Below are 125,069 nucleotides of genomic sequence, written 5' to 3'. Positions count from 1 at the left end.
CACATTTTTGTAATTATCCTCTGTACTCTCTCCAGTGCAATTATGTTCTTCCTGTAATATGGTGACCAGAACTGTACACAAAATTCCAGCTGTGGCCTAACCAGTGTTTGAACAGTTCCAGTATTACATCCCTGCTTTTATATTCAACACCTCACCCAATAAAGGGAAGGATTCCATATTCTTTCTTTACCACCTTGTCCACCTGAACTTCCACCTTCTAGGGCTTGTGGACATGCACTCCAAGGTCTCTCACTTCCTCAGTCCCTCTCAATATCTTCCTGTTTAGTGAGTGCAGCCTTGCTTTGTTTACCTTCCTCTCACTTTTCTGGATTCCATTTGTCACTTTTCCACTCACTCAACCAAACTATTGATGATTCTGGAGTTGACAGCTATCCTCTTCACTATCAGGTACACGGCCAATTTCTGTATCATCTGCAAATTTCCCAATCATGCCTCCACAATTACGTCTCACTCATTAATATATACAACCAGCAGCAAGGGCCCCGAGGCTGAGCCCTGAGAAACACCACTGCAAACCGTTTGCAATTTCCAGAACCATCCATCGACCATTACCTTTGTTTCCTGTCACTGAGCCAGTTTTGACTCTAACCTGCCCCCTTCCCCTGTATCCAGATCTGACGTTTCTGACCAGCCTGCCATGTGGGACCTTGTCAAATGCCTTACTGAAATCCATGTACAAAACATCTACTGCACCACCCTCAGCAATCCTCATTACTTCCTCAAAACCTTTTATCAAGTTACTAAGATATGATCTTCCCCTAACAAAACCTGCTGACTCTCCCTGATCAATCCGTGCCTAAGTGACAGTTTATTCTCAGAATTGTTTCCAATAATTTGCCCACCACTGAAGTCAGACCGACCAGCCTATTTTTTGGCCAATCCCTTGCACTGTTTTTTTAAATAATGGTACAAGGTTCAGACTTCCAATCCTCTGGAACCTCGTCTGTGTCTAGTGAGGACTGGTAAATGATCCTCAGAGCATCTGCTATTTACTCCCTGGCTTCCTTCTTCAGCTTCGGATACAGTCCATCTGGTTCTGGTGATTTATCCATCTTCAAGGATGTCAGTACTTCCTCTCACTATGTTTATTCTAATATTTCACACTCCTTTTTAACTAGAATACCTGCATCACCCTCTCCTTAATGAAGACAGGGACAAAGTACTCATTGAAAATCCTACCCACATCTTCTGAATCAACCCACAAGTCACCATGTACATCTCTGACAGGCCTCACCTGTTTCCTAGTTATTCTCTTGCTCTTAATGTATTAGTAAAACATCTTCGGATTTTCTTTGATTTTACCTGCCGATATTTTTTCCTATCCTCTCTTTGCTTTCCTAATTTCCATTTTTACTGCAATCCTATCTATATTCCTCTGGGCTTTCTACAGTATTGAATCTTTTGTGATGGTCATAAGCTTTCTTTTTCTGCCTTATCTTGGGCCTGTTTGTATCTAGATAATCAGGGGGCCTCTAGATTTGGTAATAACACCTTTTTTCCTTTGTGAGAACATGCCCACATTTCACCTGTAGAGTTTTGTTTTTGAATGCCTCCCACTGATTTGACACTATTTTTCCTTCTAATAGTTGTATCCATTCTCACCAGTTCACCTCTCAGTTTTGTAAAATTTGCCCCCCCCCCACCCCCAGTTTAGAACTTTTACTCCTGTTCTATCTTTATCCTTTTCATTAATGATGCTAAATATTATGGTCAGTATCTCTGAAATAGTCATTCACTTGCCCAGCTTCATTTCCTTAAACTAAATCTAGAATTATTCCCCCCTCACCCCCCGGTGGGTTTGTTACATGCTGGCTAAAACAGTTCTCTTGAATTAGTTCAAGAATTTTGAGCCGTTATGCCCTTCAAATTGTTCCTGTCCCAATTGATATTAGGGTAATTGAATTAACCCGGGCACTTTACACAATACCAGATCCAAAATAGTCTGTTCCCTGATTAGTTCCTTGACATACTGGTTTAGAAAACTACCTTGTGCACATTCCATCCTCCATACGATTACGACCCAATTAATTTCCTTAGACTATATGAGCATCAACGCCCCATGATGACCCTTGTTACATGCAACTCTAACTTCCTGATTTATCCACTGCCTGACAGTACAACTAGAGTTAGAATGCCTATAAACTGCCCCTACCAATGTTCTCTTCCCTTGCTTTAGTTTGACTAAATTGATTCAACTTTATTTTCAAGTAGAAATCCCAGTTATGGATAAAGACTGCCCAGAACAGTCTTTATCCATCCTTCATCAGGGCTATCCCAACCCTCAGTTTACATTCAAGTACCCTGGGATATTTAATATTTAACTCTGCAACCATATCTTCACAATGACTATGGAAATCCAGCAATATCTGTGCTATTAATTCACCAATTTTATGTCTTGCATATTCAGATGTAGCCCCTTTAGCTTTAACTACATCATTTTTTTTTCCTAATGTTATTTTTGTCTGTGAACATCTGATGACCTTTAATCTCTCTGTTGCTTTCTGTCCCACTCGGTTTACTTTTACCCAATCGTTGCTCTGTTCTAGTCTTCACATTTACCCGTACAAGAATCCTCCCCCGCCATCCCCATAATTCGTTCAAACTCTTGTCTACTTGCCCTGTGAGTGATTTGCCGAGACGCAGTGTCCAGCCTGGGTGGTGTAGTCTGTCCTGGTACTGGGTGCCAGTAACTCATTAATCAAAACTCCTGTCTCTCACACCACCCTTTCACAATGCACTTAACCTTTCTGTTTAACCCTTTGCCAATTAGCACATGGTTCAGTTAACAATCTAGAGAGTGCCACATTGGCATTTTGTATTTTGATCCAGGCAGCCCAAACTCATTCAGTAGAACCTCATTCCTAAGTCTGTTTATGATTTTGGTTCTTTTGTAGAATATGAACACATCAAGTTAAACAGTAAATTAAAGATTTATCAAATTCAGTTTAAAAATACATTGTGTTTTCCATTAATATGGCCGACACTTCATTTTAAATAAGACGCTTCATTTTACACAGGAAATTAACAGTAGTTTTGTACATGTCACCTCCTAATTAACTCTGCTCAATTTCAACAACAGCAGTGCTAAAGACACGAGGAAGCATCTCACAGACAAGGCAAAGACAGTGAGGACACAGAGTGATCCGAGGCAGCTCTTTCAATCAGTACATCCTGTTTTATGAAACAGTTTCATTCTTCACTGACATTTTAGGAAAGGGAATCATTTATATATCTCGGGAATTTCTGGAATCAGCGTTAAGCTGAAAACGTCCCATGAAATGTCACTAGTGTTTCTGATTAATTAGAGCACTGGGATTAATAAATATTCTTCAAAATCTGAGCGCCCAGAACACTTGCACTGACTGATGTCCGGCCACTTTGTAAACACTCCTCCCCCCCCGCCCCACGCACCTAGTCTTTCTGCAAGGCCCCCCAACCCCCAAACCAGTCTGTCAGCACAGCTCCCCCCGCACCCCGTCTTTCAGCACAGACCTGGTCCATCAACCAGAGAGAGAAAAAGCAGGAAACGTCAGGCCTGACATCCTTGGAAAGAGAAACCAAGTTAAACAGTTCAGCTCAATAATCTTTCATTGACCTGATACTTTAAACCATCTTTCTCTACCCAGAGGCTGCCTTAGCTGCTGAGTATTTCCAACATTTTCTGTCTCTGACTTTCAGCATCCACAGAGTTTTGCACCAACTGCAATTTCCATATAGTACGGCAGAATTAATACTGGGGAGGAGTTTATGGTTTATGTAACTACAACCTTCGCAATACCAGTGGTTCCATTAGTTTGAAGCGGTCAGCGTCGCCTGGACCGGAACCTGATGCACACCGCGAATTACCATTTCATGGTGCCTGATCCCTTGTCAGGCTGTGCACTTCATCTCTGTTCCACGCTGATTGGCGCCAGTGGGAATGAGACAATCCATTTTGTTACGGAATAGTTGCAGCAAGCAACAATGTGGAGTTGGGAAGTGAACTAGACTTGCGACTAGAAGCACACTCCTGGAACGCTGAATAAAATCTGAGTGCACCTTACTTAGGTCATGTGTCAGTTGATGTTTCTTCTGGCAAACCTTCACCGTGGGCAATCGTATCACTCAATATTCACGTTCGGATAATCTAACACATAACCACAAGCATAAAGGAACACTGCCATGTATGAAAATAAATCCTCTGTCAGCTCTGACAGCAATATTAAATAGCTCAAATTATTTTAAAAATTTAACCATACCGATATCTGAAGCAAGTGTTTTTACAATTTAAAAAATAATATTTTCTGAAGAAAGTAGAAAAATAGAAAGAGGGGAATCCTTTTCAAGCTTGGTGTGGTTTAGTCTGGTCTGTACAGAGCGCCACTGTGATCCCGTAGAGAAACCAGAAGATCAGGATCAGCAGGAAAGAAGCCACGGGGTGCAGGTTGAGTGTGGCACCGATAACCATAAAGAGGAAGAAAGAGGAGAGCATGCGGTAACTGGCCAGGAAGCGGAGGCTGAGCCGTGGCTGATGCTGCTGGAAACTGCGGCACATCACCGGACCGGACTTTATCCTCTGACTCAGCTCTGGGTAGGTCAGGTAATAACGAGCCAGTTTTCCCATCATACCCTCCCGCTGACACACGGCCTCCATTTCTTCAGCAAACTGCAGGACACACAAAAAAGAGCTGTAAGAACATAAGTACTAGGTGCAGGGTTAGATCCTGTGGCCCTTCAAACCTGTTCTGTCATTCAATCAGGATACGACTCATCTGATCGTACCCTTAACTCCACTTTACCATCTGCTCCCCATAACCCCTGACCCTCTTGTCAGTCACACATCTGCCTAACAGCCTGTGTATATATTCATTAACGCAGCTTCCACTGCCCTCTGGGCAAGAGGATCCTAAAGACTCTGAAGAAATTTCTCTGCATTTCTATCTCTTGATTTCCCTGCGAGAGGAAACATCCTCTCAGCACCCACCTTGTCAAATCCCCTCAATCTGATGTGTCTCAATAAGATCGCCTCTCATTCTCCTAAACTCCAATGAGTACAGGCCAATCTGCTCAACCCACCCACATTCCAGCAATCAATTAGTATTTAGCACCGTTCACACCTTCAGGATGTTTTTCACAGCCAGTGACTCAGTTCTGAAATGTGGTCGTTGTTGTTGTAATGTAGGAAACGCAGCAGCCAATTAAAACACAGCAAACTCCCTAAAACACCAACGTGATAATATCAGATAATGGCTGAATGATGTTGACTTAGGAATAAATATTCGCTGGATCATCAAGGGGAACTCGCTAATTCTTCAGAGTAGTCGCAGAAGGTCTCAGTTTCCCTAACAGGCAGCACCTTGATAGTGCCGCACTCCCTCAGCACTGCTTTGGAGTGTCAGCCTCGATTCAGTGCCTTTGACATTGGATCGGACTTTGACCCAGAACCTTCTGACTCAGAGGCACAAGTGAGAAAGCAGGCACATTGCTAAAGAATTAAACATCTAAATAAAGCTAATGACATGCTGGCCTTCATAGCAAGAGGATCTGAGTACAGGAGTAAGGATTTCTTGCTGCAGTTATTCAGGGCCTTGGTGAGGGTGCACTTGAGTATCGTGTGCAGTTTTGGTCTCCTAGTCTAAGGAAGGACATTCTTGCCATTGAGGGAGTCCAGCGAAGGTTCATCAGACTGATTCCTGGAATGGCAGGACTGAGATATGAAGAGAGACTGGGTTGATGGACTTGTACTGACTGGAATTTAGAAGAAGGAGAGGGATCTCATATAAACAGATAAAATCCTGATGGGGCGAATAGGCTAGATGTAGGAAGAATGTTCCCGATGTTGGGGAAGTGCAGAACTAGAGGTCACAGTATAAGGGGTAAGCCATTCTGGACAGAAGTAGGAAGAATTTCTTCACTCAGAGTTGTGAACCTGTGGAATTTTCTCCGACAGAAAGTTGTTGGGGCCAGTTCGTTAGATATGTTCAAGAGGCAGATGGACGTGGCCCTTGTGGCTAAAGGGAACAAGGGGTTTGGAGAGAAGGTGGGAATGGGATACTGAGAGCGCATGATCAGCCATGATCATACTGAATGGTCATCCAGGCTCGAAGGGCCAAGTGATCTACTCCTGCACCTATTTTTATGTTTCTATATTTGAGAGAGGAAAAACATCTTTAACGCTTCAGATAAAGATACCCTTCTGATCCCTTTTAGTATTTTCTATTTAGCACAGTTTGTCAGAACATACAGGATCTACTGGATCATAGAATGGTTACAGTACATTATTCTCTCTCAGCAAGAGAAACTCAGCTAGTTTCATTCTCCGGCCTTCCCCCACTGAGTTATGAATTTCCTTTCAGGTGTTTATGCAATTCTCTTAACATAAACAGAAGCAGGAGGAGGCCATTCAGCCCCTCGAGCCTGCTCCGCCATTTAATAAGATCATGGCCGATCCTCACACTCACTGTGTGAATCTGTCTCCACCACACTCTCAGACAGTACATTCTAGTTCCTAACCACTCGCTGTGTGAAAAGATTTTGAAGACATGGTTGGTTCTTTTGGCAATCTCCTTTGGTTCTCATTGCTTTATCATTGGGGATAGTTTCTCTCCTTCTCTTGTCCAGACCCTTCATGATTTTGAACACTTATCAAGTCCATTCGCAACCTTCTCTCGAAGTAGACCAGCCCGACCTTCTGCAATCTATCCACGTCACTGAAGTTCCTCATCCTTGGAAACATAGCGCCCAGAATTGGGTGCAATTCTCTAGCTGAGGCCAAACTAGTATTTTATAAAGATTCATTATCATAGAACATAGCATAAACAGGCCCTTCGGCCCACAAGTTGCGCAGATCATATCCATACCTACCAGGCCTATCTATAACCCTCAATCCCATATACTCATCCAGAAGTCTCTTAAAAGACCCCAATGAGTTTGCCTCCACCACCGACAGCAGCCGATTCCACTCACTCACCACCCTCTGAGTGAAAAACTTACCCCTGACATCTCCTCTGTACCTACTCCCCAGCACCTTAAACCTGTGTCCTCTCATCTTCTTGCTTTTGTGCTCTACGCCTCTAAAGCCCCAGAGGCCACGTTCTTTATTAACCACTTCTTCGATTTGTCCTGCCAATGATTCAGCGCTTACACCCTCAGGGACCTGTGTCCTACACCTCCTTTAGAATTGTATCCTTTATTCCTACCAAAATACATCACTTCACATTTCCCTGCATTCAATTCATTCTGCCACATGGCGAGCCATTTTGGTAACATGTGTTCTTTTCAAGTTTATCAATATCCACTTCAGTTCACAATGTGTACAAGTTTTGTCATTTGAACACTTTGAACCTGTGCCTTGTACGTGCAAGCCCAGCTCATTAACATAGATTAAGAAATGCAGCCACCCTCGTACTAATTCCCGGGGAACATCACTGTTCACGTCCTCCAGTCTGAAAAACAACCGTTCCCCACCACTCGGCCCCCCGCCATTCAGCTAAACTTCCCATCCATTGCCCTGTCCCTTTTATTCTACAGGCTTCAGCTTGGTCAACAAGCCTGATGTGGCACCTTCTATCACCACATTGTCAACCCCCTGTAAGCTCATCAAGAAACTCAGCAGGTCAAACGTGATTTCCCCTTAACAATACATGCTGGCGTTCCTGAATTCATCCACAATTGTTCAAATGATTAGTAATTTTGTTCTGGATGCTTTTCCACTCTCCAGGTTAAACTGACTGGCCTGCAGTTTATGCTTTTATTCTCTTTTGAGCGAGGGTGTAATATTTGCAATTCCCCAGTCCTCTGGCATGCCTGCGTTAAGGAAGATTGGAAGATTATAGCCAGCATCTCTGCAATTTCAACCCTCACTTGATCCAAACATAGTGACTTATCAACTTTAAAGTACAGTCAGTCTGAAACTTTTTTATTAATTGAATTAATTGTAAACCCCAAAAGAAAGGGGAAATAAAGGTGGCATAGTGGTTAGCACTGCTGCCTCACAGCACCAGGGATCCAGGTTCAATTCCAGCTTTGGGTCACTGCCTATGCGGAGTTTTCATGTTCTTCCATGTCTGCATGGATTTCCTCCGGGTGCTCCGGTTTCCTCCCACACTACAACGATGTGTGGGTTAGATGGACTGGCCGTGGTGAATGTGTGGTGTTACAGGAATAGGGGACAGGGCCTGGGTAATACGCTTTGTCAGAGAGCTGGTGAAGACTCGATGGGCCTAATGGCCTTTTCTGCACCATAGGGATTGTAATGAGGAACATTATTCACACAAACAGTTAGCTTAAGGGACTGGTGTTAACTGGTGCTTCCTGAGGATGGTTACTAACTCACCCGCAGGTTGATGGCTGATGATAACCGGAAGAGCAGGCGCACTAACAGACCATTCTCAAAGCTGCGAATTGGCTGCAACTCAGGGTCCCCCTGATATTCAATCTCAAATCTTCGGAGTCCATTTATAATCTGCAAATAAACACAATTCAGTACACCCACAGACAGTGGTACACACGGCAGACTGTCCCAGTACACCCACAGACAGTGGTACACACGGCAGACTATCCCAGTACACCCACAGACAGTGGTACACACGGCAGACTATCCCAGTACACCCACAGACAGTGGTACACACGGCAGACTGTCCCAGTACACCCACATACAGTGGTGCACACGGCAGACTGTCCCAGTACACCCACATACCGTGGTACACACGGCAGACTGTCCCAGTACACCCACAGACAGTGGTACACACGGCAGACTGTCCCTGTACACCCACAGACAAACTAAACAATTCCCCAGCCCTCTCCTCCACAGTTAGCAGGAAAGCACCCAGTACCTGAACCTATACCGCAGTGAGAATCAGCACTAACAGAAGCTGTATCTCAGTGACTGTCAGTGATAAGGTTCTACCTGTTCCATCTATGCCAGATTTTTTGCTGTGTTCTCTCCTCAGTGTGCAGTGCTGTTTCACACATGGTCATCATCTAATGCATCTCACCCTCCCCAGCACTGAGATCAAATGTCACTCCCTTCCTGTTGGCCTGGCCAAGTTCTGAGTTTAAAGCACACCAGGGGTAGGCTACGGATTTTCTTGGATAAAGCACTTCAATTACGCACTGGATAAATTAAGAGCTATGGGGGAGTTCCACGTTTTCAGATCTTAAGGCCATTGCTAAGAGGAGAGATTAAGTTCCCTGTCTCCCTCTAACCTTCTTTCACTCACCCAGGAGTTAGTATCGGGCCAGATTGTATTCTGAAACTGGAATTCACCCAAAGACAATGTGGAAATCAGAAAAATGAAATAATGAGACCCCCCCTGCACTGGCTCAGTGCAGCCTCTTCCACACTGAATACCAAGAACTACTCCTGAGGTATCTGCTCTTTAACAGAACAAACTGCACCCAGAGAAACGGAAACCCACAAACACTGAAAGCCCCAACTCCAACCAGGCTGTCACTCACTGTGACACAGCAGAGATACTCTGCACCGGCGTACCTGGTACCTGCCCAGCTGGGTCAGGATCAGCCCATTCTCTCCTGGAATACAGTCGGGCATTTGGTGCCTCCCATTTTCTTCGCTGGTCGCTCCCACGTTGGTTGCCATAGATGGCAGGTGTGGCGTGCTGAGCTGTGGAGATTCGATATCAAGTTTCATCATTGGAGCTGTTACCAAGTCACTCAGTTAGCGAGTTCAGTGCTGTGGATTCTCTGACTTTACTTTATATATTGGAAGTTAGGCTCTGTACCACGTCCGGCGGGCTTGCTGTGGTTGTTTTTGGGAGGGTGTGTGTTTGCATTAGGGAAGGGAACTGAGTTTACCAGCTCCCCGGGGGAACAGACAGGGAATGGTCTGTAACCATTCAACACTGGAGAGATGCTTTTCTGCCAACTAATTCAGATTAATGGGATCAGTATGACTGTAGGAAGTTCCTTACCCTCAAAAACGGAAAGTGTTAGAAAAGGTCTGGCAGCATCTAAAATGGTTCCAGTCTCTGTGTGACCGAGTGTGGAAGAGTCATATTGAACTCAGAACGTTAACTTTGTTTCTCGCTCCTCAGACGCTGCCAGAGTTTTTCCAACATTTTCTTTTTATGATATCCTGGAATTCTCTCTCTAACAGCACAGTAGGTGTATCTACACCTCAGGTACTGCAGCCCACCACCACCTTCTCATGGGCAATTGAGGATGGATAATTAAAGGGGGCCTAGTCAGAAAAGCTCACATCCGATGTATGTCTAAAAAACTCCTGAATAGGTCAACATCAGAGGCTGGTGGAGAGACCCTCTGAACGTTCACTAATCTGCTTTATGTTTCTGGAGCTGGGAGGTGGATCTATGATATCAACATCAGTCAGGTTGTTGGATCAGGCCCTCCAGGTGAACGGAGTTAGACACCCTGAAACTATCTCCTGCAGAGTTTGGCTGCTTTGATGAACATAGAACATAGAACACTACAGCACAAACAGGCCCTTCGGCCCACAAGTTGCGCCGATCACATCATCACCTACCAACCTACAGACCTATCTATAACCCTCAATCTCATTAAACCCCATATACTCATCCAGAAGTCTTTTAAAAGACCCCAGTGAGTTCGCCTCCACCACCACTGACGGCAGCCGATTCCATTCACTCACCACCCTCTGAGTGAAAAACTTACCCCTAACATCACTTCTGAACCTCCCTCCCCGCACCTTAAATCTGTGTCCTCTCGTAGCGACCATTTCAACCCGGGGAAATAGCCTCTGAGAGTCCACCCTATCTATTCCTCTCAACATTTTGTAAACTTCTATCAGGTCACCTCTCAACCTTCGTCTCTCCAGGGAAAAGAGTCCCAGCTCCCTCAACCTAACTTCATAAGGCATGCCTCCCAGTCCAGGCAACATCCTTGTAAATCTCCTCTGCACCCTTTCAATAGCTTCTACATCCTTCCTATAGTGAGGCGACCAGAACTGCGCACAATACTCCAAATGAGGCCTGACAAGGGTCTTATAAAGTTCCAGCATTACCTCCCGACTCCTAAACTCAATCCCTCGATTAATGAAGGCCAGTACACCATACGCCTTCTTGACCACCTCCTCCACCTGCGAGGCCGATTTAAGAGTCCTGTGGACCCGGACCCCAAGATCCTTCTGCTCCTCAACACTACTCAGACTTCTGCCCTTGATAGTGTACTCGTTCATCCCGTTGGTTCTGCCAAAATGGACGACTACACATTTATCCGCGTTGAAGTCCATCTGCCACTTCTCCGCCCAGTCCTGCATCCTATCTATGTCCTGCTGCAACTTTTGCCATCCTTCCAGATCATCCACAACACCACCGACCTTCGTGTCATCAGCGAACTTACTTACCCATCCCTCCACTTCCTCATCCAGGTCATTTATGAAAATGACAAACAACAAGGGTCCCAGAACAGATCCTTGAGGCACTCCGCTGGTGACTGACCTCCATTCAGAAAAAGCCCCATCCACAACCACTCTCTGCCTTCTGGTCAATTCTGGTCAATTATGAAAATCCTTTCCAAATGTGTCTTTTGTATCAGCCTGAATTCAAAAGACAGGAGGGCAATGGGGCTGGTGGACAGACACTGAGACAGAAGGGCAATGGGGCTAGTGAACAGACACTGAGACAGAAGGGCAATGGGGCTAGTGAACAGACCCTGAGACAGGAGGACAATGGGGCTGGTGGACAGACCCTGAGACAGGAGGGCAATGGGGCTGGTGGACAGACACTGAGACAGAAGGACAATGGGGCTGGTGGACAGACCCTGAGACAGGAGGACAATGGGGCTGGTGAACAGACCCTGAGACAGGAGGACAATGGGGCTGGTGGACAGACCCTGAGACAGGAGGGCAATGGGGCTAGTGGACAGACCCTGAGACAGGAGGGCAATGGGGCTGGTGGACAGACACTGAGACAGAAGGGCAATGGGGCTAGTGAACAGACCCTGAGACAGGAGGACAATGGGGCTGGTGGACAGACCCTGAGACAGGAGGGCAATGGGGCTGGTGGACAGACACTGAGACAGAAGGGCAATGGGGCTAGTGAACAGACCCTGAGACAGGAGGACAATGGGGCTGGTGGGCAGACCCTGAGACAGGAGGGCAATGGGGCTGGTGGACAGACACTGAGACAGAAGGACAATGGGGCTGGTGGACAGACCCTGAGACAGGAGGACAATGGGGCTGGTGAACAGACCCTGAGACAGGAGGACAATGGGGCTGGTGGACAGACCCTGAGACAGAAGGACAATGGGGCTGGTGAACAGACCCTGAGACAGGAGGACAATGGGGCTGGTGGGCAGACCCTGAGACAGGAGGGCAATGGGGCTGGTGGACAGACACTGAGACAGAAGGACAATGGGGCTGGTGGACAGACCCTGAGACAGGAGGACAATGGGGCTGGTGAACAGACCCTGAGACAGGAGGACAATGGGGCTGGTGGACAGACCCTGAGACAGAAGGACAATGGGGCTGGTGAACAGACCCTGAGACAGTAGGACAATGGGGCTGGTGGACAGACCCTGAGACAGGAGGACAATGGGGCAGGTGAACAGACCCTGAGACAGGAGGACAATGGGGCTGGTGGACAGACCCTGAGACAGGAGGACAATGGGGCAGGTGAACAGACCCTGAGACAGAAGGACAATGGGGCTGGTGGACAGACCCTGAGACAGAAGGGCAATGGGGCTGGTGGACAGACCCTGAGACAGAAGGGCAATGGGGCTGGTGGACAGACCCTGAGACAGAAGGGCAATGGGGCTGGTGGACAGACCCTGAGACAGGAGGACAATGGGGCTGGTGGACAGACCCTGAGATAGGAGGACAATGGGGCTGGTGGACAGACCCTGAGACAGAAGGGCAATGGGGCTGGTGGACAGACCCTGAGACAGGAGGACAATGGGGCTGGTGGACAGACCCTGAGACAGGAGGACAATGGGGCTGGTGGACAGACCCTGAGACAGAAGGACAATGGGGCTGGTGGACAGACCCTGAGACAGGAGGACAATGGGGCTGGTGGACAGACCCTGAGACAGGAGGACAATGGGGCTGGTGGACAGACCCTGAGACAGGAGGGCAATGGGGCTGGTGGACAGACCCTGAGACAGGAGGACAATGGGGCTAGTGGACAGACCCTGAGACAGAAGGACAATGGGGCTGGTGGACAGACCCTGAGACAGAGGGCAATGGGGCTGGTGGACAGACACTGAGACAGAAGGGCAATGGGGCTAGTGGACAGACCCTGAGACAGAAGGACAATGGGGCTGGTGGACAGACCCTGAGACAGAAGGGCAGTGGGACTGGTGAAGAGACCCTCTGAACGTTCTCTAATCTGCTTTATGCTTCTGGGACTAGGAAGTGGCTCCATAAGATCAAACCCACAAAACCTTTTCACGTGTCCACGGTCCAAAGGGAAAGCAGATTATGCGTTTTTCTTGTTTTTAGGGAAGTTCTACAATCTAAACCTGACTCTTTATGATGCCAGATGTAACAATTCAAGGTGATTTGTGGTTTCTCAGCACTGAGTGAGAGATTTGGAAGCTGCATCAAGACACCCCCAGAATCTAAACAGGAAAAACATATCACTGTTCAGGTCCTGTAGACCACCACAGAATCTTAAAGCACAGTTTATAGGGTAAGGGGGACTTGGCTGGTAAATTTTGTTGTACTACAATGTATGGGGAAGGAGCCTGAATCACAACAGTTCACCCAGATGAGTGTGTTTTGCATACACCACAGAATCCGGTGACTGAGGGGCAGAGTCTCCTTCAAGGCTGTAAACATCCCTCTCCATCGACAGGATACAGGCCTGGAATCTTCAAAAAAACCAAACCCCCATATGTGAAAACATTCATCCAAATGCTCTTCCTTCCTTTAGCACTGTTAGTAATGATGCGGAGTTAGAACAGCCCAGCAAGAATTCTTTTAGCCCAGGGGACAGTCCGGTTAGCAACACAAGGACACGAGCAGAGGAAGGCCCAGCCTGAGCACGTGACAGAGCGAGATTGTGTCCTGAGCAAAGGCCAGCGTCAATCAAACACTCAAAATGTCAGTCTTACCTTGAACACCTGACACAAGTACTCCAGCGACCTTTCCAAATACTCATCGGTCTTTCGGATCTCATCAGGTCCCAAGTCATCCAGATCATTGCCTCCGTAAGCAGAAGTATTGAAATCATAGGGAGACAGGCCTAAGAAGGACATGAGTGAGTGTCCTGTAAACTGCTCGGCTGTGTGATCAGAAATGGATTTAGCAGTCTGCTTGGCCTGCGCTATTAACTGTGCCAGTTTCAGTACCTGCAGGAGAAGGAGCCAATATGCAGAGACATTACTGTTCCATTCAATCTCACCATTTACCTGGGTCTTATCCATCAGCTCAACTCCAATTCTGCTTCCCACAGCCTTGCTTCCCACAGCCCCCTTTCATCCATCCCCCCGGCCTCACTCACCTTCACTGGCTCCCAGACCGAGAACAGTTCCATTGTAAAATTCCCAGCCTTGTATTTAAATTCCTGATGTGGGGATGCCGGCTTGGACTGGGGTGAGCTCAGTAAATCCCTGCACAGCCTTGCATCACCGCCCCCATTTCTGTAATCTCCTCAACACTCTGCGATGTCTGAGTTCCTCTAATTCTGGTTCCTCTTATATCCCTACTTCAATCGCTTTCACAGTTAGCCATGCCCTCAGCTATCTGGGCCTGAAGCTCTGGAATTCCCTCCCTAAACCTCTCACCTTTCACTGCTCTTTTAAGACACTCCTCAAAACCCAATACCTTGATCAAATTTTGGTCAGTCTGCCTAATGCCTCAGTTGGTTCAATGCCACATTTTGTTTGATACTCTCTTCTGGAACATTTGGGACATTTACATTAAACAGGTATGTAAAGCTTAAAAAAACTCAACTGTAAAGAACAGGCAAGGTCAGTACCCAGTCTGTCAGTGAGCCAACGTGTGGGAACCCAGCTCCCCATTTCCAATTGGTCCCAAAGAAAGGCGCAACATGATGATAAGATAGTCCCTCAAAGAGAGCCTGAATATCACGTGGTCACCATGGACCACATTCTCCATCAGTGCCACCCAAGGCACTTACCCAGCGAGAACCAGCGCCACCCAAGGCACTTACCCAGCGAGAACCAGCGCCACCCAAGGCACTTACCCAGCGAGAACCAGCGCCACCCAAGGCACTTACCCAGCGAGAACCAGCGCCACCCAAGGCACTTACCCAGTGAGAAACAGCGCCACCCAAGGCACTTACCCAGTGAGAAACAGCGCCACCCAAGGCACTTACCCAGTGAGAAACAGCGCCACCCAAGGCACTTACCCAGTGAGAAACAGCGCCACCCAAGGCACTTACCCAGCGAGAACCAGCGCCACCCAAGGCACTTACCCAGCGAGAACCAGCGCCACCCAAGGCACTTACCCAGCGAGAACCAGCGCCACCCAAGGCACTTACCCAGCGAGAACCAGCGCCACCCAAGGCACTTACCCAGTGAGAACCAGCGCAACCCAAGGCACTTACCCAGCGAGAACCAGCGTCACCCAAGGCACTTACCCAGCGAGAACCAGCGCCACCCAAGGCACTTACCCAGTGAGAACCAGCGCAACCCAAGGCACTTACCCAGCGAGAACCAGTGTCACTGGGTAAAGGACTGGGTCCCCAAATCAGTGCCTCTGGGATCTGTTCCCAACGTGTACCCAGTGAGGACAACACCTGCTGGATCTGTACCTCGGTGCCTTCAGGGAGTTTGGAGCAGAAAATCATATTGCTGTTCTCTTCTCCCCACCACCCACAACTCTATCCCACCGAGTTCAATGTACCAGTGTGACCTTTTACCCCGTACACAACTGCTTACTAAAGGAGGGTGAAGTCTCAGCAGCTTATACTCACCATGTTCCTGACATCGACCCCAAACATCTGCGTGTACACACAATCCTGCCCCTCCAGGTTGTACACGTGACTTTTCACTCGGAAGGATGAATCTGCCACCGGGGAATGCCACAATGACATGAAGTTGCCGCTGAAGCTGGGGGATGCGTACACACGATGCTGCCTTGGATGGTGCATGGGATCAGGCTCCAGGAACAAGCGCTCAGCTATTGGAAAACAACGGAGGGTTTACACAGACAGAATAAAACATATAGCTGCAAATGCCTGGGGTAATTAGTGAGCTGAGGCTCACTGGCACTCTGACCCCAGTCAGAATGTCTCAGGCCCCAGTCCAAACTTAGAGGCTTGAACACAGACAACACTGACACTCGGAGAGACTTGGCACTGAGGGAGCCCCGCACCGTCAAAGGTGGGGGAGGGAGTACTGAGGGAGCACTGCATGGTTGTGGGGAGGGAGTACTGAGGCAGCGCAGGGCCGTCGGGGGGGAGGGGATACTGAGGGAGCGCTGCACCGCCGGGGATGAGGGTAGCACTGAGGGAGTGCTGCGCCGCCAGGGGCGGGAGTACTGAGAGAGCGCTGCGCTGTCGGGAGGGTGGGAGTACTGAGAGAGCGCTGTGCTGTCGGGGGGTGGGAGTACTGAGGGAGCGCTGCCCCGTCGGGGGGTGGGAGTACTGAGAGAGCGCTGTGCTGTCGGGAGGGTGGGAGTACTGAGAGAGCGCTGTGCTGTCGGGGGGTGGGAGTACTGAGGGAGCGCTGTGCTGTCGGGAGGGTGGGAGTACTGAGAGAGCGCTGTGCTGTCGGGGGGCGGGAGTACTGAGAGAGCGCTGTGCTGTCGGGGGGCGGGAGTACTGAGAGAGCGCTGTGCTGTCGGGGGGTGGGAGTACTGAGGGAGCGCTGTGCTGTCGGGGGGTGGGAGTACTGAGGGAGCGCTGTGCTGTCGGGGGGCGGGAGTACTGAGGGAGCGCTGTGCTTTCGGGGGGTGGGAGTACTGAGAGAGCGCTGCCCTGTCGGGGGGTGGGAGTACTGAGGGAGCGCTGTGCTGTCGGGGGAGGGAGTACTGAGAGAGCGCTGCCCTGTCGGGGGGTGGGAGTACTGAGAGAGCGCTGTGCTGTCGGGGGGACGGAGTACTGAGAGAGCGCTGTGCTGTCGGGGGGACGGAGTACTGAGAGAGCGCTGTGCTGTCGGGGGGACGGAGTACTGAGAGAGCGCTGCCCTGTCGGGGGGTGGGAGTACTGAGAGAGCGCTGTGCTGTCGGGGGGTGGGAGTACTGAGGGAGCGCTGTGCTGTCGGGGGGTGGGAGTACTGAGGGAGCGCTGTGCTGTCGGGGGAGGGAGTACTGAGAGAGCGCTGCCCTGTCGGGGGGTGGGAGTACTGAGAGAGCGCTGTGCTGTCGGGGGGACGGAGTACTGAGAGAGCGCTGCCCTGTCGGGGGGTGGGAGTACTGAGAGAGCGCTGCCCTGTCGGGGGTGGGAGTACTGAGAGAGCGCTGTGCTGTCGGGGGAGGGAGTACTGAGAGAGCGCTGTGCTGTCGGGGGTGGGAGTACTGAGAGAGCGCTGTGCTGTCGGGGGGTGGGAGTACTGAGAGAGCGCTGTGCTGTCGGGGGTGGGAGTACTGAGAGAGCGCTGTGCTGTCGGGGGGAGGGAGTACTGAGGGAGCGCTGCCCTGTCGGGGGTGGGAGTACTGAGAGAGCGCTGCCCTGTCGGGGGGGTGGGAGTACTGAGAGAGCGCTGCTCTGTCGGGGGTGGGAGTACTGAGAGAGCGCTGTGCTGTCGGGGGGTGGGAGTACTGAGAGAGCGCTGCGCTGTCGGGGGGTGGGAGTACTGAGGGAGCGCTGTGCTGTCGGGGGGTGGGAGTACTGAGAGAGCGCTGTGCTGTCGGGGGTGGGGGCAGTACTGAGAGAGCGCTGCGCTGTCGGGGGGTGGGAGTACTGAGAGAGCGCTGTGCTGTCGGGGGGTGGGAGTACTGAGAGAGCGCTGTGCTGTCGGGGGGTGGGAGTACTGAGAGAGCGCTGTGCTGTCAGGGGGTGGGAGTACTGAGAGAGCGCTGCTCTGTCGGGGGGTGGGAGTACTGAGAGAGCGCTGCTCTGTCGGGGGGTGGGAGTACTGAGAGAGCGCTGTGCTGTCGGGGGGTGGGAGTACTGAGAGAGCGCTGCTCTGTCGGGGGGTGGGAGTACTGAGAGAGCGCTGCTCTGTCGGGGGGTGGGAGTACTGAGAGAGCGCTGCACTGTCGGGGGGTGGGAGTACTGAGGGAGCGCTGCCCTGTCGGGGGGTGGGAGTACTGAGGGAGCGCTGCCCTGTCGGGGGGAGGGAGTACTGAGAGAGCGCTGCCCTGTCGGGGGGTGGGAGTACTGAGAGAGCGCTGCTCTGTCGGGGGGTGGGAGTACTGAGAGAGCGCTGCTCTGTCGGGGGGTGGGAGTACTGAGAGAGCGCTGTGCTGTCGGGGGTGGGAGTACTGAGAGAGCGCTGTGCTGTCGGGGGTGGGAGTACTGAGAGAGCGCTGTGCTGTCGGGGGTGGGAGTACTGAGAGAGCGCTGTGCTGTCGGGGGTGGGAGTACTGAGAGAGCGCTGTGCTGTCGGGGGTGGGAGTACTGAGAGAGCGCTGCCCTGTCGGGGGGTGGGAGTACTGAGAGAGCGCTGCCCTGTCGGGGGAGGGAGTACTGAGGGAGCGCTGCCCTGTCGGGGGGGTGGGAGTACTGAGGGAGCGCTGCCCTGTCGGGGGGTGGGAGTACTGAGAGAGCGCTGCCCTGTCGGGGGGAGGGAGTACTGAGAGAGCGCTGCCCTGTCGGGGGTGGGAGTACTGAGAGAGCGCTGTGCTGTCGGGGGGTGGGAGTACTGAGGGAGCGCTGCCCTGTCGGGGGGTGGGAGTACTGAGAGAGCGCTGCCCTGTCGGGGGGTGGGAGTACTGAGAGAGCGCTGCCCTGTCGGGGGGTGGGAGTACTGAGGGAGCGCTGTGCTGTCGGGGGTGGGGGCAGTACTGAGAGAGCGCTGCGCTGTCGGGGGTGGGAGTACTGAGAGAGCGCTGCCCTGTCGGGGGTGGGAGTACTGAGAGAGCGCTGCCCTGTCGGGGGCTGGGAGTACTGAGGGAGCGCTGCCCTGTCGGGGGGTGGGAGTACTGAGAGAGTGCTGCCCTGTCGGGGGGTGGGAGTACTGAGGGAGCGCTGTGCTGTCGGGGGGGTGGGAGTACTGAGAGAGCGCTGTGCTGTCGGGGGTGGGAGTACTGAGAGAGCGCTGCCCTGTCGGGGGGTGGGAGTACTGAGGGAGCGCTGTGCTGTCGGGGGGTGGGAGTACTGAGGGAGCGCTGTGCTGTCGGGGGGTGGGAGTACTGAGGGAGCGCTGCCCTGTCGGGGGGTGGGAGTACTGAGGGAGCGCTGCCCTGTCGGGGGGTGGGAGTACTGAGAGAGCGCTGTGCTGTCGGGGGGTGGGAGTACTGAGGGAGCGCTGCCCTGTCGGGGGGTGGGAGTACTGAGAGAGCGCTGTGCTGTCGGGGGTGGGAGTACTGAGAGAGCGCTGTGCTGTCGGGGGTGGGAGTACTGAGGGAGCGCTGTGCTGTCGGGGGGTGGGAGTACTGAGGGAGCGCTGCCCTGTCGGGGGGTGGGAGTACTGAGAGAGCGCTGTGCTGTCGGGGGTGGGGGCAGTACTGAGAGAGCGCTGTGCTGTCGGGGGGTGGGAGTACTGAGAGAGCGCTGTGCTGTCGGGGGGTGGGAGTACTGAGGGAGCGCTGTGCTGTCGGGGGTGGGAGTACTGAGAGAGCGCTGCCCTGTCGGGGGGTGGGAGTACTGAGAGAGCGCTGTGCTGTCGGGGGGTGGGAGTACTGAGAGAGCGCTGCGCTGTCGGGGGTGGGAGTACTGAGGGAGCGCTGTGCTGTCGGGGGTGGGAGTACTGAGAGAGCGCTGTGCTGTCGGGGGGTGGGAGTACTGAGGGAGCGCTGCCCTGTCGGGGGGTGGGAGTACTGAGAGAGCGCTGTGCTGTCGGGGGTGGGGGCAGTACTGAGAGAGCGCTGTGCTGTCGGGGGGTGGGAGTACTGAGAGAGCGCTGTGCTGTCGGGGGGTGGGAGTACTGAGAGAGCGCTGCGCTGTCGGGGGTGGGAGTACTGAGAGAGCGCTGTGCTGTCGGGGGGTGGGAGTACTGAGAGAGCGCTGTGCTGTCGGGGGGTGGGAGTACTGAGGGAGCGCTGTGCTGTCGGGGGAAGGGAGTACTGAGAGAGCGCTGTGCTGTCGGGGGTGGGAGTACTGAGAGAGCGCTGTGCTGTCGGGGGTGGGAGTACTGAGAGAGCGCTGCACTGTCGGGGGTGGGAGTACTGAGAGAGCGCTGTGCTGTCGGGGGTGGGAGTACTGAGAGAGCGCTGTGCTGTCGGGGGGTGGGAGTACTGAGAGAGCGCTGTGCTGTCGGGGGTGGGAGTACTGAGAGAGCGCTGTGCTGTCGGGGGGTGGGAGTACTGAGAGAGCGCTGTGCTGTCGGGGGTGGGAGTACTGAGAGAGCGCTGTGCTGTCGGGGGTGGGAGTACTGAGAGAGCGCTGTGCTGTCGGGGGGAGGGATTCTATGAACTTGTTGAAACTTATAAGATCTAGAGGAGACATGATATGGTGAATTCTGAAAGGATGCTTCCCCTGGGTGTGAGACTCTCAAACTGGGTGACACTGTAAACACAAGAGGTCTATTTAAGGTGGAGGTGAGAAGAATATTTTTCCTCTTAGGTGATTATGAGTCTGTGGAACTCTCTTCCACAGATAGCAGGGGAAGGGTGAGGGGATATTTTTAAGGCAGAGATAGATAGACTCTTGACTAATAAGGGAGATAAAGTTTATCAGGATAGTGGGACCACAATGAGATCAACCTGTGAATTTATAGAAGGATAGAGCAGGCTCGGGGGGCTGAATGTCCTACTGATCCTAATTCATGTTTCTCCTCACAGCAGGTTTATCCACGTGAAGGAGTTGGGCTTTGGCTGATCTGAAGGAATGCCGGGATGGTATTGGAGTTGGGAATAGCAAGCACTTCATATTGTTATGGCACTACAATTGATCTTACCTTCCTTGATCATTTCAGCCAGGTTAGGCTGACTGTACACCTTGGCCACGCGGTACACCATCAGCGCATTCTTGGGGCTGACGAGGTCAGTGCGCAAAGCTCGATTGAGAAAGCCTTGGAAGAGCTTTGTGAACATCAGCAGGTTTTCCTGGACAAAGGGTGCCCTGTAACACAGAATGAAGGGTTCGGAGTTAGATCTAATGGAGCAGGCAATGAGTAGCATCTGTTTTAGATCATGACTGTTTAAACATGGAGGCACCCTCCAAACTCAACGTCTTCACAAAGATAGGTGTGAAAGCCAACGAAGCACATGGGACTCAACAGCCACTCTGGCCACTGTATCCATGCTAGCACTTCAATTGAAGAAACTACTCTCATCCCATGTATTTGACAACACATACTCAATTTATTTTTAAAATAACTTTACAATTTCTTCCTCAGTGCTCTCACGTTCTAATAAGACAATTCCCCATTTGCTCTTGCACGGAGAATCCTCTGTCCCTTTCTTACTGATTCCACCACCACTTTTCACCTTTTAACCTCAAAACTGGATTAATTTTGGACCCCTCCACTTAATGCATCATGCGAGGTCACTGGGATTTTACCTGGCAGGGAGAGGAGGAAGCAGAGAGGAAACAGTGAATCTGAGCAATTACCAAGGCTTACAATGGCCCAATGAGGGACTGAAACGAGATCTCAGCAGCTTTGGAATAAAGTGTAATGATCACTGTCAGCAAACAAGCCCTCAGTCAATAATACTGAAAATACAAAAATAAGGTTGACTGCAGTAATGCCTTCCAAATAAAACATGACTCGTTTAGGTTCAGAATCCTTTAGATCCAAACCCTTTTCCATTGACTCTTATTAAAGATCGTTCCAACTTTTCAAACTCAATTCATGTCTAGAATTCAACCACTCAGTCTTCAAACACACAGGTTGCATCAGGAAAACGGAACAAAGTAACAAATCTGCGTTAGCATTTACCACCCAGGCCAGCAAACAGATCTATATTAATCTACTGTTCCCACATCTGTTGACAAAACCCTGTTGACCAAACCACTTCACTTCCACTGTCCAGAACTCAAATATACTTTCCTCCTTGCTCCTCTTGGGTGAAAGGCTATCACAACTCCAGCAATCTTTGTGTCATCTGCAAACTTACTAATCAAACCAGCTACATCTTCTTCCAAATCATTTATATATATCACAAACAGCAGAGGTCCCACTAGTCACAGACCTCCAATCAGGAAAAGACCCCTCCACTGCTACCCTCTGTCTTCTATGGCCAAGCCAGTTCTGTAGCCATATAGCTAGTTCATCTTTGATCCCGTGAGATTTAACCTTTTGCACCAGCCTGCCATGAAGGACCTTGTCAAGCGCTTTACTAAAATCCATACAGACGACATCCATGAGCCTTCCCTTGTCAATCATTTTTGTCACCTCCTCAAAAAACTCAACCAAATTTGTGAGGCATGACTCCCCTCGTACAAAACCATGTTTTCTATCACTAATGAGACTATTCAGTTTTAAATGTGTATAGATCCTATGAATCTTCTCCAACAATTTCCCTATCACGGACATCAAGCTCACCAGCCTATAATTACCCAGGTTTATCCTTGCTACCCTTCTTAAATAACGGGACCACATTCGCTATCCTCCAATCCTCTGGGACTTCACCTGTGTCCAATGAAGAAACAAAGATTTCTGTTACAGGCCCAGCAATTTCATCTGTCTCCCTCAGTAATCTCGGACAGATGCCATCTGGCCCTGGGGATTTGTCTACCTTAATGCTTCCTAAAACACCTAACACTTCCTCCCTTGTAATTGTGATTTGTTCTAACGGAGTCTGAGACATCCCTCTGAGACACTACTAATCAATGTGTCCCTCTCTTTTGTGAATCCTGATGCAAAGTATTCATTTAGGATCTCACCTACTTCCTTGGGTTCTAAGCATAATTCCCCTCCTTTGTTCTTGAGAGGTCCGACTCCTCCTCTCGCAACCCTCTTATTCCTAACGTATACCTTGGGATTCTCTTTAATCCTGTCTGCCAAGGACATTTCATGACCCCTTTTTGCCCTTCTAACTCCCTGTTTGAATTCTTTTCTACTCTCTCTGTATTCCTCCATTGCTTCATCTGTTTTTAGCTGTTTAGACCTTACGTATGCCTTTTTCTTTTTGCTTAGACCTACAATTTCTCTGGTTATCCATGGCTCTTGAATCCTACCTTTCCTGTCCTTCCTTTTTACAGGCACATGGCTGTCCTGCAGCCCTATCAACTGCTCCTTAAAAGACCCCCGCGTGCCAGATGTGGATTTACCCTCGAACAGCCTCTCCCAGTCAACAGCCATCAAATCCTGCCTAATCCGGCTGTAGTTAGCCTTCCCCCAATTCAGCACCTTACCCATAGGACAACACTTATCCTTTTCCATGACTATTTGGAAGTTTACAGAATTGTGCTCACCATTTGCCACATGTTCCCCCAAATGAAACTTTGATGACCTGACCGGGCTCATTCCCCTGTACTAGGTCCAGTATAGCTCCCTCTCTAGTTGGACTATCAACATATTGTTCCAAAGAACCTTCCTGGATACATTTTGTAAATTCCTCCATCTGGACCCGCAGCCCTAAGCGATTTCCAGTCCATATGAGGGAAATTAAAGTCTCCCACTACAACAACCCTATTTTTTCTACACCTGTCCAGAATCTCCTTACATATCCGTTCCTCAACTTTCTGTGGGTTGTTGGGAGGCCTGTAGTATACCCTCAGCATAATGACTGCACCCTTCACACATCTTTGGAGCGTGGGAGGAAACCGGAGCACCCGACGGAAATCCACGCAGACACAGGGAGAACGTGCAAACTCCACAGTGACCCGAGGCCTGGGTCCCTGGCGCTGAGAGGCAGCAGTACAAAGGAAGCTGCTTAACAGACTGTGAGCATAACATTGGACAGTAAAGAGTGAAGTAAAGATGACTTGAGTCACATTAGAAGCATATCTTCGTTTTAACCGCAATCTCATCTCCCATAGTCTGTTATATCCGTGACCTCTGTATGATTTACCATTTGTCTGGTACACTGCGATCCGCTGAGTCAATCACGTTGGGTAGTTTCTCTGCTGCATACCGCCAGGGCTGCAGATAGCTGAGCCATGTTTCTAAAACCTGCAGAGACAAATTAAACTACTGACAAAGGGACAAGCAAACAGGTTACAAACAGAACTTCCTGTCCAATGTGGCCGTTTGTGAGCAAAATATACCTGACACTACAAATAAAAATTTTGTTCCTTCAGTTGACTTGTGCCTGAAGATTTAAGTCATACAAGAGATTCATCAAAATGACAACATAACATGGCAGTGTACTGGCAAAATGGTACGAAAGGATCAGCACTGTTCCCTATAGGGGCCTCAGCTATTTACAATCTATATTAATGCCTTAGACCAAGAACCAGAGAGTAATGTATCAAAATCTGGTGATACCAAACTAGGTGGAAAGGTACACCGTAGGAAGGGTACAAGAGGCTGCAAGGGCATACAGACAGGACAGGCAAGTGGGCAACAAGATAGCAGATAGAGTATAAATGTAAGGAAGTGGAGTTATTCAATTTGGGTGCAAGAATAAAAAAGTAGATTTTTTTTTAAAAGAGGTACGAGACTTGGAAGAGTTGATATTGGAATACAAAAATAACAAACCCTTGTTATAACTGTAAAGGTTTTGGTGAGAGCACATCTGGAATACAGTGCGCAGTTATAGTCCCCACATTTAAGAAGGGATATACCTGCATTGAAGACGGTACGGTGAAGTCCCTGGGATGAGAGGGGGGGATAGCCCTTAAGGGGCAGTGTGTGTGTGGATACATCCTAGGAGGACAGGGTGGGGGGGGGGGGGGGGGGGTTGGAGGGGGATAGATCCTAGGAGGACCGGGGGCAAGGGGGATAGATCTTAGGAGGACAGGGCCGGGGGAATAGATCTTAGGAGGACAGGGGGAAATCTTAGAGAAACATATAAGATTATAAAGGGAATAGATAAGATAGAAGCAGGGAAGTTGTTTCTACTGGTGGGTGAAACTAGAGCTAGGGGTCATAACCTCAAAATAAGGGGAAGCAGATTTAGGACTAAGTTGAGGAGGAACATTTTCATACAAAGCGTTGTGAATCTGTGGAATTCCCTGCCCAGTGAAGCAGTTGAAGCTCGCTCATCGAATGTTTTTTTAAGGCAAGGATAGATAAATTTTTGAACAGTAATGAAATTAAGGGTTATGGTGAGCAGGCGGATAAGTGGAGCTGAGTCCACAAAAAGATCAGCCATGATCTTATTGAACGGCAGAGCTGGCTCGAGGGGCCAGATGGCCTACTCCTGCTCCTAGTTCTTATGTTATGTTCTGTGTTGGGGCAGACTTACATTAAATTGGGTTTATATTCTCTGGAGTTTAAGGATGAGAGCCAACATATAAAATTCTGAAGAGATTTGTTATGGTAGACAGAGACTGTTTCCACTGGCCAGGGAATCTAGTCTCAGGATAAGGGACCAATGATTTATGTTAAGATTAGGGGAAATGGTTTCACTCCAAGGGTTGGAGATCTTTGGAATTCTCTACCCCAGAGGGTTGTGAATGCTTCACTGTTGAATATATTTAAGTCTGGCTTAGAGATATTTGGTCTCACAGAATTAAGTGATATGGGGAACAGGCAGGAAAATGGGAGTTGAAGCCCAAGATCAGCCATGATCGTACTGACCGATGGAGCAGGCTTGATGGGCCAAATGGTCTACTCCTGCTCCTATTTCTTATATTGGTAGCAGTATACTAAACACACTCAAAGATGACACTGTGGCTGTTAGGTTAGTAAAAGTTCATCAGTGTATTAATGTTGTTCCGTAACATTCAAATTTCATGTACTGGGATAGATCTCAACTTTGACCAAGGCTATCACTTGTTTTATAATATCACACAAAGGTCTGCGGTTTACAGAAGATATTGGTGGCGGAGAGGCAGAGGGAATACCAGTTCATTGAGTTTAAACAATTGTAGGCATGGCCATTATTGGCAGTGACACCACTAATGGCCATTAAAGATGGGAAGAGTGAGGGAACAGAGTGCAGAGGAGCTAAGGTTTCTTGGGAAGTTGTAAGGCTGGAGGAAACTTCAGAGAGGAGATGGGATTTAAAGATGAGAATTTTAAATTTGATCTTGGTTAAACATGTTCTAAAATTGCCAATGTCTCAGCTTTCAACAATCTTAATAAATATCTGCAAACGTCAATCAGTGTGAAATTCACTTCCCAGCATCAGAACATGGCAAAGTTAGAACTTTGGCAAACATTTCAACTCGGAAATCTGGTGCTAGTTACTGTGCTTTTATTAGATTAACACAGAATTAACATTTATATGAGGAACTGAGATACTTAGTGAATAAAGCAGTGCTAGATTACATACAGCTCGAAAGGAGGCATCCAGGGGCCAGTGACTGAAACAATGCTGCAGGAATACGTAAAGCTTCTGCTGAAAAAAGCACGAAATCACAGCCCTGCAAGAAAATCAGAACAAATTACTCACATGTTAACAAAACAGACATCAGTGTGAAATGGTGAAAGATGGTACTACAGAAACTACAGTTTAATTGACAGCACCACTTTCTGTAATTCAGCCTGCAATATTGCAATGTAACCTCCTCCAAGGCAGAGGAGGAAAGACACTGCACACATCACACTGAACCAAAACACAAAAACATTTCCTCTTGTTAAATCTATTACCATTATTGATAACGCACCCACATTCAGAGGTAGAACTAACAACTTCATAGGGCAGCAAGGAATGAACAAGCATCAGCCATGTCACCCACACCCTGACAGTGAATAAAAATGATCAAAGCCAAGATTGGAGAGCCATTTGCTTGATAATCGCATCCCTTCAATAAACCATCCCTTTGAATGTTCTAATTTGCCGAGCAAAGCTCATCCCTCCAGCCTCCCATGACAGCCCATTCTGCTGGCCCTCACATCACAGCAATACTAATTTCAACACGAGATATTTCCCTCTCTGTTACCCAGCCTGGCTCCAGATTTGTCCCCTTATCTAATTAACATTTAATTTTGCGGCGTTAAATTCAAGTACTTAGGTTTACATTCCTAATGAATTTTAAGGAATATTCTGGATTTATTATCCTCTCCTATTTATCGTCGTGAAGTCCTCATACGAGATCACTACTCCAGCAACCACTTAGCTTCCCCAGATTTCCTCACTGTGCGTCTCCTTTGCATTTAGATCAGTCTTATTGCTCCCTGTTGCCCTGCTTCTGTGTTACAAATGTTTTTGGCAAACACACCTCCTCAGGTGTGGCCCTACCAAGTGTCGAGCATTAACTGACGATAGCTCGGTGGATATATTCCACCACCAGCTCTTTATATCTCCTCACAAAATGGAAACACCACTATTTCTCTACGCTAGCCATTCAGCATCCACGTGGATGGGCAAGTGATTTATCCCTGTTCCAAACCTGGCATTCTGTTCCATCTAAGGACTTTTAATGAAAACTTATTATTATTCAGACAGCTAAGCACATTACACATGGTAAATGTGGTTTAAAAACACATGTGCATTTCCTCCCAAAAAGCTTAATGATTTGTAGACAGTAGGGGAGGAGAATAGGGATTGTATTAGTCTCCAAAACAGAATTAAATTGACCTATCATCAGTTGCTATTTGCAGCAGAGAATTCCAAACTTCTGCCACCTATTCTGCAGCAAAATGTTTCCTAATTCTCTTCTGCAAAGATTGGGCTTTAATTTTTGGACCATGCCCTTGGTCCTAGACTCACCGACAGTGAAAACAGTTCCATAGAACATTGCAGCTCAGAAACAGGCCTTTTGGCCCTTCTTGGCTGTGCCGAACCATTTTTCTGCCTAGTCCCACTGACCTGCACTTCATCCATGTACCTGTCCAAGTTTTTTTTTAAATGTTAAAAGTGACCCCGCATTTACCACTTTATCCAGCAGCTCATTCCACACTCCCACCACTCTCTGTGTGAAGCAGCGCCCCCCCCCGCTAATATTCCCTTTAAACTTTTCTCCTTTCACCTTTAACCCATGCCCTCTGGTTTTTTTTCTCCCCTAGCCTCAGTGGGAAAAGCCTGCTTGCATTCACTCTATCTATACCCATCAAAATCTTATACACCTCTATCAAATCTCCCCTCATTCTTCTACGCTCCAGGGAATAAAGTCCTAACCTATTCAACCTTTCTCTGTAACTCAGTTTCTCAAGTCCCGGCAACATTCATGTAAACCTTCTCTGCACTCTTTCAATTTTAGTAATATCCTTCCTGTAATTAGGTGACCAAAACTGTACACAATACTTTAAATTCGGCCTCACATGTCTTAAAGAACCTCACCGTAACATTCCAACTCTTATACTCAATACTTTGATTTATAAAGGCCAATGTACCAAAAGCACTCTTTACAATCCTATCTACCTGTGATGTCACTTTTAGGGAATTCTTTACCTGTATTCCCAGATCCCTCTGTTCTCCTGCACTGTCCTACCATTTACCTTGTATGTTCTACCTTGGTTTGTCCTTCCAAAATGCAATACCTCACACTTGTCTGCATTAAACTCCATCTGCCATTTTTCATAATAATAAGGGGAGCAGATAGGATTGATGAAGTTCCTCTTCATCTATCCTATCTGCTCCTCTTATTATCCTGAAAACTTTGACCAATCACTCCTAAATTCCAGGCAGTAGAATCCCTGTTTGTTAAACCTTTCTTTATAATTTAAATTCTCGGAGCCCAGGTATCATTGTGGTAAATCTATCATTTCCTCCAAAGCCAATATAGCTGTAAGATGCAATGCCCAGATCTGTACACGAGATGTGGTTTAATCAGGGCTTTGTACAACTGAAGCATGACTTTGACCCCCTTTGTATTTCAGTCCTCCATAAAGGATTCCATTAGTCTTGTTGATTATTTTCTGTATTTATCGTAGAACCATAGAATTCTTACAGTGCAGAAAGAGGCCACCCAGCCCATTGTGTCTGCACCGACTGTTCCCTGTAACCCTGTGCATTTCACCATGGCTAATCCACCTGACCAGGGGCAATTTCGCATGGCCAAATCACCTAACTTGCACAGCTTTGGACTGTGGTAGGAAACCAGAGCACCCAGAGGAAACCCACACAGACACAGGGAGAACGTGCAAACTCCAGAGTCATCCGAGTCAGGAACTGAACCTGGATCCCTGGTGCTGTGAGGCAACAGTGCTAACCAGTGTGCCACCCGCTTGTTTAGAACCTTTGTTTATGTATCTCTCTCTGTGAGCCGCCACTGTTTGTAGTTTTTCTCATTTAGAAAGTTCCCTGCTTTATCCTTTTTAGGTCTTAAGTGGGTGACTTTTTTAATCCATTTGCCAGTTTTGTTCATTCACTTAGTTATCAATACAAAAGTTGTGCTTCCATCTACGCTGCTTACAAGTCAATCTACCATTGTGTCAGTGGAAAACTTGGACAGATGACTTTCGATCCCATTGTCTAAGTTGATAATGAATATTTGGGCCTTCCGGGGCACCACTGGTCACATGTTGTAATTGAGAATACTTGCCCCATTAGCCCGACCCTCTGTCGGAGAGTAGACAGAGATATGCCCATTGGAAACATTAGCAAACACACAGTTCAGAAAACAGGCGGCTAACCTCTTGAATTCCTCCAGTGGGCTGCCGGTATGAGAATGAGTTGAAGGTGAGGGGAAGGCTTGCTCCTGTTTGATGCTGCTGGAGAAACAGTGGAGGTGCTTCACCAGCAGTCTCACCATTAGCACGTGCTCCTCTGTTGGACTGAAGGGCTCCTATTAAATATAGAACAGATGTCAGGAAATACAAAGCACACACACGCTCAACTCAATGTGAAGGCAGTAAGTTCGTGTACAAATCCATTTGACCAAATGAACTGTCTGCACATGACAACTACCAACTGATCTCATCTAATCCGGGTAGAGTTAACAGAAATAAACTGAAATACATTCGCATAATTTATATCCACTTTAGTCCACTCCGTAGATACATGCCCAGATAACTGATTTCCTTGCTCTGAGTCTCAGTAGCCCGTGTTATGGGAAATGAGATAATTCCGGGGCATGGCCTGTTCAAGCAACACTCCATCCGAATCCTATGATTCTTGTTTAAAATAATGCATCCCTTGTGTGTGAGACTGGGCCATCCAGTCCAGGAGTCCCTTCTAAGCAGATAACAGATTCTAACCAAGGTGATGATCAGAGGTATGAGGAACGAAGATCAAAAAACACAGATTAGCCTGGGTTCCTGCTCCCAGCTGTATTGTTGTGGCTTGTGTTTGGATAGTGCGAACATCATATGAGGACAAGGCTTTGATTTCACCCTGAATAGCTAACACTTAGTGCACAGACTCACAAACAAAAAGCAACCAATTGGTGAAGGTATCAGCAGGGATCCACGAGACCCTGAGCGTCAGCGACTTCAGTGGGTATAGAGGACTCAAAGGTTAAGAAAATCCAATTGAAGTCAAAAATGTTAAATTACAAAGCAAAATGAATTCAGCCCAAGTGGGCCACAATCTTCAAAAGTAAGTGTGGGGAAGGTTGGTGTGATTCTTAACTTCAAAGAATCCAGTGGCAGAGCACTTCTGAGCGGGAAAGGAAATGCATTTGGGAAAACATAGACTGCCTGCATCATCGCCAAGGTGGTGGTGAAGACAGGGGGCAATAATAATGATACACCTGACTCCAGTCAAAGTGTCCCCTCCAGCAGCTGCCAGGTCCCATGCTGTTTGCATCTTAACAGCTTTCTCTGGTCAAGCACAGAGAGAGGGAGAGAGAGAGAGAGAAACAGAGACCGAGAGAAAGGGAAAGAGTGAGAAGCGAGAGAGAGAGGGAGGGAGGGAGGGGGAGGCCGGAACTCTCTGCGCTGTGTGGCTTTGCTTAGTAATTACACTCAGGACCAGCCTGGATGCTGAGCTCACCCCCCGACACTACTTTGATCCAGTAATGACAGATTTTGCCATGACCAGCCCCACTCCAGCATCCAAATCTCAAAGCTCAGATTACAGCTTCATAAACAAAATATTAATTGTCACATTATCCAGGTTACCTGCTAAGCCCCAAAAAGGACACCCCTCCGTGCCCAGTGCAGTTCTTAGTGTATTCTGGAACAGGGACAACCCCTTCCTGGAGGGGCAGCGCCATCTCCAGTCACACCACCAGCAGGAAATCCATGTGTGAAACCAGAAGAAGTACCCCCACACATAACAAACCATCCGCCCAAAAAATAAAACACACACAGACACTGAACTGATTGGAAAACATGCACAGCCCAGGATTTGTCTTGGATGAACAAAGGTCATATCTGCAATCAAATGCTGCAATTCACTGAACACTGATTTGGGGGAACAGAACTCACGACCTTTCACGTATAAAAATGGTGATAGGTTTTGAGCTTCCTCCTTATAAAACCTACGCTGGCACTAACATCTCGTTGCCCACGGAAGGCAGTGTTTGGCACTCTCCATCCCAAACGTCAAAACATGCATCAAGCAGGCACGTGCATTGCAGAGTTTACTCCTGACATCTAATAGGGGTATGGGGAGAACAGACAGGAACAGCCAAATTAAAAACCACAGGATTTCCCCATCTATCCTTTAATCAACAGCCCTCCAGTGCCATCCAAGAGAAATGCTGGCTCGAAGCAACTATAACAGGAGAGCACCAACACACCACAAAGAAAGCCACATGGTAAATGGGCAATTCATCCAAGGCAATATGCAAGTCAAATCATGCCACATAATTGTCAAAGGTTCATTCAAAAACACAGAAAATCTCAAAGCTTGATCAGGTCTATTTATCTGATGAGGTTTCTCTTCCAGGTATTTGTCCAAGTTTGTCTTGCAGATATCCAAGTTACAATCCCTTACAGTGTTGATCTTTGAAGGCAAGTGGGACACACTCAGTGTGGTCAGTAACGAGAAGTATTGAATAGAAAAGCAGGGGAGATGTGCTGAACCTTTATAAAGCTCTGGAGAGGCCACAGCTGGATTATGATGTCCAGGTCTGGTCACCACACTTTAGGAAGGATAGGAACTTAGGAATTACGCAAATTCAACCCTTCAAGCCTGCTCTGTCATTCAATCAGATCATGGCTGATTTCTCCCTGGTCTCAAATCCATCTCCCCACCTGTTCCCTATATCCCTCTTTCCTTTCTTTAAAATTAATAATTTATCTTCCTCTCAAAACCATTCTACGATTCAGACTCCACCGCGCTATGGGGCAGCAAGTTCCACAAATTCACCACCCTCTGCGAGAAGTAGCTCCTTCTTATCTCAGTTTTAAATTTACCACCTCTCAGCCTATACCTGTGACCTCTTGTTCTAGACTGCCCCATAACAGGAAAAATTTGGTCTACATTTACTTTATCATTCCCTTTTAAAATTCTAAAATCCTTGATTAAATCCCCTCATCCTTCTAAACTCCAACGAGTATAAACCCAAACTGTTTAATCCCTCCTCGTATGTCAATCCCTTCATCCCCGGAATCAATCTGGTAGAAAGAGCGCAGAAAAAGCAGAGGACAGAAGAAAAGACCAGGTAGCAGGAGAGAGCCAGGGGCAAAAGCACCAGTTGACTTTGGTCAATGCTATTTATCTTTAAATTGGCCTCAACAGCTACAGTATGGGAATGACATACATCCTGAGTGCAAGTGCTATCTCACCAACACCATCCTTCACCTCAAAGAAAACCCCCCATAACTGTCCTTATAAACTACTGCCCTACCTTCAACCTTCCTTTCCTCTTATTTTGCTTCCCAGATCCACGCCCACCTTTTTTCAGAGCTCCATATCTGACAGGAGGTTGTATTTTAATGTTTTGACATTGTTGACGAAAACAAATTCCTTTTACCTTCACGGCCTCAAGTTATTTTCCACCAAGAATGAGAGACATAGGCAGGTAAATATCAAGCTCTGACCTACAGTGTAAATACTCAATCATGCTGTCAATCCAAAGAATCCAAGGGTGTGAATGGCCAGAACGGTCCCAGGGATTGGGGGATGGGGAGGGGGGGTGGTGGGAAAGAGTATTTTAGTTACAAGGTTAAGTTGGAGAAGCTGGGATTGTTTCCCTTAGAGCAAAAGTTTGAGGGGGGATTCGATAAAGGTGTTCAAGATTATAACAGGTTTGGACAAAGGTACTCCCAAATGGCTGATGGCACAAGGACTGGGAGGTTGTACAAGAGACACAGGGGCATGAGGGGAAGAGTTTTTAAAAACACAGTGAATGGTAATGACCTGGAACTCACTGACCAAGAGGCTGGGTGGCAATGGAGATGACCAATGATTTCAAAAAGAAATTTGACAGGCACTTGAGGGAAATTTGCAGAGCAATGGGAGTGACTGATTGAAAGTCAGTACAGACTTGGTGGGCTGAATGGGCTTCTCCTGAGCTGTGATGACTCAAAGTTCCTTCCAAACCAACTGTGTGTGGATTTTGCACATTCTCCTTGTGTCTGTGCAAGTTTCCTCCTACACTCCAAAGATGTGCAGGTTAGGCTGTGGGAAATGCATGGGGTTATGGGGATGGGCCCCCAAGTCTCCCGTGCAGTTCTGTTCCCCAACATTGTGATTTGCACAATATGCCTGTACTTCTGAAGATATGGCTTCTCACTGAAAGATAGGCTCTAGATCATCTCTCAGATGACTAACTGTACTGATATTGGTGGCCCCTTTCTCTTCCCAATTACTCAGGACTTTCAGAGTATTACCGCTCTTTCTTCATAACAGCATCTTCCTCAGTTGTCCAATGCAACTTTTCTTCAGGTCTCACCCCCTCCGCTCTGTTGCTTGCCCCAAATAGTTAAATCATCATCACTGGGGCAATACTGTGGTTAGCACTGTTGCCTCTCAGCACCAGAGGCCTGGGTTCGATTCTGAAGTGACCATCCGTGTAAAGTTCGCATGTTCTCCCCACATCTGCATGGGTTTCCTCCTTCAGTCCGAAGATGTGGAAGTTAGATGGATTAGCTATAGTAGATGGACGGGGTTATTGGGTCTGGCCTAGCTAAGGTGTTCTTTCAGAGAGTTGGTGCAGACTTGATGGGCTGAATGGCCTCCTCTGCACTGTAATAATTCCATTACGCCTTCAACTCCTGAATCCCTCAGTGGGACAATAAAAATTCATTCCAATTCCTCACTGGGCATTTTCTAATTCTCCTCTCAAATAAAATCAGCAGTTTAAATCCCTCATTCTTCGCAACACATATCTTTAACACTTCACTGAATGAGCCTTGGATACCTGAAAGTTCTTGTTCACCTTGCCCGAGTGTAACAACGAGAGAGTGTGTAACACAAGGAAAAGTAGGCTTTTGGACTGAGAAACACCGACAGCAACACAGTGGTTAGCACTGCTGCCTCAGAGCATCGAGGACCTGGGTTCAATTCCCAGCTTGGGTCACTATTGTACGGAGGTTTCACATTATCCCCGTGCCTGCATGGGTTTCCTCTGGATGCTCCGAATTCCTCCCACAGTCCAAAAATATGCTGGTTAGGTGGAGTGGCCATGCAAAATTGCCCCTTAGTGTCAGGAGGACTAGCTAGGGCAGATGCATGGGGGTTATGGAAATAAGGCCTGGGTGGGATTGTGGTTGTTGCAGACTCGATGGGCCGAATGGCTGCCTTCTGCACCGTAGGATTCTACGATCTATGATACTGCTGAGGGAAAAGTGTTAGCACACAAAAAGAAGAAACCAAGACATTTGGAAGCAGCATCAATAGGGAGACCGAGAATCTGGAAGAGACAGCAAGGTCAAGAAATAGGATTATTAAAAAGCGCGTTACTTGACAGGTGCTTTACCAACAATTATTTTTCTTCAACCTCCACGTCTGCAGAGGCCACATTCTTGTATTGCACAAATTGACCCAAAATGATGGCCTGGTTATCTGTTCTTGTTTCCTGGGGTTCCAGGCCCATTCAAAGACAACCACCTGAATTTTTACACACGGTATCTGCTTCACCAGTGTATGCACATCTTCAGTCAAGGGTCCCAACACAGGACAAACGGTTTTCTTAAATCGAGCACAACACTGAAATCTGTCGCCCCAGAACAGTTACTGATTGACATTATCCAGTTACCACATATTCTGAGTTTTACCATGTGGCTGACAAGATTAAACTGAGACACCGAAAATAAAAATAAAAAGGTACTTGGTAGGTGTGGAAGGTGCCATGGCCAGGCAGTGGCGATGCAGTGCTGTACTGAGTACTGCAGATACCCAGGCGGTACTGTAACACCTCCAGCTGAGGGTTAGCATCCGAGAACAAGACAACACAGGGGGAAAGCATTAATCCAGAGAGAGAGAGAGAGAAAAACAAATTATAAACACAGCAAATCGACATTTAAACATTCATCACTAGCCACATTCAATATACACAGAAACATTTAACCTCTTTACTGCCAACCTCCAACTTACAAAAATTAGGTTTCATGAAGGCACGTCACAAAAGGACCACTAAAATAATTTACTAGATTTAAAATGTCTTTAAAAAGCTATTGAATTGTATTGGAATTAGAGAAATTGGTCATTGCATCAGATGATTAGTTAGCAGACCAGAATGCTATCTGATTACCAGATACAACACTACTGTAAATTACTGTAATAAGGGCTTGAAAGAGAAAACTCATTTTGACTCAAAATGGAGGTTTAGTAAGGCTTATTACTGCTGAGGCCAACCACCTCTTACACATGAGCTGGAATCAGTGCTAACCTTGTGCCAACACCAAGTTCCTCTACATATCAAACATTTCCAGGGCAGGTACAGCATGAATTAGATACATTATCCTGGAGTGATGCATGATTATTGCACTTTATATTTTTAAATTCATCACCGAAAGATGGTCCTTGCCAAAAATCGAATTTGTCTTTGTTCACAGTTTCACAAATAGTCGTACAGTCACACCCAGGTCACGTGCTAATTTGCAGGTGACAGCGCCTTGCTGCGTACAAGGTCCCGGTACAGATTGTGGGTGTTCCATAGCTCTCACTGACAAGCCTCAGGTCAAACTAAATTTGCAGATGATACAAAGATAGGCAGAAGAACGGCAGGTATTGAAGAGGCAGGGAGGCTTCAGAAGGACTTGGGCAGGTTACGAGAGTGGGCAGGCGGAATAAAAGGTAGGAAAGTGTGAGGTTATGCACTTTGGAAGGAAGAAGAGGGCAGACTATTTTCTAAAAAGCAAGAGAATTCAGAAACTGTTTCATGCTGTAAACCTCTATGACTCTACTTTAGACAGTTACATGGGTACGATGGGTATAGAGGGATATGGGCCAAATGCGGGCAATTGGGATTAGCTCAGGGGTTTAAAAAAAAGGGAGCCATGGACAAGTTGGGCCGAAGGGCCTGTTTCCATGCTGTAAACCTCTATGAGTCTAAATTGAAAGCACAGAGGAGCTTGGGAATCCTAATTCAGGATTCTCTTAAGGTTAACTTGCAGGTTGAGTTAGTAGTTTGGAGCAAGTGCAATGCATTGGGGGGACTTGAATACAAGAGCAGGGATGTACTGTTGAGGCTTTAAAAGACCACATCTGGAGTATTGTAAGTGATTTTAGGTCCCTGTGCCTAAGGAAGGAACTGTTGACCTTGGAGAGGGTCCACAAAAATGATCCCGGGAATGAAAAGCTTGATGTATGAGGAGCTTTAGAGGATCTGGTTTTGTACTCGAAGGAGTTTAGAAGGAAGAGAGGGATCTCATTGAAACTTTCAGAATACTGAAAGGCCTGGATAGAGCGGACATGGGGAAGATGTTTCCATTACAGCGAGAGACTAGGATCCGAGGGCACAGTTTCAGAGTAAAGGGATGACCTTTCAGAGCTGAGATGAGGAGGAATTTCTTCAGCCAGAAGGTGGTGAATCTGTGGAATTCATTGCCACAGGAGGCTGTGGAGGCCAGGTCATTGACTGTTTTTAAGACAGAGACAGATCTAGAATCCTACAGTGCAGCAGGAGGTCATTTGGCCAATTGAGTCTGCACTGACCACAATCCGACCCACGTCCTAGCCTCATAACCCCATTTATTTACCCTAGCTAGTCCCCCTGACACTAAGGAGCAATTTTAGCATGGCCAATCAACCTAACCCGCACATTTTTGGAGTGTGGGAGGAAACCGGACCATCTGGAGGAAACCCATGCAGACACATGGAGAATATGCAATCTCCACACAGATACTGATCCAACCCGGGAATCGAACCCTGGCGCTGTGAGGCATCAAAGATTACAAGGAAAGATGGCAGAATGGAGTTGAGAAACCTAACAGCAGAGCAGATATGATGGACTGAATGGCCTAATTCTGCTCTTATATCTTATGGTCTAAACAAACTGCAAAGCGTTTGTCTACAATCTGAATCTAATGATTTGTTTGGCAGTATTGAAGGAGCTTTACTCTATCTAACCTGTGGTGTAGCTGTCCTGGGACTGCCTGATACTAACAAAGGATACCTCAAAATAAAGTGCACCATTCCATAGCACGGACACTTTGAGAAGTCAGAAGAGGAGCATTTTAAAGAGTTACTCCACATAGTCTCAAGCTTTCCATTTCTAGACATTGGGAATTACCTATCAGTGCTGAATGAGTATTGGATGGCAGTAAAGGGCTAAACCATTTCTGACTACAAATATCAAACACAATGAGAAAGTACACTACACAAACATGTTCACTTTACTACCAATTCTTAAAAATACATGTTTAGTCAACATATCAAAGTCAGAGGTTGCCCAGGAGAAATAAAAGCAAGCAGTAGTGCTGTCACTGGGTTTTCTGTGTAGTTTTGCAATGGGTATGTGAAATTTTCAGATACATGTTTTCAATTCAACTGGATATGTTAAATAAACCCAGTCACAACACTGCAATAGATTACATTAGGTCAACCCTTTTGAGTTCTGAAGGATGCTCAGTTTCTAAAATGCACACCTCACTTTTGCCCCGTTTGTGAAAAGTTAAGCATTTGTTCCTTTCAGCGTCCAGTAATTAGTGCAATCGTGTACTGGATGGTGGACCAGCTGGACACTGCTCACTGCAGACCTGCTCAACCCATCAGACAAGGCTGCTTACAATTTGAAATCACACGTGCAATTTGGAAGGCAGGCAGAGAACAATCATCACCATCATCTTAAAACAGGCCTCTGCTCGGCACGGAGGGGCACCCTCTCCCTCAAAAGGGTTAACACCGGTTAGTTGGTCTAATAAAGTGAATACCTGCGGCCCTGGCTTGCAATGCCATGAATGCACAAGACAGTCAGAATCAGAGCGGAGACCATGAAGATGACGAGGAGGGAAAAAAAAAAGAAAATAATGTAGAGACATAATGCACATGCACCCGAAGCATCAATACGAACTGGAAAGCTGAAGCAGAGCTCTAAAGTATGGGCAAACGACCTGGTCAAATACTCCACCCAATACAGCAGCTACACTGGCACAGTGGTAATGTCACCAATGCTCTGGGGACAAGTTAGAATCCCACCATGGCATTTAGTGGAATTGAAATTTATTTAATAAATAAAAAGCTAGTTTTGGTAACAGTGACCATAAAACCATTGTTGATTGTTATAAAAACCCATTGTTTCACCAATGGCCTTTAGGGAAGGAAATCTGCTGTTCCCACCTGATCTGGCCTACCCGTGACTCTAGGCCCACAGCATGGTGACTCTGAAATGCCCTCCAAAATGGTCGGACAAGCCACTTAGTCACACCAAACTGCTGCAAGTACATTAAAAGAAATAAACTGGATGGGTCACCCGACATAGTCCTAGGCATTGGAAACGACTACAGAAAACCCAGCCCTGTCAACACTGCAGAGTCCTTCTTACTAACATCTGGGGTCCTAGCTCATAACTGGGAGAGCTGTCTCATTGAGCAGTGAGTATGAATGTGGCACACACCGCCGCCACCACCATCCTGGGTACGTCTTGTGCCACCACAGGTGACTGCACAGTGGTACACAGTCAGGAAGGAGTTGCATTGGGAGTCCTCAGCACAGACTCTGAACTCAATGAAGTCTCATGGTATCAGGTCAAACAGGCACAGAAGCTTCCTGCTGATGACCACCTACTACCCTGAGCATCCCCTCCCCAATTTCCCCCTCAAGCTGATGGACCAACTCCTTCACATTGAACGCCATTTGGAGGGAATACTGAAGGCAGCAAGGGTCCAATGTACTCTGGGTGGGGGTCTTCAATATCCATCACCAAGAGTGGCTCAGTGAGCCATTACTGAATGAGTGGCAGATTCCTAAAGGAGATAGCTGCTAGGCTGGGTCTGCGGTAAGTGGTGAGGGAACCAACAAGAGAGAAAACTACTTGACCCCATCCTCACCAATCCACCTCTTATAGATGCACCTGTCAATGCCTGTATTGGTAAGAATGAGCAACGCGTGGCACTGCTTTCACATGGAGGACACCCTCTATCGTTGTGTGTGGCACTTACCAGCATGCTAAATGTGATAGATTTTATATAAATCAAACAGTTCAAAACTGGGTATTCACAAGACACTATGGGCCATCAGCAGCAGCAGAATTATAAACAACCAAAAACTACAACCTCATGGTCCGACATATCTCCCACTCCATCATTACCAAGCTGAGGATCAATCTTGGTTCAACGGAGAGTGCAAGAGGGCATATCAGGAGCAGCACCAGGCATCCCTAAAAATGGACTGATGAAACTACAACACAGGACCACTCACAGGTCAAACATCGCAAGAAGCAAGTGATAGAGCCAAGTGATCCCACAACCAATGGACTGGATCTAAACTTTGCCACATCAAGTCATAAATGGTGGTGGGCAATTAAACAACTCACTGGAGGAGGAGGCTTCACAAATATCCCCATCCTCAATGATGAGTGTCTGTGTGAAAGATAAGGCTGAAGCACTCGCAGCAATCCAAGTAGATGATCCATCTCAGGCTCCTCTGAAGGTCCTCAACATCACACATGCCAGGTTTCAGCCAATTCAATTCATTCCATGTGATATAAAGAAAAAGCTGAAGGCATTGGATACTGCAAAGGCTATGGATCACAAAAACATTCCAGAACTTGCCACTCCCCTAGCCAAAATGTTCCAGTCCAGCAACAGCACTGCTATCCACCTGATAATGTGAAAATCTGTCAGATGCATTCTGTACAGAAGAAACACGACAAATCCAACCTGGCCAATTACCACCCCATCAGTCTACTCTCGATTGCCAGTAAATGATGGGATCATTGACAGAGACAGCGTTACCAAATGGCATTACACAGCAATAACCTACTGATGGTTTCCAACGGGGCCACTAGACATCCTGGTCTTGGTTCAAACATGGACAAAAAAAACTGAATGCCCGAGGTGAGGCGAGAGTGTCTGTCCTCGACATCAAAGCTGTATTTGACTGAGTGTGGCACCAAGGAGCCCTAGCAAAACCAAAGCCAATGGGAATCAGGGGGAACTCTCCAGGGCCAACCATCATCAGCTGCTCCATCAATGATATTCCTTCCATTCTAAGTTCAGAAGTGCGATGCTCGCTGACGATAGCACAACATTCAGTACCATACGTAACTCTTCAAATACTGAAGCAGTCCATGTTCAAATGCAACAAGCTCTGGACAATACCCAGGCTTGGGCTGACAAGTAGCAAGTCATTTCTGTGGTACACATTGCCAGGCAATGACCATTTCCAACAAGAGAGAATCTAACCATCTCTCCTTGACATTCACTGGGCATTACCATCACGGATTCCCCCATTCTGAGGGGGTTACCATTGACTAGAAACTGAACTGGACTAGCCACTTAAATACTGTGATTGCAAGAGCAGAACAGAGGCTGAGAATTCTGCCTCCTGACTCCTCATTGACAAGCCACAAGTCAGGAGTGTGATGGAATACTCTCCATTTGCCTGGATGAGTGCAGCTCCAACATTGCCAAAGTTAGATCCAGGACAAAGCAGCCTGGCTTGATTGGTACCCAATCCACAAAAATTCACTCTCTCCATCACCAACACTGCAGAGCGTGCACCATCTGCAAGGGACACTTCAGCAATTTTCCATGGTTCCTTCAACTGACCTTTCCAAACCCACAACCACTACCACTAGGAGGACAAGGACAGCAGATTCATTGCCGCACCACCACCTGCGAGTTCCCCTCCGAGCCAAACACCATCCTAACTTAAAACCATACTGTTGTTCCTTTAATTGCAGGGTCAAAATCGTGGCGCTACCAACAATACACACTGTGGCGTATCAACAGCACATGGCTGCAGCAGTTCAAGGCAATGGCTCATTGTCAGCTATTCAAGGGCAATTCTGGATGGCCAATAAAAATGTTGGCCTAGCTAATGACACACACACCCCGTGAAAGAATAAAAAAGGTCACAGGACAAGTCGAATGTTAGTGGGAACGTTGGTCCACGAACTGAAACACAAGTTTTAAAAAGAAACCAATCCAACCATGTGTCATCAGTATTTTATCCAGGGTGATAATCCCAACCAACGTCTCTATCTAACAGCAGCAGTGAGGGTGGCACGCAGGTAGCCAGAAGGTGCAATGGGATGCACCCACGATTCTCACACAGCAAGCTTCTGGTTTCAAAGCATAGTGCCACAGGCAGTAACCAGGCGGAGATCAGGTACTTTACTGATCCAGAAATGAAATATGATGGATGCTGGATATCAGAAATACAAAATCAGAAATTCTCAGGTCAGGCAGCATCCGTGGAGAATAAGTGTTGATGCTTTAGGACGATGAGCTTTCATTAGAATGGATTTGGAATAGCTGCCTGATTTCCCAGAATGGGACTTAAATGAAGCATAAACTATATTCCTACTAAGTTAATGCTTAATTTAAATTGGGAATGATTTTTTTGTTTTATTCATTCATGGAATGTGAGCACTGCTGGCTAGGTCAGCATTTATTGCCATCCCTTACTGTCCTTGAGAAGGCGGTGGTGTCTTCTTGAGCCGCTGTAGCCTAAGTGCTGTAAGTAAACCCGCAGCGCTGTCAGGAAGGGTGTCCTCGGTTTTGGACCCAGCGACAGTGAAGGAATAGTGATATAGTCCTAAGTCAGAATGGTGTTTTGCTTGGAGTTTTGTAATTTGTTTTGCTGTTTGTAATCTTTATTAATGATCTGGATGAGGGTATAGTTGGGTGGATTAGTAAGTTTGCTGATGACACCAAAGTCGGAGGTGTGGTAGATTGTGAAGAAGGGTGTCGAAGTTTGCAGGGTGACTTGGACAGGTTGCAGAGCTGGGCCGCGAGGTGGCGGATGGAGTTTAATGCGAAGTGTGAGGTAATCCATTTCGGTAGGAATAACAGATGTGTTGAGTATAGGGCTAACGGGAGGACTTTGAATAGAGTGGAGGAGCAGAGGGATCTAGGTGTATGTGTACATAGATCCCTGAAAGTTGGGAATCAAGTAGATAAGGTTGTTAAGAAGGCATACGGTGTCTTGGCGTTTATTGGTAGGGGGATTGAATTTAGGAGTCGCAGCGTCATGTTGCAACTGTACACAACTCTGGTGCGGCCGCACTTGGGAGTACTGTGTGCAGTTCTGGTCCCCACATTACAGGTAGGATGTGGAGGCTTTGGAGAGGGTGCAGAGGAGGTTTACCAGGATGTTGCCTGGTATGCAGGGGAGGTCCTATGAGGAGAGACTGAGGGATTTGGGGTTGTTTTCACTGGAAAGAAGGCGGCTAAGAGGGGATCTTATAGAAACGTATAAGATGATTAGAGGTTTAAATAGGGTGGATGGTGATAGCCTGTTTCCTCGGATGGAGAAAGCTAGCACGAGGGGGCATGGCTTTAAATTAAGGGGGGGTAGTTATAGGACGGATGTCAGGGGCAGGTTCTTTACCCAGAGGGTGGTGAGGGACTGGAATGCCCTGCCTGCTGCAGTTGTAAATGCACCTAGTTTGGGGGCGTTTAAGAGATTGGTGGATAGGTTTATGGACGAAAAGGGATTGGTTTAGATTAGTGGGTCAATGTTTTTTTTTTAAATAAGACTGGTCGGCGCAACATTGTGGGCCGAAGGGCCTGTTCCGCGCTGTAATGTTCTATGTTCTATGGAGTGGAACAAGTGGGCGTGTTTTCATGCATCTGCTGCCCTTGTCCTTCCAGATATCATAGAGATTACTGATTTGTAAGGCGCAAGCTTTAGACGTTACACAATGCTGCCACTGTGTGTGTTGGTGAAGGGAGTGGTTGTTTCAGGTGGTGACAATGTGGGGTGCTTATGAAGCAGGCTGCTTTGTGCTGGTGTCAAACTTCATGAGTGTTGTTAGAGCTGCACCCATCCAGGCAAGTGGAGAGTATTCCACCACACTCCTGACTTGTGCTTCGTAGATGGTGGACAGGCTTTAGGGAGTCAGGAGGCGGGTTACTCACCAGAACTATCAGCCTCTGAGCTGCAGTATTTATATGGCTGGTCCATTTAACAGTTGAAGAAGAATTGCAATCTTGATATGAAAAGTTTCCTGCAGTTGAATTTGAAGAGATAAAAATGGTGAAACAAATCCTAGAACAGCATCTGCTGACAGCTAGACGCTGCTGACCATTTCATTGGGAGCACTGGAATTGATGTTTAACATATACTATATTGTCCATATTTCAGAACATTCCAGTCTGTTTCGAGTGACTTTTCCCCTTCCGGCCATGTCACTGTCTGCTCTGACATTGCCAATGTTATTACAGAGGGATCTGGATGTTCTGGTACATGAAATCAAAGGTGGAACTTACTCAGTAATAACCTGCCAGTCAATGCTCACATTTGGTCCTGCCACAACCACTCAGCTCCAGATCAAATCACAGCCTTGATTCAAAAACTGAATCCAGAGGTGAGGCAAGAGGCTGCCCTCGACACCAAGGCAGCACGTGGCATTAGGAAGCCCTAGCAAAATTGAAGTCAATGGGAATTAGACAGAAAATTCTCCTCTTGTTCAGAGTTGTATCTAATAAATGAAGATGGTTGGGTTTCTGGAGGCTAATCTTCTCAATCCCAGCACATCACTGCAGGAGTTCCACAGAGTCTGAGGTACAACCATCGCCAGCTGTGTCAATGACCTTCCTCCCATCATTACTCTTAGAAGTGGAGATGATCATTGATGATTGCACCGTATTCAGTACCATTTGCAATTCCTCAGATAATGACACAGTGTGTGCCTGTACACACAGTCAGACCTAGACAATGTTTACACTTGGGTCAATAAGTGGCAAATAACATTCACCAGAAAACGAAACGGACCAGCTACGTACTGAAGTTAGAAGGGTCAGAGACTGGGGATTCTGCAGCAAGTAACTCACTAGTCTGTCCACCATGCACAAGGCACAAAGCAGGTGTTTGATGGAACATCCATCATTTTCTTGGATGAATGAAACTCCAATAATCAAAAGGCTTGGCACAGTCTTGGACAAAAGTTGCCAGCTTGATCAACACTTCCCCACCACCAACGCACAGTGGCAGCAGAGCGTACCATCAACAAGATGCACTGCAGCAACTCACAAAGGTGCTGTCAAAGGATCCTTGAAGAGTCATAACCTCTATCACTGAGCAGAGGGGCAGCAGATGCATGGGAATACCAGCACCTATAAGCTTCCCTCCAAGCCACGTGACATGCAATGTTCTTAATTATAATGCCATTTCTCATCACTGCTGCATCAATATCTAGGAACTCTCCCCTAACAATGCTTTCTGTGTACCTATACAACATGACCTGAGATGGCTCAATAAGGCAGCTCACCACCTTTTTCTCAGGGGTAATAAGGGATGGGTAATAAATGTTGGCATTGCCATGAATGAATTTAAAAAATAATTCAGCAGCAAGCTAACATGAACTCTTGCCTGTTCCCAGTGGTCAGTAATCAGGAATAAAGCACCTCTTTAGAGCCCGAAACAATAATCTGTTTCAACAGAGCAGCAGGGAAGCAGATTAAACATCAGTGTGCGCAGGTTAAATCCAGATTAGTAAACTGGCTTTAACTTTCCAACTGTAGCCCATTGGAGCCTGCAGAGAGCACCAGAGACAAGTGATAAAGCAGTTAGCCCAGTTCAATATCCATCAAAATAGAGAGAAATAGGGGAATGCACTTACCTTGACATGGGGAGACTGCATCTTCTGATACAGCTCCAGCGAATAATGGTGAAGCCACATTTCAACAAAAACCTGTGAATAAATAATAAGAAATGTCAATGGCAAAAAATAATTTAGACCATCTCTCCTGTACCCACACTCACTTCCAAACTTATCCCACCCAAGGGGTGTCACAGGGGCACAGCGGTTAGCACTGTTGCCTCACAGCACCAGACAGTGGGTTACGATTTTCGGCTTGGGTCACTGCATGGAGTTTGCACCTTCTCCCTGTGTCTACGCGGATTTCCTCCAGGTGCTCTGGTTTCCCCCTACAGTCTGAAAAATCTGCTGGTTGGCCATACTAAATTCTCCCTCAGAGTACCTAAACAGTGGCGACTAGGGGATTTTCACAACAACTGTTGCAGTGTGAATGTAAACCTACTTGTGACTAATAAATAAACTACTTTTACTTTACTCTACCTTAACTCTTCCATTCGAGTGCATTTTAAAATATCCATGTTTTTGCTTTGACTAATCCATCAGGCAGGAAATTCTAAACAATTTTTCACTTGCAAGTTTTAGTTTTAAATGGGTTGATGGTTTAAATATATCTGCCTCTGTTCCGACTTCCCCGGCCTATTTGAGAATGTTCTATCCAATGAGGCTCTGGAGAACAGGGCATGAACAGTGTCAGACTCCAGCTCACACACACGACCAGCAATTTCTGCTTCATTGCTGTCTCAACTCATTCAGGTCATTACTGGACTCACTGTGATTCCGTTCACACACGCTACCCCTAGAGTTATCGATAAGTACAGGATCTTGCTGTTCTTTATAGCTCAACATTACATCATACATTCATCCACAAACTCTCAGGGAGACCTAAGCTATTAGTAATTCTACTAACTACCCACTTTCAGATTTTTAAAATTCATCGCAGTACACAATTAAAAAAAATGGGATTACACATTAAATACGGAATGCTTCACTAAACTATTCCATACAGCATTACGACCACACTTGTCTTGGTTAAGGAGGAAGTCTGAACAACTGGATAAAGAGATTTTGAAAAGGAGGATTGAAATTAGGAGGGGTTGTGCAGTGACTGGGGAGGGGGGCGCGCAGTGGGGAAGAGTTTGAAATGTTTTAAAAGAGAAAGAGGGAATTTTTTGGTCTTTGGACTTTAAAATCTGTGTGATTCTTTCTATGCAGGTGTGTGAAGGGGATTAAAAAAAATATTTTTTGAAAAGATAAAAAAATCTTTAAAAGAATAGGAGGGATGCCCGAGGTAGATTCTTCACTCAGGGTGGTTGGGGTGTGGAATGCACTGCCTGCTGTGATAGTGGAGTCGGACACTTTAGGAACTTTCAAGCGGTTATTGGAGAAACACATGGAGCACTCCAGAATGATAGGGAGTGGGATAGCTTGATCTTGGGATTGGACATAGCTTGGCACAACATTGAGGGCCGAAGGGCCTGTACTGTGCTGTAATATTCTATAGAATCAAGTTTAGCAGGTCAAAACACAAAATTAGCAATGGGAGGCCTTCAGTAAGATCATGGCTAAGCTGTTTGTGTTTCAAATCCCACATTCCCATCCACCCCAACAACCTCGATTCCACCTTTCCCTTAAAAATATTCGGTGAGCCCTTCCTCTCCTTCTGAGGCAGAGTTCCAAAGTTGCACAACCCTCAGAGAAAGGAATTTATCCTCACCTCGATCCAAAAAAAGTGACCCCTAATTTTAGAACAGTTTAAAGTTTATTTATTGGTGCCACAAGTAGGCTTACATTAACACTACAATGAAGTTACTCTGAAAACCCCTTGGTCATCACACTCCGGTGCCTGTTCAGATACATTAAGGGAGAATTTAGCATGGTCATTGCACCTTCCAGCATGTCTTTCGGACTATGGGAGGAAACTGGAGCACTTGGAGGAAACCCACACAGACACAGGGAGAATGTGCAGACTCAGAAAAATGCACAAAAAACTCACAGAAGGCACAGACAGTGACCCAATCCAGGAATTGAACTCTAGTCCCTAGCGCTAACCACTGTGCACCGTGACACCCCCTTGTTCTGCACTCACCCACACTCTTTCTACGTCTATCTTGTCAAGGTTGTTCAGGATTTTTTACACTTTAATTGAGTCAGCCCTTTCTTCTAAACTCCAGTGGAAACAAGGCCAGCGTGTCTAACTTGCCCTCAAAACAACCTATTCATTCCAGGATCAATCTAGTGATCCGCCTCTGAACTGTCTCCAACACGTTCACATCCTAATTAAGTAGTAATTAGCATTTATATCCTTCCTTAAATAAGGAGACTAAAATTGCACACGATATTTAAGAAAGTTGTTACTTTTTTTGCAGTTTGTTTTGCTCTAACTTCCTCCCACTTTTCAGTTCTGACGAAGAGTCTATGACTCAAAGCGTTAACCTGCTGAGTTTTTCCAGCATCCTCTCTTCTTGTTTCACACTCCAGCATCCACAGAATTTTGCTCATTTCAGAGCTTAATTCACTGCCATTTCCCTTCCAGAAGTGCCTTCCTTGAAGTACTGCTCTTCTTTCCATTTCTTTTCCATGTTCACCTTTATTATTTTCCATTTCCCTCTTGGTGTTTGACAAAGTGTCGCTTCCACAGCCACATTTCCTTCCTCAGCCACCGTCTCCAACTCACCCCCATGGGATCCAAGTGCCCGTCATGTTTCGAGTCCGCCCAGAATTTCAGGGATTTCTGGGACATATAACGTTCCTTGGGCTGCTATTCTCATCACATTCTGAGATCCATACTCTGTGTATGCCATATGTACACACGCAACCTCAATCTCTCGCAGCATCAACTTTTTCAAAGGTGTCCTTGTCCCCAGTTCCATTTTATTCTTCATCTCATTTAATGGGATTGAGGGTTATAGATAGGCCTGGTAGGTAGGGATATGATCGATGCAACTTGCGGGCCGAAAGGCCTGTTTGTGCTGTAATGTTCATCTGACATCTTAACAAGGAGTTTTTCATCTTCCTTTCTGATGTTAAGGAACACAAGTTCCAACAACTTACTGATACCAATGGCCATCTGGAACCCTCCATCTTTCCATCCCTCTAACCCCATTCCTTCCTCTAATCCTTCTGTTTCCGTGTATGCACCATTCCCTCTGATCTGCCCCTCTCTGACACTGAATGTTCAGTATTCAGCAAAGGGCTCAGTATCATCCCCTTATATCCTCACCTCAATGAATTTCAGGCTGGGCATGATGCTGAACTTATCCTCTCCATCTCACTGCTTACCTTTTTGTGCGGGAGTCTTTCCCTCATTCAACTGGTCCTTTCACCCACCTTCTGGCCCCCGAGCTGCTCTTGACCTTTGCACTGAAAACTGCCTGCACAACATTGGCTACCTCAATTTCTTTGACCCTCTCACCCATTCTAACTTGTCTTGCTCTGAACTTGCTGTAATCTGCTCTCTTAGGCCTCCTGACCTTGTGATCAAACCTGCTGACAAGGGTGTGCTGTTATCTGACGTACTGGCCTTTCCATTGCGGAGGCTGAGCACCAACTCTCAGACACCGCACCATGACCCTACCACTCAACATCAAGCCATTGATTCCAGGACTGTCACTAATATCATCTCTGGAGACCTTCCCTCCACAGTTTCCAACCGGTGTCTCGCAGCCCTGGACAGCCCGCTTCTACCTTCTTCCCAAAATCCACAAGTAGGACTGTTCTGGTAGATCCATCGTGTCTACCTGTTCCTGCCCCACTGAACTCATTTCTTCCACTTTTGACTCCACCTTCTCCCCCCTTGTCCAGTCTCTGCTCACCTACATTCCTAATTCCTCTGATGCCCTTTGTCATATCAACAATTTCCAAATTCCAGGACCTGATCTCTTCACTCTCCATCCTGTCCCCCACCAGTAGGGTCCAGGATTCACCGGTTCTTCCTTGAGCAAAGGTCTGAATAATCTCTGATCACTACCACTCTCCCCCCCCCTTGGCTGAGCTTGTTCTATCACTCAACTATTTCTCCTTTAACTTGTTTCACTTCCTTCAAATAAAATGTGTGGCTATGGGTCGCAGTTATGCCCGTCTTTTTAATGGGTTAGGTGGAGCACTCCTTGCTCCAGTCCCAAGACCCCTTCCCACGACTCTTCCGTTTATATAGATGAATGTATAAGTGCCGATTCATGCTCTCATCTGGACCTGGATAAATTGATTGATTTGCTCCAAATTTCCACCCCTTCTCTCCCCTTCACACGGTCCATCTGTGACACTTCCCTTCCTCGGCCGCTCTGTCTCCATTTCCACTGATAGACTGAGCACTAATATTCAATACCAACCCACCCATTCCCAGAGTCAGATATATTCACACATACACATTCTCATGGGCCATCTCAAAGAAACACTGTTTACATGGTTACTGAGACAAAGCAGGCAACAGGAGAGGTAACCAAAGACTCGGCCAAAGGGAAAGGTTTTGCAAGAGAGGGAGCAGGTGCAGCTGAGGGAAGGAGTTCCATTATGGAGACTATTCACCTGATGGTACGTACGCCAACGGTGGAACTAAGGGGAGAATGCTACACAAAAAAGATCAGGCAGAGGGGACTACAGAGCTACGGAGAGGTGATGGGAAGAGGTCAGAAGGAGATTAAAATGTGAAGATCATGAAAGGCAGTGAGCATAGATTGAGGGGTGAACAGGACTTTATGCAAGTTGTTTTGGATGAGTTGAAGCATATGGAGAACGGGCCGCTGATTGGGGTAATATTGGAATAGGCGAACCACAAAGTGATAAAGGCATGGATAAGGACTGCAGAGTCAAAGACATGCTCGGAAGATGGAAATAGGAAATTGTAGTGGTGAGGGCTTGAGATCAGGAGTTCAGCTTTGAATCAAATATCTAACTTATAAACTCTTTCTAAAGCTCGATACAGCTGTATTCATATAGTAAATGCAAACTGCTATCTGCCTCTGAAACGATGTCCATTATTCTGACCAAAGTAAAAATCCAGGAAGAGTGATACAAAACTCTGTTGACTTTTACCTGAAGCAATGTTTCCGATCTCCAAATCTCCTGTGCAGCTGGGTCTGTATTCACTGAGGGCTGATGGGATATGTGGCGCTTCAACAGGCTAGTGTGGGGCCCACCGTAGGATGTGAATGGCATACTCTGAGTTCTGTCAGGAACCAAGTGCAAATAGAATCGGAGTTATACATCAGCAATTTCTAAACAAAGGGAATCAAAATTAATATTCAAGGAGCATACAGTGGATGGAAAATAAACATGTAAAATATCCTCCTCCCCTGTTACTGCCTCTGATAATCTCACCCCCAACTCAGTAAGCTGTCTCATGTTAATGGTTACATTTATAAGGTGTTAATCAGCATCGAACTGGGCACTGGAAATGACAAAGTCTCACCCAGCACTGGCATGCCTGCAAAGTCCTCCTTGCTAACGTGCAGAACTAGAAAAGTCATCCCACAGATTACTCAAGCAACAGCCTGACAGTCATACTCACCAAATATTACCTTACAATGTGAAGCATGCAATTGATTTGAGCTAGGCGATCCCACAACCAACGCATCAGATTTAAGCTCAGCGTTTTTACCATATCCAGTCCTGAATGGCGCTGGACAACGGTACTAAGAGGAAGAGGAAGCTCCACAAATATCCACACCCTCAATGATTTGGAACCCGACACATCAGTGCAAAAGATAGGGCTGAAGAATTTGCAACAATCTTCAGCTGGAAATGCCGAGGTGATCCATCTAGGTTTCTCCTGAGGTCTCCAGCATCACAGATACCAGTCTTTCGCCAGTACAATTCATTCCATGTGATAAAGGGAGAGCTGAAGGCACTGCAAAGACTGTGGAGCCCTAACAACATTCCAGAAGTAATACTAAAAGACTTGCAATCCATCCCTAGCTAAACTGTTTGGGTACAGCTACAACACTGGTACCTACCCGGATTATCCAGATAGGTCCTATGCACAAAAAGCAAGGCAAATCCAACCCAGCCAAACACCACCCCATCAGTCTACTCGTGTTCATCAGCAAAGGAAGGTGTTTCCCACAGTGCTACCAGGCGACACTTATACAGCAATAACCTGCTCAAATCATTGTCTCATTTCAGCCTTTGTCCAAACATAACACGAAACAGGTGAGACGAGAAGAGTGGCTGCCCTGGACTTCAAGGAAGCATTTGGCCGAGTATCGCATTAATGAACAAAACTGAATGTGAATCAGGGAAAAAAATCTAACACAAAGGAAAATGGTTGCAATTGTTGGCATCCATTTCAGTCCCAGATCATTGCCGCAGATGTTCAAGGTCGCATCTTAGGCCATACCTAACATCTTCCATTGCTTCATCAATAATTTTCCTGCCAAAAGGTCTGAAATGAGGATGTTCACTGCTGATTGCACAACGTTCAGCACCATTCATGATTCCTCAGATACTGAAGCAGTTCATGGCCATAAGCAGCAACATTCAGATCAGGGCTGATAAGTGGCAAGTGTCTCGGTCAGGATTTGCACATTCGTTTTTACTGTCTATGGTAAATATGTTTGTATGGGCTGTGTGTTTTCTTACCCCCGGCTGGTTACTCCAATTAAATGATTTCTAGCAGCAAACATTTTGAATGTTTGAAAACAAAGGAGATTAATTATTATCACACTTGCCCCAGAAGTTAAAACATGATGTTTCACTCAACTCAAAGATTCGATAAAGATATAATTAATACTTTATCATGGCAGGCCTGTAGTTTCTGAGCTGAGTTGATGCTTTAGTTGGGGTGAAGAGTTTGCAAAACAGGATTCTCCGATATGAAGCCTCTTGACACTGAATTTCCAGGTTGGTGACTCCCAGCGGAGCCCGTAGTTGGAACAGGGTTAAGAGCGTCCTTTTCTCATTTTGAAGGTATTTGCTGTTCATCACCTTGTCTGCTTGGCTGACTTGCAGCAGGTTCAATGGCTTTCTAATGGAACTTTGTCTCTAACACAGCCTCTTGCTGCTATTTAAAAAGCTGGCAAGGCGGCAGCTTCCTTGCCACGTGATTTGTACAAGGCCTTTTCCCAAAAACAGTGGTGGGTTGATTTACACATCTGTATTGTCATTTGTCACCCTAAAATTCACATCTGTCCAAAACATACAGCGTAGTGATGTTTTGTTTATCTATCGTGAACAGAAAGTAAAATCAGTTAGATGATATTATGGTTCTTTTCCTGATGGTACATCTTCAAAGGGATGTGAGAATTCCCAAGGTGGCAGTGAATGTACATATTTAATTTGGTGTTTGCTTGAGACTCAAGGACTGCCTGGGGCTCAAAATGCCAACGGTTATATGGTTTTCTGAGGGCATTTTAATTTGATTTGATTTATTGTCCATATGTATTAGCATACAGTGAAAAGTATTGTTTCTTGTGCAATATACAAAGCATACCATTCATAGAGAAGGAAATGAGAGAGTGCAGCATGCAGTGTTATAGTCATAGTTAGAGTGTAGAGAAAGATCAACTTAACACAAGGGAGGTCCATTCAAAAGTCTGACAGCAGCAGGGAAGAAGCAGTTCATGAGGTATGTATCCTCAGGCTTTTGTACCTTTGTCCCCCGAAGAAAGAAGGTGGAAGAGAGAATGACCGGGGTGCGTGACATCCTGACTTATGCCGGATGCTTTGCCGAGGCAGCAGGAAGTGTAGACAGAGTCAATGGATGGGAGGCTGGTTTGCGTGATGTATTGGGCTACGTTCACAACCTTCTGTAGTTCCTTGCACAGAGCAGAAGCCATACCAAGCTGTGATACAACCAGAAGAAAATGCTGTTTGTATCAACTTAACATAAGACAGATTCATTTTTTTAGGCATCCAGATCAATAACCAGGATAGGTTGTTGATCTGGACGCTTAAAAAATTGAAGCTCTTGACCCTTCCTACTTCGCCCCCATAGACATCGACAGGGGCATGTTCTCCTCTACATTTCTTGAAATCGATGACAATCTCCTTCATTTTGTTGACATTGAGAGAGAGATAATTGTTGCCGCACCAGTTCACCAGATTCTCTATCTCATTCCTGTACTCTGTCTCATCATTGTTTGAGATCCAACCCACTACAATGGTGTCATCAGCAAACTTGAAAATCGAGTTGAGGGGAATTTGGCCACACAGTCATAGGTGTATAAGGAGTGTAGTAGGGGGCTGAGAACATGACCTTGCGGGGCACTGTGATTGAGGATTACCGTGGAGGGGGTGTTGTTGCCTATACTTACTGATTGTGGTCTGAGAGTTAGGAAGCTCAGGATCCAGTTGCAAAGGGAGGTGCCGAGGCCTAGGTCACGGAGTTTGGAGATGAGTTTTGTGGGAATAATGGTGTTGAAGACTGAGCTGTAGTCAATAAATAGGGGTCTGATATAGGTGTCCTTGTTATCTAGGTGTTCCAGGGTTGAGTGCAGGACCAGGGAAATGGCATTTGCTGTGGACCTGTTGTGGCAGTAGGTGAACTGTAGTGAATCCAGGTAGTCCAGGAGGCTGGAATTGATTCTTGCCATAACTAGCTTCTTGAAACACTTCTTCATGATGGATGTCAGAGCCACCGACTGATAGTCATTAAGGCACGCTGCTTGGTTTTTCTTAGGTACTGGGATGATGGTCATCTTCTTGAAGCAGATAGGGACCTCAGATTGCATAAAGAGAGGTTGAAGAGGTCTGCGAATACCCCCACCTGCTGATCCATGTAGGTTCTGAGTGCTCGTCCAGGCACCCCATCTGGGCCAGTCGCTTTCCGTGGATTGGCTTCCAAGAAAGCTGCTCTGACACCTGCAATGATGACTCCAGATACAGGTTCATCCAGGGCTTCCAGGGTGGAGGGCACGTTCTCGCTGACCTCTTGCTCAAAATGGGCGCAGAATGCACTGAGCTCATCAGGTAGAGGGGTGTTGGAGCCAAGGATTTTACATGCCTTCATCTTGTCGCCTGTTATGTCTTGCAGACCTTGCCATAGTCTGCGGGGGTCAGTGTGGCTATCCTAGGCCTCTAGCTTGGTCCGACAATGCCTTTTGGCATCTTTGATGGATCTCTCGCGATCGTATCTGGCTTTCTTGTGTAAGTCAGTGTCACCTGACACAAACACCTCAGACCAGGATTTCAGCAAGCAGAGGATATCCCTGTTCATCCACGGTTTCCGGAAACACATGGATTTGCTTCTTTGGCACACAGTCTTCTACACATTTACTGATGAAGATAATGTGTGCTCATCTATGTTCAAATTTTTAAAATATTGACTAAGTTCATAATATACTGTAACACGACAAGGAATATTCTCACACCACAAGTATCAGGCAACGACCACGTTCAACAATAGAGAATCTAACCATTTCCCCAGGACATCACAACTCACTTGACTGGCATTCCATCCATGACCTCAAACATTCATTTCCTCCACGACCAAGCGCAAAGTGTCTCCCACCCACAACATGCACGACAGCATCTCATTAAGCTTCCTTCGACAGCACTTTCCAAACCCGTGACCTTACCAACCAGAAGGACAAGGGAAGCAGGTGCATTTGGAGCACCATCACCTGCAAGCTCCCTTTCAAGCTCACCAGGCTGACTTGGAAATAAATCACCATTCTTTCACTGTCACTGGATTTCTCTCTCTCTAAGAGCACTATTTCTTATATATAGAAACCTAGTGCAAAAGGAGGCCATTTGGCCCATTGAGACCACACCGACAACAATCCCACCCAGGCCCTATCCCTGTAATCCCACACATTTACCCCATTAATCCCTCTAACCTATGCATCCCGGGACATGAAGGGGCAATTTAGCATGGCCAATGCACCTAACCTTCAAATCTTTGGACTGTGGGAGGAAACCAAAACACCTGGAGGAAACCCAAGCAGGTATGGGGAGAACATACAAACTCTACACAGTGACCCAAACTGGGAATGCAACCTGGGTCTCTGGAACCGTGAGGCAACAGTGCTAACCATTGTGCCACCATGCCTCCCCAAAAGGACTGCACTGATTCAAGGAAGCAGCTTACTAAAATCTTCTCAAGCGCAATTAGGGATTGGAAACAAATGCTGACTCAGCCAGTGATGCTCAGGCCTTGTGAAAACATGCATTAATAAGCCCTCTCGTACTGTCACTCAGTGAACCTGCTCAATCACTGCAACAGTTCAATTTGAACCCATTCCATCACATGGTCACTCAGTAACCCCTCCTTTCAACATATTATCGACCATCTCTTCAAACGTCAATGTAGATCCCTTGTTCTGTAATCACTCAACACCCTGTTTGATTGGTGTTACCTTCACTGATGCTCATTCAACCGTCCCAACCAAGTCCTCTCAATAACATTAGCACTCAGCAGGTATATAAAACCATCAGCCCCCCAAGTCACCAAAGGGAATCCACACATTTAGTGACAGGCAAGCACTGAATAAAGAAAAAAAACTAGGTAGCATTATCCTGGTCCCAAAAACACCCAATGCAATTACAGGTCAGAAAACGAGCAGACATACCTTGGTGTTGGAGGTGAGACAGTGCCACACGCATTCAAGAATGGTGATGGGGGCACGTTCCCCTCTATTGGGAGGAAGTATTTCAGGTACCTGTCCACTATGACAAAATAGGCACTGTCTGAGGTACTGAACTGCTGTCCAGGTGGGCAATTCTGTAACAAGAATTGAGAGCACAATGAAGAGCACAAGAAATATAACCCTTTGCAGACTTTGTGAATTTCCTATCATAGGTTTTACCCCGTAATCTCCCAAAGCATTCAGTAAAGCACCTGCTTCTCACTTCTTCCAATTGGTTAAAGGCAGCAAAACCAATGAAACACCCTTGCGGCCCACACTTGCATTAACAACCCTCATGTTCAAACATTTAAATCTGCACATCTAAAGACAAACGGCATTTTTAAACAACGAATAGTGTTTAGATACCATCTTCAACGTAATAAACTTTCCAAAGTGCTTCACAGGACTGAATATCAAACAAAGCCAGATACTGAGCTACATAAGGACAGAAGGTCAAATGCTTGGTTCAGGCTCGGTTTTAAGGAGGGTCTTAAAGAGTAAAGATTAGAGATCAAAGAGTTTTAAGGATGGAATCTCACACCTTGCGACACTGTCAGCTGAAGGTGTGGCCTTGAAGTGAGACAAAGGGTACTGACATTATGCTAACTCAGGATTACAGGAGTGCAGAGGGTGTGGAACTTGGAGAAGTTATGGAGATGGGGAAGAGCAAAGTCAGACAGGGACCTGAAAAAAGATACGAAACTTTGAAAATGCAACCCTTGTCAGACTGGGGGGCCATGTAGATTAATGAGCACAGACATGATAGGTGAGAGACCTGACAGGAGTTAAGCGGTAACTTTGGATAATCTCAAGTCCAAGGAAGGTACAAAGTGGGTGGGAGAAAGCCTGGAGAGCATTGGAATAACTAACTCTAGAGGTACCAAGGCATGAATGAGAGCTTCAGCATCAGACAAGCTGAAACAGGGCAGAAATGACCAATGTTAAAGGTGGAAGTCAGTGATCTTGGCAATGGGGAAGATAGTGTAGACTTAAACTGGACCAGATGCCAGGTAACATGACAGCTCAGTGACTATCACTGTTTGCTGTGCAGATACATGGATTTGGGCCAGTGTCTGCGGGAGTTTGCGCATTCGCTCCGTGCTTGCATGGGTTTTCTCCGGGTGCTCTGGTTTCCTCCCACACCCCAAAGATGTGCTGTTAGGCTGACTGGTGTAACAAATTGTCCCTAAATTAGTCTTCCCTCAATGTGGAATGCCATAAGCATAGACAAGGGTCATGGGTGGAGGGGAGATTCAATGTTAAAATGGCGGCGTGGGCTCGTTGGGCCGAAGGGCCTGTTTCCCATGCTGTGTTGTTCTTTGCTCTATACGTGGTCACAATTTCAGCTCAGGGTCAAACAATGTCAAAGATTGTTCTTTGACCGTTTCAGCTTCAGTGGTCAGGGCGAAAGATGGAGTTAGTGGTGTGCAAGGAGTTTGTGGTGGGTCCTGAAGTCACTGGCATCAGTCTTTCAGCTGATTCACACAGGACAGCTGGAGTGAGGATGGGAAAATGGTACTCTGACACTACAGTACTAAAGGGTGGCTGAGCATCATTCAGAGGGACAAAGGAAAATCAAATATTGCTTTGTATTCGACACATCATGGACAGAAGAACAAAGTGCACAACTGGCACCAAAGGACAGGAGCATTTTAACAGACAGTTTCGAGAGGAGGCAATTGAACGTTCCCTTCAATCTGTACACATCTCAAAGGCGTAGGCACCTACAGGACTTAGCATTCATCACTAATGAAGGAATAACAGGAGTGAGGTTTTACACAGTGGAAGCATTTCTTTCTGAGCTCCACTTCAGATAGCCTTGGCAAGCAGGAAACAGAGTTCCAACTCCAGAATATTTAACTGACAGCCATTCATACTTCCAGTTCTCCACATAGCAAGTAGAGCCAGGTTTCAAATGTGCTCACATACAAAGAACCAACCCAGAATATGATCCTTAAATTCTGTTGTGGAAGAAATACGCTGTCTCAAACATCACTAGACATGATAGAGGTAGCACATTGAACTTTGACTCATTATTTGGAGTTTATTTGGATTAGGAAAATGGTGTTCCACAGGGATTGCTAATGAGACCAGCACGTTCAATCTTTCCAATCTCAGCTGTCGTATCACCCTCAAATTTCCTTTGTACCTTCTGCAATGCCTCTATATTCATTTTCATAATGTGGAGACCACAACTGATCTAACCAAGGTTCAATAAATTCAGAGTTGGAGTCAGAGTCATTACAGTATAGAGGCATGTCACTCTGCCCATCGAATCCATGCTGGCTCCCTGCAGCGCAATCAAATTCCTTCCCTCAATGTCCATAGTACTGCAGGTTTATTTCTCTTAAGTGCCCATGCAATTTCCGTTTGAAATCATTCACTCAATGCTTTCACTACTTTTGTTCGGCAGAGTTCCAGCTCATCACCACTTGCTGAGTAAAAAGAAAGCTTTTCCTCACATCACCAGCATCCCTGCCTAGAATCTGAAAAGTATCCTCCCAGGATCTTCTACCATCAAATAGGAACAGCTTTGGGAATAACTTTGCTTCGTCTGCCTTAATTTTGCTCTTCAGTTCTGCATCAATTCTGTTATCTTAAGGAATAAGCCCTAGTGCTAGGTTTGCTAAAGGGTTTAACCCAAGTCACTACTTCTCGCAATTTGTTAACCTGTGCCCAGAGATCCCTTTGCTCCTTCACTCCATGAATGATTTCAAAAGGAAATGAGATTACTCTGCAGAGAGCTGACATGGACTTGATTGACAGGAGGCGTGCCTCGGTGCTGTAATCTCTCTGACTGTATAGAACCTTGGTTGGACCAAACCTGGGAACTCACTTCACTGCTGTGATCTCCATATTACTAAAAGAGGTACAACGAGAATTTACAAGGATGGTCCAACAACTGAAAGGTCATACAAATGTTGGAATGATTAAAATCAGGGATGCACAAGAGGCCAGAATTGGAGGCACACAGATATCTCAGGCTGTTGCAGAGCTGGGGGAGATGATAGAAATAGGGAGGGGCAGGGTTATAGTGGGATATGAAAACAAGGTTGAGAATTACTCACTGCCAGTGAGTAAGCATCGCTGAGTGGATTAATAAGACTTACTGCTAGTTAAGATATGTAAAGCAGAGCTTTGGCCAGCTCATGTTTATATAGTGTGGGAAAGAGGAGATATCTGGATAGATTGGCAGCAAGTGATGAATGGAGGTAAGGGTGAAATCGTGTGATGTTACGGAGGTGGAAGCTCATGTGGCACATAAACAACAGCAGGGACCTGATGTTAGATCTGTTTGGGGTGTAAAATTTGGTATAATTAGAATGCAGCTGCCTTATCTTCATGGGATGAATTATTGGTCACATAGGACTAATGTTATTTAACTTAGATCTCGCAACTCCACCAGCACAAAGGATATGCCAAACCTGTTGATGGGCAAAAGACCTGGGCAGCAGCATTATCGCTATCCTTTAACCAGTGCTGCCTCACATCCAGCAGTACCAACTTACCCGTGGTGTGGTGAGATGCATAGCTAAATTGAAGAGATAGTATTCAAAGGGATCTAGTCACGCAGGTTAAGAATTACAAACAAGTCTACGTAAATAAAAGCAATTCTTAGCAAAGTCTCTGCACTGCTCGCTTGTTTCTTGACTGTTCAAGAGATATACCCATCAATTAAACGTGTTTGACACAAATGAAGAGCACTATCTGCATATCACTACAATGTTTTAATTCAATAATTGACTCCTAGTTCTCCAGAGCAGAGATTTTCTTCTAAAGAAACATTATTCTCTTTACTAAGGGGGAAGAGCATTGTTCGCCAGTAAGAATGAACATTTCAATTGCCTCGAGGGTACAGCTCAGGCCAAGTGTATTTACAGTCAAATGTGAAAACAATACAGCAGATCTGTCAAACAGAGAGCAATTAGTAACATTTGATGGCCAACTTTTGAACTTCTTTTCACGCCTGCCATCCATATTAGAATTTGACCCCAACGGGCACCAGCTACATCCCCAATTTCCAAACCTGGGGGCTTATTTCCACAAATCAAAGGTGAGGAACAAGTTAGAATCCATACGGTGCAGGAGGCCATTCAGCCCATTAAGACTGCACCAACTCTGATACAACATCACATCCAGCCCTCTCCCCCACCCTATCCCTGAAACCCATGTAGTAATTTACCATGGCCAATCCATCCAACCTACACATCTCAAGACACTAAGGGACACTCTTCATATCTTCAGCAAATTTGCTGATCCAATTTACCATTGATATAGATGACAAACAACAATGGACCCAGCACTGATCCCTGTGGCACACCATTAGTCACAGGCCTCCATTCAGAGAAGCAATTCTCCACTACCACTCACTGGTTTCTTCCATTGAGCCAATGTTTAATCAAATTTACTACCTCTCCATCTATACCTAGTGACTGAATCTTCCTAACTAACCTTCCATGCGGGTCCTTGTCAAAGGCCTTACTGAAGTCCATGTAGACAACATCCATTGCCTTCCCTTCATTTGCTTTCCTGGTAACCTCTTCGAAAAACTCTAATAGATTGGTTAAACGTGACCTACCACGCACAAGGCCATGGTGACTCTCCCTAATAATAACTCTCCCATGGTGACTCTCCCTGCCCATCCAAGTATTTATAGATCCTAGTTCTTTCTAATTCTTTCTGAAAACATAAAAAGATGTGAAAATGTCCTCTACTAAAGCAGGGCAATATCACTAATAAAAGCGGCCTGAAACCAGCTATTCAAATGATCCTAAAGTATAAGCATCCTGTAACACAAATTGTAAAATGGAAAATAACTGCACTGACCAAGACTGCAAGAAACTACAAAGGGTCATGAACAAAGCCCAGACCATCACACAAACAGCCTCCTATCCATTGACTCTGTCTACACTTCCCACTACTTCAGGAAAAGCAGCCAGCAAAATCACGGACCCCACACATCACAGACATTCTCTCTTCTGCCTTCTTCCATTAGAAAAAAGATCCAAAAGCCTGAAAACAGGTACCAACCGACTCAAGGACAGCTTCTTCCCCACTGCCATCAGACTTTTGGTTAGTCCTACCACACATTAAGCTGATCTTTCTCTTCACTCTAGCTATGACTGTAAACTATATCTCGTATCCTATTCTTTCCTTCTTTTCTATGTGCTCTACGAAAAGTATGTTTTGACTGTATAGTGCATAAGAAATAATACTTTTCACTGTACACCGATACATGTGACAATAATAAATCAAATCAACTTGTATCAATTCAATGCTGTTAAAGCAGCTTCAGCTCCACATACAATCCAGTGAAAGGATACTGAGTGAGAGACTGAGATTGGCCAGCCCCGAGGGAGGAAACTGCAGCTTGTTATGATACAGTGGAAAATCAGGTAAGACGCCTTCCTGGATTGAAGCTTTCACAGGACCCTGAATTAGGAAAAAACCCAACAGAATAGAATCAGTAAACATTGAGATTCTCAGGGAAGCAAATGCTAAATTCTAAATAATTTGCATGTTTATCCTTTATAAAAATGTCTGCAACAGGAACCTAATCATTAGATAAATTATATGCAAACATACGGATATAAGGAAGACAACCATCAGATTAGAGATCTCTGCAAGTGAAGATGGGTGTAACTGCAGTAGTCATAGCAAAGGACTTTTTGAACTATGGCAGAAGATTGTCAAGGACAGAATAGGGACACTGCACGGCAGATTCATACTGATTCTCAGGTTAGGGGAAAGCTTCCAAATGAATATTTAGCACCATCTACGTTCCCGTTGATGATATTTATGTTTCAGATGCAGCTGTTCAGTGCTGAACAGAATTAATACAACTGACAGTAATGTTGTTTCGAAGATGAAGGAAACGCAACATCCAGGTAATATTAATAAGGGTGGATGAAGGAGATAGTACAGGTGCACTGAGTGTCTGTCCGCCTTTTCAAATTCCCAGCAGAGTTAGGGATACTTCTCTTAAACTGGCAGCCAGGTCATGTAACTCCTATTTTCAAACAGAACAGTCCGGTTAGAGACACGGAATTATAGGTCCATCAGTCAAAATTCATCACTGGGAGGATCCGAGAAGATACAAGAGATGCCTTTTACGATTACTGGGAAAAGGAAGGGGGCCATTAGAAATCCCAACACAGTGCCTGAAAAGCCAAGCCATGCCAAATAAACACGGTAGTCTGTTTGTGACAAAGTCACTAGGGTAGTGAAGACGGACTTTGAGCTAATGTTGCCTATCAAAAGCTTTCAGGGAGTTCAGGTATGTTACCTCAAACTCAGTTACTTCACAAAGTAGAATTGTGTGTTCTCAGTAAAAAGTTCAAATGCTGGATTAGGAATTTGCTCCAATCCCACAACTAAAACAGTTATATTGCAGTTACTGGATGCGGTCCACGCTGAAAACCATTACTCTTCACAGTTTTTAATCGATGATCTAAGAAAGTGGCGTTGGGGCATTATACAGAAGTATGCAGATGACACAAAAATCTGTACAAGGGTTCAAGTGGTAAAGAATTGTAATCAATCGCAAAACATTCAGACGGCAGCAGACAACACAACAGTAACATGGACCAAAGCAGCTGAAGACAAAACAGCCTGAATATTGTGTCACGTAATTATAGCAATAATCTGCAGTGAAATGCAAATGTTTCCAAGCCACTTCAAGTGGGCAAGAATATTAGTTCTTTGTTTACCTTCTATTACTGATAAGACCAACGCATTCATATCAAATCACCAAAGCAACCTCAGTATTCAACGCAGTTAAGTTTAAAATTTAATTATTACTGTCACAAGCAGGCAACCATTAACACTGCAATGAAGTTACTGTGAAAATCCCCAGTCGCCACACTCTGGCACCTGTTCGGGTGCACAGGGAGAATTTAGCATGGCCACCTCGCTTAACCAGCATGTCTTTCAGACTGTGGGGGAAACCAGAGCATCTGAAGGAAACCCAACCCGATACAGGGAGAACTCCACACAAATCACCCAAGCCAGGATTGAACCCAGGTCCCCGGCAGCGTGAGGCAACAATATTAACCACTGCACTGCCATGTCCCGCAGGTAATACAGGGTAAAGTCCAAACCGGAACAGGGCCTTGATCACATACAAATGAAACATAGAAAAGGCCCACAGCAGTGTTTCACTATTTACTTCCCAATGTCACTGCATTTTAAGAGCAATCAGGATGGGCAAAGGACAGCCTTTTTGGCAATGCCCACAGACCACAAGTGAACATTTGCATAAATGATTTGAAAATGAATATGACCCTGGACACCAGCAGTAAAGCAGCACAGCAACATTCAATAGGTTATTGTTAAAGGTCTCACATTATAGAACACCATATGCATCATAGAAATACACGTGTTTGTAAAGTAATTGTAAAAATGTCATTTTACACACTCAAGCTCCAGCCACGATGACAGGAGACTCAATGGAGCTCCTTTCCCCCTCACATACATGCACCTCTTCCCATTCCATCTCGTCCCACACATGCATTCAGCAGCCCCTCTTCTCAAACCCCTTCCTCCCCAGTCACTCACCTCTCCCTCCACACCTCATATCCTTGCTTCCTTTCCCCCACCTAGACCCCATCTCTCATTCCGCCCCCCCGCTTCTCTCTTCCCCCATTCCCACTTCACCAGCGAACTACACTGGGATACCTGGATTTCTCAAACGTACCCAGATTGGGTTTTGCACTAACGCTACTGCCCTAGTAGTTAGAATATAACCCCGTGACAACTTTGCATTGGATGTGATGTGACCAATGGTAACAAGGCATATGAGTCAGCTGACCCAGTAAACCACAGAACCAATTACAAAATGATGTGATGGTCAGCTGACTCTCTATAAATAAGAATCCGTTGGGCATTGCGGAAGAGCTTGGAGTGGCTCAGGGCGAGGCCCCAAGTTTGGAATAATGATGTTTCTTTATTAGATCTTTTCTTTGATAAGTTGAAATAAGTTTTGTTATATTTTTATTGTCTGCATTTGAAGAGTTCCTTCTGAGGAAACATCCTCCAGATTGCTCCTGACTCAAGTGAATTAATGCATCATAACATGCCCTGCTGGGGAAGGGCGAGCCACCTCTTTGGGGATAGGGGCCAGGGATGGTCCAAGTAAGATGCTCTTTTGAAGAGTAAGTACAGACTTGATGGGTCAAATGGCTTCCTTCTGCACAATAGGACTTGGGTGGCAGTGGTTAGCACTGCTGCTTCACAGCTCCAGGGACCTAGGTTCAATTCCCGGCTCGGGTCACTGTCTGTGTGGAGTTTGCACATTCTCCTCGTGTCTGCGTGGGTTTCCTCCGGGTTCTCCAGTTTCCTCCCACAGTCCAAAGATGTGCGGGTTAGGTTGATTGGCCATGCTAAGAAATTGCCCCTTAGTGTCCTGGGATGCGTAGGTTAGAGGGATTAGTGGGTATAATATGTAGGGATATGGGGGTAGGGCCTGGGTGGGATTGTGTTTCTGCACTGTAGGATTCTATGATACGACTTCTATGACCACAATCATTTAAAATGTCATCATATCAAGATCTAAACACAATACAAGTCAGCACAATCATTCACTGCTGTTCTGCATACTTACAGGCAGATACGAGATTGGAAATTCATATTTATAATCTTCAGCCTGGAGTTTATAAACTAATTTCATCATCGGGCCACTGTTAAACATATAAAAAAAATATTTTTTGTTAATGACAAGAAGGTATGGAGATAGTGGAGTTAAAAAAACTGCACAAATGTAGCTGGGAGCTTGCTGTGCACAATTGGTCACAGTGCTTCCTATACTACAGCACTGAACATACATCCAAAAGTACAGCATTCGTTAGAAAACACTTCCAGATGTCTAGTGGTGACAAAACACACTACGTAAATACACATCTTTCTTTCTCTCCACTGCCTACACAATCATTGGACAATCCCAAAGGCTTTATAGTCAATTAAACACTTTTTCAGGTATCATTCCTGCTGCAATGAATGGAAACAGCCGCCAATTTGTGCAGAAGCTCCACAAACAGCAATGAAATAAATATTTGTGTAATACTGCCGAACTGTAAATACTGGCCAAAACTGCATCGCAACAGCCAAACATTTCAATAAGATTCAGGTTACAGAATCAAGATCCATGATTCACACCCACAATGGGGGCACACCTCTCCCCCACTCACCAACTCACCCTGGGACCCCATAACGGTGTGCGCTCCCCCGCCCCATATAAAGATTTTGAGGTCAGAAGGGATGGGGGAGTGCAACCGTAAAATGCAGTCACAGCATGAGAAGCTTACAGAGAAGCTAATAAATGGGAATTTGTAAGACATACAAACAAGGTTAGTGTGACTTTAAAATCGGCCCCGAGTTACACCCTGGTCCACACTTGTTCTTCACTCACTATGGGAATAACATTCTTTATCTAAATGGAGGGAGAAGGATGAGTGATTAATAATGATCACCAGGTTACCAGCACACTAACACACTGCTGATGAAACGGAGCTTATTCAGCTCAATGATTAATTATTCCTTTACTCCACTGTGTGTCTGAAAGCTGGGCTTGTCTCAACGATCAAATTACTGGGAATAAACTACTCAGTAACTCATTGTGACTGAGAAAGCCAATCAGATCAGTCACAACTGATCTTCTTCAAAGATGTGTGGGTTAGATGGATTGGCCATGCTACATTGCCCCTTAGTGTCAGGGGGATTAACTAGGGTAAATGCATGATATTACGGGGATAAGGCCTGGGTGGGATTGTGCAGGTTCAATGGGCCGAATGGCCCCCTTCTGCATTGTACGGATTCCATGATTCTATTACGAGTCTTAATGACCTGCTGTGGGTTTCCTGTGGTCCATGTATTTAATGTGCAACAGTTTACTAGTTCTCATCTCCTGTTTTGACAATCGATGTTTGTCTACACTATTACATTCCACATCTTGAGGAAAGTTTACAGCCTGCCTCTTCCTTGTTGCCTGAAGTCCCTGAACCCTGTCCCAACTGGCCATATCTCCATGCGAGACGTTGCTTCTCTGCTGCAGAAACATCTGGTCTATGATCCCATACAGTATGAAATTGGATAATTCCCATTGTTGAACCCTCTGGTTCCATGCCAACTGAAAGACTGGGAAGGGCCTCCCTCCCTCTCTCTCACAGCAGCAGCCTAACACTGCCACAAAGAGGAAAATAGGAGCAACACAGGGTATTTATTTCTCAATGTAAACTTCAATCACTTTTAATGGACACATCATTTGAAAGCATGATTTATAAAGTTATAACACGTTTCCATTCAACTTTGCATCCAGCAATATAATCACATTCTTCTGAACTACATCATTCAATCTGATTTTTAAAGATGAAAGTATTCTCACTGAAGATGAGAAGCATCTATATTAGGAAAAAAACCATGGTGTTTCATAAACTCTCTTTCTCTTACTACAGATGCTACCAGGCCATATGAAACATAGAAACTAGGGCGAGTAAGCCATTCAGCCCGATTATGTCTGATCCTCTCTCTCATTGCCATATACCTGTTTTCTCTCCATACTCCTTGATGCCATTAAAATCTAAAAAATTATCTACCTCTTTTCTGAGCACATTCAGTGACTTGGCCTCCACAGCCTTCTGCGTAGAGAATTCCACAATGTCACTACCCGCTGAGCGAAGAGAGTCCTCCTCATCTCAGTTCTAAATGGTTCGCCTCGTATCCTGAGACTGTGTCCTTTTGTTTTAGATTTCCAGGAAAAACATCCTCCCTGCGTCTAGCTTGTCCTGTCCTGTTAGAATTTTATGCTTCCCCTCATCCTTCTAAACTCCAGTGAAACAGACTCACTTGAACCAATCTCTCCTCTTAGGACTGCCGTGCCAGCCCCAGTATCTGCCTAGTGAACCTCCGCTGCACTTCCTCTATGACAAGTATACTCTTTCTTAGGTTGGGAGACCAAAACTACAGGAGTAGTCTCACCAAGGACCAGCTCACTTCTGAGTTTTGTTGTGTTTTTCCAAAATAGTATTGTTTTTGATTTTATATAAACATTCTGTATTTAACAATTAATTAATTGATAGCCAATTTCTGCACACATGGGGACAGTCTCAACAGGGATCTTGGGTGCATGTCGCACTATCTGTAACCCCCATGACTTGCCTGGGTTTGCAAAGCCTCACTTACTGTACTGTCAGGTGACAATACACATCTCTTTAACCTGTGATCAGTGCTCCTTCCACTCACATTGTTGGCCACTTTAAGACTTGAACAGCAGGTTAGATGTAAAGATTCGCATTCTAATCAGTAATCTGTAAACTGTCTGTGCTGTTATATGCTCTGTCCAAGGCCAGAACTCTCCATTCACCTGACGAAGGGGCTAACCCGAAAGCTTGTGAGTTTACTATCAAATAAATCGGTTGGACTGAAACCTGGTGTTGTCAGACTTTTTACTGTGTTTACCCCAGTCCAACGCCAGCATATCCACATCATCTTTAATAACAATTACACAGAGGCCACTGGAGGATTTGGTTTGAGTCACGTTGAGCACCGCAGAGGATCCAGAGTGCAACAAGCTGCCCTAAACCCACCAACAGAATGATAGGTCAAAGGAGAAAAGGGGGTTTTAGAGATGGACTGGTTTAAGTGGCTGTGTTAAGAGTCAGAGGCTTACAGCATGGAAACATCAGCCCAAATTGTCCATGCTGCCTTTTTTTTAAAGCAGCTAAGCTAATCCCAATTGCCCGCAGTTGGCCCATATCCTTCAATAACCATCTTACCCATGTAAGACTCTAAACATTTTTTAAGACAAAATTGTACCTGCCTCTACTACCTCTGGCAGCTTGTTCCAGACACTCCCCACCCTCTGAAAAAATTGCCCCTCTGGACTCTTTTCTATCTCTCCCCCTCACCTTAAACCTGTGCCCTCTAGTTTTAAACTCCACTACTTTAGTTTTAGGATGTGTCAATCTTTAACGAGTCTTAGATTAATTCACAAATTAAAACATTTGAAATGTATAGCCCCTAACCCTACAACCTGCCAGTGTCAGTAAGTGTCTCTCTGTGCATGCTCAAGTATTTACGTAATGAATGCCCTCCACCTGTAACTCTAATGTATACAATTAACAGGCTGGAATGGACAGCAGGGGAAATTAATGGCCAATTTCATTTTCCCCAGTAAATTAATGTTTCCTAGCTTTACATATACAGCTCCTGAACAAGAAACATGAAACTAATTGATGCTGATCTTCAGCTACTACTGTTTTCTACATTATAACAGTTCCTACACCACAGGGACTTTGGCAATTCAAGAAGGCAGCTCACAACTTTCTCATGGTCAGTTAGGGATGAGCAATAAATGCTGATCTAGCCAGTGACATCCACATCCCATGAAAGAATTCTAACAATCTACACTTCAAAAGTACTTAATCATCTGTAAGACACTTTGGGACATCCTGGCTTTATGAAAGTCCCTATAGAAGTGTGATCTTTTCTTTATTAGTGATTATCTGTCTGTTGTCTCCAGAAAAACAAGTTAACACAGTATGATATCAAAGACTCTTTCCACCCAGCTTCACCATCAAGCACTCCCGCTGCAGGTACACTGTGTTAAATAGAATGAAAGTGCTGCTTCAGGCTCGCCTATAGAAAACAATCTGTCACGTTGGGCATTCTGACGTGTTCTCAGCAAGAACAACAGCGTGTAGATACTTCAGTACTGTATACTCATAATCGCAAGGAGCAGAGGCCAACCATACTTATTATTACAGACACTGGTTGGGGAGTTGTAGGGTTAGGGGCGATACATTTCTGATGTTTTAATTTGTGAATAAACCTAAGATTCGGTAAAGATTGATTCTTCCTGAAGCTAAAGTAGGGGAGTCTAAAACTAGAGGGCACAGGTTTAAGGTGTGAGGCGAGAGATACAAAAAGGTCCAGAGAGGCAATTTTTTCCAGAGGGTGGTGAGTGTATAGAGAGAAGACATTCATTTCAGCAGTCTGCGACAAAAGGTGACACAGTGGTTAGCATGGCTTACTCACAGCGCCAGGGTCCCAGGTTCGAATCCCGGCTTGGGTCTGCATAGGTTTTCTCCAGGTGCTCCGGTTTCCTCACAGTCTAAAGATGTGTGAGTTAGGTGGATTGGCCACGCTAAATTGCCCCTTAGTGTCAGGGGGCTAGGTGGGGTAAAAGCATGGGGTTATGGGGATAGGGCCTGGGTGGGATTGTGGTTGGTGCAGACTCAATGGGCCAAATGGCCTCCTTTTGCACAGTAGGGTTCTATGATTCTAAAGGGACATTGGGAAGAACAGATGATTTGGCAAGTCAGGGGCACAGAGATCATGTGCCTGGAGTGCTGCTGCTTTAACCTCCTGATGGAGCCAGGCATCAGGCCACACTAACAAAAGCTAAATAGGCAATGTGCAACAAGAAAGGTTAACTAGTTTAGGCTCCTGAGATTCAAAGCCCAGCTCTATCCTTGTCCATCAAGAAGAAAAGAATTATCACACCTGGGATCCAAGAAGTCAACCACAGCTACGTATTCAGATGGGCTCATTCGACTTTGCAAATACCGTATGTTCCAACCAGGAATGCTGCCATCCTGGTTACCAAACACACACTCCATCAGCCAAGGGAAAATCAAATGGAGCTCCTGGAAACAAATACAAAACAGGTTCACAAAGCAGCTCAATAGCTAAATACTGCTAAAGAGGCTAAAAACATACTTTAAAATATAAAGGCCCCCCTGACTGGGAAATGTATAAGAACATTACAGATGGGAGGAGCTCATTTGCCCTGTTGAACCTGTACCTTCATTTAGCAGCATCGTCACTGATCTTCTACCTTAACTCCATATACCCACACTATTTTTGTATCATTTATGCCCAAACATCTACAATCTCAGTTTTGAATATGCTCAAAAACTGAGCATCCTCAGCTCTCTGGGTTAAGAGAATTAAGGATTCACAACATATTTGAGTGAAATTTATCCTCGTGTGCTTCAAATGACTGACCCCTCATTCAATGTCCAGCCAGCCACCCAGTATTGCAGTCTCAAGTTATTCTCCATCCTTGCCATTAGTTCTCAGCAAGGGCAGCAGAGTGTGTACTATAACAGACTGCACATTCCCAAGAAGTGTGCTTATGGCCTATGAGAAAGGAGGAATTGTGGATTAGGTCCAACTATTTCCCATGGTGGAAGAGACATGACATTATAAACAGTGTTATGAATTAATGGAAGAGTCATTGCAAATTGGCACTAAAGCAAAACAAAGGTAAACACAGTAGCTTCATACCTTGGGAGAATAATCTTCTATCACTTTGGACAATTCGTAGCATCGCTGAAATAGAGGTTTGTTCGTGCCATCTGCTTTAAGAAGAGCCTGCAAAAAGAGAACATTTCTTGACGAAGAAGTGTTTCTGTTTTAGAAGAGGATCTGAGCCTTGAATAACACCAGAAAAGGGAGATAAAAAGCCCAAATGTGAGTCAAAATTCAGTGGTGAGATATTTTAAAGAAACCAAAGAGCAGAAATTAATTCCAGAAAGTTACAACACAACGGAACAAAAATCCTTGGGAGTGAGCAACAAGAAATCAGTTGTCATAGACTGGACAGTGCACACTGTGGCCATTCAGCACTGAGTTGCGTTGGCTTTCTGCAAGATCAATACAGCCACTGCCCCAGCTGCAGAGTAGTCACAATGCACAATGAGGCCTTTCAGCACTGAGTCTTCCCGATTCAGTTTTATTTTTCTACAGTTAAAACATAAAGTGCTGGAAAAACTCAGCAGGTCTGGCAGCATCTGTGGGAAGAGAAACCGAGTGAATTAGAGTCATATAGCACGGGCCAAGATCACAAGAAACGTGTTACAAACGTAGCCCAGTCCATCATTCAAACCAGCCTCCACCTACACTTCCCACTGCCTCAGGAAAGCAGCCAGCATAATTAAGGACCCCACGCACCTCGGACGTTCTCTCTTCCACCTTTATCCGTCGGGAAAAAGATACAAAAGTCTGAGATTACACACCAACCAACTCAAGAACAGCTTCTTCCCTTCTGCTGTCAGACTTTTGAACGGTCTTACCTCGCATTAAGCTGTACACCCTAGCTATGGCTGTAACGTTACATTCTGCTCTCTCGTTTCCTTTTCTACGAACGGTATGCTTTGTCTGCACAGCACGCGAGAAACAATCCGAAGCAGGCCCTTTGGCCCACCACGTCTATGCTGTAAAATACTTACGGCTCTCGTTGCGAACAGCCTTACACCACCACTGCTTGTTATTTAGATCACTCTCTCCTGTCTATAACAGAATTTTCCCATCTCCTTCCCTTTAGACCCCCCCTCCCCATAACTACTTTATGAGCTTATCCCCACCCCACCTTCCCATTCTGAACTGTGTTTTTTCCTCTCTCTCGCCACAGAGATGCTGAGTGTGTCTGTTTTTAATTTCAGATTTGCAGCCGCCACAGTACTTGCAGAAAATTTAACTTCAAGGATGTTATTGCTGACCAGGATTGTATGCTCCACCAGGAATTGAAATTGAAGGAGGAAAATACACCAGCCTGAAGAGTTTGAACTGGGTGTGAGGAAGGAGGGGGGGAGCTGGGTGAGCTGACTCACCAGCAGGTAACTGGGCTGCTGCATGGGCAGGGCCGCCATGCTCTCCCCGCAGGCCCTCGGCCGCAGGCGGCCCCACAGGTTCCCCAGCAGCGAGAGCCCCAAGCCGCTCGCCAGCTTCAATCCGCCGCGCCGATCACCGTCATCAAACCGCGACACTGACAGGCAGGCCGGCCGGCAGGCCCCGGAGCAACTGAGACAGCGATTCTGATTGGCGGACAGCGGGGTGGATGAGAGGGAGCTGCTGATTGGCGGAGAGGAGAGCGTCAGGTGAGAATGGGGGACGGATGATTGGACAACACTGGGGCAGAGCCAGCTGCTGATTGGATGAGCTCTGACCCCCCCACCCAGAGCCGCTGTTGATTGGCTAAGGCTGGGCCGGGAGAGAGAGCGCTGATTGGGTGGATAAAGCGCGGGCATTTGAGCAGTAATGGTGTCCAGAGTGAGTCCGCTTCGGGGCCGCAGTGGTCAGCATCGAGTTCATCACCTCGGGGCCGCAGTGGTCAGCATCGAGTTCATCACCTCGGGGCCGCAGTGGTCAGCATCGAGTTCATCACCTCGGGGCCGCAGTGGTCAGCATCGAGTTCATCACCTCGGGGCAGCAGTGGTCAGCACAGAGTTCACCTCGGGGTAGCTGTGGTCAGCACAGAGTTCACCTCGGGGCAGCAATGGTCAGCACAGAGCCCGCCTCGGGGCAGCAGTGGTCAGCACTGAGACTGCCTCAGGCCAGCTGGGAGCGCGATAACTACAGGCTGGAGCAGAATGGGGCTGGTCAGTGTAGTCAGATATAGTCAAAGAAACATGAGGTGGATGGTGTCGATGACTGTGGGTGTTTGCTGCTAGTGTTGCTGGATATAGAGTCTCCCAAAGAGCTAACTCAACAATTCCCCTACACAGTGATAGTGAGTGACCAGAGGTTCTGTACACTCCCTGTAAATCAACATAGGGGAAATCCTCATCTGGAACATACTAAAAGGCTGGTGTGATTTTGGTACAATCCATAGCAGAAAATTTAATATCAAAAATATTACTGTTTATAAGCATAGTATGCTTTACAACTAATTAATTTTGTTTTTAATTTGAAGAAGGAAAATGCAAGTCTTAGAGTTGTACAGCACAGAAATAGGCCCTTCAGCCTATCGTACCTGCACAAGCCATCCTAATCCCATTTTCCAACACTTAATCTGTAGTTTTGAAATGTTATGGTGTTTCAAGTGCTTGTCTAGATGCTTCTTGCATATTGAGAATTCCTGCATTTACCACCCTTTCAGGCAATGAGTTCTAGGTTCCAGCACTGTCTGGGTGAAAATGTTTTTCATAGAATCACAGTGCAAAGTGGCCCTTTGCCCCATTCAGTCTGCTCTGACACATGAGAAGCATCTGACCTACCTGTCTACCTAATCCCATTTACCATCACTTGGCCCATAACCTTGAATATTATGACGTGCCAAGTGCTCAGCCAGGTGCTTTTTAAAGGATGTTCAGGCAACCTGCCTCTATCACCCTCCGAGGGTGTTGATTCCAGGTCATCATCACTGTAAAAAGAGAGAGGTTTTTCCTCTCATCCCCCCCGCCCCTCCCCAAACCTCCTGCCCCTCACCTTGAACCCATTTCCCCTCGTGACTGACCCTTTAACAAAAGGGAACATCAGCTCCTTATCCATCCTGCCCATGTCCCTCAGTCTTGTACACCTTGATCAGGTTGTTGCTCAGTTTTCTTTGCTCTAATGAAAACAATCTAAGCTATCCAACCTCTCCTCGTGACTTAAATGTTCCATCCCAGGCAACGTCCTGATAAATCTCCTCTGCACCTCCTCCAGTGCAATCGCATCCTTCCTATAATGTCTAGAACTGCACACAGTACTCTAGCTGTGTCCTTATCAAAGCTCTATACAACTCCAACATAACTTCCCTGCTTTTGTAATTGATTGCTAAAGGTGACTGTCCCATATGCCTTTTTCACCACCCCCCCAATATGCCTTTCTGCCTTCAGAGATCTATGGACAAACATACCAAAGGTCTCTTGGCTCCTCAAAACTTCCTATGCCATTCATGGAATCAGAGCTTTACAGCAAGGTAACAGGCCCTTTGGCCCAACTTGCCCATGCTGCCTAGTTTATACCATTAAGCTAGTCCCAATTGTCCTCTTTTAGCCCATATCTCTCTATACCCATCTTACCCGTGTAACTGGCTAAACGCTTTTTAAAAGACAAAATCGTACATGCCTCTACTACCGCTGGCAGCTTGTTCCAGAAACTCACCATCCTCCGTGAAAAAATTGCCCCTTGGACCCTTTTGTCTCTCCTCTCTCACCTTAAACCTATGCCCTCTAGTTTTGGACTCTCTTACGTTTGGGAAAAGATATTGACTGGTTGATCTATGCCCCTCATTATTTTATAGAGCTCTATAAGATCACCCCTACGCTTCAGAGAAAAAAGACCCAGTCTATCCAGCCTCTCCTTATTCATTGAATACTCGCTGTTAACCACTCAGCCAATTTTTTGTCACCCCAGACTTATACCCCCCCACCAAGTAGTCATCTATGTCGTTTATATTTATTGAAGAGGGGACTCAACTCAGATTCCTGTGGTACAACACTGGCTTCCAATCACTGATGCAGCCTTCTGTCATCACATTCTGTCTCCTACAACTAAGTCAATTTTGAATCCACTTCATCAAATTGCCGTGTCCCATGTGCATTTGACTTCTTTATAAGTCTCCCATAAGATATAAAAGCAGAACTAGGCCATCTGGCCCATTGAGTGTTCCACCATTAGATCATGGCTGATATGTTTCTCGACCCAATTCTCTTGTCTTTTCCATGTAACCTTTGATCCTCTTACCAATCAAGAACATATCTATATCTGTCTTAAATATATTCAACCACTTGGCCTCCACAGCCCTCTGTGGCAATGAATTCCATAGATTCGCCACCCTCTGGCTGGAGAAGTCCCTTCTCCGTTCTAAAGGATCGTCTCTTCATCTGAGGTTGTGCCCTTGGATCGTAGTCTATTAATGGGAACATCTTCACCATGTCCATTCTATTCAGACCTTTCAGTATTCTGTAAGTTTCAATGAGATCCTCCCTCACTCTTCCAAACTCACATCAAGTTCAGACTCAGCGTCCTCAAACGCTCCTCATACATCAAGGCTTTCATTCCTGGGATCATTCTCACAAACTTCCTCTTGACACTCTCCAAGGCCAACACATCCTTAATTGGATAGGGGGCCCAAAATCCCTCTCAATATTCCAAATGTAGTCTAACATAAGAACATAAGAACATAAGAAATAGGAGCAGGAGTAGGCCATCTGGCCCTTCGAGCCTGCCCCGCCATTCAATAAGATCATGGCTGATCTGTCGTGGCTCAGTTCCACTTTCCCGCCCTCTCCCCATAACCCTTAATCCCTTCTCTTATCAAAAACCCATCAACCCGCTTCTTAAAAATATTTAGCGAGGCAGCCTCCACCACTTCAACGGGCAGAGAATTCCAGAGATTCACCACCCTTTGAGTGAAGAAGTTCCTCCTCAACTCCGTTCTGAACCGCCCCCCCTTTATCTTGAGGCTGTGCCCCCTAGTCCTACTGTCTTTTTTGAGCGGGAAGAGTCTTTCCACCTCTATCCTATCCATCCCATTCATCATCTTATACGTCTCAATGAGATCTCCCCTCATTCTTCTAAACTCTAACGAGTACAAGCCTAGTTTATTCAGCCTCTCCTCATAGCTCAACCCCCTCAACTCCGGTATCAGCCTAGTAAACCTCCTCTGCACTCCCTCCAAGGCCAAAATATCCTTGCGCAGGTGCGGCGCCCAAAACTGCACACAGTACTCCAGCTGCGGCCTCACCAATGCCCTATACAGCTGCAGCAAGACCTCCCTACTTTTATATTCAATCCCCCTCGCTATGAAGGCCAGCATCCCATTCGCCTTCCTGACCACCTGCTGCACCTGCAGGCTGGGTTTTTGCGACTCATGCACAAGGACCCCGAGGTCCCTCTGCACCGTCGCCTGCTGCAGTTTTTCGCCACGTAAGTAATAGTCCTTCCTACCATTCTTCCTACCAAAGTGGACCACCTCACACTTGCCAACATTAAATTCCAGAATCTTAACCAGAACCTTATAAAGCTTCAGTACTGCATTGCTGCTTTTATATTCTAGTCCTCTCGACATGAATGCTAACATTGCATTTGCTTCTAACTACCAACTCAACCTGCATGTTTGTCTTAGGAGAATCCTGAACTAGGATTCCCAAAACCCTTTGCATTTCTGAATTCTGTCCCCACTTAGAAAATAGTCTCTATTTCCATTCTTCCTACCAACGTGCATGACTTTACACTTTCCCATGTTGTATTCCACCTGCCACTTTTTTGCCCACTCCTAACCTGTCCAAGTCCTTCTACAGCCTCCCCTCCATCAATACCCGTCCTCTCTACCTGCCTATCTTTGTATCATCTGTAAACTTATGGGGCGGCAGGTGACACAGTGGTTAGCACCGCTGCCTCAGTGCCAGGGACCTGTGTTTGATTCCCACTTGGGTCACTGTGTGTAATTTGCATTCTCCCCGTGTCTGTATGGCTTTCTTCCAGGTACTCTGGTTTCCTCCCACAGTCTGAAAGAGTGCTGGTTAGGTGCATTGACCCAAAGAGGCATCGGAGTGCAGTGACTAGAGGAATTTCACATAACTTCATTGCAGTGTTGATGTGAGACTTGTGACTAAGTTTAACGTTAGTTACTTCAACTTTTTGCCACAGTGCCCTCAGTTCCTTCATCTAGATCATTGATGTATGAAGTGAAGAATTGTGTTCTGAACACTAAACCCTGTGGGACTCCACTAGTGACTGGCTGCCCCCTGAAAAGGACCCTTTTATCCCCACTCTCTGCCTTCTACCAGTCAGCCAATCTTCTATCCATGCTAGTACCCTGACTCTAACATCATGAGCTCTTATCTTATTCAGCAGCCTCTTGTACAGCACCTTGTCAAAGGCCCTCTGGAATCCGCTGGCTCTCTGTCTAACCTGCTCATTGCCTCTTCAAAGAATTCTAACAGATTTGGCAGGCATGACCCTTCCTTGATGAAACCATACTGATTCACCCTATTTTACCATGCACATCCAAGTATTCTGAAATCTCATCCTTAACAATGGACGTTATAATCTTAGGAATGACCAAGGTCAGGCTAACCAGCCTATAATTCCCTGTCTTTTGCCTCCCACCCTTTTTAAACTGGGGTGTTCCATTAGTGATTTTCCAGTCCTCTGGGATCCTCCCTGACTTCAGTGATTCCTGAAAAATCATCGCCAATGCTTCCACAATCTCTTCAACTATTCCCTTCAGATCTTGGGTGCAGTCCATCTGGTCCAGGTGATTTATCCATCTTGAGAGTTCAGCTACCCTAGCATTTCTAGAACAAAGAACAGCACAGGAAACAGGCCCTTCGGCCCAACAAGCCATTTCAACATTGTGAGTCCCCTCTTCTACCCATGACCCTTGTCTACGCTTACGGCGCTCCACATTGGAAACCAGATTGTGGGGAGACTAGGGATTTCTCCTTCGTAATGGCCACTACACTCACCTCTGTCCCCCGACTCTCTTGAATTTTTGGTATGTTATTGTTGTCTTCCACCATGAAGACTGATGCAAAGCACCTAATCAGTTCCAACGTCATTTTTTAATTCCCCATTATTACTTCTCCAGCCTCATTTTCCAGCAGTCCAATCTCCATTCTTGCCCCTTTCTTATCATTTATATACTTTTAAAAACTCATGCAATCTTCTTTCGTATTACTGGCTAACTTACCCTCATATTTCATCTTCTACCTTATTACATTTTTAATTGTCCATCAATCTTCATAGAAACTTAGAAAATAAAAGCAGGAGGAGGCCATTTGGCCTTTTAAGCCTGCTCCTCCATTCATTTTCATCATGGCTGATCATCAAATTCAATATCCTGACCCAGTCTTCCCCCCCATATCCCTTCAGTCCCAAGAACTATATCTAATTTCTCCTTGAAGTCACAATGTTTTGGCCTCAGCTACTTTCTGTGGTAGTGAATTCCACAGATTCACTACTCCCTGGGCAAAGAGATTCCTCCTTACCTCAATCATTAAATGCCTTCCCCTTATCCTTAAATTATGACCTCTAGTTCTGGACTCTCTCACCATTGGGAACATTCTTTGTGAATCTACCTTGTATAATTCTGATAGAATTTTATAAGTTTGTATGAGATCCCCTCTCACTCTTGTAAACTCCGATGAATGTAATGCTAACCGACTTAGTCTCTCCTCATATGACTGACCAACCTAGGAATCAGCTGGGTAAACATATTCTGCACTCCCTCTATAACAAGGACACCTTTCCTCAGATAAGGACAAAACGACATACAATATTCCAATGTACCCTCACCAACACCCTATACATTTGAGTAAAACATTCCTTTTCCTATGGTTAAGTTCTCTTGTTATGTAGGCCAGCGTACCATTTGCATTCTTTACTGCCTGCTGTACCTGCATGCTTACTTTCAGTGACTGATACACAAAGACACCAAAGTCTCGCTGAGTATTGACCTCTCTCAATTTACACTCATTCAAATAATAATGTACCTTCCTATTTTTGCTACTGGAAGTGGATAACCTCACATTTATCCACATTATACTGCATCTGCCATGCACATGCCCGCTCAGTCAGCCTTTCCAAATCACGCTGAAGCATCTCTGCACCCTCCCACTGAATATTGTATTACCTTTATTATACATATGTTATTATACATTTTGTTCCCTCTTCCAAATCATTAATACATAATGTCCCAGTATAAATCCCTGCAGTATCCACTAGTTAATCAGAATCAGAAAATTCAGAAAAATACCCATTTATGTCAACTCTTCGCCTCCTATCTGTTAACCAGCTTTTGATCCATTTTAAGACCTGCAATCCCATGTACTTTAACTTTACATAGCAGTGTGTGAAACCTTGTCAAAAGTTTTCTGAAAGTCTAAATAAACCACATCAACTGGTTCTCCTTGGTCAACTCTTCTAGTTACATCCTCAGAGAATTCCAATAGATTCTTCAAGCATGATTTCCCCTTTGTAAATCCATGCTGACTTTGTCTGATTATACCACTGCTTTCCAAAGCTGAGTTATGAAATCCTTGATAATGGACTCCAGCAACTTGCCCAGTGCCAACATTAGACTCACTGGTCTATTTTAACACACTCATTGAGTGCCTTGTTCGATTCTTTACGTCGCTCGTCGACATTTTTGTCTATCTCTAGTGGAACCACAGTCAAGGGCCCACTGATTTTAATTGAGGAACGTGAGTTGAGGTCTCAGCTATAGATGGTAAAGCTAGCTTTCAATCAGTCATCCCAGATCTAAATGGGCCTAATGAGCCAGGTTGTCGGTATCCAGTGCACGAAACACTCCACAATAAAGAGGGTGGAAATTTAGGGAATTACATATATGCCAGATTAAGGGAGATCCAATTAAAGGACAATTTATTGTTGCCAATCAGCCTAGTAAGCACATTTTTAGGATGTGGGAGGAAACCAGAGTACCTGGAGAAAACCCACGCAAACACGGGGAGAATGTGCAAACTCCCCCAGACATTGACCCAAGCTGGGAATCCGCCCTGGGTCCCTGTAACTGTACAGCAAGCAGTGCTAGTCACTGAGCTGACGTGTTGCTCATTGATCGGTCCAGAGTTAGCGTATACTAACGGACGTGGAGTACTGGGCAACTCTCAAAGCAACATCCAAAAGCCACCCAAGCATGATCCACTGAGTGCACTCCCCTTGTTGGCCAACAAGGTGGACCAAAGCACCTGTAGATGTAATAGGTGACATCAATGTACATGAATAGACATACACCAGACTGTATAGACAATGAGGGAGTCCTCCATGTAAGTTCATATGGCCTCCTGGCGGGCTATAAGCCCTACGGTCTGACAAGTGGCCAGCTTGTCCTGTGGTATCAGTAGTCTCTCACCTGTCGTTGAAGATCCCCAATAGCTCCAACGTAAGTGACAAGGTGAGCCTTGAAATTTGTTGGGCGAATGATTGGAATCTATTAATTCCCAGGAACATCATGAGCTGTTGTTCTCCAGCCATTTGCTACTGGCGCTGACAACAAATCCAAAGAAACAGGGTTCCAGGCAACCAGTCAACGTTTCAATCTCGGGTCCAAGGTGTTGGTATTTCTTGCACTTTTCCTCCCATGCCTTTTCCGGGCTGCTGCAATTGTCTTCAAAACGTACTGTCACATCCACCACTGCAACACGTTGATCTTTCTCCCTCTCGAAGAGGATGTCTGGCTTCCAGAGGATATCATCGTTGGCAATAAGTTGTGGTTCGAGGTAAGATGTCCAGCCGTATTTTCCAACACAATTGCGCAGCTGTTCCAAGATCTTATTATGGTGCTTGATCCTGCAGTTCTTGACAAATGGGCAGAAGCCGGAAATATGACCGAGAGTCTCTGCACCTGCTTCACATCCTCGGCAGGTTTTTGTGGCGAAGGGCTTTCCTCTTGACAGGGTTACCCTTGTGGGATATAGGTTGCATCTGAGTAACAGGTTATTAATGAAGTGATGGGATTTAAGCTGGTACGCAGCCTTCATCCAACTGTTTGATATTTTGTCATTATTGTAATAGTGTACTCCAACACAGTGACAGGTTAGCTGCCTCCATTTGCAGAATTCCCATTCCCTCCACCCTGCGTATTTGTTTAGTGGCTTCGTGGGATCTGCCTCCTCTGCACCAAGCATTGGTATTGCGGCTCTGATCATATTCATTGACTCCGTCTCATCATTGTTGCTCACTTTGGAAGTTGGCATGACGTCCTCGATTTCCCTCAATGCATTAAGAGATCTCAGTTCTTCGATGTTTTCGCCAATGCTCACAGAACTGGAAGGAGGCGCAAATGACTCGGCCATTGGAAGCAGACAATGATTTCCATTTTCGAATTACTGCAGGTGGGATTTGGATTTCGAGCTTGGGAATTCCCAGTCCTCTATTACGAACAAGTGAATAGAAGATGTCATCAGTTGTGTGGGGTGGAAGATGCAGGAACTGCTTGACAGCATTGCGGATGAGTTGGTCCAGTTTGATAAGCTTATTCTGAGACACTTCAGATAGGATCAGGTGGAAATAGAGTCTCGGGATGACATAGACTGTCAGCAACTCCACGCGTTGTCTTGGCCGGAGAGCTGCTGCCTGTAAGCTGGAAATCCAGGTCTTCAGTCTCTCCTCCCATGCACCTTCTTCTACACCTGCCCAAGGATCTACCCGGCCTCCCAGATATTTCTCAGTCTCTCTTGGGGGGATGTATGCAATATCTTCCTTCTGAATCTGCCAGTTCTTACATTGATTTAACAGGAAGGTCTTCCTCTTACACGTAAAGTGGAAGCCTTTAGTCTTGTTGGTGTTAACGGACAAGCCTGTCGAATCGCAAAAAGACTGCAGAATCTTCAGGTTTCAGGTCATCCCGACGTACAAATCGCTAAGGAGGGCGATGTCATCCGCAAATGCAAGAGCTGAGCAGTTTATTCTTGCTCCGTCTAGCGTCATGCTGACACCAGATCTAACCTCTTCGAGACTGCAAATCAGCGGATCCATTGCTATGTTAAATAGTATTGGTGAGAGTGGGTCTCCTTGTTTAACACCCCTCTCAATGTTTATTGGGGCGGTCTTAGACTTATTGCCTTCGACCACCGTGGTGTTACCAGTGTAGAGGTCTTGAATAAGCTCTACAAAAGGCTTTTGGGAGTTTAACTGTCTGTGATGATTTGATTAACAATTTGTGACCAACGGAGTCAAACGCTTCTACCAAATCAACAAAGACAACAGCAAGGACCATATGATTTTTCTTCGCTCCCTTCATGATATTTTGCAACACGGTGATGTTTTCGTTGCATCCGGGAGTAGCTGTTAAAAACCCTTTCTGACGTGGGTTTATATAGAACATAGAACATTACAGCGCAGAACAGGCCCTTCGGCCCACGATGTTGCGCCGACCAGTTAAAAAGCAATGACCCTCTAACCTAAACCAAACCCTTTCCATCCATAAAACTATCCACGGATCTCTTAAACGCCCCCAAACTAGGCGCATTTACAACTGCAGCAGGCAGGGCATTCCAATCCCTCACCACCCTCTGGGTAAAGAACCTACCCCTGACATCCGTCCTATAACTACCACCCCTTAATTTAAAGCTATGCCCCCTCGTGCTAGCTTTCTCCATCCGAGGAAAAAGGCTATCACTGTCCACCCTATCTAAACCTCTAATCATCTTATATGTTTCAATAAGGTCCCCTCTTAGCCGCCTTCTTTCTAATGAAAACAACCCCAAATCCCTCAGTCTCTCCTCATAGGACCTCCCCTCCATACCAGGCAACATCCTGGTAAACCTCCTCTGCACCCTCTCCAAAGCCTCCAATCCTTCCTATAATATGGGGACCAGAACTGCACGCAATACTCCAAGTGCGGCCGCACCAGAGTCTTGTACAGTTGCAACATGACGCTGCGGCTCCTAAATTCAATCCCCCTACCAATAAACGCCAAGACACCGTATGCCTTCCTAACAACCCTACCTACTTGATTCCTAACTTTCAGGGATCTATGTACACATACACCCAGATCCCTCTGTTCATCCACACTATTCAGAGTCCTACCGTTAACCCTATACTCGACACATCTGTTATTCCTACCAAAGTGAATTACCTCACACTCTTCCACATTAAACTTCATCTGCCACCTCTCGGCCCAGCTCTGCAACTTGTCCAAGTCCCCCTGTAAACTAAGACACCCTTCCTCACTATCTACCACACCTCCGACTTTGGTGTCATCAGCAAATTTACTAATCCACCCAACTATACCCTCATCCAGATCATTTATAAAAATTACAAACAGCAGTGGCCCCAAAACAGATCCCTGAGGCACACCACTCGTAACTGAACTCCATGACGAATACTTACCATCAACCACCACCCTCTGTCTCCTATCCACCAGCCAATTCCTGATCCAATTACCTAAATCACCCTCAATCCCATACATCTGCATTTTCTGCAGAAGCCTTCCATGGCGAACCTATCAAACGCCTTACTAAAGTCCAAATATACCATGTCAACTGCCTTACCCCCATCCACCTCTGGTCAGTTTCTCAAAAAACTCAATAAGGTTAGTAAGGCGTGACCTACCCTCCACAAAACCATGCTGACTATCTCCAATCAATTCATTACTCTCCAAATAACTATAAATCCTATCCCTAATAATTTTTCTAAAACCTTACCCACAACAGAAGTAAGACTCACCGGTCTATAATTCCCGGGGAAGTCTCTGTTCCCCTTCTTAAACAATGGGACAACATTCGCTATCCTCCAATCTTCTGGCACTATACCTGTGACCAACGACGACCTGAAGATCAGAGCCAGAGGCTCTGCAATCTCCTCCCTTGCCTCCCAGAGAATCCTAGGGTAAATCCCGTCCGGCCCAGGGGACTTATCTATTTTCAAACCCTCAAGAATATCTAGCACATCCTCCTTATCAACTGCAATACTGTCCAGTTTACAACCCTGTAACCCAGTGTTCTCCACAGCTACATTTATGTCCCCCTGCATGAACACCGAAGAGAAATATTGGTTCAATGCCTCTCCAATCTCTTCCGGCTCCACACACAAATTCCCACTGCTATCTCTAACTGGCCCCAATCTTGCCCTAACCAACCTTCTGTTCTTAACATATCTATAGAACGCCTTAGGATTCTCCTTAATCCTATCAGCCAAAGTCTTCTCATGTCCTCTTTTAGCCCTTCTTAACTCACTCTTTAACTCCCTCCTAGCCAATCTAAAGCTTTCTAGTGCACTACCTGAGCCCTCAAGTCTCATCCGGACACAAGCCTCCTTTTTCTTTTTAACCAGTGAACCAACTTTCTTAGTGCACCACGGTTCCCTAGCTCGACCAATTCCTCCTTGCCTGACAGGGACATACATATCAAGGACTCGCAGTAGCTGCTCCTTGACAAAACTCCACATTTCAGACGTTCCGAGACCCTGTAGTCTCCTAGTCCAACCTATGCTTCCTAATTCTCTCCTAATAGCCTCATAATTACCCTTCCCCCAGCTAAAACTACTGACCCGAGGTTCATGCCTATCCCTTTCCATCACTAAGGTGAATGTAACCGAATTGTGGTCACTATCACCAAAATGCACCCCAACTTCCAAGTCTAGCACCTGGTCTGGCTCATTTCCCAGCACCAAATCCAATATGGCCTCACCTCTAGTTGGCCTATCAACATACTGAGTTAGAAAACCTTCCTGCACGCTTTGCACAAAAACTGACCCCTCTAATGAGCTAGAGCTATAGCTATTCCAATCAATATTAGTAAAGTTAAAGTCCCCCATAACAATTACCCTATTACTTTCACTCCTATCCAGGATCGTCTCCGCAATCCTTTCCTCAACCTCTCTAGAACTTTTAGGAGGTCTATAAAAGACTCCCAGCAGGGTGACCTCTCCTCTCCTATTTCTAATCTCAGCCCATACTACCTCAACAGACAAGTCCTCATCAAACTTCCACTCTTACACTGTGATACAATCCTTGACTAATAATGCTACCCCTCCCCCCCCACCTCCTTCTCTGCTCCGACTGAAGCATTTGAACCCCGGAACCTGCAACAACCATTCCTGACCCTGCTCTATCCATGTCTCTGAAATGGCCACAACATCAAAGTCCCAGGTACTGGTCCACGCTGCAAGTTCATCCACTTTATTGCGAATACTCCTCGCATTAAAGTATACGCATTTCAAACCCTGCTCTGCTTCACCCCCACGATGCCATGCATTGCAGTCCCCATCTATGCCCCCCTCACGTTCACCCCCGCTACTCAGGATCCCACCCCCCCCCCGAATCAGTTTAAACCCCCCTGCATAGCCTTTGCAAATTTTCCCCCCAAGATATTGGTTCCCCTCTGATTCAGGTGTAGACCATCACTCCTGTAGAGGTCCCACCTTCCCCAGAATGAGCCCCAATTGCTCAAGAACCTGAACCCCTCCCTCCTGCACCATCCCCTCATCCACGAGTTCAAACTTTCCCTATCTCTGTTCCACTGTAACCTATCCCGTGGCACAGGTGACAGTCCCGAGATAACCACTCTGTCCGACTTGGCCTTAAGTTTCCACCCCAACTCCATAAAGTTCTGCTTAATATCCCCTTCCCTTAACCTCCCTATGTCATGCGTCCCCACATGAACTATGACTTGGGGTTGATCTCCCTCTCCCTTAAGAGTCCTAAACACCCTCTCTGAAACATCCCGGAGCCCAGCCCCTGGGAGGCAACACACCAGCCCTGAGTCCCTACCATTACCTCTGACTCTCCTATCTGTCCCCCTAACTATGGAGTCCCCAATCACTAGGCCCAATCTTTTACATCCCCTAACCACCTGAGCCTTCACAACAGGCTCACCTCCAGAGACCTGCTCCCTTTGGCTATCTCCAGTTGATTCCTCCTCAACTGTAGCCTCCAGGACCGAAAACCTATTCTGGAGGGGAACAGCCCCAGGGGATTGTCCCCCCCAATTGCTTCTTTCCCCTCTTCCTGGCAGTTACCCAAGACTCATTTCTAGGAGTGACTGTCTCCTTGTAACTCCTATCGATGTCTGCCTCAGCCTCCCGAATTATCCGGAGTTCCTCCAATTCCAACTCCAGCTCCTTTACACGCTCCTCCAGAAGCTGCAATGTTACACTCTTCCTACAGGTGTAATCAGCAGAAACACTACTGGTGTCCCTCACCACATACATACCACAGGAGGTGCAGCTTACTGCCTGAACTGCCATCTCTGAAACAATTTCCAGCAGAAAAGAAAAAAAAACTTCCCACACACTTATAATTAGGTTAGAGGAGGTGGGAGGGTGGGATTCTCTACCAGTGTAGAGGATCGGGTATCCTCTCTGTGCCATTTTATAGGGTCAGAGACCCGAAAAAAAAACTACAAATACCGGTAAGCGTCCTAGTGACGACTTCCGGTTTCTAACTAATTCAAAAAAAAGAAAAAAAACCCACCGCTACTCGTGACTTTAAACTAGAAATAAAAAGTTAAAAATTTAAACAAGAAAATGTACCTTACTCGCGACCTCCACACACACCCAAAAATCGCTGCCTTTCGAAGCTGCTCCACAGGAACAATGAGGCCGATACTCGGAGGTAAGTGCTTATAAAAGTAAGAAAAAAAACTACAAATACCGGTAAGTGTCCTAGTGACGACTTCTGGTTTCTAACTAATTCAAAAAAAAGAAATAAAAACCACCGCTACTTGTGACTTTAAACTAGAAATAAAAAGTTAAAAGTTTAAACAAGAAAATGTACCTTACTCGCGACCTCCACACGCCCAAAAATCGCTGCCTCTCGAAGCTGCTCCACAGGAACAATATCGACTGTCTCACTCAGTCTCTTCGCCATGATTTTAGTAAAGAGGTGCAGCAGCATTGGACCAATTGTGATTGGACGCCAGTTGTCAATGTTCTTAAGGCATTCCTTATCCTCACATTTTGGGATTAAGACCGTTCGGCTCTGCTTCATACAGTTTGGGATTGTTTTTGAAGACAGCCACAGGGTGAAGAGGTGAGGTACGCGGATTTCGTACACCTCATGGATATCTCAGATGTCCTCTAACTTCTGACCATCCAGTCCGGGCGCACTAGCCTCTTTAATACCCTTGATCGCCTGGGTAGCCTCTTCTGCGGTGATCGGCTTCATCAACTTGCCATTGTCAGTTTTCCCATTGTATGGTGCAAATTTGCTGATGTTTGACTTGTTATTCTTACTGGAGAGTTTCTCTCAAAAGCTAGCCTCCAAACTTGCTGTGGAAAGCAGGCATGTGATTTGTGAGGGCGCCCCCATGATCTGGCAAGCAAGTTGGCGCCTGTTGTTATTGTAGAGCAGTTGGGTTGCTCTAAAAATGGATTTCTGCTTCATCCATCTTTTTCTCGCTCTGCTGTTAACCTCACGCTTGAGTTTTCAGTTATCTTTCTTGAGTGCACTTACCATTGGCCCTTCCTTCTTTTGCCTGTTTTTCGCACCGCCCATCAGAAGGTCAGTGATGCTCTCCACTATACCCACTCCTAAGGCACGTCTATCAGGGTCATTCCTCGCATTAAGGAGTTCCTCAGCCTGGATCAGGTGTTCATCCACATCCCTATGCCTAGGGAGTCAGGCCAGGGGTTGACTAGCGATATTTACATGTGGGATTGGGTCCCCGACATCTGCCGGCTCCTGGTCTTGCTCAGAGTCCGGGTATTCAGCAACAGCTGCCGGTGCTACAGCATTTGCCGTTTTGCGTGCCTTTGCAAGTAACCTGCGCTTATCCGAGATTTGCTTACGTGTTTTAGATTTTAATACCCTTTCAATGTCTTTATTAATGCACCTCGATCCAGCAAATCTAACTTCAAGCTCTTCGAGGGGTGATTCCTCCTCCTCGGACCGTACACTTTTATTTCTACCCCGTTTGGTTGAGGTTTTGGGCAGTGCTTCCTTCGCGCGTTTCTCATTGTGAAGCACAGGATGTCGGTGTCTCTCATGTTGGCTGAGTCCACTCTGTTGTGAAGGCGAGTTCACAAGCACTGCACTGATATTGCCCGACTGTCAAGGATCTACTCTCATCCTTACATTTTAGAACATAGAACATAGAACATTACAGCGCAGAACAGGCCCTTCGGCCCACGATGTTGCACCGACCAGTTAAAAAACAGTGACCCACTAACCTAAACCAATCCCTTTTCGTCCATAAACCTATCCATGGATCTCTTAAACGCCCCCAAACTAGGCGCATTTACAACCGCAGCAGGCAGGGCATTCCAATCCCTCACCACCCTCTGGGTAAAGAACCTACCCCTGACATCCGTCCTATAACTACCCCCCCCTTAATTTAAAGCCATGCCCCCTCGTGCTAGCTTTCTCCATCCGAGGAAAAAGGCTATCACTGTCCACCCTATCTAAACCTCCAATTATCTTATATGTTTCAATAAGATCCCCTCTTAGCCGCCTTCTTTCCAGCGAAAACAACCCCAAATCCCTCAGTCTCTCCTCATAGGACCTCCCCTCCATACCAGGCAACATCCTGGTAAACCTCCTTTTAGGTAGTGGCAGGCGATAGAGTGGTACTCCCCAGACTTACCCCATTGAGAACATTTAGTTTTAATGTTCTTGGTCTTATGCACTGTCTGAAGGTGTTTCCTAAAGGCTCCAACCGTGGGGAGTATGGTATTACAGGGCTTGCAAAACAACGCATCAATAAGATAATGGATCACCAGTTTCTTAACCTCTGTGCGGTCTTGAGATGGTTCAATCATTATAGTCTCGATGAAGGTACCCCTATGGTTTGCGGTAGTGGCGATGTTTGCCCTAGTTCCCGTTCTCATGTTCTGGGACTGGTACGCCTTATTGTAGCAGGTACAAGTAGTGATCTCTCCCTCCTCGGCTGGATGGGTCATTCAGACTGGCTCTTCTACAACGGGCTCTTGGTCTGCACGTATTGGGGTGATAAGTTCCTCTGGCCTGGGTCCCGAGCCTACCACCCAATAGTGCCTAACGGTTTGTTTTGGTCTCAAGATCGTCTCTTCTGTTTGCTTTGAAACTGATCTTGCTACTAACTCTTCCGAGTTAGTTATTATGTAACCTAGCTTTTTCAATTTTTCGCAGAGAGTGGTTACAGACTCACCTGCGGGGTTGTTGTTTATCCGGGTCACAACCCGTCCGGACTCCTGCTTTTCAGGCAGACAACTCATTTTTTTCGCTGATCTCCACAGATCACCCATCGCGTGGTTTTTCTATTGGTCGTTTAGTCCCACGGTAGAAAACTACCAAGGTTACCAGTGAGGCCGCGGGGAGGCACGACCGCACTGTGATCGACAAAATCACACTAAAACGATCACAGCAATAACTATCCAGAGATCACTCTCCAGTGAGAGAACTCACTGCAAAGCCATAAAGTCATAGTTACTCCCGCCAGAGAGAAGAAACTCTCTGTTTCTTCCCTACCTCCCTTTTTGAATAGCAGGCTTATATTATCAACCATCCAATCTGTAGGAACTAATCCAGAGTCGCAAGAATTTTGGAAAATGATCACCAATGGGTCCGCTATTTGTAGGCCACTTCCTTGATTATCAGGCCCTGGAGATTTTGTCACATTGTATGCTTTTTCTTTTGCTTTAATGCTGGCCCTGACTTCTCTTGTCAGCCTTGGTTGCCTTATTCTCCCCTTAGTATGCTTCTTTCTTCGGATGAAATTCTGCTATCTCTCTCTAGTGACTTCCAGAAACTCCTGCAATTGCTGCTCCTCCACCTTTCCTGCTAGGCTCCTCTTCTAATCAACTCCTGTAAGCTTGTCCCTCATATCACTGTAGTACCTTTATTCAATTGTAATCCTGTAACATATGATCCCAGCTTCTCCCTCTCAAACTGCAGTGTGAACTCTACCATATTATGGTCACTGCCTCCTAGGAGTTCCTTCACCTTAAGCTCCCTTATCAATTATGCCTCATTGCACATCACCAAATCCAGAATTGCGTGTTCCTAGTGGGCTCCAAAGAGCCATCTCACAGACATTCCACAAATTACTTTTCTTGAGATGCACTACCAATCTGTTTTTCCCAGTACACCTGCATTTTGAAGTTCCCCTTGATCATTGTAATCTTTTTAATCCTTTTAATCTCCTGGTGTATCTTGTGCCCCACATCCTGACTACCTCTTGGACCTTTCTGGTTCCTCAACTCTGCCCACACACGTTTTACATCTTCTGACCCTATATCGATTCTTGCTATCAATTTAATTTCTTACTAACAAGGCAACCCACCTCTCTTCCCACCTGCCTGTCTTTTCGGTAGGATGTGTATCCTTGGATATTTAGCTCTCAGCCCTGATCCCCTTGCAGTCATGTCTCTGTGATGCCCACAACATCGTACTTACCAAGTGCAATCTGCGCTACAAGCTCATTTACCATATTTTGTATTCTATGCACATTCAAATACAACATACTCAGTCCTACATTAACTGTCTCCCTTTCTCATAGTCATCACTTTATATCTGAGTCTGAAATTAGTTTCCTAACCCTTTTCAAACTCTATGTCCTATTATTTGTCCTGGAGACTTTAATAATCTCTACTGAACTCTCTTTCCCTTTAACTTTTTTTATAATTTTCCATGCAGTTGAACCCATGTTGAACTTTGTCAAAGGCTTTGCTGTAACTCATATAACCTACATCAACTGCACTACCTTCATCTACACGCCTGGTCACCTCCTCAAAAAATTCATTCAGTTTGTTAGGCAGGACTTCCCTCTGACGAAGCCATGCTGATTCTCCCTGATCAAGCTTTGCCTCTCCAAATGAGATAGATGCTCTCCTTCAGACGTTTCTCTAATAGTTTCCCTACCACTGATGTGAAACTCACTGGCCTGTAGTTTCCTGGCTTAACTCTACAACCCTTCTTAAATAGCGAAAGTACATTAGTGGTTCTCCAGTCCTCTGGATGTGATGCTGGACAACTTTGGGTTGTCAAATGTGTTGTACTTTGTATGTTGTCAGGAATTGGCTTAGTCATTTAGACAATGATCCTTGTACACAAGTTACCTTCAGTTAATGTTTCATTGTCATTTGATAAGGAGCAGATTGGATGCATTGGATTCTTTCTCCTTTAGATAATTTGTGAATTCTTGCAGAATGAACCGTGGCCTATTGTCACCAACAAGTTGTTCAAGGTAATTGAACCTTGCAAAAATCTCAGCCAGTCTTTCTGTTGTTCTTTCTGAGTAAGAAGTCTCACAGCACCAAGTTCAAGTCCAACCAATTTATTTGATAGTAAACTCACAAGCTTTCGGGGTTTGCCGAGAGTTCTGGCCTCAGACAGCGCGTATAATAGCATACACAGTTTACAGCATACTGATTAGGATGCGAGTCTTCACAACTAACCTGTTATTCAAGTCTTAAAGATGCAGACAATGTGAGTGGAAAGAGCATTATGCATAGGTTAAAGAGATGTGTATTGTCTCCAGACAGTACAGTAAGTGAGGTTTTGCAAACCCAGGCAAGTCATGGGGGTTACAGATATTGCGACATGAACCCAAGATCCCGGTTGAGACCATCCTCGTGTGTGGAACTTGGCTATCAGTCTCTGCAGCGTATTAGGTAGACAACGTTGGCCGAGTTGCAAGAGTATGTACCGTGTACCTGGTGGATGGTATTCTCACGTGAGATGATGGCGTCCATGTCGACGATCCAGCATGCCTTGCAGAGGTTGCTGTGGCAGGGTTGTGTGGGGTTGTGGTCACTGTTCTCCTGAAGGCTGGGTAGTTTGCCGGGAGCAATGGTCCGTTTGAGGTTGTGCGGTTGTTTGAAGGCAAGAAGTGGGGGTGTGGGGATGGCCCTGGCGAGATGTTCGTCTTCATCAATGATATGTTGAAGACTCCAGAGAAGATGTCGTAGCTTCTCCGCCCTGGGGAAGTACTGGACGACGAAGGGTACCCTGTCCACCGTGTCCCATGTTTGTCTTCTGGGGAGGTCGGTGCAGTTTTTCGCTGTGGCGTGTTGGAACCGATGATCGATGAGTCGAGCGCCATATCCTGTTCTTATGAGGGCATCTTTCAGCATCTGGAGGTGTCTGTCATGATCCTCCTCATTTGAACAGATCCTGTGTATACAGAGGGCTTGCCCGTAAGGGATGGCTTCTTTAACGTGTTTAGGGTGGAAGCTGGAGAGGTGGAGCACCGTGAGGTTACCTGTGGGCTTGCGGTACAGTGAGGTGCTGAGGTGACCGTCATTGATGGAGATGCATGTGTCCAAGAATGCAGCTGATTCCGGAGAATAGTCCATGGTGAGTCTGATGGTGGGGTGGAACTTGATGATGTCATCATATAGTTGTTTGTTCACCATGAGTCCAAAGGAAGAAAATGTCATCAATGTATCTAGTGTATAGCATCGGTTGAAGGTCCTGTGCGGTGAAGAAGTCTTGTTCGAGCCTATGCATGAAGATGTTGGCGTACTGAGGTGCAAATTTGGTCCCCATGACTGTTCTGTGTGTCTGGATGAAAAACTGGTTGTTGAAGGTGAAGGCATTGTGGTTCAGCTTTTGTCGTGAAACTACGGACTTCCTACAGAAACTCAGCACACATGGAGCAGTTGAACCAGCGATACTCCTCGTCACAATGGATGTCTCGACGCTCTACACCAACATCCCCCATGACGATGGCATTGTTGCAACTGCCTCAGTACTCAACACCGACAACTGACAGTTTCCAGAAGCAATTTTACAACTCATCCACTTCATCCTGGACCACAATGTCTTCACCTTCAACAACCACCTTCAATAGCCAATACCAGATCGAGTACAGCCTCTCCTTTTGTAGGCTTATCCGCATACTGTGTCAGGAAACCCTCCTGGACTCACCTAACAAACTCCTCCTCACCCAAACACCTTACCCTAGGGATATTCCAATTGATGTTTGGGAAATTAAAGCCTCCCATCACGACAATTGTTATTACTACATCTATCCAGGATCTGTTTCCCTATCTGCTCCTCAACATCCCTGTTACTAATGGGCGGTCTATAGAAAACACCCAGTAAAGTTATCGATCCCTTCCTATTCTGAAGTTCCACCCACAGAGACTCCGTAGACAATGCCTCCACAACGTCCACCTTCTCTACAGCTGTGACACTATCCCTGATCAACAGTGCCACTCCCCCATCTCTTTTGTTTCCCTCCCTGTCCCTTCTGAAACATCTGAAACCCGGCACCTGGAGTATCCAGTCCTGTCCCTGAGACATCCAAGTCTCTGTAATAGCCACCACATCACAATTCCAAGCAGCGATCCACGTTCTGAGCTCATCCATTTTATTCACTACACTCCTGGCGTTAAAATAGATACATCTCAAACCTTCAGTCTGAGCGCTTCCCTTCTCCGTCACCTGTCTATCCTCTCTCTTACACTGTCTACAATCCTTCTCTATTTGCGAGCTAACCTCCTCGCTCCCAGTCCCCTCATCTCGATTCCCTCCCCCCAACCATTCTAGTTTAAAGTCTCCCCAGTAGCCTCAGCCAACCTTCCCGCCAGGATATTGGTCCCCTTGGGATTCAAGTGCCACCCTTCTTTTTTGTACAGGTCACACCTGCCCCTAAAGAGGTCCCAATGATGTCAGTGAAAAACACTTGTCCTTTGAATGGTCTGTCGTAATCTATATGACCTCTTTGCCATGGCCCTTCTGGCCATTCCCGTGAGTGTAATTGCGCCAATGGCAGCAGGTTTCGAACTATTGCACAAGTCTTGATTTCACTATTGAGCCCTGGCCACCAAAAATAGCTTCTGGCTATCTCCTTCATTCATTCTCTCCCACAATGACCTTCATGAAGTTGCTTTAGGGCACATTTCCTTAATAATGGTGGAATGATGACCCTCATTTTACAGAGGAGACATCCAGCCTATACAGGTAGTTTGAGTCTTTGGGTGATATATGGCTTAAACTCCAGGTTTGGTCTTGTGACAAAATACCACGTCCAGACAATCGTGGAATCATTTCTGGTACACTTCTTGTCCTGCGGTTATAGTAGTGTTATCGACTCCTTCCAAATAGAAAATAGTTGCACTTGAACTATTCGACTTATTAGATCAAGGTAATCTGGGGAGTCTTGCCTTACGAATCTGGTAGAATCCTTTGAGGAGGTGACAAATACGGTTGACGAAGGACGAGCAGTTGATGTCGTCTAAATGGATTTCAGTAAGGCGTTTGACAAAATCCCTCATGGTAGGTTGGTACAGAAGATTAAAGCTCATGGGATATGTGGTCAGGTATCTAGATGGGTAGAGAACTGGCTTGCAAAGAGGAGTCAGAGAGTAGTTGTGGAGGGGTCTTTTTCTAGCTGTAGGTCTGTCACTAGTGGTGTGCCGCAGGGCTCGGTATTGGGACCTCTTCTCTTTGTAGTGTATATAAATGATTTGGAAGAGGGAGTAGGTGGTGTGATCAGCAAATTTGCTGATGACACCAAGATGGCTGGATTGGCGGGCAGTGAGGAGCAGTGTCTGGCAATACAACGGGATATTGATAGGCTGGTGTATTGGGCAGATACGGGCAAATGGAGTTTAATCCGGATAAATGTGAGGTGATGCATTTTGGCCGGAATAATGTACATAGAACATAGAACACTACAGCACAAACAGGCCCTTCGGCCCACGAGTTGCGCCGATCGCATCAACACCTATCTATAACCCCCAATCCCATAAAACCCCATATACTCACCCAGAAGTCTTTTAAAAGACCCCAGCGAGTTCGCCTCCACCACCACTGATGGCAGCCGATTCCACTCACTCACCACCCTCTGAGTGAAAAACTTACCCCTAACATCACTTCTGTACTTTCCTCCCCGCACCTTAAATCTGTGTCCTCTCGTAGCAACCATTTCAACCCGGGGAAATAGCCTCGGGGAAATAGGAATGTAGGGGGAAGTTATATGATAAAGGGTAAGCCCGTAAGGAGTATAGAGTCGCAGCGAGACCTGGGGGTGCAAGTGCACAAGTCTTTGAAGGTGGCAGTGCAAGTGGAGAGTGTGGTGAAGAAAGCCTATGGTATGTTAGCCTTTATAGGAAGGGGTATAGAATATAAGAGCTGGAGTCTAATGTTGCAGTTGTACAGAACGTTGGCCTGTTTCCTGGGCTGATTTTGTTCTTTGTTTTTTTCTTTTGAGTCAATCAGCATTCTCGTGGAAAGTTGATTGACAATATTGTATGTGCTGCCAACAGCAATGCCCATCTCTGCATTTGGCACTCTGCTAGAGATAGAATACAGGTGTGTGGCCTGAGTATCGTCAGCGGTTGATGATCCATTAGTAAGGTAAATTTGCATCTTTACTCCAGTAATCTGCTGCCGTGTGCCCAGGTTTTGCACATTCTTGGCAGTTTTGAACCTATGTCTGTGTTTGGGTTTCAGTCAATCCTTATGGACTTTAGTATTTGAGTTTAAATGTTGGGCTTCCCTAGCTGCTAATTCCATGGAGATCATGTCTTCTAAAGCTTAGGTTAGGCCTAAGTTGCTTCTTGCTAACAGACTTTTCTGGATAGCTTTGCTTCTTAACGCACACACACACATTACCTGTTTCTTGGTGTCATTCAAGACATTTCCAAATACACAATATTCAGCTACTTTCTTTAAAATTGCTACAAGTCTTGTTGGTTATGTTTATGGAACCTGATCCTCTTGGTGATGACCAAGGGTTTATGTGAGAAGTGACCTTGCAATATCACCACAACGTCGTAATAGGTTTTCAGACGTGATTTTTCTGATTGCACCAGACTTCTGAATATTCTCCTCCCTGTGTGATGGTCAGGAAAGTTAGGACTATAATGTCCACTGCAATTTTGTTCACTTGGACAAAGTATTCGAATCATTCAGTGAATGAACTCCACTGCTCAGTATTTCCATCATACGGTCCCACTGCACCAAACACTCCCAACGTTTTTACTATGAGAAGGGCTTGTATAAGCACAACGTGCCACCAGAGTTTTTAGCACTATCTCGCTTATTTTTCTTTCAAACAAGGTAACTCTAAGCTCATCTGTTTCCTCTTGAGTTTTGTAACACCTCAAGCTCTAAGTTATTGTTGCAGGGTTTTTTTTATTCACTGTGCTCCCTGTAGTGTTCCAGATCTTTCTGGACAGAGCACACGATGAGGTTCTTTTTGAAATCTTTGTTTAAATTTTGGTTTCCTCTCTGGCTACTACTGATATCTGACATCCCTCCATTGTCAGCTTTGATGGAGTGATGTTTCTATTTTAATCCTTTTTGAGTGTCTGCAGCACGGTTCAATGATCTTTCTTTATTATTACTCCGGGGAATCTGCCACAGTGGTTCCAACCTCCTCATTGCCAGTTTTCTTTGTGACATTCTTAAAGGATGGGCTCGCAGACCATGAAGGCACAAACAAAACCAAGAGCTTTATTGGTGTTTACTCTACAGGCTGTGAGGATAGATTACCTGCTTGGCTATGCAAACGGCTGATGATGTCAATATATCCTGTAATTGGATTCTTAAAGTGACCTTGTTCCACATGAATATACAACAATCTCAACTTCCTTCTTAAATAATGGTACCACATTAGTTGTCTTTCAGTCCTCTCGCACCTCTCCTGTGGCCAGAGAGGATTTGAAAATTAGCATCAGAACCCATGCAATCTCCTTTCTTGCTTTATACAGTAGCCTGGAATACATCTTGTCTGGACCTTAATTGGAATTTTAACTGGCCAAACGTACCATCATCTCAGTTCCGCCAATAGTTCATCAGCCACATCTAAGATCTCATCCCTTCAGCTCACAAAGGGCCACTCCACTTTCCTCAGACTCAGTTTATAGACATGGCAATGCAATTGATCCTTTCAAAGGGACTCTTCTCCAACCCTCTTGATTCAAGCTGATCATCAATTCCCATTCTCACTCCCCTTCCCCTTTATACCTGTCACTCTTTACCTGCCTCCATACCATCCAAACTGGGATTTATCTTCCTTTCAGCCAAATTTTATCCACCCCAATTTTTCCAATGTAGAACCACCCAATGGTGTCTCCCTTCCTCCAGAGAGGTTGTTCTGTTTGCTTTGTTCTCCACTACTCCGTTCTTAACCTTCCTATCCCTTCCTACTCCTATCTTGGCACCATTTTCTTCTCTAGTTGAACCTGGCATTTTCTCTAGTCCCTGCTTTCAATTTTGCTTACTTATTCGTTGATGACTTTGTTCAGGTGGGATGGAAGTAGAAGTTCTGTCAACAGTGGACAATCCTGGCAGTGCCCATGGGAGGATAAGTTACAACGGAAAAGTGTATTAGCAGCTGTTGACTTTTACCTCTTTAGGTTTATGCTCATTCATTGATGTTCAGTAATTCCAAGGTACTTGGCATGTTTGACAATGTAGTTAGTAAAGAGAAAACAACACCACTATTTATGAATTCCACGGACATAGGAATTAGGAGCAGAAGTAGGGAAATTCAGCGCTTTGAGCCTGCTCTGTCATTCAGTCAGACCATGGCTGATCTCTCCCTGGTCTCAAATCCATCTCTCCACCTGCTCCTCATTTCTCCTTATCCTTTTTTTATTGGAAATATACCTATCTCCTTTTTGAAACCATTCTACGATGCAGACTCCACTGAGCTTTGGGGCAGCGAGTTCAACAAATTCACCACCCCCTGTGAGAAATAGTTCCTCTTCATCTCGGTTTTAAATCTACCACCTCTCAACCTATACCTGTGACCTCTTGTTCTAGATTGCCCCATAAGAGGAAACATTTGGTCTACATTTACTTTATCAATCCCTTTTAAAATTTTACATACCTCAATCAGATCCCCTCTCATCCTTCTAAACTCCAGCGAGTATGAGTAAAAACTGTTTAATCTCTCATACGTCAACCCTTTTATCCCCAGAATCAATCTGGTGAACTTCCTCTGAACTGCCTCCAATGCCACGACATCCTTCCTCAAATAAGGAGACCAAAACTGGACATAATACTCCAGATGTGGTGTCACCAACACCCTATACAATTGCAACAACACTTCTGTACTTTTACACTCCAGTCCCTTTTGCAATAAATGCCAACATCCTATTTGTCTTTTTTATTACAAGCTGCACCTGCAGACAGACTTTCTGTGATTCTTGAACATAGACACCACGATCCCTCTGCCTGGAAGCATTTTGAATCTGTTTCCCATTTAGGTAATAATTTGCCTTTCTATTTTTTCTCCCAAAATGGACAACCTCATATTTATCCACATTAAACTCCATTTGCCAAATTTTGGCCCATTTTAGCCTGTCTGTATCCGCCTGTAAAATCTTTATATCTTCTTCACTACCTGCTTTCCCACCTATTATAGTATCATCCCCAAATTTTGCTATGTTCCACTCTGTCCCTGCTTGCAGATTTATACAGATTGTAAACAGCTGAGGTCCAAGGACTGACGCCACGGCACCCTCTTCGTTATATTTTGCCAGCCAGAGAAGGACCCATTTATCTTGACTCTCTGCTTTGTGTCAGTCATGATGTGGGTATGCCGGCGTTGGACTGGCGTAAACACAGTAAAAAGTCTGACAACACCAGGTTTTAGTCCAACCTATTTATTTGATAATATACTCACAAGCTTTCGGGGTTAGTCCCTTCGTCAGGTGAATGGAGAGTTCTGGCCTCAGACAGAGCATATAAAGCACAGACAGTTTAGAGATTAAAGTTTAGATTAGAGATTAGAGTTTAGAGACAGTTTAGAGTTTAGACAGTAATCTCTAAACTGTCTGTGCTTTATATGCTCTGTCTGAGGCCAGAACTCTCCATTCACCTGACGAAGGGACTAACCCCGAAAGCTTGTGAGTATATTATCAAATAAATAGGTTGGACTAAAACCTGGTGTTGTCAGACTTTTTATCATGTCAGTCAGTCAGTTCTCAATCTAATCTAGTACCTTACCCCAAGTCCCCTGCGATCTCACCGTCTGGATTAGTCTTTTATGTGATACCACATCCACAGGTTCCAGAAGGCGTTTGACAAGGTGCCGCACAAAAGGTTGCTACGTAAGTTAAAGATGCATGGTGTTATGGGTAATGTATAAAGGATAGGTTATCTGCATTAAACTCTGCCTGCCACTCCCCTAGCCTATCTATAGCCATCTGTAAAATCTTTACATATTCTTTATTGCCTGCTTTGAATAGAGGACTGGTTAACCAACAGAAAGCAAAGAGCGGGGGTAAATGGGTAGCCTACTCCTGCTCCTGTTCCCCGCTATCCACCTGATTGGTTATTTCCTCAGAGAACTCGAGCAAGTTTGTCAAGCATGACTTACTTCTTATAAAATCATGCTGACGATGGTTGAGCTTTGTCTTTCCAAATTGTCAGTCATCTCCTCCTTAATGATTGGTTCCAGCAACTTTTCCACTACAGAGATCGAGCTAACCGGCCTTTAGTTTCCTAATTTTTGCTTCTCCCTCTCTTTTTGAATAAGGGGGTCACATTAGCCTGTTTCCAATCCAACGTGACTGTACCAGAATCCAAGGAATTTTGAAATATCACAACCAATGCATCCTCTATCTCTGCTGTCACCTCCTTTAACACCTGAAGGTGCAGGCCATAAATAGGGGTTGATAGCATCCTCTGTAAGCAGGATCGAGAGCCCCGCATGATTTGTTGCCTGCCTGGTGCCAGGGTGAGGGTTATCTCTGACTTGCTTGAAGGAGCCCGCCTGGATCATAAGTTTTTCATCTTGAAGTTGGCTAGGATAAGCATGATATGTTTCACTTCAGGTATGATTCAAATGACCCACTGGGAGTTTTGTCAAACAAGCTTTATTTAAGAACATAGTTAACATGTATAATAAGAAAATTAGCAATAACTTCTATCAATTACAAACACCACCAAAACAACCACAATAATGTGCTTAACGAATATAGGAGCTGTCCCAATCAGACCAATCCCATGGAAAAAGATCCTTCAAGCGGGTTTAACACAGCATAATGTTCATGTGATACAGAATAGTTTGAAATCAGAACAGCTTCCCAAAACACTAGAGACGGTAGGCAAGCCACCAACACAGACTCTCTCCTTCAGAAAGGCAAGAACTTGTTTTCAGATAATCAGCAGAACTTCCAAAACCCAGGGAGAGAGAAAGAGAGACTTCTTTTCAGCTTGATGCCCCTTCTAAAACTAAAACTAAACAGCAGCTCAGACGGAAAGCGAAAGAGCTCCTATCACCTGACTAGTTCTCCTAAGCTTTTGCAGTTGGGTATACCCTAGATTTTACCTTTAGGGGTCTTCTCTGACTTCCTTGTCACCATGGAATGATTTTCCTCCTTTTACAATTCCTCTTCCTCTCAGAAATATACTTTAATTGAGATGTAGTCAATACCTCCCTGAACATCTGCCATTGTTCTTCAGCTGTCCTGCCCTCAATTATTTTGTGCCCAGTTTACTTGGGCCAACTCTTTCCTCAGAAGTATAATTACTTCTGCCCAACACTAAAGCTTTAGTATGGCATTTTGTCTTCTCTCGCTCAATCTGAATCTGAAATTCTAGCATGCTGTGATCACGCTTTCCAAAAGAAACTTTAACAACAAGATTATTTATCAACCCTTCTTTATTACATAATACTAAATCTAAAATAGCCTGATCCCTGGTTGGTATCATAACTGATTTGATTTGATTTGATTTATTATTGTCATATGTATTAACTTACAATAAAAAGTATTGTTTCTTCTGCGCTATATAAATAAAGCATTCCATTCATAGAGAAGGAAACGTGAGAGTGCAGAATATAGTGTTACAGTCATAGCTAAGATGTAGCGAAAGATCAACTTATTGCAAGGGAAGTCTATTCAAAAGTCTAACAGTAGCAGGTAAGAAGCTGTTCTTGAGTCGGTTGGTATGTGACCTCAGATTTTTGTATCTTATTCTTGATGGAAGAAGGCGGAAGAGAGAATGCCCGGGGTGTGTGGGGTCCTTAATTATGCTGGCTGCTTTGCCAAGGCAGCAAGAAGTGTAGACAGAGTCATTGGATGGGAGGCTGGTTTGTGTAATGGATTGGGCCACATTCACGACTTTTTGTAGTTCCTTGTTCTCTTGGGCACAGCCATACCAAGCTGTGATACAACCAGAAAGAATGCTTTCTATGGTGCACCTGTAAAAGTCATAGCTGACATGCCAAATTTCCTTAATGTTCTGAGAAAGTAGAGGCATTGGTGAGCTTTCTTAACTATAGCGTCGGCATGGGGGGACCAAGACAGGTTGTTGGTGATCTGCACACTTAAAAACCTGAAACTCCCAACCCAAGGAAAGGCTGAGGGACTTGAAGTTATTTTCATTGGAGAGAAGGAGGTTATGAGGTGACCTGATTGAGGCAGACAAGATAATCAAAGGATTGGATAGGGTGGACAGTGAGAGCCTTTTACCTCGGATGGTGATGGCTAACACAAGGGGACATAGCTTTAAATTAAGGGGTGGTAATTATAGGACGGATGTCAGAGGTAGGTTCTTTATTCAGAGGGTAGTAAGGTCGTGGAATGCCCTGCCTGCAGCAGTTGTGGACTTGCCAACTTTAAGGGTGTTCAAATGGTCAGTGGATAGGCATTTGGATAACATTGGAATAGTTTAGGTTAGAGGGTCATTATATTGGTTCCACTGGTCGGCGCAACATCGTAGGCCGAAGGGCCCGTACTGCGCTGTAATGTTCTATGTTCTTTCTGCTTTGTCTCCATTGATGTAGATGGGCATGTTCTTCTTTATGCTTCTTGAAGTCGATGGCAATCTCCTTTGTTTTGTTGACATTGAGGGAGAGATTATTGTTGCCTCACCAGTTCATCAGGTTCTCTATTTCATTCCTGTACTCTGTCTCATTATTGTTTGAGATCCAACCCACTATGGTGGTGTCGTCAGCAAACTTGAAAATCGAATTGGAGGGGAATTTGGCTGCACAGTCATAGGTGTATAAGGAGTACAGTAGGGGGCTGAGAACACAGCCTTGTGGGGCACTGGTGTTGAGGATGATCGTGGAGTAAGTGTTGTTGCCTGTCCTTACTGATTATGGACTGTGAGTTAGGAAGTTCAGGATCCAGTTGCAGAGGGAGTTGCTGAGGCCCAGGCCATGAAGTTTGGAGATAAGTTATGTGGGAATAATAGTGTTTAAGGCTGAGTTGTAGTCAATAAATAGGAGTCTGACATAGGTGCCCTTGTTATTTAGGTTTTCCAGGGTTGAGTGCAGGGCCAGGGAGATGGCGTTTGTTGTGGACCTGTTGCAGTGGTACACAAACTGTAGTGAATCCATGTAATCTGGGAGGCTAGAATTGATTCGTGCCACAACTTGCCTTTCGAAGGCTACATAACGATGGATGTCTGAGCCAGCGGCCGATAGTCATTAAGGCACGCTGCTTGGTTTTTCTTAGATACCGGGATGCTGGTCATCTTCTTGAAGCAGATAGATCTTCAGATTGTTGTTAAGAGAGGTTGAAGAGGTCTGCGAATATCTCCACCTGCTGATCCGTGCAGGATCTGAGTGCTCGTCCGGGTACCCCATCCAGGCCAGTTGCTTTAGTGACCTTCGAGAAAGCTGCTCTGACATTTGCAATGGTGACCCCAGATACAGATTCATCCAAGGCTTCGAGGAAGGAGGGCATCTTCTCACTGATCTCTTGCTCAAAGCGGGTGTAGAATGCATTGAGCTCATCAGGGAGGGGTGTATTGGAGCCGGCGATTTTACATGCCTTCATCTTGTAGCCTTTTATGTCTTGCAGACCTTGCCATAGTTGGTGGGGGTCAGGGACTCTAGTTTGGTCCAGTATTGTCTTTTGGCATCTTTGATGGATCTCCTTAGATCATATCTGGCTTTCTTCTGTAGATCAGTGTCGTCTGATTTAAGCCTCAGACCTGGACTTCAGCAAGCAATGGATATCCCTGTTCATCCATGGTTTCTGTGGATTTGCTTCTTTGGCACACAGTCTTCTACACACTTACTGATGAAGCCCGTTACAGCAGTGACGTTCTTGTTCAGACTGGTCGCAGAGTTTTTAAATACTGACCAGTCCACTGACTCCAGGCAGCCCTGTAGGAGATCATCCGATTCCTCAGACCAACATTGCACAACTCTCTTTGACAGATTCTCCCGTTTAAGTTTTTGTTTGTAAGCTGGGAACAGGAGCACAGCCTTGTAATCTGACTTGCCAAAGTTTGGGCGGATGATCGAGCAGCAGGCATATTTGATATTTGTGCAGCAGTGTTCTACATAACAATAAAACATATTGCTCTGAGAAACAATCCCTCATACACTCTATGAAATCTCCCTCGTGGCAACTTTTGCCAATTTGATTAATCTAGTCAATATACATGTTAGAATCACCCATGATCACCGCTGTGCCCTTCTCAAGCTCTCATTAATTCTTGGTTTATACTATGCTCCATTTTGGTAGTATTGCTTGGGGGACTGTAAACTACTACCCCCAAGATCTTTTCTCCTTTGTTTTTATTTCCACCCAGGTCTAATTCAACATGTTAGCCCTTAGTGCCATTGTCATTTCGAAATATGGCCTTGACGTCATCTTTAACCAATAAAGCAACTCCACCTCCTGTTCCATCCTGTCTATCCTTTTGGAATACTGCAGACTGAGGGCAAGGATCTCTCTCTTATCATTATTAATTTTGTGCCCATTGGGAGATTTTACTCCTCTTGTTACGCTTTGAAGATCTACCAATGATCACTGGCTCAACAGGATTTGTATTTATTTCATGAATAAATATCTCAAATAGAAACAACTAGCTCCCACAGACAACAGGAGGAGCAGGTTGATGGTTGACATAGCAGTAGGATTTCCACCTCTGCCTTACTGTGTCGTTCTGGAAGATTGAAAACCTTTTGAATATTCTGAAGAGGTGACTAGTGCCTCAGTGAAGAACATGTAATAAATGATATGTGTCAATCCTGTCAGGGAAGATATAATTAGTTGTTTTGAGATGTTCTCAGTTCAGGTGGGCTCCGAAGGTACCATAGAATTAGTGAGGATGCTTCAGCTGGTTCAACAAGTAGGATGATCAAATGCAAACTCTAATTACAAGACCAAGTGACTTCTGTGCTCTTTTCATTCAGGTGCACCAGCAAGTGAACCAGGTTTAAATGGATCTTTTGGCCAAAGTTGGTTTTGGAACTTGACTACAATTCAAACACTAGAAATGCTACACCTTGCACTTAGTGGGTCTGGAAAAAAGGTTAAATTTTTATTAAGATTTTAATCACGTGTTTGTTGGCATTTGCTTCCGAGTGATTTAAGTATTTATAGAAGCACAACAGCACCTTGAATGCTAATAGCTCACTAAACTTCCATCATGGTGATTATTGTACACACATTAGAATGTTTTTGGGCCCCTTACACTGTAAACTGGAGAAGCAACTTTGACGAACGCTGAGGACCAGCATGACTGCAGGTGTGAGGTGTCTGAAGATTTTAGCAGGTCTCCAATAAGGGAGTGACTTTCTAAACCCATGCATATTCAGCATGCAAAATACAAATAGTTGTACAATACCAGTATAATGGGCCAGCATATCTGACTTATTAGCACTTCTTCATTCTTTGTCTGACTCAGGATGATTATTTACTTCCCCACTAGTGAGCACATTCATCTCTTTCAAATGCCTGAACACAGCCAAGATTCAGAATTGGCAACAGAATCCTCGGTGCGATGGATGTTAGTGGACAAACTGAGGTGAACAAATAAGGTTTTGAATAAGAGTGGACCCAGTGTATTTGCAGCCTTGGACTGTGTACAGAGTGCACACTAATCGATTCGAAAGTGGTGTCTCTTGTGCTCTCCCATTGGCAGCTTTTGAAATAGTAATTGTTTAGTTCTACTGCTGGCTGATTTAGTTTTTTATGGAGTTCTGAGGCTGTCATCAAACTCGAGTCTGGACAAAGAAATGCCATCAACCTTGTCTTTCTTGAAGTGTTCAATATGTGCTCTATGCTTTCCTGAAGGCCCTATTTCCTGAATGGCCCTAAAAACCCAGCTTGCAGGTGGTCAGGAAGGCGAATGGGATGCTGGCCTTCATAGCGAAGGGGATTGAATATAAAAGTAGGGAGGTCTTGCTGCAGCTGTATAGGGCATTGGTGAGGCCGCAGCTGGAGTACTGTGTGCAGTTTTGGGCGCCGCACCTGCGCAAAGATATTTTGGCCTTGGAGGGAGTGCAGAGGAGGTTTACTAGGCTGATACCGGGGTTGAGGGGGTTGAGCTATGAGGAGAGGCTGAATGAACTAGGCTTGTACTCGTTGGAGTTTAGAAGAATGAGGGGAGATCTCATTGAGACGTATAAGATGATGAATGGGATGGATAGGATAGAGGTGGAGAGACTCTTCCCGCTCAAAAAAGACAGTAGGATAAGGGGGCACAGCCTCAAGATAAAGGGGGGGCGTTTTAGAACGGAGTTGAGGAGGAACTTCTTCACTCAAAGGGTGGTGAATCTCTGGAATTCTCTACCCGTTGAAGTGGTGGAGGCTGCCTCGCTAAATATTTTCAAGAAGCGGGTTGATGGGTTTTTGATAAGAGAGGGGATTAAGGGTTATGGGGAGAGGGCCGGAAAGTGGAACTGAGCCACGACAGATCAGCCATGATCTTATTGAATGGCGGGGCAGGCTCGAAGGGCCGGATGGCCTACTCCTGCTCCTATTTCTTATGTTCTTATGTTCTAATTCATACTAAAAAATTTACACAGAAACATCCACTCGTTTGGTTATTCAAAGCTTTAAATTTTTTTGCTTACTTCATCTCTGAACTGAAACATTTCTTTCACATACTTAGTTGTCTGCTGTGTTGAGGACAAAGATAACAACATGCTCTCTTCCCATTTCCATTAGGCCAAAAAGCCATTTGAATTTTCTAATAGTTACTGTTAAAGTCTTCATTTTCTACAGTCTCACTTGCTGGGTGCATGTTTAGGTTGAGGACTAACAACAAACTCAGTGCAGCACTTTCACAGCTTGCTCCCTGGTAGTTGCAACAAGGAGCTTTGGCAACATTGACAATCACAGTGACATCAGTGCCGGAGGTTTAGACAGTTGCATCTCCACTGAAATTCAAAACACTTTTAACTTCCAGCTCTTTTTCATTCTCAAGATAATTGACTAGCATATGTTGCCTATGCAGTCAGTTTTCCTTGATTACTGTTCTTGTCTTGAAGTATTATTTTGATGTCAGCCATAATCTGAGCTGTGAGGGGACGAAACTGGTTATAAGCTTCAGCGCACTGTCCATACTTTCAATTATTGATTGATCTCTAATTTAAGTTAGAGACATTTCATCAATGAGTCTGCCAGAGTTAAGACCAGACAGCTGAAATTTCAGAGAATCTCACTGATTTTTTGCAGCATCATGATCATGAGGACCCACTGAGATGCAAATCTATTAGACACACTGGTGAACCATTTCCGTTATCTGTGATTTCAGCTTGTAACCCCTCCCCAGGTCATCATCCAGTATACAGCAGAGACATTGTAATGGAAAAATACCTCAAGTGTTTCTCATGCAGTACCCAAGTTCTGGAATTAATTTAGACATTTTTTTTCACCTTGTCCAGAGTTGTCATATTGGTGATGTTGACTAGAGCTTGCATGTGTTTTGGACAAAGTTTTCTTTTTTAAATTTTGATAGATATTGTAAGCTGGTGAAGAAAGACTCCTTGGTCACTGAGGACCTGTTCTGTTTTGTTCTTTCAATGATCTGAGAGAATGTTAAATAAGCGACGGGCTAGAATTATAATCTCTAAATTATTATGGTTTATTGAGAAAGAGTAAATAATACAAGAGAAATTAAAACAATGAATTTCACTGCCTTCTGCTCGAGTAGTTCTGGCAATGTTTGCGATCCTGGTCTGAGATGAAGTCCAACCCAGGTCGAAGCCTCCCTTGTGGCACAAACAGCCTTACATGAGACTGAGTATAAACACATGCTAGGAAAACAATATACAAAGATAACAGTTGCGGGTCAACATGACCTGTGATTATAGTGATGTTATCATATGGTGCAAAACACAGCTGCATCTCATTCTTAGGTTCCCACAGCATTGGTATTGCTAAGTTGGCTGGCAAATATATTAATTCCTTATAGTCTCTGCAGGACTTTCTGCGACTAACAAGGGAACTCTTGCTGAAGCTAGTGTTGAAGACAAAATTTACGGTTGTTCTGCTTTTTCAATCTGAATAAATTCACCGGGAACCCGGCGACTGCCCACAAAAATATCCTGCCCCCTTCACAAAATAAAATCACCAACCTGAATTTGAAAGCTCATGCATGGGGAAGGCATCCACAACCTAGCCACCACCAGCAAATCTTCCTGCCCCCATTTGGCAGAAGTTCTCTGTGGAGCACGACAGCCATCTCACATTCCTTGCTGGTAGTACGGCACTTCACATGAATTTTTTTTCCATCGAGTATGACCGCCATCTCTCTACCATTGCTGGTAGTGGCTTGGCTCAGCGTTTTTAATTTCTCATTCAACCCCCTATGGCTGCGCCTGCCACACAGTGTGTTTTAACCCTTATACAGTGGACAAAGAATTGTGAGTAGACTTCTTGCTGGTATAATAATATTTATTCACACACAATTATTAATCACCCACCCAGTCAATAATAAGTTATCTTACAGAATACTAAAGTTCAAGTCCAATATGAGACCTTGACTTAACTTTTGCACGCCTGGCAAGTACCCAGGCAAATATTGGCCTTTATCAGCTGGTGGTCTCCATAGTCCTCTGCATAGTCTGGTCTGATACTCTGGCTCTGGTCTTCTTCCTTCTTTGGTGTGGTTGTTGCTAGTGATGGCCATCTTTGTTGTGGTTCATTCATTGGGAGAGGGAGAGAGATTCTTTTGTTGTGCAGCACCCTTCATACCTCATTAGTTTTGCACTCTTTTCTGGCCATTGTCAGTCAATCGATCAGGGCCTGATCACCTTGTTCAATAAAGTCCAGTCAGGTGCTGCCACACCAAACTCTGGGTGTGTACTAAGTAGCCATGCCTGTAAGTGCTGGAGGCGTACAGGCCACGTGCCTCCCTCTCAAATAAGGAGTTAAGGCTCCCCTTTGTCTGGTAAACAAGTCTGAAAATGTCCATTGTCTTTGAGTTGGCCTATTTCCTGTGTATACAGTCATCTGAGCTGCAGCCTGTTTATCTCTGTCCAATTTCTTTTGAGGCTGCAGCCTGTCTGTTTCAGTGCTTGTCCAGTTATCCCAGCGTGCTGTTGCAAACCACCATCTTAAGTGGCCTGTTTGGCCACAGTCCCTCCTTTTGATCCTGAATGCGAAGCGTAATAGAAAAGCCCAGGCATTGGCATGCACAGTAATAACAAATCCCTATAACATATTTACAATTCAGAAGCTGTAGACAGCAAACATTCAACTGTTACACATAACATTCTAAAACAAAATCATTACAACAAGCCAATTACAAAACCAAAACATTCAAAACAAAACATTACAATAAAGTATATATGAATCCAGAATACATTCTGGTAATGGATTTTCCACTGTCAATGCAAATAGCAATCCAGCGGGTTTTCTGTAAGCATTGCTCTACTGAATTAGAAGGGACCGTAGTTAGAGAGCAAACCCTACATCCTGCCTCCAGGTGATCCTCTTTTTCCATCAGCACAATTGGACTGTAAGGATGATGAGATATACCAGAAAGCACAAGATCAGTAACACTGCCAGATGTGACCTTATGTGAACAAATGGGTGTATTTGGATGTTTGAGCCCAGTTCCAAAGATTATCCCACTATGTGGTGGCCTTAATTTCTTTAACTTTTTTTTTCACCTCTTTAGTCTGCTGTATTGCTTTGGTGAAGGTTTTGTGGGCTGTAGTGAATTTTATCCAGATCTGGTTTAATTCCTCGTGTTTTAGACATGTCATATTTCTCATAGTGCTCCTCTAGAGTCTGTTGGAGCTTATCAGTGGGGCTCCCTCTTATGAATATCTATTGGTTGAATGAGACCCACCCTGACTGGTATGTCTGGTTTGAGGCAAAATGTAGTGTTAATAATGTCGCAGTGTGTTGTGCCATACTGATATTGTTTCAGGGAGGTGCTAAGACAGTACTTCCCTGCACTCTTGTGACTTACCCGAGTCTGCGTCCAGGCTACTGAGCACTTTTTGTTCTGAAGCCACACAGTGCATGCTCATTTAAGTAAACTGGATACGGGCATGCGATTATTTCGTCAGTTTGCTGACATCTGCCCAGAGTAGTGCCTATGAGCCTCCCTTCTTTCTCCACTGCGTACAGTAAAGTGCCGTCGTACCCTATCCAGATATCCTCGTGGATAGTCCCTATACTTTCTCCTTCAAAAACCCTCAGTCCAACCTGTCATCAGTAATTATAGGGAGCCCTAATATCATTCCCAGGACTTTCCCTGGAGTCCCTTTACAGTCGTCGTTGAACCAGATTTTGGCCAACTGTTGCATCTGATGGCCAGATAACTTTGGGTGTTTCTTACCTGTGAATAAGTGTTCCATCTGCTCGTCGCTAATCCAAAACGGAACCCATCCACTGCATACCTGCTCTAGGTTTTCCCTTAGCTGCTCTATTATTCACTATCCATATGTGCTACATAAAGTCCAGTTCTGTTGTCGATCATTATCCTCCAGTTTTTCCCTAATACTTTGGTTGATCGTCTTAGCATGTTCTTCTAATACAGCAACCATGTGGCTGCTGGCTGTGTTCCCAGTCAGTTCCCCTTCAGCATCTTGCTGATTGTCCTCATTAATGGAATTTAGTGTCTGTTTAACCTGTCAGGTCAGAATCCTAAGTTTATTGTTAGGTCAGAATCCTAAGTTTATTGTTCAGGTCGGCAAAATCAAGGCATTGATGGTTGCTATCCCTGCCCCGTATGCTGTGGCCATGTCATTAACTAATGCTCTCTTGGATCTTTCCTGTTTTTCATCCATTCCTATCTTCTGTCCTAACAGTCTGAGACTCAGGTGGAGGTATAGCCGGGGAGAGCACTACTCTGGCAGTTGGGTCCCAGCTATATCCACCCACCACAAGTACCAGTTCACGGTGGACATGGTCATATCGGGTTTCCCCTGTATGTTTTAGTATCAATCTGTGGTCTATGGTTGGCTTCAGGACAAACAGAGTGGAATGATTTTGCAGTTGGCTTCAGCCCATTCCTTATTTCATACAGGGCAAAATTTCCTTCTATGAGTGTCCCAGGACACCGCTGCCCGAGCTCTAATCCTTTCTCTGGGCTGTTAGCCAGACATCCAATTTCGGGCATCCATTATTTGAAAATCTCTACCGATTCCCTGCTACGGTGACACTCAGATAACATTCAGTTGAACTGTCATTTGGTTTTTTGTATATCGGCCGCTGATTGTTACACCCAAACGTTATACTCTTCTTGGAATGCATCACACCATCTTCACATTGCTCTGCTTCAGGTGGAGCAAACCATAAATAGCTAGGATACAAAAGCAATTCATCTTGCTTGGGGTGTCCTGCATGTTTATCTTGGCGATGAATCTGATGAGGTAGATCCGATGTTGCATCTTTGCTGTCATCCATCGTGGTCCTGGGGAGATTAGTCCTCCTCCCTTCCAGGACAGTGTTGCTGGAATCAGCCTCAAGTACAGAGTGGATGGGAAGCTCTTCAACCTGAGGAGACTTCAAGCTATTACCAAAGTGAAAGAGACTGTTCTGAGAGACTTCCTTTTTGCCGATGACTGTATTTTGCATTGTATACTGGCTCAGAGCCAGAGATGCAAGTCAATATGGACAAATTTTCCATGGCTCCTGACAACTTTGGACTCACCATCAACATTAAAAAGACCGAAGTCATGCATCAGCCTGCTCCTCATGCACCATGTGCAGCACCCATAATCACTATCAAAGGGCAGAAACTACAGGCAGTGCACCAGTTCACTTATCTTGGCAGCACCCTCTCCCAAGCAGTGATTATTGATACAGAAGTTAACTGCAGAATAGCAAAGGCAAGTTCTGCTTTCAGTAGACTGTATGTGAACGTTGAAGAATTAGCCCAGCAACAAAACTGAAGGTCTACAGCGCCATGGTACTCACTACTCTCCTGTATGCCTGTGAAACGTGGACTGTGTATCGAAGGCATGCAAGACGGCTCAATCATTTCCACATGACTTGTCTTCCCAGAATATTACGCATCAGATGGCAAGACAAAGTACCAGACACTGAAGTTCTCTCTAGAGCAAGTCTACCATCAGTCCACACACTGCTGATGAGAGCGCAGACCCGATGGGCAGGTCATGTCATCCGTATGTCAGACGAGCGCATACCCAAGCAGCTCCTTTTTGGGGAACTCTCTGCTGGAAGGCGCTCGCATGGAGGGCAGAAGAAACGTTTCAAAGACACACTCAAGGCCTCCCTGAAGTTGCTTGACATAGATACGCTAAGATACGCTGGCTCAAAACTGTCCTACCTGGTGCTGCATCATCCGCAAGGGCTGCGCAAATCCAGAGCCACCAACGCGACAACTACAGCGTCTATACAGGTCTGTCCAATATGTGCCAGGACATTCCATGCCCGAATTGGCCTGATCAGTCATCTTTGGACACACTGCAACCAACCTCAAAATGACTAATGGTGTTGAGGTCCTCATCGATGATGATGGATGAACAACTTGTGAGGAGATCAGTGTAATTTCTGCTGTTATCGCATCGAATATTTGATGTATGTACATGTATTTAAACTGTCCATGCCCCGCCCTTTTTATTTTTGAACACTATCGATAGTGGAGTGGTAGGAGGACCCAAGTGTATCGATTTTCACTTGCGTTTGTTGTTTTTCTTCCAGTTGGAAACCACTACTGAGCAAAGTTTTTGTTCAGATCGAGAAGTGTACAATCATGGAGTGGTGGAAAAGAGCTTGTTTAAACTGGCCAGCAAATGAAGGCAGCCTGGTTTATTTTAGCAGCAGTCACCATTGGTGCGAGGGATTCAAATAGCGTGGACTCAGTGGCATTGAGAGCAAGTTATGAAACCATTGTGGTTTACTCCAATGCTTTCTCTCATCGAAATATGCACTTTGCCGCAACATCAGCTTCTTGGCGATAAAGACTCAATGGCATTGAGAGAAACTTTGGAAACAGATGTGGATTTACTCAAAATGCTCAGCTCATCGTGAAATGTAGTTTACCGCAATATCAGCTTCTTGGCAAAAATGACACAATTGTATTGAGAGGAACTTTGCAAATCAATGTGTATTATTCAAAACACTTGGCTCGAGATATACACTTTACCACAATATAAAATTCTTGGCAGAAAAGACTCAATAACATTGATAGGAAGTTTTAAAACTAATGTGGATTTACAGGAAATGGCTGAGCACAACGGGATAGATACTTTGCCGCAATATCAGCTTCTTGGCCTAATAGACTCAATGGCATTAAAAGAGGCATTGGACACTACTGTAAACTTGCACAAAATGTTTAGCTCATTGAGAAATGCACTTTGCTGCAATATCAGCTTCTTGCCAGCAAAAGACTCAGTGGTGTTGAAAGGAAATTTGGAAACCAATGCGGATTTATGGGAAATGTTTGAACTCATCAGAATATGCATTTTGCCGCAATATCAACTGCTTGGTGAAAAGGACACAATGGCATTGAGCGAAACTTCGGAAACAAATGTGAATTTCCTCCAAATGCTTTCTCTAATCAAGATGTGCACTGTGGTGCAATATCAGCTCCTTGCCAAAAAGGACTCAATGGAGTTGAGAGAAACTTTGGAATCTAATGTGGATTTACTCAAATATCTTACCTCATCAGGATGTGCACTTTTCTGCAATATCATCCTCTTGGCAAAAAAACAATATCAGCTTCTTGACAAAAAAGGCTCAGTTACATTGAGAGAAACTTTGGAAACCAATGTGTAATTACTCAAAATGTTTTACGTCATCGAGTTTGCACTGTGCTGCAATATCAGATTTTAGGCAAAAATGACTCATTGGCATCAAGAGGAACTTTGAAACCCAATATGGATTTACTCCAAATTCTTAACTCTTCGAGATAGGCATTCTGCTGGGATATCTGCTTTTTTGCCATAAAGACTCGATGGCAATGAGAGAAACTTCAGAAACAAATGTGGATTTACTCAATAAGCTTAACCAGTGCGGCTCAGTTCAGCGCTTCCAGGTTTTTTTATTTCCCAGCCACTGCCGGCAAATCCACCCCACTCCCTTCACAAAATAAAATCACTGACCCGAATCGGAAAGCTCATGTCTGGGGAAGGCAGCTGGAAGCCATCCAGTGCCCTCAAATCGAGCCCATCCGCTTCGCAAAATAAAATCATTGACCGCAATCTGTAATCTCATGACTGCAGAAGACAACCAGAACGCTGCAACTACCCGCAAATCCATTTCACCCGCTTCACAAACTAAAATCACCAACATGGAACTGAAAACTCACACCGGGGGAAGGCACTCGGAACCTGGCCACTGCCCGCAAATTCATCCGGTCCCATTTGGCAGAATTTTTCCGTGAAGTACGACTGCCATCTCCCAAACATTGCTGGTAGTGCGGCGCGTCACATGATTTTTTTTTCCATTGATTGCGACTGCCATCTCTTGACCATTGTCAAGATGGTCTGAGGTGGAACTGATCCAACTCAGATCAACCATGATCTTATTGAATGGTGGGGCAGGTTCGAAGGGCTAGATGGTCTACTCCTGCTCCTATTTCTTATGTTCTTATTGCCTGTAGTGCGGCTCCTTTCAGCGCTTCCCGGCTACCACCCATAAACTCACCCTGCTAGATTCACAAAATAAAATCACCAACCCAAATCTAAAAGCTCATGCCCGAGGAAGGCACCCAGAACCCAGCGACTGTCGCAAATCCAACCCATACACTTCACAAAATAAAATCTCCCACCCTAATCTGAAATCTCATGCCTGTGGAGAGCACCCAGAAGCTGACCACCGCCAGCAAATCCATCTCGCCCCCTTCACAAAATAAATTCATCAACCCCACATCTGAAAGCTCATGCCCAGGGAAGGCACTTGGAAGCCTTACGGCGCCCTCAATTCGATTTTATTTGCAAGACAAAATCACCGATCTGAATCTAAAAGCTCACGCACGGGGAAGGCACCCAGAACCCAGCCACTGCCAGCAAATCTAATCAGCCCACTTCACAAATTAAATCATAAAAATTATTTCTGCTTTATCCATGCTCCTCCCTTCACTGTGTAAATCTATGAAAAGTCCCTTTGTTTGTAAGCTGGACAACTTCATGAAAAAAGCTGGAGCTTGTGGCAACCATGCTTATTGCTTTTTAGGGCATGTTCCTATTAAGAGCATGGTTGATGGTAGATGTCAGGTTATTCCAAATCCCAGAAAGGAAACTTGAAACATTGCCCTCATCTGTAAGTTACAATTTGATGCAATATGAGGAAAGATTTGAAAATGATGCCCTAGATGTTTTTATAGTTATTTAAAACAAACAACAGTCAACTAGAAGTATATGTAACTAAATCAATGGCGATACGTAGGAACCCTAAAATCTCCCATTCCGAAATCCCTTTATTTCCCTAAATGCAGAACTAATTCTCCCCAAACAACATCTTATTGGATTTTAAAAATTATACACAAAATCTGAAAGTAGTTACCGCACCCAGGCAGTTATATATTTTGGGGTTGTTTATAATTCTCCCCAAACAACATCTTATAGGATTTTAATAAATATATGCAAAATCCAAAAGTAGTTACCACACCAGGCAGTTACATATTTTGGGGTTGCTTCTGATGTCGGACAAAAAAACTGTTTATTTAAACAGACTTTTTTCGAAGACAAAAACAGCTATTCCTACTGTGGGCTGAGTTCTTCAAACAGCTTGACTTGCACAGATTGAATTGCTTCTGCTATACTGTTTTCCCTTTTTAATATTCCCTTATCTAAACTAATCTCTTCAGAAGTGAAACTTAATTACCTTCACTTTATAAGTCCACCTTTTAGAATGTAATTGCAACGTTCACATCTTGTCTCCTCTGACATCTTACGGAAACCCTGATATTCTGTTCTCCATTGTTGCCAGCTTGCCTTATGTAAACAACTGTTTGCAGTGTTGCTAGGCTCATCAGCATATCAGAAACATTAGTTCCATTAACCTAGCCAAATTGTCGATGCCATAAAACAGCTTCCATTTTCAGATAGTTTTTAAAAACATGTAACCAGAATACATTCTAATTTTACTGGATTTTCTTGATTTTTCATGTTATTATGATTTTTCCTGACATTCCTGTCAACCACAGGTACCCCAAAGAGAGAGATTTCTAAACTAACTTGGATTCATTTGGTGGAGCAGATAGGGCAGGTGGTTAGCACCAATTCTGGGTGATGAATTCTCATTTCATCTGTGACGTTTGACATTTTCTGTTCAGAACTTTTGTCTTCAGTTGCAGTCACGCAAGAACAATTTCATTTAATTAAACATTTTCGGAATATTTTCATCCCATGATTCATCAAAGTTTACAGGAGGTCATCTTACCCATCCTGTCCACATTAGCCAAAAAAGTAGCATTCTATCCTTTTCCAACTTTCTAGCGCTTGATACTTAGTCTTATGGGTTATAAGTGAACATTCAAATACTTTTTCATTCTTGAAAGTTTCTGCCCCTACCGCCTTGCAGGTGGTGAGTCCTGGACACCAACCACCTAAGATTTCGTCCATTGCAGCTTCCAATGATGCAGCCATATCTCTCTGGTAACTCTTCCTGCACCATCCTCATTATCTCTTCCTCACACAGCATGGGGGACAGAAGATACATTTGAGTGACTTCCTTCTCAAACTGGAATTGATCTGTATGTTCACCACCAACACTATCAGAGTTCCAAACCCCCATCACCTGTGTGAAAAAGCTTCGCCTGGAATTCCCTCCAACCATCTCATCTCTTACCCTAAATCTGTGGCCCCTTTGGCTGTGGACCAAAAGGTCTGAAGTATTTTTGTGACAGGGAATCATGTAATTATAGTATTGTTAATAATATGTAATCACTGCAGGTGCTTTCAAGCCTCTTTAAGTGGATGGAAACTTTGTTTACCTTCTCTTATCAACAAGGTTTGACCTATACACTTATGTAAAATCACCAAAGTGACCTCGGCATTTCAACATATAATACTTTTAGTACATTGTATAATTATGAAGGATGACATAAATTTTAAGACCAAAACATGACCTTGAACTTATTCCCAAATCTGTATTTGTTCATTTATTGTCATCATGGCCTTAGCATCTTTCTGTTTCTTCTCTGGCTTCCTTCAAGCTTTCTTCAGTTTACATTTCAGTATTATCCGTCATTTGGTTTTTCTTTCTCCTCTTCTGTTTTTTCCCTTCAATTGTTGCTGGGACAAGGCTGGCAGGTTTTCATTGCTGATATCTGTACTTTAGAACATAGAACACTACAGCACAAACAGGCCCTTCGGCCTACAAGTTGCACCGATCACATCTATACCTGCCAAGCCGTAGAACTATCTGTAACTCCCAATCCCATTAGATCCCATATACTCATCCAGAAGCCTTTTAACTTAGTTACCTTTCTCCAACTGTTCGTAGCTACCATTTCATTCCTGAATTTCTACTCTTGATCTAACCCAGTCCTTTGTCCATCTGGCTGATTCTGCCTATCCTCTGCTATATGCACATTCCCTCCTCATCCATCCTTCAGAGTCCAACTCTTGCATCAATACAGTGCAGTACTCCACACTAAACTTCTTTCAGCCTCATGCTGATGCTTTTGGACTCTAGGATGATTTTGCACTTCCAGATGGTATCCGGGACACTGGTTATGCCTCTTGTCACAGCTAATTGAACCTGGATATTATTCTTGGATATAAATTTGATAGTTATCTTTGGGTCAAGACTTTTGAATTGTCCTCTATCTCTATCATGGTACTTCCAGCCCTAACTTTACAGTTGCCATTTAGAACCAAAACATTGCTCTTTGCCTCATTTATGATCAATCCAAAAGACTCATTGTGTCTTTTAAGTGGCTTGCCATGGTCTCTAGCTCTCCCTTTTTCTGCCTATGAATGTGATGTTGTCTACAAACCTGTAATTCCTTATGTTATAAATTCCTAAGATGATGCCATATCTCTCTGGTATCCTTCTGCACCATTATCATTATCTTCTCCCCCACAGCACTAAATAGCATGGGGGACAGAAGATACCTCTGCCTGAATCACTTCTCAGACAAAATGGTTTTTGTGTTTGCCACCAACTCTGACTCCTGAAGCATATTTGAATGCCTCTCTTATCCACGTGAGATGTTTTGATAAATCAAAGTCTTCCACAGAGCACTGAACTGGACAGTATGAAAAGCTTTGGCACGGTCAATAAACATGAGCTGATGCTGACCTTGCTGCTTATTTTCACATTTCTCCATGAGAACTCCTAGCAAAGCAGAATGTCAGTTGTATCTTTTTCTGGGAATGAAGCTAAACTGCCCCTCTGCTACTTTTCACATTCCAACCATTATCTTGTAAATTGAGTTTGTTTCTATAGATGCCCTGTTTGTGAAGACAACTCCCAATCACCTGATGAAGGGGCAGTGCTCCGAAAACTTGTGCTACCAAATAAACCTGTTGGATTTTAGCTTAGTGTTGTGAGACTTCTAATTGTGCTTACCTCAGTCCAATGCTGGCATCTCTACATCATTTCTCTGTTCACACAGGGGCTCACTCTACCTGATGACGTTAAGTAGTACTTCCAAGGCATAACTGTTCAGACTTGGTAAATGATGTTTTGGACAGTCTTGTGCCTACTATACTGGGTAATGTGATTATCTCCAAAATAGTCCGCTCACAAGGCCAATCAACCACCTGTTGCCATATCTCGTCAATAATTTATTTCAGTGCATTTACTTTTGTTTCACCTCCTGCTTTTCGCACTTTTGCCTTTCCTCATCTTATGTTCTCACCTCATTTTTCAGTACTTTAGATTCTAGTTCTTATTCTTTTAACTTCCAATATTTGTCGTTTTTCTGTTTTGATCGTAATTTTCCTATCTCAGCTTAATCTTGTTCTTATCCTATAATAAGACTCCTTGAATCCTATCCCTGAGTTAAAATATTTCTTTCCGGTTATGACCTTGACTTGTGGCAACACTTTCTAGGTGCTCCCATTCTCAAAAACTTTCTCTGATTGTTAGGCCCTTTCACTCAGGTGTTTTTAGCTTTTATTCTGAATTCCTTCACATCAAACAACTTGAAATATTCTCTCTTTTATACAGAAAGTTTTCAAACATTGCAAATTGACTGGTTAAGTTTTCCCTTTAGCTGTTGAATGCAGAACTGCAACATTGGCCTATCTAGTTCATTATAAATGCTTTAGCAGATTGTGGGGCCAATTTTTGGTGTGTGATTTCTAGCCTTTTCCTCTAGTTCTTTTCTCCCCTGATGTCTCTCCTCAGAATACATCTTGTGGACCTCTTGCATATGGTTCATCAGTTTGCCACTGACAGGATCAAAAGCTTCTGTCTTCTTGCAAAGAACTCCAGACTGATTCTCTGCTCAGGGCGCATATTGTGCTAACATTCATTTGGGTAGACCCTGAGTCAAAGGCTGGAATGTTACGGCTGTTTATGCCGGGAGGATTTTCCCATCCGCTGCAGTGAATGGAGATTCAAATTCTCTACTTTGCTGCAGCAGGAGTGTGACGTGAACTGCCAGTAAGATCACATCCAAAGATTTTAGCCATGATACTGAAAAAGCTTTCAATTATAAGTCCATAGACGCAGCTTATTAAAGCAGGTACATGTTTGCAGAGAGTATTGTACTTGCCCTTGCTTGTGTACTTCATTCCACCATAAGTCTAACTTTTTTGTATGTGACCAACGGGAGCAGTTGTCTGGAATTGTCTGACTGTCAGATTGAGGCTGTGAAGTTCTCAGTGAGTGCATTGTGATTAATGTTAGCATGGATTTCAGGCACCTCATACTGACACTATGTCCAACATCAAGAGGGTCAGACATGGGCATCCACCTCTGTAATTTGTTGTCAATGGAAAGTTTCAGGATGTTTGCCCCAGCGTCTGAATGCATGGTTTGCCTCGTGCTGTAACTTTTTGATGACTGAATCAGACCTCAATTCAACAACCTGCAATCGCTAAGTTTCTTTTCCAATATTGTAAATTCTGTAGCTGCTGCACAATTATTTGTCTGCTCTACAATCTCTGTGACTTTAAGTTTGACCTGGGCTGTGTATCTGCTGTTCCTCCTTGGTACCATGTTGTCATATCAGAGGATGGTGGGAATACAGCACCTACCAGTGAGTGACACGAGGACCTGACAGGTGCCTTTGATGTTGCTGTCAGTGGGTTTGCACCAGGGCAAGTTGGACTTCAGCAGCAAGCGGTGGTGAGTACAGAGTTTTTAGTATTTTTGGCTAAAAGGATCGACGATTATTTGAGCATCTATTGTACTTTGTTGACATAAGTGCGCAAAAGGAAAAATGCAGTTTGATTGGCAGCTTTTATATGCTTTTATTTGAGATTATTTTGGTCAATCACTCAATGTTTATTTGCTCAAAATAAAGCAGTGTCAAATGCTTACAGCTTCTGTTTTTGATACTTTAGAGCTCTGGCAAATTGACACTTTTACAGGCTTTTTGGTAAGAGCAGCTTTCAAAAAAAATTATGAACGAGTGTTTTGTTTTAACGAAATTTCCCAACTTCAGCTACCTGTCTCATTGGCAAAATTTCTTCTGGGGAAATTGAAAATCGCAGAACTACACTTCATCCCTGCAAGCATTCTAAATATATTCTGTTTTACATAGTTTGCTTCCCTCCCTCCTTGCTGTTCATCTTGACTTCCATCGTCTACTTGCTGTTCCTTCAGGAACTCAGAACACCAGCAGGTCCCTCCTCCCATCCTGCTGCACCTGAGCTGACCAAACATTGATTCTGTCTTTCTGTCAGCTCCAAGTTTTAATTGGACAAGCTGCAGAAGCCAAGCCAAGGAGGTTTTTTTAAACCGTGGGAAGCAAAGCACCAAGATCCCTGAAGGTTGGAAGGAAAATCCAAAATATTAGCTTTCTAAACTGCTGATGTCAGATATTTGCTTATCAACCTGCAAGCGAGGGGAAAAGGGCCTTTATATCCACCCCATTTAGACCTGTAAGAGGAATTTTCTCAGGTATCCCCAGGGTGCTTTGTACTTTTTGAACCTCATTCAACGAATACATAGACAGCGAAAAACAGTATATAGTTAAAGACCAAAAAGGAATTTATTTGTTAATGCATGCATCAGGAGAGGGAGACAGTCAGTGAGGGTTGACTGTCCTCTGCGACCTAAATATTGTAAGGTAAAATATTATATTATTCTGAACATTCAATATCCCACTCAGTCTCATCAATCAGACTGTAGGGCCCGATCACAATAGTCAGCATCATTATTTTAGCCAATAACATTCCAGCTGTCAATAGGAATAGGAGTTTATTAGCTTATTGCGCATGTAGGTTCCTTCCCCTTTACCTAGGAAACCTTACCCACGTCATTACCAGTAACCAAGGCCATTATTCACACCTGTGATTTTCAATTGGTGAAAGGAGTCACTGTTTTGCTGGAGCCGAGGCTACCTTATTAGCTTGAGAGACTATTCTAGCCTCCACATTTCAGTTGTTCCCAGCCCCTGCAGTTTCCTACTCCAACCTACGTATCCTAAATCTCGCCTAATAGCCTCATAATTACCTTTCCCCCAGCTATAACTTCTGCCCTTCGGTATATACCTATCCCTTTCCATCACTAAGGTAAACGTAACCGAATTGTGGTCACAATCACCAAAGTGCTCACCTACCTCCAAGTCTAACACCTGGTCTGGTTCATTACCCAGTACCAAATCCAATTTAGCTTCACCTCTAGTTGGCCTATCTACATACTGTGTCAGGAAACCTTCCTGCACACATTGGACAAAAACTGGCCTCTCTAAACGTGCTTGAGCTATAGCTTTTCCAGTTGATATTTGTAAAGTTAAAGTCCCCCATAACAACTACCCTGTTACTTTCGCACCTATCCGGGATCATTTTTGCTACCCTTTCCTCTACATCTCTGGAACTTTTTGGAGGCCTATAAAAAACTCCCAGCAGGGTGATCTCTCCTTTCCTGTTTCTATCTCAGCCCATACTACCTCAATAGACAGGTCCACATCAAATGTTCTTTCTGCCACCGTAATACTGTCCTTGACCAACAATGCCACGCCTGCCCCTCTTCTACCACCTTCTCTGCTCTGACTGAAACATCTGAACCCCAGAACCTGCAACAACCATTCCTGTCCCTGCTCTATCCATGTCTCTGAAATGGCCACAACATTGAAGTCCCAGGTACCAATCCAGGCTGCAAGTTCATCCACCTTATTGTGTATGCTCCTTGCATTAAAGTATACACACTTCAACCCACCCTCCCGCCTGCCAATACTCTGCTGCGACCTAGAAACCTGATCTGTGACCTCGCTATTCTCATCCTCCTGTACATTGGAGCTACAATTCAGGCTCCCATCCCCCCTCTGAATCAGTTTAAACCCCCCCCAAATAGGATTGGCAAATTTTCCCCCCAAGATATTAGTACCCCTGTGGTTCAGGTACAGACCATCCCTTTTGTAGAGGTCCCACCTACCCCAGAATGAGCCCCAACTGTCCCACGTATCTGAAACCCTCCCTCCTGCACCATCCCTTTAGCCACGAGTTCAAATGTGTTCTCTATTCTTCTCCACGCTATCCCGTGGCACAGGTAACAAACCAGAAATAACCACTCTGTTTGTTTTAGCCCTAAGCGTCCATCCTAACTCCCTGGATTTCTGCTTTACATCCCCCTCACTTTTCCTACCAATGTCATGGGTGCCTATGTGAACCACGACTTGGGGCTGGTTCCCCTCCCCATTAAGGATCTCGAACACTCGATCAGAGATATCACGGACCCTGGCACCTGGGAGGCAACATACCAACCGCGAGTCTCGCTCGTTCCCACAGACTCTCCGATCTGTCCCCTTAACTATGGAATCCCCAATCACTAATCCTGTTCTTTTCTTCCCCCTTCCAACCTGAGCATCAAGGACAGGCTCTACTCCTGAGACCTGTACCCCATGGCTTACCCTGGTTGAGTCTTCCTCCCCAACAGCATCCAAAACAGAGTACTTATTTTGGAGAGGAACAGCCTCGGGGGATCGCTGCTCTGACTGCTTCTTACCCCTTCTAGCAGTCACCATGTATCACTTTTAGGAGTAACTATCTCCCTGTAGCTTTTATCAATAGCTGCCTCTGCTTCCCACATGATTCTTAGTTCCTCTAGTTCCAGCTCCAGGTTCCTAACACGGTCCTCAAGGAGCTGGAAATGGATGCACTTCCTGCAGGTGTAATCAGCTGGGACGCTACCTGTGTCCCTCACCTCAAACATCCCACAGGAGGAACATCGCACTGCCTGCACTGCCATTCTCACCATTCCAACTTATGGGGGTCGAGAAAAAAAAACCACTACCCAGGCCTCCTTGTGACTACTTCTAGTATCCGGTTTAAAATTTGAAAAAAACTAAAGACGTTAGTTTAAAAAAAAATCACAGTAGCTTACCCACAAGCTCTCCTCTCACCAATCGCTGCCTCTCTGATGTGCTCCCAAGGAACAATGAGCCTTATAGGACCTTGTATATTTTGTTCCATGCACATTGTGAGTTCTCACTATATGTAAGACATTTCATAATTACCTTAACCCAGTTTACTTATTATAGTAAAACTAAGATGAAGGGCCTGATACTGGAATTCTATACTACCACTCATCAAGACTTCCCATAATTTTATACACATCAATCAGGCCTCAAAGCTATCCCATCTTTTCTTATAATTAAATTCCCCCAGGCAACATCCTTGTAAATCTCTGCTGTACCCTTTCTCGTGCAACCACATCTTTCTTATGTCCAGAATTGTGCACAGTACTCCAGCTGTGACTTGTTTTATATGGGGGGTCCTAACACCTGCAACAATATTCTGGACCTGGGATGATTGGCCTCCTCTCCAACAATCACAAACAACTTCTTTTGGTGCCAGTTTTAAAAGGTATTGTCCAAGCTGTGGCTTGTTTTATACAATTCCAACATAACCTCCTGGTTCCTATAATCTGTGCTTTAGCTTATGAAAGCAACAAGGCCGTATGCCTTCTTGACCTCTTTAGTCACACATCCAGCCACTTTCGATGTTCAGTGGATATCTACTCCAAGGTCCCTCTATTCCTTTACACTTCTCAATATTCTACCATTTAGTGTGTATTCCCTTGTTTTGTTGGCCTTTCTCAAAGAGGTTAGTTCACACCTCCAGATTGATTGCCACTTGCCAATCTCCCACCCAGCTGACTCGTTCCTTCATGTTTTCCTGTAGCTTACAGCTTTCTCCTGTGCGAATTTTAACCTTTGAAGATTAGTAGAAAGTCACTTGAGAGTCATCACTGACCACTCGATCAGCCAGTCAGGATTCAAGTGGGACCAATATGGTGGAATGTTGAAATGTTATTCAAATGTTAAGACGGAGTGTAACATACAGCTGTACAGCAAATACATACAACCTTGGCAAATAGAGTAGCAGTCCAGATTTGGGCAATACGGCTGGCTTGCACGAACAGTTCTTAGTTCTTCACTTCTTTCGTCGGTGTTCACTTCTTCTTGATTTCTGAAATCTCCCAGGAAGGTTTAACTGAGATCTTTCTTCTTTTCCATCATCTTTTGCAATGAACCCTCCAAATGTCTCTTTCTTTCTATCCCTTTTCAAGATGGAGGCTTGGATGGATTGTTGACGAGGCCTCTACGTCCTCTAAAGATTTATTTCTCATTGGACTGGAAACACTGGAAAATTTGCCTGAACACTTTAGGAAATCTTTTGCCTCTCTGTCTTAACCTACTATTATCCCAGTCCATATTAAATAATTAAAGTGCCCCATTATAATTGTTGCAACTTTCTGTAATTTCCTTTCAAATTTGTTCTTCGACATCTTTCCCAGTAGTTGGAGGCCTATAGACTACACTAAGCAATGATTGCTATGAACTTTTGGCTGCACTTGCCCGGATGAATCTTTAATACAGAGAGTCCTCACTTAAAGTTCCTGGAAAACACCACTTCAAGTGAACACCTGTAATTGAAGCATGGTTTCCTATAGGAATTAATGTTAAAGTTAGTTAGGTTCCTGAGAACAATTTTTGCCCAGAAAAACCAATGTAAAAATGGAAACACAGCTGTACATGTGCAAGCTGTGCGTTCCTAGCTGAAGTAACTTGCAAAATAAAAAAAATGACAGAATTACAAGTTGTGCCTGCCGTACAGCCTGTTTTTAACCCTTATGCGATAGACAAAGCACTGTGGGTCACATTCTTGTTAGTACAGTAATATTTATTCACACACACAATTGATATTAATCACCCACACAATGAATATAAATTATTTGCAGAATACTAAAGTTCAATAAGGACCTTCAGTTCACTTTCATGTGACTGGCAAGTACCCAGGCAGATATTATGGCCTTTATCCGCATGTTGGTCTCCTTAGTCCTCGGTGTAGTCTGGTGCTTTGATCTGGGTCTGATACTCTGGCTGTGGTCTTCCTTCCATTGTTGCTGTGGTGGTCCTCCTCATGGTGGTAGTTGCTGGCGGTGGTCACTGTTGTTATTCATGAGAGAGAGTGATCCTTCCGTTGTGCAGCACCTTTTTTCGCTCATTGGTTGCATGCTCTTTTGGTGGTCTTTTGATTATTACCAATCAATTGATCAGGGCCCTCCCTCCCTAGTAAGGGGTTAAGGTGCCCTTGTGTCTGGTAAACAATTCTGTTTGACCAGAAAATGCCCATTGTCTTTGAGATGACCTATGTACTGTGCATTCGGTCATCTGAGTTGCAGCCTGTTATCTCTGTCATTTACACTGTGGCCTGTGTGGCATGGCAGCACAGTGATAAGCACTGCTGCTTCATAGCATCAGGGACCTAGGTTCAATTCCCAGTTTGGGTTACTGTCTTTGTGGAGTTTGAACGTTCTCCCTATGTCTGTGTGGGTTTCCTCCGGGTGCTCCAGTTTCCTCCCACACGCTGAAAGACGTGCTAGTTAGGTGCATTGACCCGAACAGGGACTGGACTGTGGCGACTAGGAGAATTTCACACTTCATTGCAGTGTTAATATAAGCCTTACTTGTGACTAATAAATAAACTTTAACTTCTGTACTTGGCCAATTATAAAGAACAAAGAAAATTACAGCACAGAACAGGCCCTTCAGCCCTCCAAGCTTGCACCAATCACGTTGCCCAACTGAACTAAAACCCCTAACCTTCTGGGGACCATATCCCGCCATTCCCATTCTATTTATCTATTTGTCAAGACACCCCTTAAACGTCACTATCGTATCGGCTTCCAATACCTCTCCCAGCAGCGAGTTCCAAGCACCCACCACCCTCTGTGTAAAAAAAACTTTCCTCGTACATCTTCTTTAAACCTTGCCCCTCACACTTTAAACCAAAGCCCCCGAGTAATTGACTCCACCATTTTGAGAAAAAGTTTCTATTTATTCACTCTGCCCATGCCCGTCATAATTTCGTAGACATAAGAACATAAGAAATAGGAGCAGGAGTAGGCCATCTAGCCCTTCGAGCCTGCCCCGCCATTCAATAAGATCATGGCTGATCTGTCGTGTCTCAGTTCCACTTTCCCGCCCTCTCCCCATAACCCTTAATCCCCTCTCTTATCAAAAACCCATCAACCCGCGTCTTAAAAATATTTAGCGAGGCAGCCTCCACCACTTCAATGGGCAGAGAATTCCAGAGATTCACCACCCTTTGAGTGAAGAAGTTCCTCCTCAACTCCGTTCTAAACCGCCCCCCTTTTATCTTGAGGCTGTGCCCCCTAGTCCTACTGTCTTTTTTGAGTGGGAAGAGTCTTTCCACCTCTATCCTATCCATCCCATTCATCATCTTATACGTCTCAATGAGATCTCCCCTCATTCTTCTAAACTCTAACGAGTACAAGCCCAGTTTATTCAGCCTCTCCTCATAGCTCAACCCCCTCAACTCCGGTATCAGCCTAGTAAACCTCCTCTGCACTCCCTCCAAGGCCAAAATATCTTTGCGCAGGTGCGGCGCCCAAAACTGCACACAGTACTCCAGCTGCGGCCTCACCAATGCCCTATACAGCTGCAGCAAGACCTCCCTACTTTTATATTCAATCCCCCTCGCTATGAAGGCCAGCATCCCATTCGCCTTCCTGACCACCTGCTGCACCTGCAAGCTGGGTTTTTGCGACTCATGCACAAGGACCCCGAGGTCCCTCTGCACCGTCGCCTGCTGCAGTTTTTCGCCACGTAAGTAATAGTCCTTCCTACCATTCTTCCTACCAAAGTGGACCACCTCACACTTGCCAACATTAAATTCCATTTGCCATT

At 45.2% G+C, this 125,069-nt stretch overlaps 1 protein-coding gene across 4 annotated transcripts; it reads right to left on the bottom strand.

Annotated features, from left to right (window-relative positions):
* Positions 1–3,494: 3,494 nt before the first annotated feature.
* Positions 3,495–71,317, bottom strand: smpd4 (sphingomyelin phosphodiesterase 4). Of its 4 annotated transcripts, XM_080208592.1 has the most exons (20): positions 71,164–71,317; positions 69,839–69,925; positions 69,053–69,195; positions 64,158–64,233; positions 60,880–60,988; positions 59,065–59,117; positions 55,499–55,650; positions 50,025–50,157; positions 45,015–45,086; positions 38,158–38,169; positions 35,112–35,204; positions 29,584–29,735; positions 26,339–26,429; positions 23,969–24,069; positions 20,908–21,071; positions 15,879–16,084; positions 14,053–14,289; positions 9,494–9,625; positions 8,336–8,464; positions 3,495–4,666 (listed from the first exon to the last, which is right to left on the bottom strand). In XM_080208592.1, the coding sequence occupies exons 1-20, from the start codon at positions 71,200–71,202 to the stop codon at positions 4,343–4,345; spliced, it is 2,505 nt and encodes an 834-aa protein (XP_080064718.1). In that variant the 5' UTR covers positions 71,203–71,317; the 3' UTR covers positions 3,495–4,342. The 4 variants fall into 4 exon arrangements, with proteins under 4 accessions (XP_080064718.1, XP_080064719.1, XP_080064716.1 ...); XM_080208593.1 differs by lacking the exon at positions 38,158–38,169; XM_080208590.1 differs by lacking the exon at positions 35,112–35,204 and having other exon boundaries at positions 71,164–71,305.
* Between the last annotated feature and the right edge of the window lie 53,752 nt (positions 71,318–125,069).

This window comes from Carcharhinus amblyrhynchos, chromosome 20 (assembly GCF_965287045.1).
Source record: "Carcharhinus amblyrhynchos chromosome 20, sCarAmb.v2.hapA, whole genome shotgun sequence".
NCBI classification, from domain to species: Eukaryota; Metazoa; Chordata; class Chondrichthyes; order Carcharhiniformes; family Carcharhinidae; genus Carcharhinus; species Carcharhinus amblyrhynchos.
Note: the sequence above shows the minus strand (reverse complement) of the source record. Positions and strands in the feature narration are given on the sequence as shown.

Bases quoted from the DNA above. Each gene is read 5' to 3' on its own strand.
- smpd4 (XM_080208592.1), bottom strand. From the start codon at position 71,202: ATGGCGGCCCTGCCCATGCAGCAGCCCAGTTACCTGCTG. The intron at 55,651-59,064 runs GTAAGTTGGTAC...TTCTTGTTACAG, and splicing joins TGCATCTCACCACACCACGG to AATTGCCCACCTGGACAGCA. The intron at 14,290-15,878 runs GTGAGTATAAGC...CTTCTCCTGCAG, and splicing joins GGGTCGATGTCAGGAACATG to GTACTGAAACTGGCACAGTT.